The 132,975-nt window shown below is 53.2% G+C and overlaps 48 protein-coding genes across 48 annotated transcripts; 28 read left to right on the top strand and 20 right to left on the bottom strand.

Annotated features, from left to right (window-relative positions):
* Window positions 1-575: 575 nt before the first annotated feature.
* J4E87_009339 (uncharacterized protein) lies at window positions 576-1,082 on the top strand (the record flags this gene model as incomplete). The annotated part of the gene is made up of 1 exon (XM_049380916.1): window positions 576-1,082. One exon carries the CDS (start codon window positions 576-578, stop codon window positions 1,080-1,082), a length of 507 nt encoding a protein of 168 aa, XP_049229342.1.
* Window positions 1,083-1,651: 569 nt separating this feature from the next.
* Window positions 1,652-4,921, top strand: J4E87_009338 (uncharacterized protein; the record flags this gene model as incomplete). Its single annotated transcript, XM_049380915.1, has 2 exons — window positions 1,652-1,822; window positions 1,988-4,921. 2 exons carry the CDS (start codon window positions 1,652-1,654, stop codon window positions 4,919-4,921), a joined length of 3,105 nt encoding a protein of 1,034 aa, XP_049229341.1.
* Window positions 4,922-6,726: 1,805 nt separating this feature from the next.
* J4E87_009337 (uncharacterized protein) lies at window positions 6,727-8,255 on the top strand (the record flags this gene model as incomplete). The annotated part of the gene is made up of 4 exons (XM_049380914.1): window positions 6,727-6,814; window positions 6,859-7,458; window positions 7,518-7,639; window positions 7,692-8,255. The coding sequence occupies 4 exons, from the start codon at window positions 6,727-6,729 to the stop codon at window positions 8,253-8,255; spliced, it is 1,374 nt and encodes a 457-aa protein (XP_049229340.1).
* Window positions 8,256-8,781: 526 nt separating this feature from the next.
* Window positions 8,782-10,032, top strand: J4E87_009336 (uncharacterized protein; the record flags this gene model as incomplete). Its single annotated transcript, XM_049380913.1, has 2 exons — window positions 8,782-9,017; window positions 9,072-10,032. The coding sequence occupies 2 exons, from the start codon at window positions 8,782-8,784 to the stop codon at window positions 10,030-10,032; spliced, it is 1,197 nt and encodes a 398-aa protein (XP_049229339.1).
* A 7,911-nt stretch (window positions 10,033-17,943) lies between these two features.
* Window positions 17,944-19,233, bottom strand: J4E87_009335 (uncharacterized protein; the record flags this gene model as incomplete). The annotated part of the gene is made up of 3 exons (XM_049380912.1): window positions 17,944-18,029; window positions 18,081-18,353; window positions 18,405-19,233. The coding sequence occupies 3 exons, from the start codon at window positions 19,231-19,233 to the stop codon at window positions 17,944-17,946; spliced, it is 1,188 nt and encodes a 395-aa protein (XP_049229338.1).
* Window positions 19,234-22,936: 3,703 nt separating this feature from the next.
* Window positions 22,937-24,044, bottom strand: MRP9 (37S ribosomal protein S9, mitochondrial; the record flags this gene model as incomplete). The annotated part of the gene is made up of 2 exons (XM_049380911.1): window positions 22,937-23,028; window positions 23,225-24,044. The coding sequence occupies 2 exons, from the start codon at window positions 24,042-24,044 to the stop codon at window positions 22,937-22,939; spliced, it is 912 nt and encodes a 303-aa protein (XP_049229337.1).
* Window positions 24,045-24,364: 320 nt separating this feature from the next.
* On the top strand, window positions 24,365-29,198 carry J4E87_009333 (uncharacterized protein; the record flags this gene model as incomplete). The annotated part of the gene is made up of 5 exons (XM_049380910.1): window positions 24,365-24,394; window positions 24,458-24,647; window positions 24,824-25,561; window positions 25,612-25,886; window positions 27,312-29,198. 5 exons carry the CDS (start codon window positions 24,365-24,367, stop codon window positions 29,196-29,198), a joined length of 3,120 nt encoding a protein of 1,039 aa, XP_049229336.1.
* Window positions 29,199-32,603: 3,405 nt separating this feature from the next.
* On the bottom strand, window positions 32,604-33,427 carry J4E87_009332 (uncharacterized protein; the record flags this gene model as incomplete). Its single annotated transcript, XM_049380909.1, has 2 exons — window positions 32,604-32,622; window positions 32,676-33,427. 2 exons carry the CDS (start codon window positions 33,425-33,427, stop codon window positions 32,604-32,606), a joined length of 771 nt encoding a protein of 256 aa, XP_049229335.1.
* A 1,656-nt stretch (window positions 33,428-35,083) lies between these two features.
* Window positions 35,084-35,461, top strand: J4E87_009331 (uncharacterized protein; the record flags this gene model as incomplete). The annotated part of the gene is made up of 1 exon (XM_049380908.1): window positions 35,084-35,461. One exon carries the CDS (start codon window positions 35,084-35,086, stop codon window positions 35,459-35,461), a length of 378 nt encoding a protein of 125 aa, XP_049229334.1.
* An 873-nt stretch (window positions 35,462-36,334) lies between these two features.
* On the top strand, window positions 36,335-37,135 carry J4E87_009330 (uncharacterized protein; the record flags this gene model as incomplete). Its single annotated transcript, XM_049380907.1, has 1 exon — window positions 36,335-37,135. The coding sequence occupies one exon, from the start codon at window positions 36,335-36,337 to the stop codon at window positions 37,133-37,135; it is 801 nt and encodes a 266-aa protein (XP_049229333.1).
* Window positions 37,136-39,827: 2,692 nt separating this feature from the next.
* Window positions 39,828-41,701, bottom strand: J4E87_009329 (uncharacterized protein; the record flags this gene model as incomplete). Its single annotated transcript, XM_049380906.1, has 2 exons — window positions 39,828-40,681; window positions 40,732-41,701. 2 exons carry the CDS (start codon window positions 41,699-41,701, stop codon window positions 39,828-39,830), a joined length of 1,824 nt encoding a protein of 607 aa, XP_049229332.1.
* Window positions 41,702-44,745: 3,044 nt separating this feature from the next.
* Window positions 44,746-47,655, bottom strand: J4E87_009328 (uncharacterized protein; the record flags this gene model as incomplete). The annotated part of the gene is made up of 1 exon (XM_049380905.1): window positions 44,746-47,655. One exon carries the CDS (start codon window positions 47,653-47,655, stop codon window positions 44,746-44,748), a length of 2,910 nt encoding a protein of 969 aa, XP_049229331.1.
* A 416-nt stretch (window positions 47,656-48,071) lies between these two features.
* Window positions 48,072-49,903, top strand: J4E87_009327 (uncharacterized protein; the record flags this gene model as incomplete). Its single annotated transcript, XM_049380904.1, has 5 exons — window positions 48,072-48,161; window positions 48,215-48,227; window positions 48,290-48,340; window positions 48,436-48,561; window positions 48,609-49,903. 5 exons carry the CDS (start codon window positions 48,072-48,074, stop codon window positions 49,901-49,903), a joined length of 1,575 nt encoding a protein of 524 aa, XP_049229330.1.
* A 166-nt stretch (window positions 49,904-50,069) lies between these two features.
* Window positions 50,070-51,340, bottom strand: J4E87_009326 (uncharacterized protein; the record flags this gene model as incomplete). The annotated part of the gene is made up of 2 exons (XM_049380903.1): window positions 50,070-50,506; window positions 50,926-51,340. 2 exons carry the CDS (start codon window positions 51,338-51,340, stop codon window positions 50,070-50,072), a joined length of 852 nt encoding a protein of 283 aa, XP_049229329.1.
* Window positions 51,341-51,947: 607 nt separating this feature from the next.
* On the bottom strand, window positions 51,948-55,577 carry J4E87_009325 (uncharacterized protein; the record flags this gene model as incomplete). Its single annotated transcript, XM_049380902.1, has 1 exon — window positions 51,948-55,577. One exon carries the CDS (start codon window positions 55,575-55,577, stop codon window positions 51,948-51,950), a length of 3,630 nt encoding a protein of 1,209 aa, XP_049229328.1.
* Window positions 55,578-56,554: 977 nt separating this feature from the next.
* J4E87_009324 (uncharacterized protein) lies at window positions 56,555-57,614 on the top strand (the record flags this gene model as incomplete). The annotated part of the gene is made up of 3 exons (XM_049380901.1): window positions 56,555-56,640; window positions 56,689-57,469; window positions 57,519-57,614. The coding sequence occupies 3 exons, from the start codon at window positions 56,555-56,557 to the stop codon at window positions 57,612-57,614; spliced, it is 963 nt and encodes a 320-aa protein (XP_049229327.1).
* A 614-nt stretch (window positions 57,615-58,228) lies between these two features.
* Window positions 58,229-59,017, top strand: J4E87_009323 (uncharacterized protein; the record flags this gene model as incomplete). Its single annotated transcript, XM_049380900.1, has 2 exons — window positions 58,229-58,470; window positions 58,522-59,017. The coding sequence occupies 2 exons, from the start codon at window positions 58,229-58,231 to the stop codon at window positions 59,015-59,017; spliced, it is 738 nt and encodes a 245-aa protein (XP_049229326.1).
* A 437-nt stretch (window positions 59,018-59,454) lies between these two features.
* On the top strand, window positions 59,455-60,738 carry J4E87_009322 (uncharacterized protein; the record flags this gene model as incomplete). The annotated part of the gene is made up of 1 exon (XM_049380899.1): window positions 59,455-60,738. The coding sequence occupies one exon, from the start codon at window positions 59,455-59,457 to the stop codon at window positions 60,736-60,738; it is 1,284 nt and encodes a 427-aa protein (XP_049229325.1).
* Window positions 60,739-61,663: 925 nt separating this feature from the next.
* J4E87_009321 (uncharacterized protein) lies at window positions 61,664-63,595 on the top strand (the record flags this gene model as incomplete). The annotated part of the gene is made up of 2 exons (XM_049380898.1): window positions 61,664-62,302; window positions 62,354-63,595. The coding sequence occupies 2 exons, from the start codon at window positions 61,664-61,666 to the stop codon at window positions 63,593-63,595; spliced, it is 1,881 nt and encodes a 626-aa protein (XP_049229324.1).
* Window positions 63,596-65,794: 2,199 nt separating this feature from the next.
* On the top strand, window positions 65,795-66,313 carry J4E87_009320 (uncharacterized protein; the record flags this gene model as incomplete). The annotated part of the gene is made up of 1 exon (XM_049380897.1): window positions 65,795-66,313. The coding sequence occupies one exon, from the start codon at window positions 65,795-65,797 to the stop codon at window positions 66,311-66,313; it is 519 nt and encodes a 172-aa protein (XP_049229323.1).
* Window positions 66,314-69,504: 3,191 nt separating this feature from the next.
* J4E87_009319 (uncharacterized protein) lies at window positions 69,505-70,189 on the top strand (the record flags this gene model as incomplete). Its single annotated transcript, XM_049380896.1, has 2 exons — window positions 69,505-69,906; window positions 69,974-70,189. 2 exons carry the CDS (start codon window positions 69,505-69,507, stop codon window positions 70,187-70,189), a joined length of 618 nt encoding a protein of 205 aa, XP_049229322.1.
* A 1,031-nt stretch (window positions 70,190-71,220) lies between these two features.
* J4E87_009318 (uncharacterized protein) lies at window positions 71,221-72,856 on the top strand (the record flags this gene model as incomplete). The annotated part of the gene is made up of 2 exons (XM_049380895.1): window positions 71,221-71,228; window positions 71,296-72,856. 2 exons carry the CDS (start codon window positions 71,221-71,223, stop codon window positions 72,854-72,856), a joined length of 1,569 nt encoding a protein of 522 aa, XP_049229321.1.
* A 788-nt stretch (window positions 72,857-73,644) lies between these two features.
* J4E87_009317 (uncharacterized protein) lies at window positions 73,645-74,688 on the top strand (the record flags this gene model as incomplete). Its single annotated transcript, XM_049380894.1, has 1 exon — window positions 73,645-74,688. One exon carries the CDS (start codon window positions 73,645-73,647, stop codon window positions 74,686-74,688), a length of 1,044 nt encoding a protein of 347 aa, XP_049229320.1.
* Window positions 74,689-74,848: 160 nt separating this feature from the next.
* J4E87_009316 (uncharacterized protein) lies at window positions 74,849-75,440 on the bottom strand (the record flags this gene model as incomplete). The annotated part of the gene is made up of 2 exons (XM_049380893.1): window positions 74,849-75,121; window positions 75,189-75,440. The coding sequence occupies 2 exons, from the start codon at window positions 75,438-75,440 to the stop codon at window positions 74,849-74,851; spliced, it is 525 nt and encodes a 174-aa protein (XP_049229319.1).
* A 635-nt stretch (window positions 75,441-76,075) lies between these two features.
* Window positions 76,076-76,834, top strand: J4E87_009315 (uncharacterized protein; the record flags this gene model as incomplete). The annotated part of the gene is made up of 1 exon (XM_049380892.1): window positions 76,076-76,834. One exon carries the CDS (start codon window positions 76,076-76,078, stop codon window positions 76,832-76,834), a length of 759 nt encoding a protein of 252 aa, XP_049229318.1.
* A 197-nt stretch (window positions 76,835-77,031) lies between these two features.
* On the bottom strand, window positions 77,032-78,642 carry J4E87_009314 (uncharacterized protein; the record flags this gene model as incomplete). Its single annotated transcript, XM_049380891.1, has 2 exons — window positions 77,032-77,908; window positions 78,158-78,642. 2 exons carry the CDS (start codon window positions 78,640-78,642, stop codon window positions 77,032-77,034), a joined length of 1,362 nt encoding a protein of 453 aa, XP_049229317.1.
* Window positions 78,643-79,472: 830 nt separating this feature from the next.
* J4E87_009313 (uncharacterized protein) lies at window positions 79,473-80,711 on the bottom strand (the record flags this gene model as incomplete). Its single annotated transcript, XM_049380890.1, has 3 exons — window positions 79,473-80,084; window positions 80,172-80,607; window positions 80,662-80,711. The coding sequence occupies 3 exons, from the start codon at window positions 80,709-80,711 to the stop codon at window positions 79,473-79,475; spliced, it is 1,098 nt and encodes a 365-aa protein (XP_049229316.1).
* Window positions 80,712-81,176: 465 nt separating this feature from the next.
* On the bottom strand, window positions 81,177-83,651 carry J4E87_009312 (uncharacterized protein; the record flags this gene model as incomplete). The annotated part of the gene is made up of 2 exons (XM_049380889.1): window positions 81,177-82,853; window positions 82,932-83,651. 2 exons carry the CDS (start codon window positions 83,649-83,651, stop codon window positions 81,177-81,179), a joined length of 2,397 nt encoding a protein of 798 aa, XP_049229315.1.
* A 673-nt stretch (window positions 83,652-84,324) lies between these two features.
* Window positions 84,325-85,439, bottom strand: J4E87_009311 (uncharacterized protein; the record flags this gene model as incomplete). The annotated part of the gene is made up of 2 exons (XM_049380888.1): window positions 84,325-84,848; window positions 84,905-85,439. 2 exons carry the CDS (start codon window positions 85,437-85,439, stop codon window positions 84,325-84,327), a joined length of 1,059 nt encoding a protein of 352 aa, XP_049229314.1.
* Window positions 85,440-85,860: 421 nt separating this feature from the next.
* J4E87_009310 (uncharacterized protein) lies at window positions 85,861-88,329 on the top strand (the record flags this gene model as incomplete). Its single annotated transcript, XM_049380887.1, has 6 exons — window positions 85,861-86,181; window positions 86,258-86,294; window positions 86,345-87,048; window positions 87,099-87,301; window positions 87,488-88,065; window positions 88,118-88,329. The coding sequence occupies 6 exons, from the start codon at window positions 85,861-85,863 to the stop codon at window positions 88,327-88,329; spliced, it is 2,055 nt and encodes a 684-aa protein (XP_049229313.1).
* An 856-nt stretch (window positions 88,330-89,185) lies between these two features.
* J4E87_009309 (uncharacterized protein) lies at window positions 89,186-91,514 on the bottom strand (the record flags this gene model as incomplete). The annotated part of the gene is made up of 2 exons (XM_049380886.1): window positions 89,186-90,896; window positions 90,958-91,514. The coding sequence occupies 2 exons, from the start codon at window positions 91,512-91,514 to the stop codon at window positions 89,186-89,188; spliced, it is 2,268 nt and encodes a 755-aa protein (XP_049229312.1).
* A 217-nt stretch (window positions 91,515-91,731) lies between these two features.
* On the bottom strand, window positions 91,732-93,506 carry J4E87_009308 (uncharacterized protein; the record flags this gene model as incomplete). The annotated part of the gene is made up of 2 exons (XM_049380885.1): window positions 91,732-93,246; window positions 93,306-93,506. The coding sequence occupies 2 exons, from the start codon at window positions 93,504-93,506 to the stop codon at window positions 91,732-91,734; spliced, it is 1,716 nt and encodes a 571-aa protein (XP_049229311.1).
* Window positions 93,507-94,054: 548 nt separating this feature from the next.
* On the bottom strand, window positions 94,055-95,264 carry J4E87_009307 (uncharacterized protein; the record flags this gene model as incomplete). The annotated part of the gene is made up of 2 exons (XM_049380884.1): window positions 94,055-94,896; window positions 94,955-95,264. 2 exons carry the CDS (start codon window positions 95,262-95,264, stop codon window positions 94,055-94,057), a joined length of 1,152 nt encoding a protein of 383 aa, XP_049229310.1.
* Window positions 95,265-97,255: 1,991 nt separating this feature from the next.
* On the top strand, window positions 97,256-98,029 carry J4E87_009306 (uncharacterized protein; the record flags this gene model as incomplete). Its single annotated transcript, XM_049380883.1, has 3 exons — window positions 97,256-97,366; window positions 97,413-97,473; window positions 97,533-98,029. 3 exons carry the CDS (start codon window positions 97,256-97,258, stop codon window positions 98,027-98,029), a joined length of 669 nt encoding a protein of 222 aa, XP_049229309.1.
* Window positions 98,030-98,493: 464 nt separating this feature from the next.
* J4E87_009305 (uncharacterized protein) lies at window positions 98,494-99,760 on the top strand (the record flags this gene model as incomplete). Its single annotated transcript, XM_049380882.1, has 3 exons — window positions 98,494-98,500; window positions 98,720-99,229; window positions 99,285-99,760. 3 exons carry the CDS (start codon window positions 98,494-98,496, stop codon window positions 99,758-99,760), a joined length of 993 nt encoding a protein of 330 aa, XP_049229308.1.
* A 459-nt stretch (window positions 99,761-100,219) lies between these two features.
* On the bottom strand, window positions 100,220-102,244 carry J4E87_009304 (uncharacterized protein; the record flags this gene model as incomplete). Its single annotated transcript, XM_049380881.1, has 5 exons — window positions 100,220-100,542; window positions 100,665-100,840; window positions 100,896-101,069; window positions 101,132-101,847; window positions 101,900-102,244. The coding sequence occupies 5 exons, from the start codon at window positions 102,242-102,244 to the stop codon at window positions 100,220-100,222; spliced, it is 1,734 nt and encodes a 577-aa protein (XP_049229307.1).
* Window positions 102,245-103,226: 982 nt separating this feature from the next.
* Window positions 103,227-104,527, top strand: J4E87_009303 (uncharacterized protein; the record flags this gene model as incomplete). Its single annotated transcript, XM_049380880.1, has 5 exons — window positions 103,227-103,251; window positions 103,323-103,788; window positions 103,840-104,140; window positions 104,194-104,225; window positions 104,278-104,527. 5 exons carry the CDS (start codon window positions 103,227-103,229, stop codon window positions 104,525-104,527), a joined length of 1,074 nt encoding a protein of 357 aa, XP_049229306.1.
* A 704-nt stretch (window positions 104,528-105,231) lies between these two features.
* J4E87_009302 (uncharacterized protein) lies at window positions 105,232-105,844 on the top strand (the record flags this gene model as incomplete). The annotated part of the gene is made up of 2 exons (XM_049380879.1): window positions 105,232-105,339; window positions 105,401-105,844. The coding sequence occupies 2 exons, from the start codon at window positions 105,232-105,234 to the stop codon at window positions 105,842-105,844; spliced, it is 552 nt and encodes a 183-aa protein (XP_049229305.1).
* A 327-nt stretch (window positions 105,845-106,171) lies between these two features.
* On the bottom strand, window positions 106,172-107,109 carry J4E87_009301 (uncharacterized protein; the record flags this gene model as incomplete). The annotated part of the gene is made up of 2 exons (XM_049380878.1): window positions 106,172-106,315; window positions 106,369-107,109. 2 exons carry the CDS (start codon window positions 107,107-107,109, stop codon window positions 106,172-106,174), a joined length of 885 nt encoding a protein of 294 aa, XP_049229304.1.
* A 598-nt stretch (window positions 107,110-107,707) lies between these two features.
* On the top strand, window positions 107,708-108,885 carry J4E87_009300 (uncharacterized protein; the record flags this gene model as incomplete). The annotated part of the gene is made up of 3 exons (XM_049380877.1): window positions 107,708-107,855; window positions 107,910-108,753; window positions 108,807-108,885. 3 exons carry the CDS (start codon window positions 107,708-107,710, stop codon window positions 108,883-108,885), a joined length of 1,071 nt encoding a protein of 356 aa, XP_049229303.1.
* A 1,010-nt stretch (window positions 108,886-109,895) lies between these two features.
* On the top strand, window positions 109,896-111,756 carry J4E87_009299 (uncharacterized protein; the record flags this gene model as incomplete). Its single annotated transcript, XM_049380876.1, has 4 exons — window positions 109,896-110,050; window positions 110,098-111,365; window positions 111,417-111,531; window positions 111,579-111,756. 4 exons carry the CDS (start codon window positions 109,896-109,898, stop codon window positions 111,754-111,756), a joined length of 1,716 nt encoding a protein of 571 aa, XP_049229302.1.
* A 918-nt stretch (window positions 111,757-112,674) lies between these two features.
* On the bottom strand, window positions 112,675-113,773 carry J4E87_009298 (uncharacterized protein; the record flags this gene model as incomplete). The annotated part of the gene is made up of 2 exons (XM_049380875.1): window positions 112,675-112,881; window positions 112,931-113,773. The coding sequence occupies 2 exons, from the start codon at window positions 113,771-113,773 to the stop codon at window positions 112,675-112,677; spliced, it is 1,050 nt and encodes a 349-aa protein (XP_049229301.1).
* Window positions 113,774-114,610: 837 nt separating this feature from the next.
* DRS1 (nucleolar DEAD-box protein required for synthesis of 60S ribosomal subunit) lies at window positions 114,611-117,084 on the top strand (the record flags this gene model as incomplete). Its single annotated transcript, XM_049380874.1, has 2 exons — window positions 114,611-116,281; window positions 116,332-117,084. 2 exons carry the CDS (start codon window positions 114,611-114,613, stop codon window positions 117,082-117,084), a joined length of 2,424 nt encoding a protein of 807 aa, XP_049229300.1.
* An 896-nt stretch (window positions 117,085-117,980) lies between these two features.
* J4E87_009296 (uncharacterized protein) lies at window positions 117,981-118,980 on the top strand (the record flags this gene model as incomplete). Its single annotated transcript, XM_049380873.1, has 3 exons — window positions 117,981-118,092; window positions 118,143-118,519; window positions 118,591-118,980. The coding sequence occupies 3 exons, from the start codon at window positions 117,981-117,983 to the stop codon at window positions 118,978-118,980; spliced, it is 879 nt and encodes a 292-aa protein (XP_049229299.1).
* Window positions 118,981-119,758: 778 nt separating this feature from the next.
* Window positions 119,759-122,479, bottom strand: PAN3 (PAB-dependent poly(A)-specific ribonuclease subunit 3; the record flags this gene model as incomplete). Its single annotated transcript, XM_049380872.1, has 5 exons — window positions 119,759-121,309; window positions 121,397-121,431; window positions 121,550-121,744; window positions 121,794-121,853; window positions 121,906-122,479. 5 exons carry the CDS (start codon window positions 122,477-122,479, stop codon window positions 119,759-119,761), a joined length of 2,415 nt encoding a protein of 804 aa, XP_049229298.1.
* A 610-nt stretch (window positions 122,480-123,089) lies between these two features.
* J4E87_009294 (uncharacterized protein) lies at window positions 123,090-124,268 on the bottom strand (the record flags this gene model as incomplete). The annotated part of the gene is made up of 1 exon (XM_049380871.1): window positions 123,090-124,268. The coding sequence occupies one exon, from the start codon at window positions 124,266-124,268 to the stop codon at window positions 123,090-123,092; it is 1,179 nt and encodes a 392-aa protein (XP_049229297.1).
* A 2,148-nt stretch (window positions 124,269-126,416) lies between these two features.
* On the top strand, window positions 126,417-128,044 carry J4E87_009293 (uncharacterized protein; the record flags this gene model as incomplete). The annotated part of the gene is made up of 2 exons (XM_049380870.1): window positions 126,417-126,846; window positions 126,900-128,044. 2 exons carry the CDS (start codon window positions 126,417-126,419, stop codon window positions 128,042-128,044), a joined length of 1,575 nt encoding a protein of 524 aa, XP_049229296.1.
* Window positions 128,045-130,680: 2,636 nt separating this feature from the next.
* On the top strand, window positions 130,681-132,458 carry J4E87_009292 (uncharacterized protein; the record flags this gene model as incomplete). The annotated part of the gene is made up of 3 exons (XM_049380869.1): window positions 130,681-130,765; window positions 130,815-131,667; window positions 131,723-132,458. 3 exons carry the CDS (start codon window positions 130,681-130,683, stop codon window positions 132,456-132,458), a joined length of 1,674 nt encoding a protein of 557 aa, XP_049229295.1.
* Window positions 132,459-132,975: the final 517 nt, after the last annotated feature.

Genomic DNA, 132,975 nt, shown 5'->3' with positions numbered 1-132,975 from the left:
CGTGGCAAGGGACGACCGACCACGAGTACCAGATTTTCACCACCTTCTGCTTCCCTGCCATGGGTGCATCCGCCCCACGATCTCTTCCTCCGACGCCACACCCTGAAGACGCCAGTGACACAGCATCCCCGACCTCAGATACAACCTTGTTCGAAGACGCGCCTGTATGCACACCCAGTCAGCTAGGATGCGATGAAGACATCAGTGCGTACACAGCTTGTAAAGACGCATCGATGGAAGGAGTGTCAGTCACCTGGACTTCCCAAATGGCAGAGGACGAAATGGATCCTGTCGCTAAACGCCCTCTTCGGCATCGTCGATACGTCTCTTCTCAATCAAGCTTCAGCGTTACTGAAATGCCTCAAACCCCGCTTCGGTCAAGATCAAGAACGAACGATGGACTGCTGTTGTTTAGGGCAAATTCTTCCAAGGAAACCACAGATAACGCCCCTGAAATACGACACCGTCGGAAGGTCTCTCTGAACCTTCCAGTCAACACACGCGCAAGCCAGGCCAGCGCCACCCAGCCATTTGGAAAGCCCGGTGTCAAAAGTTGTACAAAGCGAATGTCTGGCATGGAGACCGCTTACTATACCACCAGCGTGGACGCATTGACTCCTGAAGAACGGGATCTAGAGTACAAGCACCGGCATACATTCATAGGAACTGGCTCGCTAGACGACTTCCTAGAAATACTGGAAACTACACCAAACCATACCGCTACCAAAGATGCGATTGCTCGGGCATTCGTGCAACTGGCAGCATCAGAGCAGCTCTACGCTCGACAATGTTCTGCTGGTCAGGGGTGGGATCTAGTCATGCGAACAACACTGAGCCTCGTGGACGTTACTAGCGTCGATTACATTGTCCAGTCGCAAGTCAAGCTGGGTTCCATTACGCTACGGCAGTTCCTGGACTTGATACCTTTCGATGAAGTCGATGAGGTGGCGGCACTACGTATCGTAGAAGCGTTCTCTATTGCTAGCCATCTGGATGCGACGGCATGTATAGGCGCGCGAAGTAAGGCACGAGCTTTCCGGAAGTGGATGGTCGACCAAAAGAGAGTGGACGCAGATGGTTGAGGACAACAGCGATGAAGTACGCGCGATTCCCCCTACTATACCCAGTCAATTTTCCTAGCAGCAATACCCCAATGTCACCGACGTATCTTCCTATATACGCTCCTGTACTATTGCTTTTCGGAGAGTTTATGATCAGAACAGTGAAGCAGGCACAGTTCCTTGTTTCATTGAGTGTCTCTCCTTCTCATCCGGGCAGTATCTCAAGGCACGTGTCTTCCCTACACCCACCCCGGCCTTGGCGCCTACGCTTCTTGGCCTTATTTTCGCCATCGTCTCTTGACCTTCTTCCCTATGTTGATCTTGCGCCTTCTTCGCACTCTCAAAAAGCCACTCAGCTCGCTCTTGCCCACTCATTCCAGAACCTCACGGCTTCCCCCATCGCGCCAAGGCAGGTCCCCATTCAGTCCGAACTTTCACTGGAGGTCCGTGCTCCGCCTTACGACCCCCACTCGATACAGTTCCCAGCCGCTTGCACCGTACTTTCTACCCACACGCAATACACCGGAGGCAATCGACCCGTTCGCCACATAATTGTTACATACCCACGCGAGTCATCGATAGCTACCACGATGTCAAGCCGCCCACTACCGTCGTCAAGCGTTCTGCTAGGAGAAGTCAAGGCCACTGTCTTGCGCAAGTACAAGAAGAGCGCGTCGGTCTTTCTAGAGGACGCCGCTCTTGACATGATGCTTACCGAACATCCCGGTGACATCCAACGCTACGCCGGATTCTACAACATGGTCTACCTCTTCCTCGACCCCTCTCAATGCCAAGAGTGAAATCGACCGTTTGCGAACCCCCTTCTCACCAAAGACTCGACGAATCGTTTCATTTGGAATAAGAAGGAGTATGACTGCGCCGATTGCCTTGTGGACAATGACGATGATCACCCTGAATGGACTGAGGCTGCAGCATTTCGACCTATTGAAGGGTCCATCGGCGCACCCATCATTATCGCTACGGAACCGGTGGCAGCTATCTCAAAGAAGACGCAGAAGAAGACGTCTGCCATTCAACCTGGGGAGAACATCAAGACGCGGCTTCGACGCGTATACAATGAGCGCAAAGAGGCAAAGAAGTTGGACAGCTGGCGGGAGCTGAAGGCTACAGTAGAGGCCACTGCGACATGCGAGTTGCCTGCCCACGTCTCTACTACCCAGTTACACTTCTGGAACGCCGTCTTCTTGGACATTCTTCCCTGCCTACCAGCGTCCGAACGCGCCGCTCGCCTCCTGGCCCTCGAGAGTCGCGACATCACCGATGAACAGCCCAAGCCGTGGTCTGATATCTGGCAGACATACCAGTATGTCCGTGACTTCGACAAGGTTGAGACGACGGGATGGGATAAAATACTGCGCGACTTGTCCGAGAACTACCAAGACTTTTCCGAGAAACTGATAGACCTTGACATGGCCACGCGTATGGTTCTGGGTCTGCCAGTCATACTGCCGCCAGTCCGCGAACAGAACACGTCGGTGCTGACCGAGTCCACTGCTTCCAAGCCATCGACTCCTCACACTCCGGTACTCGAAACTGGCGCTCGTCGTCCCAAGCTCCTCCCAAAGTCTCAGACTACGCGGAAGAACTTTGGACTGGCTTACTTGGATGAGAAGGCTAATATAGCTCCTGAGGTTGCTGCACCGCCGGCAGCTCCAATTCCTACCGATACCAATATCTTCTGGCTTCCTACGGTAGTGCCACAGGAGGAACGTCCACCGTTCGGTGGCTTTACGCTCACTACTCCAGCTTCGAAGACCGCCAATGCCCATCCCATGTCCGCGCCGCTACAGCCTGCTCCAGCTATGCAGTTCCCTGACACACCTAGCTTCAACTTCGGTCTCGCTAAGAGTACATTTGACGCACCACCTACAGCACGCGCTCCGCAGTTCAATGGAGGCGCTGGCTTCGGGAGGGATTTCACACCTCGGACGCCCAAGTCGTCTTCGGCTGAGCAAATTACACAGCTCGTTGCACCCATTGTCGAAAAGACAAAGTCTCTCTCCGTTGTGTTCGGTGCTCCAAGCATTGGCACTGACTTATTATCACCAGCGCAACTGAACCTTTTCGCCCATCTTGACGAGCCGACTGCTGACTTGGAAACTGATGACGGAAACGAGGAGAAGTATACGTGTGAGATCCGAACAGTTATCAAAGAGAAGTCCATGGGCCGGGGTTACGAGCCTGTTCTGGACGTAATCGTCGAAGAGCCCGAGGAGGGCGATATGGAGCGGAATTTCGACAACGATCACGAAAACAACGACTACCCTAGCATATCAGTGGCCTCTTCATGTTGGTTAAAAACGGAAGATGACTTCAAGTACATGAGAGATGCAATGTCTCTCTTCCGTGAGAGTAAGTCGCGAACCTACACCGTTGGGGAGTTTATAGTCGACTACATTATCACACGAAGCCTAGATCACCCGGAAGAAGAATTGGTTCCTAGAGTCACTGAATTCTTAAACACTCTGCCCTTCGACCACAGATCTTTCGTTCAGACTCGAGATGAGAATGGGGTTGAAGTAGCTGCGAGCTTTGAGGAGGCATTAGAATTCTTCGAGCCGCATCTAGTAGCTCATTTCACGGTAGCAGATACAGATGAAGCCTCTCATTCAATTGGCCTGTCCGTAGGGAACCTAGAAGACGCCGAGGCTATCACAACTGTACTGAGCGAGCCCATCATGATAGTCGTTGCTGAACGCCAATCCATGTACGAGGACGACGAAAGTTACAACTACATCAACGGCTACGAATACCTGGCCCAGTTCGACTGCAGCGACCACGATTCACAAGCTGATGATGGCGCGGATATCGACCGGCCAGATGCTCTCGACGAATTCATGCCAGACACCCGGTGCAAGTCACCATCTCCCGAGTATGAAGCCGACCTCGCGGACAGCAATTCCGCGTCCACTGTCACACTTACTCCCTCTTTGACGCACTCGCCTTTCTCCGAAGCCGAACTTGCGATCGACACTGAGATGGCAGAAGAGTACATGCTCGATGGATACGGCCGCCCACTCGAGCTGACCGGGATGCCTCAAAATGACAAGAAGTTCTTGGACGCGGTACATACGAAGATCGTCGCAGAGACCGACCAGTATGAGTTCGATTGGGCTGAGGTAGACTATCTTTTGGGCCCTCAAGATGAGGAAGATGACGACGACGACTACGATGTACCTACGGTCGATGATGACGGGAAGCTCATTAAGCTCGAACTGGCCATGGAGCCTCTAGAAGGCGGCTGGGCTCACTGTATTCTCAAACAGGTCTTCCCAGACTTCGAGCAGGCTGAGGCCAAGCTTTCTGATGTCGCGCCACAACTCCAGGTAGAGGTTGATCAGACATCCTTTTCGAATATGTTCGACTTCGGATTCTTGTCTGAATCAATCGATTTGCTGCAACACACTTCGATCGAGGCGGCGAAGTTGGCAGGCGCGCCGCTAGTCGACACTTTGATACCCATCTTCACGTCTAAATTCGTCGACTATGATCGGCTCTTGCATGAGCTATATCTACAGGCTGCAGCAGTTGGCACTGGTGCGGAAGACCAGAAGGCCGACTACCGTCTACCTAGTCCTGCCGTACGTACTGCCCAGTCAAAAGCTGTGCCTACGGAAAATTCAGAACCACTCGATGGTATCGGAACTGGCAGTTCTGCTCATATTAACTTGGCTGCGGTTCGACTAATGACGTTCAATAAGCGCGACCCAGTCCGTCACATACCGCACTCTGACCTAGCGGTATATGACTGGCTCAAGTCTCAACCAGATAACAGCCTGGCAAACATCAGCACGAACGAGCCGGGCGAGCCCGCACCCTTTGACGTGATCAAGCTTTGACGGCGGTCCCGCAATCAGGAAGCGAGAAGAGTACATGATGAGCGGGATCTTGGAACAGGAACTTCGAGCTTCCAAGGAGAAGGCCTAGTGGACCCGACCGCAGGATCTAGAGAAAGCGACGAGCCTTTGGAACATGACGAGCTCCACGAGCACCCACACCTTGGCTGCTTTGAGGCGTGCAATATCCACATTGCCCTCCGCCGCCTGATGTAGTCGAATGGGCTTTCAGAGTCGGTTTGTAGCTATGTCCTTCGATTCTTTCGCAACGGGTTACGGCTTCTCTTCATCAATACGACAATGATTGTCCCGTCCTGGTCAGACATCGATACCGACAGTCACTTCTGAGCTCAAGCCAGACTGTCAAACTCTCGGCGATTTGCCCACCTTGGCCATAGAGCCAGGGTAGAGAGCAAAATCCGCTCTGCTGGGTCAAAGATCCAGTGAATGACACCGACATTTCGTATGTCTCCACCAAAGAGTGCGCAGATGCGAAAGCAGAAAGCAGATATCGCTCCGTCGGGTCAAAGGCTCGGCGACTGAGAAGATCGATCTGTCTGTCTTCACCAAAGAGTGCGCAGACAGACACAACAAGACCCCCCTTGGACCAAACGTCCAGGCATGAGGGAGCAAGGTGCGCAGCCACTGCAATTGAGAAGAGGGCTTGTCGCTCAAGGATGCGACACGATGAAAAGAATACGGCGGTTACAAAGATGGCCGTCTCGTCGAAATTTCTGCATCCACAGAGAAGGACAACGTGGTGTTTCCAGTGACGGATCGAGGAAATTTGAGGATTGGTATGCGCATGAAGGGCCACGGTGAATTCGTGTCAATGGTGTTGGAGGTTGTTTTGAATTTGGCCGACGACATTTCGTTAGCACACGCGCGCTCAATGTGCGCGCAGGAAGGTACGAGGATGTGAGAAACCTAATCGGGTCGCGAAACACCAAATCGGTGACTTCTAGAGCGGTGTGAGATGACGGGCAATCTGACCGTTAGTGAGGGCTTCCCCGCCATCCACAGCGCTACTCTAGATCGCGCATGCTTCGAGCTGTCATCTCGACGATGCAAATCCTTGATTTCGAAAGAAATGCATCTTCTCTCGTATGCGGGTATGGCCGTTTCGGATACGCGGCTACACCAAGACCCTAGCAACACGCATCCCACCCGATCATCCGGACAGCGCAACTCCAATGACGAGTGGAGAAAAGCATCTGATCTTCCCCGCATCATCCTTGACGCAGGAACCGATGCCACTGCCTTGATCCAAGTGCAGCCACCCGGACGTCGCGGAAGACTTGCTGCTGTAGTGACGGCCTAAGTCCTCGGCGCCCAAGACATTTCCAAGCGCCGCCAATGCCATCTTCAAACTTGGCGACTTGCATTACGCACACCAGCCCCTATGTACAACGACAACCGGGACCTGCGCGCAATCAATGATAGGGGAGGGCCTGAAGGGCCAGACTAGATGGCCAAGCCAATCGTGAGTTTCGTAGTCATTTTAACGAGTTTAAACGACCCAACCCTAGCCTCGTACCAACACCGAAGGATGACTACCAAGCGTTGCACTGTCGCCCAGCTACTGCTGCGGCTCAACGCCGTTACTTGGCTGACGGCCGAAGGGGTTTCATAACATCACGACTCGCCATCCTAGAATGTTCGTTCTCTCGTTTTCCCTCGCTTCCTCCACACCAACCTCAGGCTCCGCTTCACGTCGCTCGCTGTGTAGTGCCTCAGGCACACTCGTTAATCCGCGCATGCCGAATACCCAACACCTTTCTTTCCAGTGATACCCCGGAGCTTCCGCCATGAGACCTTCGAACCTTGTTTTTGCAGCAGTCGGCCTGCTTTCCTCATTCGCCACTGCGCAGCTGGAGTTCAATGTTGACGATCCAGGTGCGCTCACTGCAACTGTTTTCGGACCCCACTAACATAAACAGCCTCTATTAAGGATGCGACAAAAGTTGTTGCGGCGGGCTTAAGAGAATGGTACACTGGCGATAAACCCGGCGATGTACCTGGAAACTTGCCAGACCCATACTACTGGTGGCTATGCGGAGCCATGATGAACTCGTTCATCGACTACTGGTACTACACCGGCGACGACACATACAATAAGATTGTACAGCAAGCGATGGTGCACCAAATCGGTATCCCAAGAGCCTTTATGCCAGAGAACCAGACAAAAACACTAGGAAACGACGATCAGGCGTTCTGGGGAATGGCTGCCATGTCAGCAGCGGAAAACAAGCTTCCAGATGTCGAAGGAGAAATGTCTTGGTTGTCACTCGCCATCGCCGTATTCAACACACAGGTACCGCGTTGGAATCCCGAAACATGCGGCGGTGGACTCAACTGGCAAATTTTCCGATTTAACCCCGGATTCGACTACAAGAACACAATCTCCAACGGATGCTTTTTCAACATCGCGGCAAGGCTGGCAAAATACACAGGCAACGAGACGTATGTTGAGTGGGCCGAGAAAGCATGGGATTGGCAGTACAGTGTTGGTCTCATCAGCACAGATTACCACTTCTTTGGTAAGGATGCTCTTGAATGTATATCAGATGATATGCGTGCTAACAGATACCTTTCCTAGATGGTACCAGCGAGAGACAAAACTGCACGGAAAAGAACCACATCCAATGGACATACAACGCTGGAATCCACATGGCGGGTGCCGCAGCCTTGTGGAACATGTCAGAAGCGAAGGGTGATACGGTAAGACTCTTTGAACCTGACCTAATTCCATACTCATGCTAACCCAACGAAGGAACGAGCAGGCAGATGGCGAGAGCGCCTGGGCGGTGTTATCAACGGTACCGACATCTTTTTCCAACAGCAAGGAGCCCCAGACGTCATGATCGAAATGGCCTGCGAACGCAACGGACTATGCGACCACGATCAACGATCCTTCAAAGCCTACCTCGCCCGCTGGATGGGCTGGTCGATGCTAGCCGCTCCCTGGACCCGCGACCGCATCATGCCGAAACTCCGTGCCTCTGCCGTGGCAGCTGCGCAACAATGTGGCCCCGGAAAAGGTGGCTGTGGTCTTAGGTGGTGGCAAGGTGGAAACGACAAAGAGGTCGGCGTTGGAGAGCAAATGTCTGCATTGGAGGTCATGCAGAATTTGCTTGTTGATCAAGTTTCTGGTCCGGTTGGACTTGATAATGGTGGAATCAGTGAGAACGATCCTACTGCAGGAAGTGATGTGGGACCTGTGCGTGTTGAGCATGACTCTATCACGACAGGGGACAAGGCCGGCGCTGCGATTCTCACTCTCATGGTATTCGCGGTGTTCTTTGGTGGAGGCGCCTGGCTGATTATGAGCGAATAGTTTTATTTCTTAATTCAAAGCATTTCACACTTCATCGTATTGCGCGAACTGGGGCATTGATACTGAATGTGCACTCAACGCTTCATCACCGACTATCACCGACGAGAATCCGGAGTGGAGTGGTTCTACGCTTGCCAGCGACGCGTGATTTTGACTCAAGAAAGCTGTTTGACCCCAAACCTGCAGCACCACACGCGTGTATATTATGATCTGCAGGCATTTGTAACGCTGTGTCTGCAATGTGTATACACTGTAACCTATGAGAGGGCGTCTCATGACATAAGCATGCAGATCATGTCCTGAATGAGGTAGGATAGCGACTTCCCAACTCGGAATTAGCGCGTGTATACCTAGGTAGCAGCTGCATCACCTCACGCCAGCTATCCAGCATTTGTAAGCTCTCCGGCTGTACCTCCGACATCACAACGACGATATAAGGCTGCTACCAGAGCTGTCATTCTTGGACGACCGTTCAGCACTCGCCTGGTTTTACAATCGCAATCGTGGACAGTAACCAATAGCAAACATGACGTCAGCTAAACCCTTCAGCACCGTACCAGCAGGCGCGCAACAACAGCCCACACCCTTCGAGCTGCATGTTGAGGAACAGAAGTTGCAGGACTTCAAGACTCTGCTCAAGCTGAGTCCAGTCGCGAAAGAGACGTATGAGAACAGGCAGAATGCGGGCAGCCATGGCCAGTTTGGGATCAGCCGGCAGTGGACCATTGATGCGAAGAAAGAATGGATGGAGAAGTTCGACTGGTATGTAGGCGCGACAAAGAGTTGAAAAGGAATGACTGTACTGACGTGCTGCAGGCGCAAGGAAGAAGACCGCATCAACTCTCTCCCCAACTTCAAGACCACCATCAAAGACGATGGCGGTAGCAGCTATGACGTCCACTTCGCCGCATTGTTCTCTAGCAAGCCCGACGCTATCCCAATCGCTTTCTTCCATGGCTGGCCTGGCTCATTCTTGGAGTTCCTACCCCTCATGGAAGTTTTGAGCAAGAAGTATACGCCAGATACCCTCCCTTACCACATCATCGTACCATCTCTCCCCGGCTTCGCTCTGTCGTCTGACCCACCACTTGATCAAGACTGGAAGGTTGCAGATACATCCCGCATTATGCACAAGTTGCTTCTCTCCCTGGGATTTGGCGCATCAGGATACCTCGTCCAGGGCGGTGATATCGGCGCTTGGATCGCGCGAGAGCTGGCATCTACGTACGCCGAGTGCAAAGGCATGCATCTCAACTTCATGCACGCGGTTGACATCAAATCCTACTCTTCACCTGAGGACGACCTCAGCGTAGCGGAGAAGAAAGGTCTTGAGAGGATGAACGAGTTCATGGAAGTAGGCAAGGCCTATGCAGTTGAACACGGCACGAAGCCTTCCACCATTGGCCTCGTACTGTCCAGTTCCCCCATGGCGCAACTGGCGTGGATCGGCGAGAAGTTTATGGCGTGGACTGATCCATCTACCACGCCTTCCGTCAACACAATCTTGTCGGATATTACCCTGTACTGGCTTACTGGCTGCTACCCGACGTCAATCTACACGTACCGAGAGGGCAAGAAAGTCAAATATGTGGACAAGCCGACGGGATACAGCTACTTCCCGTATGAACTTTCGCCCGTTCCGGAGGCCTGGGCGGCGAGGACAGCGAATCTGGCGTTCTTTAGGGCGCACGAGAAGGGCGGTCATTTTGCGGCATTGGAGAGGTCCGAGACGCTGTGGGCAGATGTCGAGGAGTGGGTCAAGATCGCTTGGAAATGAGTTGGTCGTGGCGGTGAAGTCAATGATTGTCATGAAAGATAGGAAAAATGATGTGCAAGCGGTTCAACGGGTTTAGCCTGAGATCGTGTCAAACTTAGTAGCATTGACGATAAGCTGATGATTGCGATTGTTCGTGTCGCCCGTTCACAGTTGCCACGGTAGAGTTCGGCCAATTTGCAGAGCAGCTAACATGGCACCTTGAATAGTCTCGACGTCGCTGCCTCACTCTCTAAAGCCCATGCGGGGATCATGATGGTCGAGGCCGTCAAGTTTGGGACCGAGTAAGGATTTATCGTTGGACCCCGTAAGCAGCTAGCGTCGAGGCTGTGCCCAAGTGTCACTCCGCCGATGACGCATGTCATACCAATAACACGACCGTGCCAACAACCACGCTGCATGCCTAATCCTCGCTCGTAACATGAAACGTGCCACATAGCGGGCGGTGCCAAGTAAGCAAACAGCAGCAGTAACAGTTGAATAAGATCGCGACACCTATAACTCCTCCCTTTGCTCACAAAACATCCTTTTCCTACGCTCGCTCGTTCGTTTCGTTGTTTCCTTCTGCCGGTTCTCCTCACCACTCGTTCTCCGGGGCGACCGGCTAACACGGCAATCAACGCCCATCATCAACAATCGCCATCATGGCCCCTTTCCAATTCGGAGATTTGGGCACAATATGCAACTATGCGAAAGTTAAATACGAAGAGCGGGCTGAGACGAAGAGGCGCCGCAGCAGCTACAGACGCTCGTCCAGCGACCCCACCATGAACGCTACTATACGCAAACCCCACGGCAAACTACACAAACCGCCCAAAATACAGTCGCTACATGAAAGAAAAGAGCGTCCGCGCAATAAGTTGCAGAAGTCTAGACCGCAGAGTGTTGTTGGGGTGGTTAGGCCGACTGTTAATTTCTTCGCGCTGGAATACGATCCTTATCCGTATAATACGCAACCGAGTCAGTTTTTGGGCGTGTACTCGAGTATCGATACTGTGACGGCGGCTGCATTTCGATATGGCGCGTATACGTTTTCAAGAGAAGGGCTGTTGGATGGGAGCGAGTACCTGAGTCCGACGGGTCGCATCAAGATCGTCTCGCACGCTATACAGAGTGTGGGTGTTACGGCTGCGGTGCCGGGGGATAGGGCTAGCAAGAAGCTCGACGACGGGGTTATGAGGCTGGATATTCCGCATCCGCTCAGTCAGCCTGCTCCGCGGTTCGACAGTCAACAGGATCTCGACAAGCAAAACGTCAGCAAGGATGCCGTCTTCCTGGCGCTTCATGAAGGGCCGCAGAGTGCGTACTGCGTTGGGTTGTTTACGAGTAAGAGCTTGGCTTGGGGTGCTTGTTTGAAAGATAAGGCGTGGCTGGAGTGGTCGGACCCGCTGACTGAGGAAGAGAGGACTGTTGAGGAGAATGATATGCCGCGGATCTCTGCCAGGCTCGTGGGAAGCGGACGGCATGCGTGGTTCGTGAAGGCTTTTGAGGTTGATGGAAGGTGAAGCGGACGACCGAAAATACGACAATACCTACTCATGCTCAGCACTATGCGACGTGCCAGCCGCACATTCGCTACATTACCGCAGCACGCCCGAAGCATCGGTAGGCGAGCAGATGCGCAGCCTTCCAGGACGACCATGGCGCGCCAGACGACGCGACAAACGACAAGACCACAAGTCGGAAGCCGCAACTGTAGGCGACATACATCAACCCGATGTTTTGGAGGGATGCGTGCTACGTACGCGGGCGCACCCACGAACAACGTCGCATGGATGAAGACCATCATCACGTATATACTCAGCCGACGCCCTCCAAAGTACAATTTATACGAATGATGGTACTGTTGTTTGCCAGACAGCAGCCTGCAGTCATAATAAGGATCGTGAACGGTTTTGGTGAACTCGATGTTCGCTGTGTAGAGGAAGGGGAAGGCCCCTAGAATGTACAAAAGATCCCTTTTATAGACTATAACAAATCGTCGCCTTGGCGGCTCTCTTCTTCTTCGCTCACATACGGCTTCCCATTACAATACTCAATTTCCTCAGAGGAACATGCGTTACATCTTTCTTTGTTTCGATGAATTTTGTGGAAACCATACTACCGTCACAGCAGCAATTTGGGAATGACGACCTCATATCGCCGCCGACATACTTTCTGTTCCATGATCTTTTTAGAATTGCCCCGCCACAGGTCATGTTGTCGTAGCATTCTAATTTTGGTAGAAGAAGTGGCGGTAATGGAAGATGTGAGAAGAATAGAGAGTCAATTTATAGACGACGTGGGTCGAGAGACCGGTGGATGAGTCGTATGTCTTGCGTTTTAGGCAGGAGAGGAAACCACATGAGGCATGTGTTCATTCATTTTGGTTAGAAGAGCAGCGCAGACACTTTCGAGAGGTGAGACAGCCTTTTGGAACCCGAGACTGAGGAGACAACAGTCCGAGCTGCTCGCTTTTGGAATAAGAGGAGCTGCCGTCGACATCCGACAGCTCTTGGTACATTTTGGGTGGAAGAAGGAATGCACGCACATAGCTTTCTTAGGATAGCATTTTTGTGGTAAAGAAGCAGGTGGAGGTGTCGTCTCTCCATCTTGGCGTAGATGTATTTATAGAGCGCGTCGTGCCGAGACATGTGTTCAGCGCATGAAATTCTGGAAAAGAGAGGAGAGTCGACGCGACATAGCAGTCTCTAGTCGAAGTTTTGGTCGAAAAAAAGAGGAAAGCCACATGCCACGTTTTGTTTGATGTTTTGATATCAGAGTGTGGAAAGGTGTCTTGCTTCCTTCCCACCGGAAGCGAGTTTATATACCATTCTGCGCTAGTGATGAAATTAACCATGTCGACATCCACGACCCCGGAGCGGCAAAGCTGCACATGAAGTTCTTGTTGCAGTGCTTTTCAGGCGAACAGGCGCGACATGGGGCAATTAATGGCATGTTTTGATCGAAATAAGAGGGCGGACACATGATTCCTTCACGTCGGTGTTTTAGATACAGGAGTAGAGGAAGATGTCCTCGGTCTTACGATAAAAAATGTTTCGATATACCATTCGTGATCATCGGAATCTATCCATCGGGCTTTTGGATAGACAGAAATGTGAACGCGCTCCAACTTGACACTCCTACGTTGGAACTCCTTTTCAAGCGGCTGACAGTCGGAGCATTCGTTGGTCGCGTCGTTGTTTTAGAGAAGGAAAGGAATGCGAGGTATCAGCCAGAAGCGAAACAGAGCCTTCTCAGCCCATGTGCGCTTCTGTGCCCTGATTTGGAGAGAAGCCGCCGACATAGGTCAGCTCGAACGCTCGTTTTGGAAGAAGGCAAAGACCACATGAGTTGTGTCTGAGAATGTTTCGGAAAAATGCGTTTCCATTCATGTTCGTGAAAGAAGGAAGAAGAAGCGTTTTGGCTGAGCTTATATAGCTGTCTTCTAGCCAGAGCCTTCTCTCCGCAGAACATGGTTATGTGGACGTGGCAACTTGGTCTGCTCACATAGTAGTGTTAGAGATGGTTTTTGGAAAGCTTCTGAAGTCAAGAAGAAAAGGGGCGTACCCTCCAATCCATGGGTTTTGCGACAGCCCGTCTTCATGCGCTGAATGTCTTTTAGTTTTGATCGCTATGCGCTAGGTCATGTGCGCAACACGCTGGAAGACATTGGAACAAATTGGACATTGTTTGTACAGCTACTTCCGTCATGTTACGTTTCCCCCAGGACTTTTGGGGTGTCGACACTCCGCATGAGTCAGGCATGCTGTGTTTTAGGAGACAAGGAATAGAACGAACACACGGCAGTCGCGCCCGATGATTTTGGAGGAGAACACAGTCGCACATGTTTGTCGTGGACTGCATTTTGAGAAGCAGAATTTGGAGTGTATAATAAGAGAATAGAAGGTGGAGAAAGTATCGAAGCTTTGTAGAGCCGTCGCTGGCTCCGATGAGTGGGACGAAGACGAACGAGGAAGAACATTAGTTGCACAAGTCTTTATTTTTGGAGAAGAGCGATCTTCTCATGCAACTCCAAGTTTGTAGGTTTGGTGGAGCCGACTTTGGAGTGTTGTTTGGAAGAGAAGAGAGGTGTCAGACTCGCAAGACTTTATACACATGCTCGCCAGTAGCGTCGAACTAAATCATATCCAGACACAGCGCAACAACATGTGCGAAGACATTGTGGTACTCTCGATACCTGAGCAATTAATGACAAGTCCTGCTGCACACATGATTTGGGTCTTTGCTGCCTCTTCTGGCGCCGCCAATTCTAGACCCACGCTTTTAGGATGTTCTCCAAGTTCTGCTGATCATGTGATGTGGCAGTGCGAGTTTTGATTTTGAGAAAGCGACTCCACAAGCAGCTTCATGCGGGAGCTTTCTTGATGATTTTGAGAAACAGCACACAGGCAACATGTTCTTGTTGCTCAACACATTTGGTAAATAACATAAGGACAATGTTGTGGTAAGAGAAGAGAATGAGAAGCAACGATTGAGGTGTTTATATACCCATCAGCTATGCTAGGGGCGGTCAAAGGTACAACTGGGTTCGCAGTGTTTGTATGTGGTTGCAATGTAGGCACAGCAACCGGGGAAGACATGGAATTGATGGTCGAGTTTTTGATTGAAGCCGGCAACAACATGATGTATTTGGATTGTAGTTTTGAAGTGACTAAGTAATCGACAAGTCGGATCTCAGTTCTCATGGGCAGGATCATTGTATCTTTTCGGTAGTTTAGAGGATGGCGGAACAAACATACGTTGTGTGCCGGCCATTTTTGAGGACAGCAAGTAAAACACACATACCGTAATTAGTTAGTGGGTTTGGGAACAAGCAAAGTACTTGAATGGTAGATGAAGAAGAGGAGAAAGGGTTGGAAGAGTGGTATTTATACTAATTGGATTGAATTGGGAGAGCGTGCTTGGCATGGTCATTACGTAGTCTGATAATGTTCGGATACATGGGATTTTTTTATAGGCTTTTAGTTGACGGTAATGCGCGGGACTCTTCCTACGTTGACATCGTTGACAGCATGTAGCCTGAGAGCTCTTTTGGAGTTCGAAGATGCGCTTGCATTCGAGAACTTGGATGGAACGACTAGTTAAAAGTAACAGTTCGTTCGGGTGTGACGATGTGAAAACCGTGTTACTCAAAACGAATGCATCACATCTCGGGAACATGACATTGGTTCTCGCTTTCTTTTACACATACATCGTGTCGTCAAAATACACCATTGGCTCACGCTGCTGACACGACCAGTGTGACTGAGTGTGCCTCCAGCGTCTCGTATTGCTGACTGAACGAGAGTTTTGTGGAAACCGCAATGTGGCGACGCGGGTACAACATGCGACTTCCCGAACGCACGCCTACTCCACCTGCAGAACCGGGTACGACACCAACGAGGTCCTGTGCCTGGTGGCTGCCACGCCAATATGTCAGAGCTTATAGTTTCCGAACCTGGATCGCCAGAGGCGCATGTCAATCTGTAGGTGGCCGCCGATCGCCTATTGATATCGCGGCCCGTGCGACGTATACGAAATATGACTATGGTGTTGTTGTCTCTCAACAACCCGCGATCGACATGTCGTGGTCGTTTGTAATATGACCCGGTGGTCAGACGGACAGCGGAGGGTAGAACAGTGTCGGCTGAGCGAAGCGGCCGTCGTTTCTGCAGCGATCATGCGCAGCAAAGCAGGAGTGCGGTGTGGTTACCAGCTCATTGGGCCTGTACAAGGTAGCATGTTCTGATGGGTAACTGCATTGACAGCTCGCGATGGTGCAGGGTTCCACACCCCCTTGCGTAGCCATGTGTTCGAGAAGCCGGAAAGATCGCATTTTCTGAGTTTCCCCTGGCGCTATCGTGATGGGATCACGAGTCAGATGGGCGCATGTCTATCTCGACAGAGTGTGTTCTTCCAATGATCCCACCCTTGCATCATGCGTGATAGGCAGCCTCATGCGCTCGATCGACCGGGGTGTGTCCGTGTTGAGCATGCAGGAAGTATGCCGCTTGTGGCTTGCGGAGAGTTGTGCCGCCGAATGCAATGAAGCTGCATCGCGAGATGCGAAAGGTGGCTGCAGGATCGAAGGCGTCCACGCTCGCTGCTTCTTCGGCGTTCATGTACAATTGAGGAGCTGATGTGCTCCCAGGGCCAGGGAGACGAGCCGGTCGTCTCCCGCTATCAGGGTCCTCGGCTGCGCAATCATTGGCGGTTGATCTGGTTGCTGGATCTCGAGGCGTCCCGGTGGCTAAAAGACGCGAGAGTGATGACTTCAGCCCATCACAAAAGCAGGTGCGTACCCTGGGCGCAAGGCACGCGCAATGCTAGGGCATATCAACATTACCAGGGCAAAGTATTGAATATTGAAGGAAGCGGGGCAGTGCGACGGCAGCGCTTCACGCGATAATAGCCACCGCGTCCTCTGCAAGGCTTGGTCCCAATTGCGAACGGACCTGTTTGAAGATGAAAATATGAAACTGCGAGTGTCAATTACTCAAGCGGGGTAGCTGCAAATATTGAGATGCTGCATCTATATCCCGATCTCGTAAGATCGCCGTCAGTGTTCAATAGCCGGCATGCGCCATGATGTGCTGCAAGGTCTTAATGTCCTTGTGATAAGATGTGATCACCTAGAGGCGCTTGTTAGCGATGATTGTGGCGCCTGCGTCGATCCGGTTTTCTGTTCCCGTAGACCCAGCTGGAGGTCAGATCTTGCTTTTGACACGGCCCAAGCCTCAAAATATGCGTGAGGCGCTAACACTGCGTCGCCAAGTCGCCGTGCATGATCGCTTTCCCTTTATCGGCTCAAGGCGTCGAATGATGAGTAAGTGCAGCGGATGCCTTCGCATTTGTCAACATGCGAGGCTGCAATGGCGCCTGTGGGCCGAGTTGGGATGCGTAAAGTGAGGCGAGAAGGAACGGATACCCTTGCGGACCAGGGAAGGTACGACCAGAACTTGGAAGAGCGACTCCACCATATAGAATCCTTCAGAACAGCGCTTCAGTTTACCTCGGGAACAAGGATGTCTGCAATGAAGCCATGTAATTCTAGTACAAATTCTATACTACAGTTGCTGCCCAACCACGTCGTTGCATCGGACCCGGGAACCCGACCGTTGATGACAGTTGTCGTTCCCGCCCTACCGCCTCAGGCTCAGAGAACTACCTCGTTGCCGCCCAATGCGGAGACGAGGTGTTGTTCTCTGGTCGAGACTTCGAGTGTCTTCGTTGAGAATTCACCGGAAGCTGCGAGGGCGCAAGGACGATCCGGTGGTATCCACATGCATTCGTGCCGGCTCTATCGATTGCCCTTCCACCTCATTAACCCATGCGTCATAATACACTCCGTAAGATATCCTCAGCGCCCGCGCCGGATGATCTGTTCCAGCATCAAAACCCAATAGCAAAAGCAATCAAGTACAGATGCTCGTAGATGCACGTATCCATGTCGTCAACATGAACCATGCGTGCCATTGCGTTCGTACCATAACCCTTCCCCACTTTTCCCCAATGCGAACACAAAAGACGAACAAGAGAATGGCCTGAGAAAAGGCTGAAAAAGAAAAGTGAAGACGTGACTCAAAGCCATAATGCTCGACGACTGCGAAAAACCATGGATGCAAATGTTGGACAGAAGGAAAAACCGATGCAGATTGACTTCCGCAAGAAGCGGTCGATGTTCCTCGGCGTCCCAATGGCTGTGGAAGGAAAACCAATACGAGACACCCTGAGAACAGTATATGTACAAAAAGAAGCAAGTGAAGTCGTCTCGAACGCGCTGGATGAGCGCGTAGTGCGGGTATAAGCGTGCGCATGGACGGTCTGTAGCAAGCCTCTCGAGATGAGGGTCAATGCGCTGACAGGATGGCGCTCGGGAGCGGCACTGCGATCAGCCACGAGGAAGATCGTCGCGACTAGAACTTGCTAAGATCATCGCCGTCGCGCTGTGGAGGTGGGTCGTTGTACAGATGGACCAGCGCCGACTTCTTCGAGGAGGTCCATGCAGGAAGTCAACACTGCGCAACGTTAGTATTGTGATCAGGCAATGAAGGCAATGTGGTACTGACTCGCTACGATTTCCTCTTCCCATACTCCCATTTGGTAGTCAACGAGGCCGTGCTTCTCCATGCTGTCGCAGTTCTTGACAAGTTGAGTGCCCATCTTCTCGAGGAATTCCCAATCGATGAGTGATTTGGGAGGCTGCGGTCGCTGGCCCGTGGTGGTCATCTCCTGCGTCATGGTCTTCTGCTTCTGCAGCGTGGAGAGCCAGCAGGTGTTGAACTCTTCCCACAGCTGCAGGCGCTGTTGGTAGTAGGTTTCGTCGTCGCGTACTAGGCCTGCTGCGGTCAATTCAGTTCCTCGTTCGATAATGCGCACACCGGGGAACTTACCCAAAGTCTCGGCCCAGTGCAACAGCCAGTCGGACATTCTGAGGAGCAGTGTGCCGGCTTCGGCGAGGCGGCCGTCACGGACATGCTCAAACGTCTTCTTCAGCTCGTTCTGGTAGTTTCGATAGAAGTCGTCGTACTCGTTGCCGCTATTGGCCTGGGGCTCGCTGTAGTTGCCCTGGGAATAGCCGCCCTGGGAAGGCGCCTGATGGGGGTCTGTCATGCCAGCGGCAGTGAAGGCGGGCGCAAGGGCTTCTCGTCCGACCTGAGCTTGGGGAGCGGAATAGCCTAATGAGGGATACTGGGAAGGAACGTTTTGCGCCGCGATGGCAGAGGCAGGTGCGCTCGTGGGCCCGCTCTCATAGTATTGGGGTTGTGCCACGCCAAAGCCGGTGCTCAGGACCTGTATAGCCGAGTCCCTGTTCTGCTGGTACTGTTCCACAGGCTCATACTGCGAAGAAGGCTGCGCCGCGGCCTGGGCGCCCGGCACGCTGTACATGATGTTCTGGCCGTAGGGCGAGTACTGCTGGGGCGCACGCTGGGCCTGTTGTTGCTGGTCGGCGGCATAGTCCTGGGCGCCATAGGCTACGGCAGAGGGCTGAATCGACGAGCCAAACTGTGCACCTTCACCGTAAGCGTAACCGTAACCCTGAGAGCTGGCGCGACTTCCGGAAGAGGGGACGGATGTGGGTGGGGCAGGTGCTGTCAAGGGCGGCTGCCTGAAGCGATCGGGTGCGCTTACCACTGGATACGATGCCTGTGGTGGAAGGAGCGTGCCTTGCTGGCTTGCGTAACCTGAGGGAGTATGCCGTGGCCGGCGGTCATTGTCCATCCCAACCAGCCCGCCTTTATACTGCAGACTGAAGGGGGGTTCGAGAGCCCGGTACCCCGAGGGCGAGACTGGCGGCGTCGCGTAATTGGCCAGCTTGCAGACTTGCGGGATGTAGGTGGTGGAGGGCCGGCGCAAGAGGTGGAGAGGCGGAGGCGCAGGTGTAGTCGACGTATGCGCGGACTGATGGAAGAGATGCGGTTTGGGGCGGGGTGCGTGAGAGGACCAGAAAGAGTTGATGGGTGATGCGGGCCAATGGTGGTAGATGTATGACGTCCGAAATTGGAAGACGAGATGCTCCCAGGTCCAGATGGTTTGGATATAAACACGGCCCTGACGCGTCGACGAGCGACCAATGCAGCCCAATGATGCAGGAAAAGAAGCTCGCGCAAGAGCCTCGGCCAGCCACCAGGATATCCTCGCTCCGCCTGCAGGAAGATGACTGCAATGCAATGCTCAGACGTCCGGGATTGGTCCTCCCGATGCGGTAATGTTGGAGAAAATGTGTGCGCCGTGTGGATCAGCTAAACACGTAGCCACTAGGTGACAGCGAAATTGTCCGGTAGATGCAGGCGTGGAGAACCCTGTGTGGGATGGGCTGGTGGTGAGGCGACGCTTATGCGTGAGATGTTTGAAGGGTAGTCCTTGCAAACAGATCAGTGTTCCAACGAGTCGGACGGAGTAGTGGCCGGCCTAGGAGATGGTCTCAAACAATCTAACGTCTGCGTTGCGGTAGCTCAACGGCCTAAACGTACGCTGGCGTTCTTCACGATGCAGTGTCTTGGGGCGCACTGGGCGAGCGGGAGTACATGCAGAGACGAATGAAGCGTTCGGTCCGAGACAGGACTGAAAGTGCGACGGATGCTAAGATTGTAATCGGATCGGTTGCACTGGACCGACGGATGAAGTGAAAGGCTCTGTTATAAGAGGCGTGTGAGTTCGACGTCAGTTCACGGCTGGCGCAGATGCTCACAGGGATGCAAGTGGGGGAGGGTGGTGTGGTCGCCGATGGTAGCCAGGCTGGAGGAGGGCAGAAAGAGACGTGGGCGGGAAGTGATGCAGTCGCGCTACATTGGGAGAGCATCGGGCAGTGTGGGAAGCAAAAAGGAAGTAGTTCGCAAGCCACGCCGGCGAACAGACTGTAAATACTTGGACCAGGGTGTTGAAGCTAGAGGAGAAAACAATGGTGGGTACCTGAGAAGTGGGTGTGGCTGCAGGTCGGGCGAGCGAGGGCTGACGAGTAAGACGACTCTACCAGCTCTGGATGACAGCGACCATGCGAAGTCTCCGATTTCCGATATGGCCAGGGCGGGGCTAGCAGTACCCTGTCTGCCATGGTTACGGATCGCCCATGGTGGATCTGCAGGCGTCTGGGCAGCCACACTGCAGGGCAGCATCGCGTTTGCTATGCGTGACCACTCGATGCCGGCGATACGAGGGCGCTGTCAGCGCCAGCACGACGACAAAAACCACCAACTCCATCGTGGCTTCCTTCTTCTTGCTCTTCGGCGCAACCAGATGGCGATTCCCGCCCCGCGGCTCCACAGCGGCCAAATGTCGCAGCTGGCTGCTGGCCCAGGAACTGCTCCTCTCACCCAGCTGGGCTTGGCGGCAGACAGTGACCACGCGCCACATGGCATTTGTCCGCCAGTACGCGTGAAGAGCTGTAGGACAAAGGGGCCCGACGCACCGTGGGAAGACTAACCTTCAGGAGCGCGTTTCCGCCATGTTTCATGCCGCAGGCGTCCTTCGGCTCTTGAGGCGCCCTCTCCTGCTGCCAAATCACCAAACGGATGTCGAACTTGGATAGCCTCACGGCCGGCAGTGTCTCGTGTAGGTAGGTGCTGACAGGTGGGAGTGAGAAGGTTTAGGGGCTATCTCGGGCTCCAAACTCGATCCGTCCTTTCATCTCTGCAGCGCTGCAAGTTCCCGTCCACGCGCAGGGATCTCTCGCCTGTGGTCGATCTTGCCTTGGGCCACTTCACCCATCAGCCTCACTCGTCGATCCTGATCCTGCGAATGGGGACCTTCCCTTTCGAACTCGTGGACTGACGCACACTCACTCAAGCCGCGGCCTCGCGACCTCGCCATGCCTTCTCCACGCTGCGACTCCTCGAATCTTACATGTGCGGTACGGTGGGGCTCTAGCGCCATCTCGGTCGCTCCTGCCGGCAAACCTCACTGGTTCTTGCCGCGAACCTTCCGTCATTTTTTCAACACGGCACGCTGCAAACGCTACCCACCGCCGTTTATTCAGGCTAAGAGCACGCCTTGCGCTGTCACTGACACCTCAATTGCATGCTCTGGCGCGCCATACGCCGCGCGCGCGACTGTCCGGAACATTGCGCTATGAATGCCTGTTCACGTGCTCACGGAAGACTGCAATCTTCTGGAAGCTTTGCAGAGGCGCACAGCATGGCTCTGCAGGACGCAGCCATCGCGTCACGAAACCAATGTCGTTCAACTTGCCCGCTTTGGTGCGATCACTGTCCAGACGAGTGCGTCATTCGGTACGGATGGCGATCATCAGGTGGCCCTGGCTTTCGCATCAACCTCCACCACCGCGCTTCGTGAAATGATCAAGGACCACGGCGAACATGCTTCGAGAAGGTTTCACTTCGTTCGACAAACGTCTGACTCGCACTCAGCTTCGACCACCTGGCAAAGTCTCGGGCGAATGCCGTGCTCGACCGTTTACGCGTCGTGCGGGACACGCGACAAGGAGTCAAACAGGGAGCTTCCATCTCCAACGAAGATCCAAACGGCAGCCCATCTTCTAGTGCCAAAGTCTTCTCATGCCTCCTGCCACCTAACGTTTGTCCGCGACATGATCCGGAACGACCGAAAAGCAAGTGCAAGCGGATATAGCACAGACGTCGTGGTTCAAATATCATTGGCCGCCCTATGACCATGTCCAAAATAGAACATCGTGAAACGAGTCAGGGACGATCACCGCAACTCTGCGCCCGCGATCAGCCGGTCATATGTTGACTCTTGTCGCATGTGCCACCGGCAATAATAATTGGCCTGAGCATCTTGCTGTTGCAAAACTCACAATGCACATTTGCCTATCTAGGGTCTTGGTCGAAAAGCAGTCATGAATGCGAATGCGAGTTTAGCGCAAACAGAAACACATCAGGAAGGCATAAGTAATCGCATCAGTATTGAGTGCATTGCGTGCTGGTGGTGGCGCAGCCATTCATGCGATATACATTTGCTTCCTCTTAGCAAAGTGGTCTTCAACAGCTGTCAGGAACGGACCGAGAAAGCAATAACAGACAGTAGTGAAGCAAGGTTGAACCTGCATACTTGCTCGACATGAGACTGAACCAGGGAAGAAGCATAGTCAGCAGGGCAGAGCGGCACAAGGTTCAAGGCCTTGTGTTTCTGGACACACTTGATCGAAAAGCATGACCCTGTCCGGGCAATGCCGCACCAGATGAGGATCGTGTGAGCACATGGCCGTTTGGGTTGCGACATTGACAATCAGGCGCAGAATTGGTCATCTCCACGTGTCGTATGTACAGCACCCTGTTCCATGCAAACAGCGACAAGGTACCGAGAGTAACATCAACACTTGCTTGGACATACACGACGAAATCGAAGCACATTCAACAGACGGCGTCTTGACATGTCTCATCTTACACTTGGCCAGGCTGACACTGCAGACGACTAGCGATAAAAGGATAGTATACACACAAGCAGCTCATCGCTTGACCCAGGTGGGCATCTTTCGCGCCTTGACGTGACCTGGCTTCTTCCTTTCCACCTTCCTTGGGTCGCGCGTTATGGTTCCAGCTAAGGAGCAGTCAGCAATTGGATCCGGAATGCGCAGGCGAGACATGTTTGGGATCATCCAGGGGTGTTGACTGCATTTTGAGGCGTAGACGTGGGCATGTGTCAGCCGCGAGGGTTGCATAGACAATGCTCATGGAACGACAGAACAAGCAATGCTGGATTGCAAAAGGCACGGATAAAGAAAACATCGACTCACCTCGTCGCAGCGCAGGCTTCAGCGCGGGTTCATGGACCAGCAATGACTTCGCTACAGCTAGAGTCATTGCTTCCGCCTGGCCAGTCAGGCCACCACCCTGCACCAGAGCAAAGACGTTGTACTTGTCAAGACGCTGAGTAGCCTTGAGGGCCCAGACAGCGCTCTCGCGGTGATGCAGCCGCCCGAAGAACTCTGAGAGGGACTTGCCGTTGACGAGCACTTCACCCTCGCCTTCTACCAGCCAAGCCACAGCAGACGACGTTTTTCTCCGCCCAACGCCCTTGGCACGCCCAAGCTCATCAATCACGCCAGGCTTCGGAACAATGTCACCGGGCTGGTTGGGCTTCTTGTACCGCAGCATCGCCTGCACGACCTCGTCGGGCATGAGTGCGGGGTGAATGCAGTTGAGCCTGCGCAGGATTTGCAGCATCCTGTGATACCGCGCCGTCTTTACCGGCTCGTTGGTCATGATGCGATACTGCTCGATCGTCTTCCAGGCCACCTTGGGTGCCTCTGCGGGCGGTATAACAGGCAATGTAGCGACTTTTCGAAGGAGAGCGGAGAGGGAGAGGAAGTCGTCGGTGAAGGTAGGCTTTGCGCTGAAGTAGGACGGCGATGCTGGGACGACGCGCAGTGTTCGTAGGGAGTCCTTCTTTTCGCCCTTCTTGCCGCTGCCTTTTGTCGTCGCTTCCAAGTCGATTTCGGGGGCCGCTGTGAATGGTTCCCGTATCTCTTCCTCTGTAACCTCTGCACGTCGCACGGCTGTCGTCGAGATGCATCTCCGTACTGTGGGTTGGAAGCTCCGTTGAGCATATCGCATCGTGCGTTCGCACTGGGTCCGCGGTCGACTCCCCAGGGCATCGGCCGCCCTCCAAAGACTCCTTGAAAACTCCCTGCTTGCCATTGCGCCTGTGGTCGACAGCGAATGCACCGTGGTAGCGCTGTCAAAGAACTGCCACCTGCCACAACTGACGACGATGGATGCACGAGCCACCTGCAGAGGCTTAGCGGCTAGACTGAAATTACGTGGACTGTGCACGCAAAGTTCCTACAGCCCCTCCCTCAACCCAACCAGCTTTTTCTTCACAACTCCTGTCTTCCACACACTGATTGTTAAGCTCAACCACGAACTCTACAATCATGTCTTTCGGAAAGCTCTACAGCTACTCGGTACGTCGTCGCACACAGGCACGCGAAGTCGCACCGCAATGAGTCCTAACAGCAAGCCAACAGGGTAACCCGCGTACCACCTCTCTCCTGGCCGTCGCGAAGGAGAATGGCCTCGACATCGAGTTCGTCGACACTGAGCCAGCCAAGGGTGTCTCTGAGGACTACCTGAAGCTCAACAAGCTCGGCAAGGTCCCTACCTTCGAGGGCGCTGACGGCTTTGTCCTCTCCGAGTGCATCGCCATCGCTGTCTACCGTAAGTGCTACCCCGCGCGTTCGCTCCTCCTCCCTGCATAATATGATGTCGAATGAATTCATTCAGTTATCCCTGTCTGAAAACTATTGTTGAAAACTTACTATTCTGATTTGCCTCTACCACATCTACTCCGTCTGTCCAAAATTTGGTGGTGACTCAGAGCTGACGGATCCCAGTTGCCTCGCAAAACGAGAAGACCAGCCTTCTCGGCAAGACCAAGCAGGACTACGCCACCATCTTGCGATGGATGTCCTTTGCCAACACTGAGGTCCTCTCCCCCCTCGGTGGCTGGTTCCGCCCCATCCTCGGCCGCGACCCTTACAACAAGAAGAGCGTCGACGAGTCCCAGAAGGCCGCCCTCAAGGCCGTCCACGTCATTGAGGAGCACCTCCTTACACACACCTACCTCGTTGGTGAGCGTCTGACTCTTGCCGACATATTCGCTGCCAGCATCCTTGCCCGCGGCTTCCAATACTTCTTCGACAAGCAATGGCGCGACTCCAACCCCAACACTACACGTTGGTACGAGACCGTCTACAACCAGGCCAGCTACTCTGCTGTCGCCCCCAAGCTCGAGTTCATCTCCGAGGCGTTGAAGAACGTCGCACCCAAGAAGGAGGGTGGTGAGAAGAAGAAGGAGCAGCCCAAGGCCGCCCCTAAGCCCAAGAAGGAGGAGGCTGAGGAGGAGGAGGAGGCACCAGCTGCCCCCAAGCCCAAGCACCCTCTCGAGGCTCTGCCCAAGGCCACATTCGTCCTTGACGACTGGAAGCGCAAGTACTCCAACGAGGAGACCCGTGAGGTTGCCCTCCCCTGGTTCTGGGAGAACGTCAACTTCGAGGAGTACTCCATCTACAAGGTTGACTACAAGTACAACGATGAGTTGACCCTCACCTTCATGACCGCCAACCTGATCGGTAAGTCAAATCACCTGCAACTTATATAGTCACATTGCTAATCCCTCCAGGTGGTTTCTTCACCCGTCTCGAGGCCAGCCGCAAGTACCTCTTCGGCTGCTGCTCCGTATACGGACAGTCCAACGACTCCATCGTCACCGGTGCGTTCATCGTCCGTGGCCAGGATGCTCTCCCCGCCTTCGATGTCGCCCCCGATGTCGAGAGCTACGAGTTCACCAAGCTCGACCCCACCAAGGAGGAGGACAAGGAGTTTGTCAACGACCAGTGGTCGTGGGACAAGCCCATCACCGTCAACGGAAAGTCCTACGAGTGGGCTGACGGAAAGGTGTTCAAGTAAACGCTTCGCCTTCTTTTTGAAGTGTTTGCTTTGATTTATGATGCGGATGATTAACGAACTGGCATGGGTATGGATAGGATGACGGATGAGGATTCATGAGATCACGCTGGGCAGCCCTGGTGGATCAGTGATACTGCCATAGCCGTTAGAGGCTCAAAATGCTGCACAAGAAGTTCATGATACCCAACACACAATATTGTCTCGATACTGTGACGTCTGTTCCAAGCTTGTACTTTTACTCTGCTAGTCTCGTCATGTACATGTGATAGATCTTAAGCGCTTGTATGCGACTGCGTTCCTTATCGCGCACTCAACAGATAACGAAGAGTTTGTCTTTCCTGACACTACGTTGCCTAGCAGGTGTCAGGTGTTCTCAACCCCAGATCTGGGCTCGAACTGGGGTGGGGCCAACAAAGTCGTGGCTTGTCGAGCCGAGCCTATCATTGGTTGTAAGAGACAAGGAAATAGCCCTAGCCAACCGCCGAAGCCGTCCAACGAAGGCTGGAAAGAACGGCGGCGTGGGCAAGCGCATGAGGCACATGCATGTCTTTGATCCTCGAGTCCTCACCTCGATCTCCATCTTGTCAACTTCTACAACACTGAACCGCGCCGAGATTGCGGCCCCGCGACGGAACTATCACGGTGACATTCGCGCGCACGGCCAAACACAGCCATCATCACAAGGCACGCCTGAGCTGAGCGCGGGCGTATTTGTCGTCATTCGCACTTTGATTTGCGACAATCGGTACCTTTTTCGCACAACGGAGGAAGAGCTGGAATCGGAACATCAGGATTAGCGCGACAAGAACCGCGCAATCATTGTGCACATAATTCCGGCTTCCTGCGTTATCAGTTGGTGGATCGTGCTCCGGACGACGGAACGGCGGCCATCGGTTCACGCAAGTGTAACGTGCAACGGTAACAGAACAAACTGGTGATCTGGCTTTGCACTACGAAAACGCGACGCAAGGATTGAACACAAGAGTGGTTTCTGGCTTTAAAGGTGGGAGGTGCGAAGAAGAGGGAGAACGTCCTCGTTGAGTCTTGACGCAAACAGAAGATTCTAAGGAAAGAGAAAGTGTGTGTTGGGACAAAGAGCAAGCAAGACGAGATTGTGCTTGTGCATCTTAAAACAGCTTGGGGAAGAGAGGCTAAGAAAATTTATCAGTTGAGTTGGAAGAGGAAGACAAGAGGAACACCAAGGGAATGAAAGAAGATAGCGCGAGGGTGGTGAGGAGATCATCTGGAAATTCGGGGGAACCTGCGATTCAGGTCATCTGTCTGGTAGGTCATTCTGTGCTGGTTGTGTTTGTCGATGTGGCTAGAGGCATTCTCATATATGCATCAGATGTCGCCAATCGTGCAGGTCGACAAGCAAATGTGCCGTCTCGCAGTAGAGGCTAACACGAACAGGGCTCTGGAGGTGGACCAAGCGAAGACAATGTCACGGGCTTCCTCGTTCGATCAACAGCAACAAACTGGGCTAAGAACTCCGTCATAGCTGTGGATGCAGGCTCCCACCTTGCATCGATTACCCGCATACTTGGTCAGGATTTCCCGCTTGTCTCCGACCCGGATCCAGCATTATCGACCCCACATAACGGTAATGGAAATGGGAATAGCAGTGAGGCGCATATAGAGTCGCCGTCGCCGGGCACTGGGCATGTCTCGCTCTCCGACGAAGATTCTGGGCCTGAGACACCGGATTCTGAGCAGGATGTACCCGTCACAATTACTACGCTGAAAACTGGCGCATTCGCGGGGTTACCTTTCCCACATCTAAGTGCCAGGGCAAATGCGCTACATGTTGTGAGAGAGCACATTTCGACTTATCTCATCACCCATCCACATCTCGACCATGTCTCGGGCTTCGTCATCAATACAGCAGCTTTTCACAATACATCTCGACCAAAGCGGTTAGCAGCACTACCATTTACCGTCAACGCGATCAAAAACCACATCTTCAATAACATCATCTGGCCTAACCTTACGGACGAAGATGGAGGCGTGGGACTAGTAACTTTCCAACGGCTTGCAGAAGGCGGTAACATTGCTCTGGGTGAAGGAAGCTCAAGAGGCTACATCGAAGTGTGTGACGGCTTAGGAGTCAAGGGCTTCAAAGTAAGCCATGGCCACTGCATGCAGGGACCTGGCCATGTACACCGCGGATCGAACGCCAACCTACTGGAGACCTCAGATCGGCAAAATGCCAACCCTTCTCAATCGTATGGTCAATCAGACGGACTTGAAGGTCGTTCACAAAGCTTCTCCATGACTACACAAAGCGCACCCGGCACTCCAGGTTTTAGCGGAAGCACAGAAGCCGGTCGACGAGCCAGCGGTGTCACAGTTCCTCAACCCCAGCAACCGCAATCGCAAGATCACTGTGTGATCGACTCAACCGCCTACTTCATCCGCGCCGAATCTACCCTCACGACGCCAAAACGCGAGATCCTCATCTTCGGTGACGTTGAACCAGACTCCCTCTCACTTTCCCCACGTACACATCAGATCTGGACGGAATCAGCTCCGAAAATCGCGGCTGGCACGCTAAAAGGCATCTTCATAGAAGTCTCATATACGAACGCGCAAGCCGACGCCGTACTTTTCGGACACCTAGCACCCCGCCATCTGCTCGAAGAGCTCAGCTCCCTCGCGGCCATGGTAAAAGACAGCAAAAAGCAGCACGAGCGCGACAAAGAAGAGCTCCGCTCACAGAAGAAAAAGAAGCGGAAGAGAGCCAGTGCAAACAATAACCTACAGCTCGAAAGTCTGACGTCTATCGAGGGCGGTAGGAAAGCCAAGATGGGCGGCTACTTAGGTGGAGTAGGCAAAGGGATAGATTCCCCAATTTCAACAACAAACCACTCGCAGACCGACGATGAGACAATGAGCGACTTCCCGCTTTCGAGGGGTGACACGGGGACGAACACGCCTGTTCCCTTTCCACCACCACTGCAATATCATCAGTCCCTTCAGCGGCAACAGGATCAACCACAGGATCAACAAAATGGCACTCCCGGGCCACCTCCATCTCATCCTTCTGCACCAGCAGCGTTCGGCCTGTCATCCGTCTCCGCTGAGCACAACCGCGCTATGCTCTCCGCCGCATTCGATTCTCCGCTTAAAGGCGTCAAGGTCGTTATCATCCATGTCAAGGATTCTTTTATGGATGGGCCGCTGGTTGGGGATCAGATTCTGAGGGAGCTGAGGGAAGGGGAGGAAGTGTTGCAGGAGCAAGGGAAGGGCTTGGGGTGTCAATTTGAAGTTAGCGCTGCGGGAGAGAGTTATTGGTTCTAGTGGCATTTTAGTAGGGTTTGGTCAGATTGGATTCAAGATGATTGGGCTAGAGAAGGGGTGTGGTTTGGCGTTTTGGGAATGAGCTTCGGCTTTGTCTTGGGGAGGGTTCTTGGTTACTTGAGGGTAACGATATATGTATGTGTTTGGGAGGCTACTCTGAGTATTTAGGGGAAAGCGCGTTGGGGGTTTGGGGATATATGTAGCATCATGAGTTTTTGATATACCACTGCCTTTGTTAACACCGCAGCCATCGCATGAGCTGCTGTCTGCGTTTAACCCTCCTCCATAACGTACTCAGGTTAGTACAGCACCAACACCTTCCACATTCTTCACCACTACTAGATCACCTCCCAAACACACGTTCCCTCCGCATCGTCTGCCGTCGCATCCACCACTCCATCCCATCAACAAGCGCCCTATTCCCAATCAGAAGCGCACCCTATCCACATCGTTAGCTTCCGTACTCAATCCTACTCCTACTCTAATATAGCCTCTCTCAACTCCAATAACATACCGGTATACCAACAAACCACCACCCCGCAATCCACATCGCCGTATCCACCGTGTAAAACGCGCCCACACACCCGCCAGCCCATAAGTTCACCGTCGCACAGCTCATCAGTGCGCGTGTTAGGGGCGCGAAGCGGTGTCGTGCTCGGGGCCGGTGCCAGAGGAAGAGCATGAGGGTGTGGAGGAGGATATTTGACTGTGGTAGGTAGATTAGTACGTCGCTTTTGTGGTGGGTAAGGTGGAGACGGGGGTTAGGTAGGTAAATAGCATGAGCGAGGAAGTTACTGTATTCAACGTACAGGTATGAATACACTAGTAATGTAAATGACATTGAGATCGTGGATATTGAGCCCGCCGATAGCCATGAGTGCGCTGCATGCGTAGGCCATCACCGTGCCAGTGGCGATCCAGTATGGGATTGGATTCCAGTTGTCACATGGTATGCGTGCTGTCCGGGTTCGTTGCAGTACCAGCTCTGAGTCTGTGTCTGTCTCCATGGTGAACTGGTTATACGCGTGATGATGTGAAGAGAGCGTGAGGGCATGCGCGGCGGTGCGAGTTGCGAGGTGAAGGTAGATACATGGCGAAAGACGCCAATGGTCAGCCACATGATGTATCAGCTATTACACCGTTACTTTCTGGTGTAAAGGGTCTTGACTACTTGTGGTTGTTGTTCGTCCCTGAACCGGTTTGGCGATGGGCTTCCGGAGGGTACCATGGTACTTGCCTGGAATGCCGAATGAGCGATACGCCTTCTCTCGGTATATGCGCGGGTTTGATCGCGTTCCCCGCGTCTGAAATATCTGGTCAAAATTGTCTTGACTCGTTCCTTCTTATTCAGTAAAATAGGAAGCGTACTCACTGCACATGTCGTTTCCATCGCCAATGAACCGTTTATTGTCATCACCAACACCACCACCACCACAATTACGACCCCTATCAATAACGAGGCTATCGAAAATGTACATCGATAAAATAAGCGATGTCGAGGATGCGATCCTGCTATCCCGTCTACCCGATGAAGAGAGCGCACGCGATCCATCACCACCCGCACAACTACCACAGCCACAGAAGCCGCGCAGCAGCGCGTCCACCACCACAAGACGATTTGTACTGCTCGCAGCCATTACATTCTACATCGGAGCTGCTGTAGGAAGCTATTACGTCGATGATATGGAAGAAGTCTTCCTCTTGCTGTTGTGGATTTTCATGATACCTGTACGCTCAGTCCCCAACAGTTTTGTTCACCTTCGTTCAAAATTCTTCTCGTTCTGAGCTAACCCACATGTACCGATAGATGACCGTCGTCTGTCTTTTCGGAGGCTTTATCCTGACACACGAGAACGTCCCCAAGGATACCTCGCTGCTCGCGCGCTGTGTAATACACCTCTTGACCGGGGGTACCTACATCGCCAGCTGTGTCTGGATATACATGGCGCGAAAGAGAAGTCCGGAAGAGGAAAAAGGTAGTTTTGGGATGGATATGGCCGGATACTGGTTCTTCATCTTGCCGGTAAGTAACCTTCGTCCATATGAGGGGTGACGCAGAGGTGGCACAATGATATACTTGCTGACGCGTTTCTTAACGACAGATGGGATACTTCGTGTTGAATCTGGCCGTACTTCTAGCTGTGACGGTATGGAATAAGCGAGACGACAACACAGTATCCGAGTCACGAGCAGGGAAGGCTTGCTGCTTGGGACTGTTGGTTCGAACAAGATGAGCAAGAAGTAAAAGGGTTAGTAGACACCTGGGGGTGCCGAACGAGTAAGGCGCCTTCTCTCAGCAAAGGGTCGTTTACTCGTGCGTTGTGACTTGGCAGTAGCTTTCACAATGAAATTGAGCAGTAAACATCTGATTGTTTCATTGTTTCGCGCAAAAGAATCCAAGCCTTTCCACCACATGCATTACATTAATCACCCAGAACTCTTCCTCACACGATGCTACCACCATATTCAGCACGCAACATGCATCTCACCTATGGCAGCAACCTAGGAAGCAGGTATGACGAAGAAGGCGACCTCGAGTCCGCGTCCTCCTCACCCCTCCAATATTACACGGAGAGCCAATTCCGCGCACTGCCGCCCACACAGCGCGAACTGGTTCTAAAGTCACACCGGCGTCCGTTCATTCGGTCACCACCAGCAATCATGATGCTTCTAATATTCCTTACCGTGACCCCCGTAGCCCTTTATCAAATGAATCACGATATCACGGAGGTCATGTTAATGTGGGCCACTTTCGTACCGGTAAGTCGCTTCTCTACGCCCCTCTTATATCTAGCTACGCCAAATCCATGTGAAGAGGGTCTTACTGATTTATGTGAACAGATGGCAGCGATATTGTTGCTGCTGGGGTGCTTGATTGCACACCATAAGCTTCCTAAGGATATGTCGTATTCTGGTCGATCTGCCATACACCATTTCACGGGAATGACATACGTTGCAGCCTGTATCTTGGCGTATGTGCTACACGAGAAAGATCCAGATGAGAAGGGGAACTTTGTACTAGCAATAGGGATGTCTTGGTTCTTTGCTCTGCCGGTAAGTATTTCCCTTCTGCGGCAGTAGAAGAAACATGTCGCGCACATTGAACGTTAACTAACGCACTTTTTCGTTCGCAGATTGGGTTCATCATCTTGAACATCGGGATCGTGTTGCTTGCCAACGCGTGCAAAAAGACAGAAAACGAACAGTCGTCCTAATCATCAGAAGACAAGGGGTCCTTCCTGTAGTTGTTGAACGGTTGTTCTCCCAAAGTGTAAGGAGGAAGAAAACGAGTTGATCACGCGAGGTCAGGTGAGTTTCATGAGAGGGTATTGAACAGATCACGAAATGAATGTTTTGGTGTTGTAGCACGCTACTGTAGACGGCTCTGAGGACGTTTCGGTAACTTTAAGCATAAGTTCGCTGCCTGTTATTGGGTTAGCAATGTGTGGATAAGAACAGGAATAGGAACTAGCGTACGCGTATAATTCCTTGCCATCGTCATAGGGGCGCGCAGGCGATCCAGCATCAACCTCCTTGTTCACTGCCGCCCGGCTTGAGATCGACCTCTTTCTCTCCCCATAGATCGAGGCCGAAACCCAAAGCAACCACATGATCCCGGCAATGACTCCATATGCGATGATCTGGCCTTGACTGGGAGCAAATCCGGTAAATGCGGGTGCGTCCGATGCAAGCAGCAGGCCAAGACCACCGTTGATCATACCAAGCGTGATGAGGATACGTCCCAGCCAGAGGTGACCATACGACCAGATAGTTCGGCGACTGTACTTCTTGAACTTGAGGTGGTGGACGAAGCCAAGAATGGGTTGGAAGAAGAGCAGGACAAACACGATGATACCAATGATCGGGTGGTAGTTGTCGAGCATGTTGACTGGGATGTTGTTGATCATCCACACGCCGAGACCGAATGCTGCGATGTACACAACATATGCGAAGAGCTGGAATATGCCATGGACGATCCAGACACCGCGAAACGATCCTAGTCGTATAAGAATCGATCCAACGGGGAAGAATAAGACAAAGGCCAGGGCTGCGAGGACACCATGGGCTACAATGATCTTGTGTCGTGATTCCGATGAGAAGCCGCCACGGCCGCCGCCAAACGATGAGCCGAAATCGTTTTCGCCGCTGTCACTACCTCCTCCGAATCCGCCTGGACCGTATTGACCACCGGGGCCGTACTGCGCAGAAACTGTGGTCGCTGCTATCATCTCATCAATTTAGTCCTCGACTTCCAGGATTGGCTTCATACCTAGGCTAAGCAGCGTCGCTCGTGTGCCAAAAGTCATAGTGAAGATGTGGAATGAGAAAGACCAATGCAAGCTCGATTTGAAGGTCTACAGATCGATAGAAAGAAATATTGGCTAGTTAATCTATTCTTACCTGCGACGGCTGATCTAACAACATCACCCACAACACAAGCCGAACAGCGCCAAATCGATGATTCACGTCTGGGAGTGACACAGATGACGCTGTTTAGAACAGAAAATGGTCGAGCTTACGCGTTTCCGCAGCTTTTTCGTGTGTTTCGAGTGGTGGACATTGACATGCTAGTCTGACTTGGGGCCGGGGTGCACATGGTGGAGAGCCGGAAGTAAGATGTCGGCGAAACATGTTGGGAAAGCACCGACTCTCATGATGTGACGAGTGCCTCAGGCAGAAGATGTCGTTGACGTCGATACAGGATTAGTAAGGTCGATGAATGGAGGCTGGATGATTCAGCTATCCTGAGCACGTGTTTGCGCGACGTGCCTGTAGCCTTGCGCAGGCACGCGTCTGACTGGCTTGACTTGGCTAGCATTAGCATGATCCTTCGTTCGCGGGTGTAGGCAGCGACTAGGCGACAAATCTTTGAAGCTGCTATTCCAGGTTTGCTGCGAACATGGCTGCTGGTCGGGTGCCGAACTGATAGCGAGAGGAGCGATCGCGATTACTGGTCACCCGTGTGGCTAGTGTGGCAGATGACGTGAGTAATGACCTTGGGAGCCTGTGCGAATGTCTTTCTCATCAAAAACTTCATCCCAGGTTGACACATAGTATAACTTCCGGGTTCACGTTCACCGTCTAGTCGACATGGCGGTCGGCAACGTGATGTGGCATCCCCACGCAGCGCATCCCGTCGCCCTCGACCCCATGGCGGTCAGAGCGCGGTCGAGGTTTTCCATCCGCCCTCCGCGATCCTGGGCTGTCGCATGGCCAGGCACATGTCGGTCGTTCAACAGGTACAAGTCCTGCATGCGCTTGTCTGTAGTCATTTGTCCCCTGAGTTCGCGGTGACTGTTGCATAGCCCCAGTTTGCAAGAGTCCCGTGGTAGGCAGAGAAGGCAGAATAGCGCACCGCCACGGTTATGCACATCACGCGCGCGCCCTTTGCCCGTATACATGTCGTCAGAGTTGTGAGTCGAAGAAGCAAAAGAAGGTGAAACAAGGAAATTGCGATGAGTTGGAGCAAAGAGAGGTGAAGACTCTGTGGAGACATGAGTTGTGCATGCCCGCCGCGAGGATGACTCCTGCAGGTCCCGAATTTCGGCGATGCCATGTGACCAATCATGGGCGGGCACGGGTGCAATAGTGGGCCCGCATTCGCTGTCATCTAGGCTATGATCTAGCATCTTCCTTCTCCCCGTCACACCATCGTGCGGCTCTGAGTCACTCTGCAGCCTACTGACATCCTTGACTTAGCTTGTACCTGCATACGTGATTCAATGTCATCCCATGTATATAAGGCTGGGTAGGTATCTTGCTCCAATGCTTGACTCTCCTGAGACTATCAGCCGCCTTTGCGGCTTTTCGCCCCACCACTCTCCATCTCCCCTCAATCCTATTATTACTTATTCACACATCCACAAGAACTTGAAATAGACGACATGGGCAAACGTCACAACAGAAAACGAACTAGAAGCCGTCCTCGGAACCGCAACAACAACCACGACAATTCACCTCCGCAGGTCATCAACCACACTCGAAGCGAGTCGGTCAGCACTACCTCTTCAACTCTCTCCGCAACCAGCTCCTGCTTCCATCCTCAAGGCTCCATTGCGAGTGCCAACGCGAACCACTGGCAGCAGACTTACACCGCATGGCAAACCCGGCTTCGACTGCAACAGGAGCAGGAGCAAGAGTTGGAGACTCAACGACTGCGCATCTTTGGTGGACTACCGGAGGATGAGAGGACCTTGATGGAGCCGATGCTCAAGGTGGTCACGGATCTTTTCGATGGTTTCTACGATTACGAAGATCCGTGATGATTAGAGTGCTGGTTCTTTGCACATCTCTACTCCTTCGCATGGGCATCCGTTTCAACGGACGATACATGTTTTTACGACGAATACGACACGAAGTAACGACCAAACCAACGATGACTCTGGTAGCCAGCTGGAGGCGTGGGATATCATCTGGGCACGGACTCGTAGCAGATCAGACAGCACCTGCGTCGGCCCAACTGGGCCGGCCCGCAAGCGCTATCTGGTTGGTTCAACATTGCTCAGCCCTAGGACTCCGGCTTCACGCATAGGCGGCGGAAGCGAAGACAATGGTGGAAGAGACAGCTGGATGCACGCCTCATGCTTGTACTCGCTCGAGTCCCGAACTCGCGTGTATATGCTATTGGCTAGAGCGTCGCTGTCTCTGAGAACGGCGGAAAGGAAAGAAGGACGCGCATGCGTATTGGTGGAGGAGTCATCTTGCTTGGAAGGAACGGTGTACATCTGCAGCTCTCTGCAGGGCAGACAAACGTCCGAGTAGTTTATCAATATTTCTTTAATTAATCTAAACCTTACCTTAATTCGTTACCTCCTGTTGCGATGCTGGTAAGTTCTTTCCCTCGCCGAGGCGTGACTGCCTTGCGCTGCCTCTCCGCGTCTAGAGCTTTGACAATTTACTAGTCCGTAATTGGTACATAAACATACAACACTCTTTCAGCTTTAGCTACTTCTACTTCCCACTGTCACTCCTATCAACTGCCTCAGAGCTTAGTCCTGCTTTACAGACAACGACTGTTCAGGAGACCGCCCGGATTTGCGCAACTCTAATCTGACTGACCCCAAGATACTAGTAGGTGTTGTCAAGTATGTGCGTCCGGTCCACTGATCTGACAAGCGATCATCTTCTAGCCCGCGATGACAAACAATGAAGAATTCCGTTTCCTCGACCTCCCCAAGGACATCCGCCTCGAGATCTACGACCTATTCCCTGCCGAAACCCGTCGCTACACAGTGCAAAAACCAGATAGGCCAGCCATCACACCCTTCACCCTAGTCCTGGAACGCATCCCTTGCATGGCACTACTTACAACCTGTCGCCAGATATTCGACGAAGTTTCTGCCATGCTAGGTTCAAGGTTAGACGGCCAGCCAATTCGTATCTTCGCCGATGGGGAAGACTTGGGTAACATCGTCACTGGTGTATTATTGCGTTGTACTTCACTCAGCCCTAAATACGAGGACTCGGACACACGTATCAAACGCTACATTCCTAGTCACCATAAGGACTCCAACGATCAGGATGTACACCACGTACCTCTCCAGGCTATTCGTCGCGATACAAAGCCTGGTTCGAAGCTAGAAGTAGAAATATCTCTTGAGCTTGGCGAAAAAATGCAGGTGTATCCCCCGCATGTCCATCTGCGGCTGTTGCGAGATGATATTCGCATATTCTACAGGTGGCTTACAGACCTGAATAGAATGGATTCGTCGGTATTCTTTGGCGGCCCAGTCAATATCACGATCCGCCCTAAACCCTTGTCGGAGAGAACCAGAAAATGGCTGAGCGAGGCGCATCTGTTCAATCATGAAGATTGCCCGAAGGAGTTTGGGTTGGGAAAAACGTGGACTGTTCACGTCGGTGAGTGCATGACGGAGAAGGAGTGGCAACGTAACTGGAAGGAAGGCAAGCACTTCGGAAAGTTGAAGCGCATCTAGCAGCTTCATGACTTCGGATGAGATCATGGCACAGGAGAAGGGATGATTGGTGTGGGATTACAAATGGTTGAGACATCGCTGCTGGATTCTAGTGCAATGAGCCACCCACCGAGGACGTTCCAGTACCGAAGCCTCTTCAGGTATCTTGAGAGTGTTACATGAATAATGATTGGAGATCCAGGAAACCTTCCATAAAGACTTGTCCTCTCTTCTGGTGCGTGCCGTAGGAAGAAGGCTGTGAGAAATGCTTTTGCAAAACATTGGTAATCGACTCGCAAAACATCCAAAAAGCACCTCTTTAGCAATCAGATCCCTAGAACTATCTCAAAGTGAAGGTTTGAGAATCCAGCACATTGACGCTCCAACACCCAAAGAGACCCATTTCGTCATCAGAAAGAATAGAGTGCGCCTTTGACTCAGATTCCGGTCTGGTTCTAGGTTGGGCTTGGTCTTTGAGATTGTACTTTGGTATACGGTATGATTGCGATAGCTTTGGTGTCATTTCGTCATGACCTCGGCGGCGCTACCCTCCCGCCAACCCCTTCCTTCCTCCACCATCAAACCGACGTACAGACAATCACAACCTCATCACTATAAACAGCAACCCCAAAATCGCAAAGCGCAGCTAATCAAAGCAGGTTTACGTACCCATCATGCGCACAAACCCGGCTGAGCGGTCGCCCTACTATCGTACGACCCTCGCCAACGGGTCACCCCACACGCATCCCGGCAACGCCCGAACACGGTGTTCTTGCTGTACATGTCTCGCCACCAGAACTCTTTCGTCGTGGATTAATGCGGCGTATCAGACGATGTGATTGTACATTCGGTGATTTCGACGAATGGTTTGGCAGATTGTGTGTTGTGTCTCGCGATCTCAGAAGCCGGAGTTCTAATTTCGCATGCAGGTGTGAGGCGCATGGCTTGGTGTTAGTATCATGGTATCATGCGACCAACCTGTGTGAATTGAGGAATGACATCGTCGGTAGGCACCGACACCGTGAGTATTGCTTCAAGGAACCCTGATCAGTGGATATAAGGTAAATGGTTTTCTTCCGTTGGTGTTCATCATCTACATCCAGTCACATCCATCTTCAGCTACACAACCCTATCAACCTCCAACACCTCATATCGCACATACGATAAGCGTCTTGCATACAAGCAATCAGCAACCTTTTTATCTTACCAATCATCAATCAAGCCCACAAAACAAGCCAAAAACACTCAACACATACCACCAACCCACCCAAAATGCCAGCAGTACCAAGATCCTACCTCCCCTCCTTCGCCGCCTTCTTAGGTAAGTCTCCCATCTCTTCCTCTCTCTCTTTCTCTCTCTACCAGTCACATCCAACATCCAACATCTAACACCCAACTAACAAACCACCCACAGCATTCGGTATAACCTACACGACAATTGTCGCAGCAAAAGAAGGCGCAGCCGTCGACGGCGCACGAACCCGTTGGCAAGACCAACATGCACGAGCAAGGAACGCGTTGAGTGGGGGTATGACTCTAGCGGATATGGAGAGGAAGTAACACGAAAGACGAAGGATGAGAATGTCTAAATTTCAACGTTTGCATACTAGGGTAATAGGCGTTCTGGATGCCGGATACAAGTCCAAGGTATATATCAATTCATCGAGTTCAACGTATGCGTATCCACCTGGACAGTGTGATACTTTTCTTTCTAATGTCTCCAACACGAAGCATGCACCCACCTCTCCGCATATACATTACCGTGCCGACCACCATTGCAACAACATACCCCCAACTCCATCTCCCCGTCTCCCTCGTCTACCACCCACTATCTCCCCTCCTCGACCACCATCCGCCCCAAATCCCTGCAATTCACCCATACAATCTCCATTATACCCCCAGGATGACACCCTATAACACTATCCCCACTATCACTACACGCATCGGGAGTCAATGATAGTACCCGGCGCATGCGTCCCTCGTGTTTTAGACCGTTAATGTTGGAGAGGCCTCGTTGCGATAAAGGAAGAGGAATGTGTAAGGTGGAATGTGGACGTATGACGCGGAAAAGTTATATTAAAAAACGGTAGTCGGGATGCGATATCGGTATGCAGGGTAGACGTGCATTGAGGCAGGGTGCAGATACGGGGGGAGGAGGACGGAGGACTCGGGTGGTTAATCTGGGTAAAGAGTGTAGGGCAGAAGCGGCGTGGGGGGAGGGTGGGAAGGATTGGGACCGGGCGGATGGATGGATAGAATGTAATGTCAGTAGGCCACAATAATGGTACGAAGAAGTCATCACAGTCAAGCATGTGGGACAAGAAGTAACTTCATCACTATATTCAATCCCCACATCCACCTCTACGTAACCCCCAGTTCCGACTACTTCATCGACCCCCAACAGACCTTGGGGTCAGAATATATATCTACAAGAAAACCCATTGCCCGTTGAACGCCATCCAGAACAAGGATCAAGGTACGCATGACCAACCATCGCGCAGTACCGAAAGAACAAAGGAAAAGCAAAAGAAGGCCTACTACTCGCTGATTGCGGCTGAAAACCCAAGTCGCACGTCGGAAAACAGCCGACTTGAATATATATGATCAAACAAAGGGAATCGTTACAATCATGTAGGACAGTCTATGAAAAACAAAAATCGCTGCAGTGTTTGAGAAGGAAAGATCAGAATGGGACAAATTGTAGAGTCATTGGCTATAAGTCAAACGACGATGTGATGTCGGCTAATCTTTGCATGGCGGGGCTCATGGCAGCAATCTTCCTTGCCAGACGCTCTGCTAGAAGTGCCTCGTTCGCTTCGTCTGAGATGACTAGCGAGTAGTGTGCGAAGGCCTTCTCGGGGTTGGTGAAGAGTGCCTCGTGGTCCTCAAGCGGTGCGGCGGCAGTGGTGGAAGGAGTGGACGAAGAGTAGTACAGGTCGTACTCGGCATCTACCTCTTCGGTCTCATCGGCGGCGGCGGGAGCGATGAGCTCAGACTGGACGGGGCGCTCGATGACGGGGTAGTCAGCCTTGACCTCCTCGACAGTCGAATCGTCCTCGGCGTTCAGGATAGCGCTGTATCCCTTGCCAGACATGGCCTCGATGTCGAGGGGGTTGGTGGGACCCTCAGGCAGCTCAGTGACGGCGAAAGCAACGGGTTGCTGGAAGTTGAAGCCATTGTTAGCACCCCAGTTGTTGCCATTGTTGGTGTTCAGGTTGAGCATAGCAAAGTCGAGTTGGGGCTCGGGGACCATGGTCATACCAACGTGGGTGTTCTCGGCCTGCGACATGCCGTTGAACTGCTGTTGTTGCTGGAACTGAGTGGGGGCAGGAGCTGCGGCGACGGGTGCGGCGGTGGATGGCATTGAGGTCATGGGGGCCTTGGCTTGGAGCGACTCGTCGCGAGAGAGCTCCTCGAGGAAGGGAGTGAAGGCCTGGTGGCGGAGCAGACGCTCGATGAAAGCGCGCGAGCGGGCGTTCTCCTCCATGAGGAGGCGGTTCTGGGAGCGGAGTTCGTTGGCCTCGTTGACCTTCATCGCAACCTCGCCTTCGAGCTGGCCAATGTATTCTGGCTGTGTTAGTTGATGTTGCACATGTAGTGGGGTCGTGGTAGCTTACCCTTCCTTCTCGAGCGGAAAGCGCGAGCAGAGACCTTGTTACGGAGCTGGCGGCGCTCCTTGGAGCTGAGCTTCTTGCCCTCCTCAGACGCAAGCAGCCTCTCGTCCTCGTCCATGTCCTCCTCGTCCTTCTTGGCGCGGATGATGTGGGGGAGGAGGCCTTGGTTGTCGTTGGCCATGTTGGCAGACGCGTTCTGGCTGTCGGCCCGGATCTGTGCGACGACGCGGGTGATCATCTCCTCGGTGTGGGCGTCGCTGAGCGGGCTCGATGTCTTGCGGCTGGCCGAACTGGTGGAGGCCATGCGGTTCTGTTGCTGTTGTTGCGCTTGCTGCTGCTGCTGTTGTTGTTGCTGCTGGAGGGCCTGCTGTTGCTTCTGGTGGGCCAACTGTTGTGCGCGTTGCTGCTGGGCCTGCGCCTGCGCCTTGGCCATGGCAGCCTGCTGTTGATGCATACCGGGCCAGACCCTGACGTTGGTGACCTCCTCTTGTGTGATGGCGCTGGGGTCGACGAAGTCGTCTTGGGCGGCCTCGTTGAAGACGAAGCTGTTCTGGCGGTAGTCGACGGCCATGTTCATGCCGACGTCCATGGGCAGGCCGTTGTTCCAGGCGCCGTCCATCATGGAGTCGCCGCCCATCATGGCCATCTCGTCCAAGCCAGTGGACGAGAACATGGGGAAGCCCGTGTTGTAGCCGGTGTTAAGGCCGGGAAGGGAGTTGGTAGGCAGGCCGGTTTGCTGCTTGAAGCGCTCGTACTCGTGGCTGGGCTTCGCGGGGGTCTGGAGGTCGTCGTCGATGTTTGTGCTGGTGGGACTGGCCATGGTCGACGTCGCACTGGACTCCCGCTTCAGAGTGGCAGGCTGCGTGGGCGAGGGCATCTGGCCAAAGTCGAAGAACTCATTGGGGTCGACGCATTGGTTCGGGTGGCCGTTGAAGGGGGCCATGGTCATGGCAGGCTGGACGGCGGTAGCCATGTCGCTATTGTTTGTTCGACTGCTGGGGAGTCGCTGATCGTGTTTGAGCGGTCCTTAGGCAGGCAAGCGGCAGTCTTGGGGTGTTGTGTTGCGGGCACTGGGTGCGTGACAGGAGCGGTTAGCCTGCTGGAAAGTCGTCGTCAGCTCGACGCTGGGCCGGTTCTGCCGGAAGTGTGGCTGTGCCGATGGATCCGCGCCTCCTGCGAGCACGTTTGTTGTGATAGAGCGAGTGTGTTGGTGGTGAGAGGATTGTTGTTGCTGGTGTTGATGCAGAGTGCAGTTGTCGGATGAGAGTCTGGTGGAAGAGAGGCAGAGCGAGGGCGAGGATGGGCGACGGCGGCTTCTTTGCTGGGGCCCTCGCCCTTGCCGTTTCAGACTGAGGCGGAGTCCCCCTTCTCGAAATAGAAGGAAGCAGGCCCAACCCGGTTGGCTCGCTCGCCCGCCGATCACTGCCTCCGCCCAGCAAACTTCGGCTCTTCCTCTCTCCTGAGCGCCGGGTCATCTCGTCGGCTTCACCATTCTTAGTACACTAGACACAATATCAGCATAATGCTAATTCTCGGATATCTGCTGCCCCTCCGCGGTGCTTCCACGGCACCAGCCTCTGACGTCACGTCACGGCTGTCATTTTCAGCAACCGTACAAGCAACCCGAGTCCTTCAACAACATCCAAGGCCATGGCACCCAGCTGGCGAGTCTCCGTATACTCTCGTGCAGCTAGGCATACGCACTTGATGCACTGTCGGCGCATACTCGCCGAGCCCGAAAGTTGGACAGACGAATCAGCGCCTGCCCTGCTGCACCACCACTGAGGCTGTGCTGTCATACTGCACCCTTCTGGGCACGCTTGCGAACCCCGCTGCTATTCGTCCACTCTGGCCTCTGTTCTCTCTCCTGCGCGAATAACTTCCATGCCGTGCAGCCATTGAGCCACAATCTACCGGCTTGGTGGCGCGGGCGCCCAGTTCGGTTGCATGCCAGCCAGCAGCAGAGCAAGTGCAAACGAGCCTGAGTCTAGATGCCAACTCTAGACCTCACCATCTTACTATGCAACGCCTGCACATGACAAAGCCTTCGTATACGTACGTCTGGCGCAGCACTTGCTCACATTCCGCAGCACCACCAGCCATCAAGGCCATCTGGCGTCTACGCCGACGGTCAGCATGAACGCCTCTCCGGACAACCTGCCGCGCCCAGTGCAGCGACAAGTCCCCATCCACATCTACCGCATTATGCCAGCTTTGCGAGCTCACCTGTCAAGTCTGTCAGCGCCAGCCGCAAATTCTGATCTACATGGTCCCGTCCTCTCAGCGGAGTCGGTCTTTAGTCCGGCAATCTCCGTCCCAGTGCCATGGAGTGACTTGACCCGACCAGCTTCCCCGATTCCACTGGCCATGAGACCTTTGAATCTTGAAACACTCGTCTTGAGTCAACAACGACTTAAGACGTCACAGCTGTCACTGCTTCATGCCCGCGCGGGTCCTGCCGCCCAATCAAAACCAGCTCATCCCTACAGCGTAGCCAGCAACCCATGCTAAGATGAGGATAAGCCCTACCTATCAGATCTGCATCGCAGGTACAGGCAAAGCCAGTTTACACGATACCGATTATCGGCCAACCTCATGGAAACTCGTGGGAACGTTTACTGCGCCATTCTCCAGCAGCTGCACAATTTTCGCACTGGAGCAAGGCTGAGCATGGGACGCGTCATCAACACGCAGAGGAAATTTCCAACCCCAAATTGAGAGACACAATTGCAAGTGATGCAGCTGGAGACTTGGTGACAGTACTACATGCGGGCTTACACCGGTCTCTAGAACAAGGCCATGCCTACACGTCTTTGTCATGCGTAGCATTGGCAGGCTGACAATCACTTGGCCGGCCTTATACACTTACCATAGACTTACTACAGCCATCGAACTTCAGAAGCATCTAACTGCAGACTTGAAAGATCGTCTCTGCCAACACATCTCTGTGTACCATTTTTGGCGCTCTCTGGACCCCTCTCCAAAGGCCGCGTACACAGAGACACACATTCTTGCATCCAGAACCTCCTAATCACTCAATGTCATGATCCAGAAGCCGCAGCAATCTAGTCGCACGTTCTATTCTCTATACCCAGCGAACCGCAAGCCGCCCGTCCGCCCCGGCCGCTGCGCACCAGCGTCGGAGTCAAACAGACCATCATGCCATTATCCACAACCGCTCACTTCCGTCCCAGCCCGTCTCTCACAGCGACCCTGACGCATAAACTACGGAAAGACATTTGGCGACCGCTAATCGGCCCGCCTCAAACCGTAAAAAGGGGTCTAGTGTCCAGAACCCTCGGACCCTGACCCATCATCTGGCTGAACTCTTACCCATGGAGCCACAGAACACACACACTGCTGTTTCACGGTCTTCGACCCCGAAATCCAGTCATGCCACATTCACTTTCCCATCACTGGAAGCGCTGCTACTCCCTACTAGATGTGAAATGTGAAAGGCCTTCGAGACGGTTTTGACGCGACGCGCGTCTCGTGTCGTCTTTGAACTGGCGGTCGATGCTCTCTTGCCGTGCCGTGGGTTTTGACAACTCACAGCTCCGTGCAAGCCTCACTTGGTTTCCCCATGATCGCTGGTCTTGGGTGAGCTTGTTGCACTCTACGCGTTTCAGGGAAAGACGATGTGGGAGCTGGGCTGGGCTGGAGGGCGAGCGTCGTGAGGATATGGAGTAATGCGTTTCGCATAAGGCGCTATCGTTAACAGTGATAGCTATCTACTATGAGGGCCTCACTTGTAAACCTAATCGCTCTCTCTTGAATCATGCGAGCCTGGGGAGTGCGATTAGCTGGGACTGTCGACTGGTAGGCATAGTTGCTAACTGATGCTATGAGTGGCGAATGACTGGAGTCAATTTAACGATGTAGCGTATAGCAAGCTGTAGTTTGTGTTCTTCAGAGGACATATTGGTGCCGGGTTGTTACAACCTCGACAAAAAGAGAAGAGGATAATCGTCGGCAAAGTGTCATTGATACATCATTATGCATAGCATCCTAGGCTTTCTATATCCTCTTCTCACCATGCTCAGGCTCATCCCTAAGGAAGCCATGGACATCCTCCTCATCCACGCTACCAGGCTCGCGCTCAAGTCCAGTGGCCGTGCCACCGTGACTATACTCCATAACCGGCGGCTGCTGATACTGCTGCTGCTGTTGCTGACCATACTGCGCACTTCCAGCCTGTTCCAACTGCGCAGTCGACTGCTGATACTCTTGCTGACCCATCATACCCCCCTCAAAGTCGCCCACCCCCCTCCCCTCACCCCCCATATACTCCCCGCCATCCATCTCCCCCGCCAACCCCAACTCGCGAATCGTCCTTACGAAAAACGCCTCTCCCTTCCGATCCCCCATGATACCCCCTCGCGCCACACCCTCACCACGCGCCACATCCCTCACAATCGCGCGCGCACGCTCGTAATCGCCATCTTGTGCTAACGCACGCACAACAGCGGCCATGGCGCCCCAACCAGGCAAATTCTGTTTTTTGCTCATGCGCGTGAGCACGCTCATCATCTTGCCCACCTCGCCAAAGGACGCATAGCCCTCGAGTAGACGGTCGAAGAGGACGCGGTCGCTGGGCATGCGCGGTGCGCTGAAGAGGCGGAGGACGATGTCGTCGACGCCGGCGATGTTGGGGGGGTCGGATTGGAAGTAGTGTGTTATAAGGCTTGTGTAGACGTGGACACTGGGGACGAATTTGCGGGATGTCATGTGTTCCATGACGGCGCGCATGGCGTGGAAATTAGAGTATTTTTTGAGGAGCCGGTCGATGGCTGTGGCGTAGATGTAGTCGTTCATTTTGAGGCCGTTGGCTTCGAGGTCGTTTAGGATCTTGAGGATGCGTTCGGTTTGTTGGGCTGGGGTGAGGTTGTCGAAGACTTGGTTGTCGAAGGCGGCGCTGATGAGCATGGTGTGTGTGGCTGCGTCGCCTTCCAGGCCGTCTTTTTCCATCTGTGCGAGGATCTTGAAGGCGGTGCTCCTGTCGTTTGCTCGCAGGTAGAGCTGCACGAGAGAGTTGTATGTGATGGCGTCGGGCTTGATTTGGAAGTTCCTCGACCAGGTGAGTAGTTTCTGGACTAACTCTACTTTCTTCTGGTGGTGCATTCTCTCGCTACGGTTTTGTACAATGGCGGATATGGCGCCGTTGATGACCTCGATTGAAGGCTTTGTGCATGGGTTCATTGCTTTGCTGGTAGATTGGACCTTTTTGGGACCCTTTTGTCCTTTGGTCTGCTTCTGAGAGTTGGCGAGAGCGTGCTCGGCTGCAACCCAGCGTTTGCCCATATCGTCCAGAGCGACAAAGGCTTCGTTGACCTGTTTCAGGGACATCAAGCCGTTGATACGGGCCGTCCAAGCATAGTTGCTTGGCTCTAGACCAGTTCTCAGCATGCGCTGCCACATTGCGTTGAGGCCATCAAGATCCCTCGCCTTTGCGCACCCTTCCAAAAGTGCAACCCAGGAGTGCATATTTGGCTCGACCTTGTGGGCGATCATGTGGTTCCAGACCTCGACGGAGCGCTGTGGGCTGAGAACAGTCATGTACCCAGAAAGAAAGGCGTTGTATATAGCGGGGGGTATAGTCTTGTCTTGCGTGGCGTATGTTTTCTCGGTCTCTCGCCACATGCTGTCCAGCGTGGCTGCCGAGCTTTTGCTTGACACAGCACGCGCAATTCTAGTCATGTAGAATGATTCCAAGTTGGAAAACTCGTCGCCTGTATTATCTGGACCAAGGCTCTCGCCGGCTTTTCCAAGAGCTACTAGGGCTTTTCGTGGAGCGTCATTGATTTCCTCCATAATCGTGACCTGGACATCTTCTGGTAGTTTCTTAAAGTCCGGGGTTTCTGTGTGTTTTAATACTGAGTCTACAAATGAGCCGGCGAGTAGCTGTCTGAGGAAGACTAGAAAGGGGGCGGCTTCCTTTTGTGTCTTTGGATCCAGTGCGTCCGAAATACCGTAGAAATAAACAGCACAAAAAGCCAAGGCAGGACTAGCGACATAGTTAGGAATGTAGCCTTGCAAGCGCATGTTAAATTGTCTCTGATCAAGCATATCCGGAATCGAGTCGACAGGTGGTAAGTGCCATTCCGTACTGACAGACTCTATTGTACCGCTTCCCGGCCCCATGCATTGGAAGAAGAGTCGCCATACAGACAGTAGTTCCGTGACTAGTGAAGGGATGTCTCTTGCCGATCCAGAAGGGGAGTTCACAGCACGTATGATTTCATACGTTAGATAACCTATCGTTGGTCTGACCCAGTACTCCTTCCGAGCAATGCCAAGTTGCGCATATTTGAGAAGTACTGCAGTTGGTGTAACCTTCAAACCCGGGCTGGCTGCGCAAAAGGTACTCGAGACGGCTCTGAGGAGTTTGGCAAATACCCGGTCTTCACTCAACAGCTGCGCATCGCGATCTGTTGGCTCCGTCAGGGCTTTACAGTCGCGTGAAGTATAGATGCTCTCAAACGCTTTCCAGGCTCCATTGATCTTGCCGTAGCGGAGAGCGTCGAGCACTGGATCAGCAAAGGCTGTGCCCATTCCAGACGATCCGTTCTGTACTGCATCGACGTATGCAGGTTCCTCTTCACCAACACCATACGTTGAGCCTTGATTTGTTCCGTTGTAGATGAGCCTGGAGTATCGGCCAAGTGGTTGTTGGCTGTGGGGTGATTGCCCGTCGCGTGCGCCCGTAAATCGTATATTTGGCCCGTTGCGATTCGTTCCCTGTGCGCCGTCTTCCTCATCTCTATTTTGCGTAGATGCTTCTTCATTTGGTGGTTCGGCGGCATCGTGTGGCTTTCGGCCGGCCAGCGAAACGATCGTGGCTCGAGGTTGCCATTGAGGGCGTCGCACGGGGGCAATGCGTCGGGCCAGACGTGTCCGGCACTGTCGACATACGTATGCGCTTAGCATAATGCTGTGGCGAGCCTGAGGGGGGTGGAGGGGTGTGAATGCTGGCGACGACTGTTAGCTGGTGAGATCGAAACTTTTTGGCGTATGAGTTTGCACACCTACAATCGCTTTTCAAGCCCTCATTTGCGCGGTACTGTCGAATCAAAGAACGCCCCTAAGTCCAGTATACCGTCCCGCGTGGATTGTTGTACAGAAATGCGTGCAGCCACAAATCGCGTGAAGGTGTCGCGATGCTGTGCGGAATACCTCCGGCCAATGAGACGCCATGACGTCCACACGCTTCACGTGACTGCGGGCTTTCTCCAGAAACCTTCCAGGCCACCTCAACCTCATTGTTCATGCTCTGCATAGCGGAAGAGCTACAATTATAGATCTATTTTCATCTCCGAGCCTCAGTGTGATTGATAAAACATACGATGACGACCCTGATCCCACGGCAGTTCTATTCGCAGGACGAGCTCGATAAGCTTTATCCGAAAGAGCTTGAGTTGCAGCTCGTACAGATTGTGAGCACCAATGTCATAGCTTCTCCTTGTACCACCACTAACTAAAATACCAGTTACTTCGCCATGGTGGGTAACAGCGATGTCTCACCCACATGTTAGTAAGCTCATGTACTGACGTCTACACATAGGCGAAAGAAGCCCTGTATCTCCGCGATTCCAAAATGTAGGCATCCTAGCTCGTGCATTACAATGCCATTGTTAACATGATCAGACTGGACTGCCACCTTGTAAGACATCTCTCACGAGCTGACCGAGAGATTTCTGACTCGACAAGATTGGCCCTACTGCAACTCCGCCCGACAACTTACAAGTATAATACTGAACACCAAGGACTTTTCGAAATGGGATCAGCTGAAATATCGCCGTCGTCTCGAGACTTTTGGCATGGATGATGGGCCCGGTAATACATTCGCTCATTTACCCCGGACGGCCACTAACAACAACCAGTCATTGCATCAGGACCTAAAGGCGAATTCGATGCCATATGTCAACCCGGTGAACTCACAGACAAGGGCCGTGAAACAACTCTAGCTCTAGGAGAGCGCCTTCGTCATCTCTACGTCAACCAGCTCAAATTCATGCCCGAGCTCATCTCCGATAGTGACATGATCTATCTACGCGCAACGCCTATTCCACGCGCTCTAGAGTCTCTTCAACAAGCCTTCTGGGGCTTCTACCCACCATCCGCACGAACTGCAGACTTCCCTCCTCCAACAATCATCACCCGAACCCCGGCAGATGAAACGCTCTTCCCCAACGATGCAAGCTGTAGACGTTTCGCTCAATTGAGCCGAGCATTCGCGCAACGTGCAGCTGAGCGTTGGAACGACACCGATGACATGCGCTACCTCACCAAGGTGCTTTCGAAATGGATGCCAGGAGAGCAAAAAGTAGCGGTGGACTCTCACCCTAGGCTTTCCGGTATCATGGACACCCTCAACGCCACCGACGCTCACGGCCCGGAAACCAAGCTTCCCAAGGAGTTCTACGACCCCAAAGCCCGTGCCATCATCGATAAGATCGCGGTCGAGGAATGGTACGCAGGCTACACTGAGTCTTCCGAGTACCGTATGCTCGGCATCGGCGGCCTAATGGGCGACATCACCTCCCGAATGGTCGGCAGCGTCGAGCGCAACGGCAACTCCGGCATCGTTGAAGTCGGCGGCGTAGACGGAAAACTAGGCAAAGGACGAGGCGGCGAAACCAACATCCGCTTCGCCATGTCAGGATGCCACGATACTACCCTGGCCGGCGTACTCACGTCACTGGGTGCCTTCAACGGCGAGAAATGGCCCCCATTCACCTCTCACATCGCCGTCGAAATGTTCCGCAAGCGAAACCCCACCTCCATCACAAACCCTCCCGTCGCCCCCACAGAGCAAGACCCCGCTCTCAAAAGCCAAAGCTGGTGGTCCACGCTCTTCGGCAGCACAAAAACCACTTCAGACACCAGTCTCGCTCCCGAAGGCATAGCCCGCAAGCCCATCACCGATCTCACCACCGCACAACGCGACCAACTAAACGACTACTACGTCCGTCTCCGGTACAACGACAAAGTCATGGAGATACCGGGTTGCAAAGCACCGGGCAAGCATCTGGAGGGCGATACTAGTTTCTGCACGCTGGACGCGTTCAAGGCTATTGTGGATAAGTATACGCCGAAGAATTGGAAGGCGGCTTGTGCGACAAGGTTGGATGAGCCGGCTTTCCCGGTTAAGATTGAGCCCGCGGGGTTTGAGTAGGGGTATGTGGGGTTGATGTCGTGGATGAAGTATAGGAGAACCGCGCGGCTATAGACGAATATTCTTTGTACGAAGGGATAGAGATAGACTAGATAACAACAAAGATTCTCTTTCCTGACTTCCACCCCAACTACAAAACCACATCTGGATACATACTTCCTTCCCCCTACATCCCCAAACACAGCCCGCTGCGTACCACACCCCAAACCTTTCCGCGCCGTTCCCTCACAAGCTGCTCATATTTCTCCTCCAGCCCCATAATCTTCCCATCGCGTTCCCTCAGCTCCCCTCGTAGCCCTTCCATCTCTTCTCTCAGCTCTGAAATCCTTGTCCAATCTTGTGTTTGGAGCTGCGCCTGGAGAACCTGAACCTGTTGGCTCAACTCCATTTTCTCAGCCCTCAGCTCCGAAATGGTTTGTCCGTTTTGGATTTGGTGTTGTAGGAGTTGGTGGCGTAGGTCTAGTGCTTTTGCTTGGAGTGAAGAGATGGTTTTGTTGAGGTCTTGTACTTCTGTGTCGGTGCGATGGGTGTAGTAGGTGAATATTGTGGCGGCGAGACCGTCGAGGGCGCTGTTGGTGAGGGTGGCGAGGTGGGAGATGAGGTCTGTGGTGAATAAGGCTAGGGGGAAGGAGGATAGGGAGGAGGATGACATGGTGGAGTGGGTGTGTTGGTGCTTTGGTGTTTTGGTAAGGGGAAGAAAGGATGGAGGTGGTGGATATGTGCTGATGATGTTGCTGTGACGGTGAAGGAGACATAATAAATATAAATCCCATGTAAGTTCAGAGCGTCAATGTTGTCTTACTTTACAACGAATGTGACTCTTGAGTACCTATCAGGAACACAGACCAAGTAATAAGACACGTTGAGTACAACAGATTGTCCATCGATTCTGCGACACATCGAAAGTGTCTCATCTAGTGACTTAGATGCTCAAGCTCCCTTCCTACATTTCCCAAATACCCTCCGTCCAAGATACGACTTCAGCCTACCAAAGAAATTCCGTCGCTTCGACACCTCCTTACATTCCTTATCCGCGACAATAGTACCACTCTCTTTACCCGTCTGCTCAGCATCCCCTTCTTCTTCTTCTTCCTCTTCTTCCTCCTCCTCATACCTCCGCACCCTCGCTTCTTCCGCCTCAGCCTCCAGCCTTTCCCTTTCCTCCTCCTCCTCCCTCTCCTTCACCGCCCTCTCCCTAGCCCTCGCCGCCCTCTCCCTCAACATCTCCTTCCGTTCCTTCAAATGCGCTGCATAATCCTCCGCAACAGTCACACTAGTATCGTACCTCGCCGCTTCATCCGGAAAATCGAGCGGTTTCGCGTTGGATGGAAGGCCTAAACGTGCCATGTATTGCTCCCAGGATTCTGTTGTAGGACGTGGATCTGGGCTGGTTTGTGTGGGTTTGATGTCCGCGATGATGTGAATTTGGAATGACATGGTTGTTGATGTTATTGAGGGTATGTTAGGCAAGGTGTAATTGTGACCTTATGGGTTGGAGAAAAGGGAAGAGCCACTGTAGTGTTTCAGTTGCGTGATGGACTTGGGAACACATGGCAGAGCGTTAATGTAGATCTCTTTGACCCCTTTCACCAAAGCATACAAAGGCATATATTTCTAGCGCAACACGCCATTCACTTCAGTGCCGAATGAAACTTGAAGCTATTCTGGCCTTATTTGATAGTGAGTGCACGGAGAGCAGTCGATCATGAATTAATTTTGAGTATCTTACATGTATACCCTTTACTGTACATGGTCAATTGAAGCCGCTGTATACAGAGCCCTGTCTAATCAAGACAAACTCTCGTCGCACGGCTGACACCTGATGTACAAGACTCATGCCGCTAGTAAATACATTCGTAAAAGTGGCCTAATCCGCTGACAGTAGATTCTAGACACCAGACAAACACCCCGCTGGTAGTATCTTACAGCTTCACCGATACTCCCATCACATACCAAGCCGCTGAAATCGAGACGAAAGTTCAGAAACATCTAGGTGTCATGTCAGCATACACGCAATGAGATCAGAGCGTTCAAAAGCATTCCACTAACTCGCAGAAGCCTCGTCAGCCACCCTATCCGAATGCCGTATGGTGCCTGTAAAACGCCCTGTACCACCAGCAAGCATGCCATCAAACTCAGCGGCACGAGCTGCTTCGGCGTCTTCCCAGCCGGTTCTCAAGTCCCAGGCCGCATCCAGTGCAGCCAGCTCAGAAGGATCGATGTCTTGCACAATGTCACCCAAGTGGCTCCACTTGGCGCTCAGCATAGCAGGCGCAAGAGCGACAATACGCTTGCTAAGCATCTGGTTGCGCCAGTGAGCAGCCATGCCAAGAGGATCGACATCAGATTGATCAAAGGATGAGCTGGACAGCTTAGCATAACCGCATGAAACAAACTCGATTGTTCGCAGTGAGGTAGTGCGCTCGCCGTCGGCCTTGGAATGCTCAGATCCGAAGTCGGAGAGGTTGGTGCCGGGTGATATTTGATCAATGATATCCATCCAAGAGCCTTCGCGGGGCTGTGCCTTGAGTACAGACTGGGCGTCACCTGGAGCTGGATTGTTTGCTAACGCAGGAAGAGGTTGAGGCTGCTGCCCTAGAATTAACTGCGTTTGCAATTGATGGACCTGTTGAGCGAGCTGGGCCACAGTGGCGAAATTGATATGCTGTTGAGCGATTGCCTGAACCTGCTGGTTCGGCTGCGCCTGTGGCTGCACAGGAGCTTGGGGTTGGCCTTGAGGTTGAACTTGAGCTGGTGCTTGTCCTTGACCTTGAGGTTGAGCTTGATTTTGTGGCTGTTGTCCTGGGTTGTTGGGCACCTGTCCGATCTGCTGTTGCAGTTGGTTATGTAAGGCCGCTATATTGTTGTTTTGAAAACCTCCAGCGTGGGCCTGTAGGTGTTGAAGTTGCGTTTGAAGCGTCTGGATATAAGCCTGAAGGAACTGCTGCTGATTTGGCACTAATTGCGGACCTTGGGCACCGACAGCGCCAAATAGTGCACCTACCGGAAGATGAGGCGGCATTATATTGTGAAATACCGCTGGTTGGGGGTGTGGGTTGGCGTTAGGACGCAGCACGCCCGTAAGTGACACCGAATCCAATACCAAAGTCTGCAGCTTGTACTGATCGTGCATCTTGACGAATTCGCGCAAAGCTGGTGGCGTAATCCAGCAGTTGTTAAGCACGAGTTGTTCTACATGAGGGAACTGAAGCAAACCTGCCTTCATAAGAGCTGCATCAGTCGCGACCAGCACCGTAGGGTGGATAGAAGGAGGATTCTCTGAACGACCTCGTATATCCATTACGGGAGCAGGGAAAATCAGTTTGTTCCTCGCGTATAGTCCCTCAGCATGTTCGCCTCCAGTGACAAAACCAACTTTCAGATGACGGATGTTCGCTCGACCAGCAACATGATGGCGGAGTAGGTCGAATAGTATACCATGGCTTTGCGTGGGGCTAATCTTTGGCGCGTCAACGAAGCCGGCCTCGTCCTTTTGCACAGTTCGCCAGCATGGGATCACCATAATAGTAACGTTGTGGAGTTCTGGTAGTGCGTCCCAGAAATCCGAACGATTTAGCATTGGAAGGTAACGATCGGAGAGCCCGGAAATGTTCAGCGTATGTACGTGTTCGAACGTGGTCGGGTTGTCGATGATAGAGAGCATGTACGAAGACATGAACGCTCGTTGGGCCCACTCAGTCTCCAATAGCCATTCTTTCTGCGCTTTGGTGAGCTTGGCGGGTATGACAGGGTTCACGAGGTGCGCTCCTTCCGATGGCATTTTACTCGATGAGAACAGAATACCTGTACCTGAAGGTGGTGGGGTTGACACAAAGCGCTCCAGAACATACGGGTCTTCGAAGCTATTAGGAACAGGGAGATCGCCGGGTTCATAAGGAGTAGCAGCATGGAGAAGCTGAGGATCCAAGTAGGGCATCTGTGGTTGCTCATCTGCAAGATTGTTGGCATCCTTCAGCTCGGCAAGAGGAAGTTGACCATCCATCCTGTATAGTGTGGCCAGTCTAACATCGCTACCAGCGTTCTGGTGGCATGATTCAATGTGATTCCAAAGTTCCTGTTGGGCCTGGGCTCTACGATCTGGGATGGCTTTGGCAGTGCCAAAGACGCGAGATGGCTTCTGCAAGACACGTGCTCGAATAGATCTGTCCGGTCCGTTCAGCCATCCTAAACCGCTATCAATGGAAAGCGCCAGTTCCCTGACACTTTTAAGCTCGGAAAATGCTGTTTTCATCCGCGGTGTTTCATCAGCGGCATTTTCGAGTCCAGCGACAGTATCGAAGCGACGATACTCTTCATGTGGCCAGTCGTAGTTACCCCAAAAGCTTGTCTTTTTCTCCGTCAGGGACTTGACGGGCGGCATGGAAAGCGATTCTTCGTTGACTTCAAAGCTCATGCCAAACTTCCTAATGTGTGTACCGAAGCCGCGGAAGACGTCGAGGCCATGCCCATTGTACACTTCATCGCCGTTTGCGTTCTTCCATAAGTAGCTGGGTTGCTCGATTCGTGCGCGCTTTTTGCCCTTGAAGTCAGGCTTGTGCTCTTGTGCTAGCATGCCGTAGATCTCGGTATTGAAGGGAACAACCACTGTCCGGAAGATGACCTGCGAGACCGATTTGTTCATCTCGCGGCTTACAAGCCGCAGTGATTTTATGTCGTCGCGGTTGAGGTGTTCCGCGATCATCTCTACAAGCTCAACCGGCAGCTTCCATTTCGGGCGCCCGGCCGAAGGGCTAGGAGGAGTGTCACGCGACTCCTCATTCCTTGCAGTCTTTACTGCCTTCTTTCCACTTTTCTTGGAGGGGGGATGCTTTGGATCCTGATCAGATGCGAGCAATTTGCTCTTGTCGAGCAGATAGTACTTGGCGGGTAGTTTTGTGGAACTGCGGCATTCGGGCCAAATATCGTTCGCTTGAGGGTTGGGGCTGATGCTGTTGTATAGCATGGCACTGATGGCACCCCTAAAGTTCAGGACGTGTGCGATGGCCTTTTCTTCTGGACCCTCATAGCTATCGCGCGAGCGCTTCGAAGGGCCGGGCATGATTTGGTGATGTGAGTAGGTGAAGGGACGGTGGAGATTGTTCGCGGGTGACGAGGGGCCTCCAAAGGGAGCTGGTGCACCAACTGGAATTCGGTCTGCTTCGTCGTCCCAGTCGCCGTCGGTGAAGTGAACGCGCCGGGAGTGGCCACCGGAATCACTTTCACTGTGATCGTATATGCCCGCATCGTCTTGTCCAAACCTCTCCGCGTCTTCCAGCAGGTCCAAGTGCAAGGCCATCGCAAGCTCGTGGTCGTACGGATCTTCTGACATTGAGCCTTCGCCTTCGCCTTCGCCTTCACCTTCTGGTGCTTGAGGGGTCGGGTTGTACAGTGAGTGAGCGAGAGGAGGATGCCTTCGCCGTCCACGTGGATCGAGGCGGTATCTGTATGGGCGGCCGCGTGACGAGGAGCCTCGGTAAGATGTCGCTCCTGGGTTTGCGAAGTATTGATGAATGAGAGGCTGATATATGTTGGGCGGGTTGTTCGCGGCTTCGGGACGTGGGGAGGGCGTCGGGCTAGCAAAGAGGGTCGCGGGCTGTTGCATGTCAGCATATGGCAGGAGCGAAGGGGTAATGATGGCCTCATGCCTGCCAAAAGCAGATGTTGCTGTCGGCATGCACGTGCGGCGTGCCGTAACGGCGGAAGGTGCGTATGAGGTTTGCCGTACCTGGGCAGGAGCGTTTGTTTGGGTTCCGCTACTCTCACCTTCCGTATCCTGGGGCGCCGCTTCGTTCGAGCGCAATGCCCACCATGGCGTCAGCCTTTGGGTGATACTGCGCCTTCCTTCGTTGTTCGCCATGATCTCGTGACTGAGCCAGACCGCTCCTTGGGCGATCTACAACGTCTCGGGACTCCAGATAGCTTCCGAAGGGCACGCGGTACAGCGGTAATACAGCACTGCGCCCATGGAGCCGCGACGGCAGGCCGTTGGGAACCGGCGGATATTTCTGTACCTAAGTGTCTATCAGTGAGATGACACAAAGAGATCAGTGTGCATGTCGCGATGAGAGTGAGGTTCGGCACGGCGGCATGCGGTGGTGTTGCATGCTTCATTCACAAGCCCAAGCCCAAGAAGTTGTTTGTGCTGGAGCCGCAAACGCGCCCCGCCGAGCCCATGCACGATGTCATCCCGCCCTGCGAACCATCCCCAGGTCTCCGCACTTGCGCCACGGCCAACATTACCCCTGGCAGCAAGATCCTCGCTCAGTAATTCTAATACTATAGCATCTTTACTGCTTATAGCTCTTCTCAGTGTCGCGGCGTGTTGTTCACTGTGATCAACCCCGTCTTCCGCTCCTGCCCTGTGCCTAAGTGGGCGTCGATAGATGCGCACGCCCCGGCATCTATCTGTCAAATGCCAATTATCCCATCAGGGGAATCTGTGCCTGTGAAGACTAGACAACAAGTAGTAAGAAAGAAAAGGAACTGGACTCTGCTCTGATCAGGCGTGCCATCGCCACCCTCACAGACCACGTGCGGAGCGCGGAAATCCGCTCCGCAAGGCTGCAGCATAAACCGCCTGCCCAGCGAGACATACGACCCTCACGTTCTCAACTACCAATGCCCAGCGCCAATTCGCAATCTGTTGAAACCATGACATCTTCCAATAACGATTCACCACTTCTCGCCCTGCCGCGCGAGTTGCGTGACGAGATTCTTGGCTACCTGATCCTACCGCAGTACGTCTATACATCGACTTCAATAAAGGACACCCAGCATTTGTACAGATCGCGTCAAATACCCATGGATACCTATATCGATACACGCATCTATCTCCCTTCCCGCCCCCCTCCAAACATCCTAGCAACGTGTCGGCAGCTACGAGAAGAGTGTCTAGAACACCGTCTTCTGCTGTCAAAGGTCACTCCAACAACGCCAGACTCGGAGGAGCAGCCCTTGAGTAATGTCGTGGCTGAGAGGCTCGGAACCGAATTTGCCGAAGAAGCAGAACGTGCCTGCGACGATGACGCTCTGCGTATTACAGTGGAGGTCCAGCGCCAGCTACGCGGGGCTCACGGTTACTACGTCCCCACGCGCGAAGAGATGTCGCCTCGTTTCCTCGCACTACTCCCAATTATTGGCAGGACTAAGAAGCTTAGGCTTGCTATCTGGCCCGGATACGACTGGTGGAATGGTGGTCCGCAGGTGTTCATCGATAAACGCGGGAATGCTCGCGTCAACCCTGGTGAGGCAGCGAAGCCCAATGCTGCCTCAGTCGCCATCAGCCGGGTCCTCCAGTACTTCCCTCACGTCGAGGAACTTCATGTGGATGTTCTCATGCAGGCATCCGATGGTGGTAGATGGGATCTGCCGGACAAGAAGTGGGAAAATGTTCAGCCCTGGCTGGATGCACCCGTTACTCCTGCAGTAGGAGAGACAGTCATGAAAGTTACTAGAAAGCTAATTGGCTTCTGGAAGACATCAGAGCCGGAGCCCTTCTACAGTCAGCACGAGACTCGTCAATCAGGCAATACTTGGAACGTCAACAGGAAGGGTGATATGGCCACCGTGAGTCGCTTTCGAGCCAGACCCGTTTATTCGTCGCTTACAATTCCAGCCGACGATGAAGTCCTTCTGCGATACCGGCAATGAAGCCGACCTGGAATTTCTCAGATCGCTCGTTGTTGAAGAATCTTTCGTCCGAAATGATTAGAAGACATGAAGCTGAGGTCATGTCTAGACCCGCATGAGCGTCGGAAAATTACCGTGGCCCTATTCCTTAGTCCCACCGGCGTTTATATTGCCCTCATCAAGCATCGGCGAAATGTTTCAGGCGCACGGAATGATTTGTGGGGAAGCTTGACTTGACGGACAGGGATCCATGCGCGCGGAGCATTCCCGACGCATCGCAAAATCGATGCACATCACGAAGAACATCGTCTTTGGAGAACTAACTGCTGATCAGCTTCTGAGGTTCTTCCGTCAGCTCCATCAATACTGAACTACCAGGCAAATCCACCAATCTGCCAAGTGGCCCTCCCACCTTTCTCGGATGATCGACAAGTCTACGGCCTGACCATGGGATACCCTTGAGAGGAGTAGCGTCTCGTTCGGGCATAGCTTGCTTGACATGTTCATTCCTTCGAAACAACGGAGTCGACTACGAATACAGATACTCCGTGAGCACGTTCTCCTCTTTCTATTTCTTAGCTCGTACGATGTCTGACGTTGTACTTAAACTTGATCTATATCTTCTCAAGTCTACCACCCGCACTCCAAATAACGAATAAACCACTACACTCTTTTCCACTACTACAATCTGTCAATATGAAGTTCAGCGCGCTCCTCATCGCCAGCACGGCATCTCTCGCCCTCGCCGTACCTACCGCTACCATCCAGAAGCGTGCAGACTACTGCGGCCAATGGGACAGCGCCGTGACCGGTGACTACACCGTCTATAACAACCTCTGGGGCCAAGCCGACGCCACATCCGGTTCCCAATGCACCGGCGTTGATGGTCTCAGTGGCAAGACCCTCAAGTGGCACACTTCATGGTCCTGGACTGGCGGGTATGTCCTTCTCTCTCTGTGACACCAAACTCATACTAACATCTCCTCCAGCCCCGGACACGTCAAGTCCTACGCCAACGTCGTAACAAAGATCACCCAAAAAGCCCTCTCATCCATCAAATCCATCCCTTCAGTCTGGAAATGGTCCTACGCCGGCGACGACCTCATCGCAAACGTCTCCTACGACCTGTTCACCTCCTCCAAAGCTGGCGGTGACCCCGAGTACGAGATCATGATCTGGGTCGGTGCTCTCGGAGGCGCTGGTCCCATTTCCGCCACCGGCAGCCCCATTGCTACCGTCACCCTGGCTGGCAACAGCTGGAAGTTGTACAACGGCAAGAACGGCCAGATGAATGTGTTCAGCTTTGTCGCCGAGAAGCAGATTAACAGCTTCAACGGTGATTTGATGGAGTTTGTCAAGGAGGTTACTGGCAAGCATGGTATGCCCAGCAGCCAGATCTTGACAAGTGTTGGAGCTGGCACTGAGCCTTTCTCCGGTAGCAAGGCGAAGCTTACTGTTACTGAGTACAGCTTGAGCATGAGCTAGATGCCTTTTGCCCTTGGTCGGATGGATGCTGTGCAGATGCACATAGGCACCTCTTCTTGTATATACTTACGTCTTACTCTGCACATACTTCTCTCGCGCACTGCACATACAATGATCAAAATATTGCTCTAGCTTCTTGCGTTCTATTGTGGTATCTACACTTCTTGCTCGACTTGGAGCATGGTATTACGGGCCGCTCTTCCTCGTCTCGCTTCCGTAAACTGACGTTCCTGCTCCACGTTACACGAGGCAGCCACCGTTAGCATCGTCTAACCTAACCCGGTGCACAATGCGACAGCGTCACTGGAGGCCTGACAGGTAAGCTTCAACAAGCCTTAAGAAGCTCCTCAGCCAAGCTGCAGGTGGAGATGAAAGAACCATACCAGCGCTGATCGTCAACCTCGTCCGGCGAAAAAACATCAAAGAGTAACAAAAACATGGCACCAAAAATCGCAATCATTGGCGCAGGCCCGGGCGGCTGCATGCTCGCACGCCTACTACTCACCCAATGTGACTGCAGCACCACCATCTTCGAAGCAGAAGCCTCTGTCAATTACCGTTCACAAGGCGGGACCTTGGACTTGCGCGCCAACACCGGTCTCGCCGCAATTAAGTTGGCAGGCTTGTGGGACGAGTTTCAAAAGTATGCTCGCTATGACGGCGAGAGTCTGCTCGTCACCGATAAAAACCTCACGACATGGTTGAGAAGAGGTGGACGCAAGACAGCAGACGGAAAGCTGAGCCCAGGAGACGCACCAGAAATCGATCGCGCAGATCTGAGAAAAATGCTCATGGAGAGCTTACCTCACGGCACCGTCCGCTGGGGCTACAAGCTCTCGCGCGTCGAAGAAAGCTGTTCAGGACTACGTTTGCGTTTCGCGAACGGCGAGGTGCTAGACGGCTTCGACTTGATCGTAGGTTGCGACGGCGCTTTCAGCAAGACACGCAATCTCTTGACGTCGGAGAAGCCATACTACGCCGGCCTAGGCGGCTGGACAATGTACATACCCTCCGCCTCAACCGCCGCACCAGACCTCTACGCCTTCGTCAACAGAGGCAGCGTCTTCGCCTACTCCGACGGAAAATCGCTGTCCATACAACAACTCTCCGACTCCTCCATCTACGTCTCCTACTACGGCCAGCACCCAGAGGATTTCACGCAAATATGCGGTTTCGACGCGCAAAATGACGTCGAAGCAGCGAAAGCAGTGTTGAGAAAGGAACTTCACGATTGGTCACCTCAGCTCCTCGACGCAGTAGAAAAAGCCAAAACGGGCTTAGTATGGAGAAACCTGTACCAACTCCCCGTAGGCTTCACCTGGCCACACAGACCCGGCATCACGCTCCTAGGCGACGCAGCACATGTCATGACGCCGTTTGCGGGAATTGGCGTTAACACGGCGTTCTACGATGCCATGGCTCTTACGGAGCAGATTGTTGCGTACAGCTCATCTAGCTCCGCCAGCTTAGGTGTTAATGGGGTGGAGGCGCTGGGACGGTATGTAGAGGGGTATGAGAAGGAGATGTTTAGGCATGCGCATGCTGCGCAGCGGCGTACCGAGGGCGCGAAGAATGCGATGCTGTTTACGCCTGGGGCGCCGAGGATGAGTATTGAGACGTGGGTGCTTTGGCAGGCGGAGGAGCAGGTGCCGGCGTGGGGGAGGGGGGTTGTTGGGGTGGTTGTTTATGTGGGGTATTGGGTTTATAAACTGTTCGTGTAGGGGTTCGTACGAATAGCCAGCAGTCTGAGGCAAAGGTGGATTCTCTTCTTCGTTTGTAGCACCGCAATTGACCCAGAGACGAGTACACGCCGTTGAGGAGGACCGACGGAGGAAAGGCTTGAAGCGCAGCTTGTAATGAACAGCCACACCTTCTGCATGTTATACGAATCATACGTAAAAGGGTGCTCCGAGTGAGAAGTATCGCACCTTCAATACCTCTTTCCGGGATCGTTCGCACGGGGATGAGAGTTATGGAGGAAGGCGCGGTATCACTTCGGAGCATGCTCGCTGCCTGCTCCGAAACGAAACCTCGCGGAGCTTTCTACTCCGACCTTCGACACCGCTTCCCAGCCATCACTTATCAATACACTACCTCGGTAGACACCATTTTTTATCGTTTCCGATCTACAGATGCACCTGCCACATTCATCCAAGTCGACCCAGCGAAGTATTGCTGAACCTTTCTCACTCTAGTGCAAGCTACCCGCTTCGGCTCGTAGCGACCAATAGGCGCAGAGCACCCAGACATGTGCGTCGCGCCGTACTGCATCTCAACTATAGCCCGTGAATGCAGCAAATCAGAACAACTGTATTTCTGCTGATGACGACTAACTACTAGGTTGCATCTTCAACTTTTCTACATGCGATATTCGCCCCGCTACCGTTAATCCCACCTTCCCGTGTCAACGCTACCGACATGGCAGCATGCTGGCTCCACGAGCTGTGATTGGGATGTTGCATTCCGTGAACCTCTGTTCCTGCAGGCATGACGCAGTAGAGACGCAGAAACGTCCAGGCGTAGCTTGCCTGGATTCCTGAAGCTTGAAAATGGCTCAATCTTCTCGAAAGCTACAAAAAGGCCCGGAGAGCCGGTAGCTTTGGGCTGGCAAGTTCGATCGGCGTCCTCCAGCAGCCGTTTGTCAATATGAAGCTTCAATACTTTTCGTTGCTGCCATTGGCATCTATCGCCAGCGCTAGCTGGTCGAAGAACATCAACTACCGATCGCCTTCGGAGCACCACCCTGCCCTGGGTGTCTCAATCCACAAGGTAGTCAAAAGGAACGATCCAGCAAGCAGCTATGCCGCCTCCAGCTTGAACTTCACCCATGGCGTCGCTTCAGGCGACCCATACCCCAACAGCGTCATCCTCTGGACCCGCGTCGCCCCTCAAAGCGACAACTCGCAGTCCAATGTCACGGTCACCGGCTACGCACCTCTTTTCGACCACGACAACGAGAAGTACGTCCAAGTTTCCAAGGCGCCGGTATGCGTAGAATACAAGGTGTACGACAACAAGAACTGCTCCACAACCGTCGACTCTGGAAAGGTATTCACGAGCTCTGACGTAGACTTTACCGTCAAGGTCGAGGCCAAAAACTTGAAGCCTTACACGAACTACTACTACCAGTTCAATGTGTGCGGTTTGGAGAACAAGAGTCCTCTTGGACGTACAAAGACCACGCCAAATGCGGACGACGATATCACCGATGTTAGCATTGCCGTGTACAGCTGTGCAAACTACCCATTTGGTTTCTTCAACGCCTACGGAAACACCGTTCGCAAGGTGCGTGCTGAAGACTGGTCATATTTTCTACTGAGCTAATCGTCGAACCAGGACTCTGTTGATTACGTCGTTCATCTCGGTGACTACATCTACGAATACAAGAATGGAGATTACGGCTGGGGCAACTCGCTTGGCCGCATTCCTCAGCCAGACCGTGAGATCTTCACTCTCTACGACTACCGAAAGAGGCTCGCGACTTACCGTACCGACCTTGATCTCATTGCTAGCCATGAGCAATTCCCTTGGATTCCTGTTTGGGACGATCACGAGGTTGCTGACAACACCTACCGTGACGGCATGTCAGAGCTCAATAACACCGAAGACTCTTTCCTCCGCGACGGTGGCGTCTCAGTCGACCAGCGTAAGATGAACGCTGTTCGCGCTTACTTCGAGTGGATGCCCATTCGTCAAGTCGACATGGATGACAACCTCAGAATTTGGCGTTCGTTCTCCATCGGAAAGCTTGTAGACTTGATGATGCTCGACACCCGTCAATACGATCGCTCCATCACCGATCTCTACTGGAACACAGACTACGTCCACGACATCTCCAACGATGCCGGCCGCTCTCTGATGGGCTCCCGTCAAGAGAACTGGTTCTACCGCAGTCTTTCCGAGTCTTCTGAGCGTGGCACAACATGGCGTATAGTCGGATCTCAGATCGTCTTCTCGCGCGTCAACCAATCCGCTGCCTACGGAGAAGACAACCCGCTGAACTACGATGCATGGGACGGCTACCAATCGAACAAGAACCGCACGCTTAACCACTTGTACAGCAACAACATCAACAACAACATCTTCCTCGCAGGTGACAGTCACGCCTCATGGGTCAGCGACCTAATCTGGCTCGACGAGAAGGACTACGACTCCAGCACCGGCGCCGGCAGCATCGGCGTCGAATTCGCCGGCTCAGCAGTCACATCCCCCTGCCCCTACGGCGCGAACATCACGCTCGCAACCGCCAACAACTACTCCTCCATCATCCAGTCCTCCAACGCTGAGCTCCAGTGGCAGGACCTTTACTACCGCGGCTACTTTGAGCTGCACTTCACCCACGACGAGATGACCGCTAACTTCTTCGGCCTGCCGACTGTTGTTACGCGCAATGGCTGGGAGATTCCCATTGCCAACTTTACGGTCAAGAGTGGGGAGAATAGGCTGCAGAGGCCTGTTGCTGGTGGTATGGTGGAGAGTGGAAGTTTGAAGGGAGGAAAGACGGTGCAAACGAACTTGACTATCGATACCAACAATGGTACATGGTTTGTTAGTCAGGCGGATTTGGAGGTTTTGTAGATACAACATGGGTAGCTGAGGGTGCATGCCCACTAATGCAAGCCGGCATGCGTGTAGCCACCACGTTTCAGCCTTGGCTACCACAGTATATCAATACCACATTACTGGATATTACCATGACAGTCTTCCTGAGGTGCTGAGTACTTGATGTACATGAGCGATCATGGTCTTTTTTGTGGCGTGTGCCTCTGTTAGACTTGTCGCTACCCTTGCTACCATCTTCCTCATCTCTACCTAAAGTGTATATACCAGTCGTTTTTGCTGACGCAATTCGCCGATTCAGAGAGCACTCCGGCTCTAATGGGTATTGCAGAGGTCGTTTGCAGATTTTGTGGTGGCATTCGTTCAACATTTGTCGAGGTGGGCACATTTGGAGTATTTGTTGCACAGGATATCATCTTGGGGGATATGTTTTCTACAATCCCCACGCATCTGTGCCATTTTTCTCTACACGACCCTACAGCTGTCCAAAATGCTTTCCCATCACCTCTTTGGTGGCAAAACATCCCCACGCCTTGGCTCACGTACAGCGACAGCTTTGAAGATCCTCGAACGCGCCTGCACATTCGCGCACGTATCGAGCTTGATGGTCAAGCACTTTGCTTCTGGGCAGCACAAATTAGTCACACACCACTCATTAGTCCCACAATCTGCACTAGATGTACAGCTGACGGCCTCGTCGCAGAACTGGACATATGCGTTAGTGTCCGCGCAAGCAACGTCACCCTCGGTGTTGGTCAAACACCCGCAGGACTGGTCGGATGTGCAATATAAACCCACGTCGCAGACGAGGGGTTTAACGCCCCCGGGGCAAGTTGTTTGCTTGGGTGGGGCACAGTAGGTAGAGGTCGCGGTCTGAGTTATGGTCGTTGTGGAGGTGGGTTGGGCGAGGGTGAGCGTAGTTTGGATGGTGACTATGACGGTGTTTGGGAGGGTAACGGTTGATATGGGTACGTTTGTAATGACGACAGTGGCAGTTGTAGAAAGGGTCGGGCGAGTGGTTATTGTTGAGGTGCTGCAGCCGGGTGTAGTCTCGATGCAGGAGCACAGAGTCTTGACGAAGGAGGCAGCTTGCTTTTGGAGCGAGGAGAAGATTGGAGCAAGCTTGTCTTTGTCTTGGTTGTTGTTGCGTGGAACGATGCCTGGAGCACACGTTGTTATGGTTGTGGCAACTGTACTTGTCTCCGTCAGGGTGGTGGGTTCTGGAGTACTGTGTGGTTGAGGTTAGTAAAGAGGGGACGTTGATTAATCTAAAGTGTTAGACTTACATAGTATTGGTAAAAGTAACCGTGGGGCCGTCGCCTGTGGTTAGGGGTATCGTGACCGTATCTGGTTCAGTAGTCGCTGTTGCCGAGATAGTTGTGGTTGAGGGGATGGTAGTCGTGAAGAAGCATGTTGGACGAGGAATCGGGTACTTTGAAGTGCAGAACGACTGCGCACCTGGATGCTTTGCAAGCGGTGTAAAGAATGCAAAAGGCAGCTTGGAGCAGTACGCAGCAGTCGCACTTGCCCTAAGGAAAAGCAGTGCAAATGCGAAGACGGTGTAAAAAATAGAACCCATTGCTGGAGAATCAATCTGGCAGACTGAAGACGACTCGAAGAACCGAACGTCTGCTCATTTATCAATCATTGCTCGGCTTAGCTGTCACCACACTGCAAGACTGTATTGTGAGAGGCGTTTTGTGGCGGGCTGAAGCGCGACTCTCTCCAGCTTACCCCTGCTAAACATGTTTGTTGCGGTCGATATTTCCAGTATGAATGTGTGATTTATGAATAACAGCGTTATGGGGTATCTTAGATCCAAAAAAAATCAAGTCTCGAACAGGTAACAGCCCTCTACCAGGTGTCTCAAAGGTCGTAATCGAAGTTTAACACGTACTCCATCTGAGGTGTGCGCGAGGGCGCGCCAAGCCTTCCTGGCTCGGCCGCCGACACCCCCGGTGGGTAGCTCGTCTCGAAAAAATCGCCATATAGGCAACACAATTACCCCATCATTTCGAAATTTGGATGGGATGGCGATACAACCATGGCTCGTCGGTCGCGAGACCATCAGAACAGGTTGCAAAGCGGAAATGCCACATATCCTCGCTCACAAGTCGGTCGGTATATATTCTCGCACATCTCTGTAAGCTGCTGCTCACACTACATCAGAACCCCTCCAAATCATAAACCTCTACCTTTCAAAGCTATCGCTACACGATGGACACCTTCAACGACGCCAATCACCTCGTCCTGCGCGATCCCGAGGACTCTCATCCCCAGGTCCTGAACCTGGGTGCGCCTCCTCCATCAAGACCTGCTTTCGTCAGCTCGGCAGGCCCTCACGGCGTCGTCGACCCCATCCCCAACCAACTACTCGCTCTCGCGGATCAGGTCTCCAACTTCTACATGAACCTGAGCCCCGCCCAGGCTCAGCGACTCCTCGTCGACCTCCAAGAGATACATTCAGATGTTAAGGAGGGCAAGATACAGGTGCACGCCAAGTCTCTTGACACCGTTACCATCAACGCCACTGCCCTAGAGGGATACTTAAAGGTGGCCGTGCTAGGTGGTAAAGATACCAAGATGGTGAAAGACCAGATTGCTGCTTTGTGGGATATATGGCGAAAGAGGAACATGAAGGTAGATCCTGTACGCGACGACTACCGGGCCCGCGTCTGGGGTAAGGAGAGCGTCTTGTGGATGAAGGAGATCTTGTGTCTCGCACATGGTGTCTGATGTGTGGATGGGAATGCCGGTGGTGGTTGTCGCATGGTCTGACGCTGCTGCGGAGGTCAGAAGGATGGTCGCATGGATCCGGCATGGTGTTGCAAATGGCCGTCGAAGATGGTGATCATGGCTCCGCTGTCGTTGTCGCTGTCGTGGGAACGGATGGGCTGCATGTCGTGGATTTGGCGTTGTCGGGCTGGTTGACTTGTTGGGATAATTGGGTTAGTGGCTTCATTAGTAATCGGACGGAACAAAATTTAATCTCCACAAAGTGTGACACAAACCGGGGCTCGAGGCCGCCGTATGAATGTGTATCAGCCCCTTCGTTAATCTTCATCGGGCTCACGAAGTCGTTCAAATAGGCGGGCGCTCTTGAACATACAGCTGAGCCCCTTGTCTCTGCTAATCGAGGCGAAGGCGAAGGCGAAGCGTGGGAGGAAAGGCAGTTCTTGGATCGCGAAACGCCGTGTTGTAACAACAGACTACCCCGCAACCTAAGTGACCGACATTATCGAAAGAAGATGTGGCTTGGCTGGACGTGTGCTCGTTTCCCGATTAGGACTGTAGCGCACCACGATGTTTCCGTGTACGGTTACGGCCAGGGCCAGATGGGCGGTGGACAACTACCTAGGTAAGGGCTTGACTTAGTGAGCTTTCTGAGTTGGTGTCGTTGTAGCAAAGCGAAGACAAGTCAGACAAAAAAAAAAGAGAATCTAGGTCGCAGTAGGATGGATCTTCATGGATGGCCAGGTCGAGAGTGCGGGGTCATGGGTGGCCTGAAAGTGTTGATGGTCTCAACAAGAAGCTCGAGTGAATTGACCAGAAGGCCATTATGGTCTTTATGACTATTAGGGCTACGTTAGCATCATACAAATTAATGTAGGAGGCGGATAGATTGAGCACTCGAATCGAGTGGTGGCAGAAAGAAAAATTGCAAGTTGTTCATCGGCATTGCGATAGCCAAACGCAAACCAGAACTATCGCCCAGTAGACCATCAAACTTGCGGGAGGGGCGTTTCTATACTATTTACCGCTTAGAGTCGATTGCCACCCCTGCGACTCAGTCGTATACCCCATGACTGTCAGTCAATGAAATTTCGCCATTGGGCCACGATATCCACAGCGTTCAATTCATTGCATTGCGCATTCTTCTTTAGCGACAGCTAAAATGCCAAAGAGACTGCTTCCGTCTGTGTGAACATATCGAACGGAAATGGATTCGATATGAATCAACGCCAAGACGTGGATTATTTCCACTTGCACGGAGGAGAACTCGATGTGCTACACAGCGAGATCAACGATGTCTCAGCAGATGCAGAACTTGACGAGGGTGACAAAATTCCGCGATCAGAGTCTCCAAGGTATTCGCCTGGCTCTTCAGCTTCGTCGCAGAGCTCTTTGCCTGCCTCCGTGGCTCCATCACCAAGGACACCCGCTTCACCTGCAGTTCCAACGCGCGCAGTCGCTTTCTAGGGGTAGCAGGACCGATGTCTTCGAGCTTGGCGCATCTAATGATCTGCTGATATCTCATTTGTCTTGTGTCGATATCGCTTGAGTAGTGCGGAAGGATGAGGAGAGCTGAGAGGTACGATCTGGGAGTTTTCGGTTTGTCTACGTAGCTACATTCTTAGGCTGATCTTAATCTTCTGTTGATATTAACATGCTTTTCGTGAACTATTGGCGTTGTGATTGACTTAGACTGCTCCCTTCCTGAAACCAGCGGTCCTTTTCTAGGTTTTTTTTTGTCTTCAACCAAGCAAGCTTTGGCGTATCACATCTAGCGCTAGCATCCTTCTCATTGTATCTCTCAGCCCTCACGTAGGAAACTAGAGGCCTTTGAACCTCCCAGGCGGGTCGAATTCTTCTAAAGATACGTAGTGATAGTGCATACACTTGTTGGCGAAGGCCGATTGATCATTTGAAGGTTTGCTCTGATGGTTGAAAGAAAACGTAACAGGACGCCAGTACGGCTAAGCAGCGTTGTCTGGGCATTTGGGCCGTCGTGTTGCTAGAGATCCGGTCCCCGGCTTGTCAATTCGGTAGTGCGCGGAAAGCGTGAGGAGGAAAGGCGGAGAACAGGCCGCTATCGGGTGGGTCTTGGCATTGGCACATTGGTGATGTCATCCTGTCAGCTGGAAGCACCGGGAGCTTCTTCTCCCTGAACATCACAACTAAAGTCTGACAGTTTACCACACATGCACGGCATTACAGCAGATTGCGATGGAGACCAACGTTACTCCAAAATACTGTACAATTCAGTGATGAGTGGCATCCTTCCAGGGCACCCACGGCGCTGCAGCCAAGAGTACCCAGGAAGTTTACTAAACTTCTCCGCTGCGGACACCAACGTCAACATCAATCGAGACCCGAAGGTCTATTTCAATTCTCTGGGGAAACGATAGCGCCTTGCGAGTAGGTTTGGTCGACATTAAGGCCAACGCGAGCTAGCGCCTTGGGCACGTAGTCCCTTTCAGTCAGCACAGCCACGCGGGTAGGTAGATCATGGCTCAAAAAGGAAGACTTGGTGAAGGAGTAAGCCCGATCAGGAGCTGGGGTAAGACTACGGATCTTACTCTACCCGCACCAAGATAGCTAGGCGATATCTTGGGGGCGATCGTGGGCTTGATGGATGCAAGCTCGCCTTGCAAAAGTATGGGATCTTCCGTTACCAAGACGGTGGACGGCGTCTTCTACGGCACGTTCGAGCGCTCTGCTCATTGGGCACACATGCTAGGTTTCTAATGGGCTCAACTCTCGTTGGCCAGATCCATGCAGACGGCAGCCTCGCATCGGGGTTCACTCCTTCCGTCTAAGTTCTTGTCAGCAAAATGGAGATACCAAGACCACTACCCATACCGCGGGTCACGCCTTACATCGCATGTACGGGCTCGGCCATGGCGGAAATGATCTCAAATCATCCTGTTGACTTGGCGAAACCTACGTTGAAGATTTCACCAAGACACCAGTGTCCATGTCCAAGAGTCTTTACCACCGATCCATGCTTGCAGTGCGTCGTCCACCGATGTCATCGGGCCAGGGCAGAAGGGAAATGAAGTTGAGCTCTGATGGCGAAGTGGAGAGCCGTATGTGTATAAAGGACCGCACAGGATAGCTTCATTTATCTCTCATCAGCATCTCACATCCTCCTCACTACATCCACATACCATCCTACAGCTTCCGCTACTTACACAACATCCAACATGCATTTCACCACCCCCGCCCTCCTCGCTCTCATCTCCGCTCCCCTTGCCTTCGCCGCTCCCACTGCCGGCAAGCACGACTACAAGACCGACTGCAAGAAGGATTTGGAGGCCAAATGGAACGCTAAGGATAACGGCTGGAAGAAGAACGAGAAGCTCTTCTACTTCGACGCCGAATACGTCGTCAAGGCCACACCCGACCAGGTCATCGCCAACACCGGCGCACCTGCACCCGGTCAGCCCGGCGCCAAGGGCCTCTTCAAATACGGCATCAACATCGCTGAGAACACCATCTGCTACAACATCACCCTGAGCGGTGTCACTGGAGACTACCAGTCCCCTGCGCTCACCGCGACTCACATCCACGAGGCTGTCAAGGGCAAGGCTGGACCACCCAGACTTGTAAGTTGACCTCCTTTTCCTCTTGCATTCCGCATACTTGAGGCGATTACTAACACACATCTCACAGGCCTTCCCCAACCCTACCGGCCCCGATGAGCGCCGCACTTCCGTTGGCTGCCTCAAGGGTCCCTTCACCGTTGGCGTTATCAACCCGACTACCCAGAAGGACCAGGCTGATGGCTTCCACGTCAAGCAGATTGTAGCTAACCCCAAGGGCTTCTTCACTGACTCGCACACTGCGCAGTTTGTTGCTGGTGCTGTTAGGGGTCAGCTTGGATACTAGTCCATGTTCTGAGGCTGCACAGGGGAGAAGAAGTAATTGTTGAGGATAATACCTAATAATTTGGTAGTTTCTAATGTTTAAGAAATGAATGCATTATCTATACAAAGTTTTCATGATGTGACTTTTCCGTGGTGGTTTCCGTGCTTGATGTTCGCAAAGGGTCTTAATCGCAACTTCGGTACTTGTGTACCATGGTTAACATGTCACGAACCCTGAATAATTCGTAGGCAGCAGCGCAATCAAGAGAGACTGGAAAGTTTTGCAATGTCACACTATGTAACAGATCCCTTCGTCGCCTATCGCCTATACGTATAAAAGGCTACTGCTAGGAAGTATTTCACACTCCTTATCCCACACCTCAGAAACATTATCAGTGAGTACTTCACCTCTGGTCTTGAGCATTACTGACGCATAAGAATCAGCTCAACGTTTCAACACCAAAGAAATGCAACCTTGGGACATGCCTATTCTGACCATCCTGGCTATTCGCCGCCATCGCCGGGGACTTATAGAAGAGCAACAGAAGTTGATTGAAGAGATCAAAGAGATCAAAGAGCACACTCGAGAGATTCAAAAGCAAACTCAAAAGATGAAAGAGCAATCTCTCGCTCTAACTCGACAAAGTGAAGAGTTGGAGGATATTTCACGGCGTATCGATGTGCAAGAGGTCCGATACGGTACAAAGAAGCTTTATTACCTGAATTCGGCTGCTTTATTATACCCATTTCTTCTTCTCGGATCTATAGTCTTCTTAATAAAGAAGCGTTAAAGATGGGTTATGTTGGATATGGCTCGTGGCTACACTCTTCTCTCTCGGAATGATTTCGGAACATCTACGGTGGTGAAGTAATCACTTCTCCACATTGGTAACATTCAACTCAACTCAGACTGTAAATAGAAACGACTCCCTTCTCCACTCGATCTGGTTATATGTATGTCTTTCGGCTCTTGCTTGATGTCCAAAAGTCCACGCTCATGCCTCTCTTGGTGAAGATGAACAAGGTGTCCAAGCGCACTTTCCGTTCTGGGCCATGCCCTCGTGTTTGCTACCACTAGCGCGTCTCGTCTCTCACCACTTACCACCACCGAGCTGCTTCCAACACCAGTCCCCAAATCGTCTGCTCAGCCAGTTTGACAGCCATGGCGCTCTCAAACCCCGCCTCAGGTACCGCGTTGTCAGTGGCCTCGACACCCGACGCCGACCTCTCCAGCGCACTCGGTATGCTCGCGATGCAAGACCCCTCCATTCCGACACCTGGCAAATGCCACATCGATAGATGCGCCGTCGAGACTCTGATACAGGTGGCTGAGAGTCTGGAGTACAAGGGTCTATGTTCCTTGGCACGCGCCTCGAAGCGCTACACAGAGGCTGCGCAGGATGTCCTCTACCGCTTTGTCGACCTTCGTCCAGGCGGCGAAGATTGGGAAGATTGGGAAGATTCAGACAACGAGTCCACATTCGACCAACCCACCAAGTCTGCTCTCGCCGTGTTTCTCTGGACTATCAAACAAAAGCCTCACTTGGCGCCCAAAGTCCAGGATTTGTGGTTCCTGCCGCGTTCAATATCCGTTGAGTATCCGCAGCTCATGTATTCCGGCGTGTCGCCCGTCGCTCTGCTGAGTAGGCCCAGAAGCGATGTAGTCGAAGTGGATGAGAAGAAGCTCGCTTGCGATCTCCTGGCACGTCTTACCGAGTTGCGTTCTTTGACTATTACCGCTTTGGACGATTATACCTGCAAGACCGAGTTAGAACACCCTGGTCGTCCGGTACATGAAATCAATAAGGACATCAATAAGGACATCAACAAGGACATCTTCGGAAGACTCCCAGTCCCCATACACAAGCTTGTGGAACTACCCTGCTTCTCGAAGCTTACATCTATCTGCCTCTCTCATGGTCATCTGGACTGGGCGGTCGTTACATTACCTACGCTTCATACCCTATGCATAGGCATCAAGGCCAAGCTACTGAGACCGAGCAATGCTGCCAGAGCTCCCAATATCACATCGCTCACACTGGAAATGGAACCTGGAGCTCCGAACAACGACTTCGTGGGAGCGATCTTCTTCCTCCATCATCTCCCAAACATCCATACATTGACTTTTGGTTCTTATCTGCGGGACGTGGGTCACCCCAAATTTCCTCAGAGTACTGTAGACCATCTCGGCTGTTCAGCCTTCGGAAATACTGGCTGCTTCAGCCCAGAGGCTGTGCAGATGTTGCTTATCTACGGACGCTCAGTCGAGAAACTGACGTTCACGTACACAGATCCTGTACATTTCGCCGACACCTCAACTACTCGCTTGGACGTTCGTGAGTCCGAACAGCTACGACGAATACAGATTGCTGAGTGTGGCCTGGTGGATAGTCACGACTTCCAGCGACTCGAAGGGTCCAGTCCGTCTCAGCTGCTACCTCGTCGCATTCGGACTCTAGTCATCACCCACCCTAGGTCTCCAGGACCAGATGACGGGGACCGCAAGTCAAAGCTCACGAGCTGGTTAGGAGAGCTGACGAAGACCGACTTTCCAGATCTGGAACGAGTTGAGGTTGTGTGTTCGGTTGGATATGGCGATGGTGTGGGATTCAAGCAGCGTCTCGAGCAGTCTGCAGAAGTTCGCTTCCTCGAGACTATCGGTGTGGCAGTGGTGGTAAGGAAGGAGTAATCGATAGTAGGGTGCGTGCCGGCGTTCAGTCGCCAATCGAGCGTCGGACATAGCCATCTTCGAGATGGTACTAAGAGACACCTAAGAAGTACTCGCTGGAAGTCTAGTCGAACGACTTGCCTCGTGTTAGGTAGCATACACCTCCGGCCAGGCATTAACAGAATAAAGAGTTTCCACGTACAATAAGCCCATCGTGCGCGTCTTCGTATAAATGTCTGTCCTGTTCTTGACGTTGGAATTTGCGATCTCTGAACGAACACATGCGTTAGGTACGGAGATGACGGATGTCTGACGCGGTGCCACCTGACGATAGTCTCAACGTGGCGATGTCGTTGTTAGCAGCTGCGGCGCAAGGCGACCCGTTTCAGGTTGCCTCATCAGTCGTATCCGCAAGGCATCAGTATTGATTATCTTACTCAGCTGCGAATCTGCCCCTCGCGCATTCCTCCACAACCTCCCTTGTTTGCACCTCCACCCATCATCTCATTTCGACTCATCGCGCAGTCTTGCATCCCGCGTGTGCGCACGATCCCTTTGTGCGAGCGGCCGAACAACGCGGCACCCTTCGGAGTTGTCGTCTGACCGATCAGAACGCTTCGGCGATTGGATACTGCCGTATACGAAGGCAGGACTATTGTTTCAGCATCGCGCGATACCCGTAGTCCCGCGCTGTTTCCGTTGTGTGAGGGAAGCTGGACAGCGCCCCTGGCACCATCGTGTTCCTCGCATCGCACGTATTCCGCTAGCGTGCTAGGCACGCTCAATTACACGGCACCCCACACTTTACCATGAGCATCGTCATGGCATCCGCATCGATAAAGGCGAGCGAGCTGTCGCGCTGGCAGCCATGGCTTGCGGAATACAATATTGCTGGCGTTGAGCTACAGGGTTGGATAACCCTCCTCGCATTGTTACTTCCCCTACTATGCGTCGTCGCTTTCAGAAAGTACCGCAAGATGCAATACCAGAATAAGAAGCCGTTCCGATTCCTGGACCTACCACAAGAGCTGCGGGATATAGTGTACGAGCATTTCCTTGACGACCCCATCTACCCGCCACCAGCGCGCAACGAGATCCAGCGCTCAACGCTGAACTGGATGCGACCCGCACGCTGGACATCCACATCCACATCATCGCCTGTGCGACACGAGAGTAAATGGATATTCCTAGCGAACAAGCAAGTCTACTCAGAATACATGGACATGATCTGCAAGCGCAAGACGTTCCACTTCAGCGTCACGCCCCAGACATACAAGCCCGCCACCAGCACCCCTCCATCTGCATTCCCAGCGCCATCAACCCAGGACAACAGAGTATGGAACATCTCCCCCGACCTGCTCTCCAAAGTGCAAAACTGCTCCCTCAAATTGGTCACAACATCCTCCATGCTCGGCGTCACAGACCCGCGCTCCATGACATCCTCATCCTGGACGCTCGGCCGCCGCATGCGCGAGCAACTCAAACACATGGCCAACGTCAAGACCTTTACTCTCGACGCCAAAGCCCTCGGCGATCCTCTCTGGAACCCGCTTTGGATCTGGTACCATGCTTCCCAGTCGCTCAAGATGCTCGGCACGGAGTACTCTGACACCGTGCCGCGGGGGCCGCAGCTCACTGGGATAACATTCAGTTTGGATACGTGGAGCCCGGGCGAGAACTACTTGAGGAGAGATGAGGCGAGTGGTGGGCAGTGGGTGTGGTATTGCATGAAGAACCATCTTATTGGGACGGATATGGGTGCGGAAATGACGGTGAGGGAGTTTTGCGCAAAGTTGTATCAGGAGTGCAGTATCTGTAGAGTGGATGAGGAGGGGGATACGACTGTGATTTGAGATGTTGCGCTGGGCTGGCCCTGGCGGTGTTTGGGCGGAGAATTCTTCATCGTATTGATAACTCTGGCGTTTGTTAGTAGCTTTTTCCTGCGTATCGCATGCGCATGATTGTATTCCTAGTACTATTCTTATATCATTCCAGAGAAGCTGTTCTCGGCCTTTACTTCTTCTCCTCCATCATCTCTTTTGCAGGCGCAGGCAGTGTCGCATACCGCGCCATGACCTCGATGTTCTTTTCCTTCATCATCTTCTCATCCGTCTTACTTATCTCAGCCAGGGTCTTGAAGTAATCGATGTAGAACGCGGGGGTATACGTGTTGAAGAACTTGGACTCTTCGTTTGTAGGGTTCGAGAAGGTGTGGGGTGCGCGGATGGGTACGGTAACGTAGTCGCCGACGTAGGCGTCTTGTATGGCGCCGTCGGGTGCGTGAAACTGCGGGGACGGTTAGCTGTGTTATCTGCAGAAGCTGGATGGAATGGGAGGAAAGATAAAGACGTACCCGAACCATTCCCTTGGTAACAAGGAACGTCTCGTCGTGCATCTCATGCCAGTGTGCTGGTGGCCCAGGTGTGTTTGGAGGCAGTGTGAACTCTGCAGAGCCTATGCGGTTGTCTGTCCGCGATCCATCTTCCATGACTCTGCAAGTGATTTGACCTAGTTTGAGAATTTCGCCTTGCTTTGCGGAAACAAAGTTTATGGGGCGGCGTGGCATCTTCATGCTTGCCATTGCTTGTCGGGCTTCGTCATCCATTGTGAGCTCGAAAGTTGGAATGTGGAGTGGTGTTGTAGAGTTGGGTGTCTTCCTCGCTGGTGTATTAGGTAAAGGTGAGCTGAGATACGCCGAGAGACTCTAGGTCAGTCATATACATAAGTGTGGTGGATGAAGAGGCTCAAATGTAAGCGCTGGACTTTACTACTGCGGAGAGCCGGCGGATGCAACATGTATCCCCTACAGATTGCTCGGATGTCCGCGCCAATAGATGACTGCGGGAGAACATCGTTCAACTATAGGAAGACATCACGTACCCACAAGGCAGTTTCATACGTCAAGTTTGTAGGATGGTGCGTTGTCTGAACTTTGCTGAGATGGTGCCGTCGCGGGGAATGATGCCCCGCCAGCCGCGCCTAACTCAGGGTTAGCGCGGGGCCTTTCCCCATTTGGAGGGCCGGATCCTTCCCCACCTTTGTCCGCCCTGTACGCCCTTCCATTTACCTGCAGCGTACCTGCATGGCTGCCTGTCACTAAATATCGTTGTTACGCGTCTGATCGCTGCCTAGGAAGCAGCATATTCATCAAGACTAACCTGTCCACACCTCAAGTCTACTAAAAACCAGCCAGCCCAACGCAACCCCCAGCATCTCTGAACAGCCACAACTCCCTTCAAAATGTCGCAAGAGATTTCACAGAAGATGCCGAAGAAGATGTGGAACGTCCTTGAGAACAACCCAGAGGTCATGAACCACCTGGCTCAAGACCTCGGCCTGGACACGACAGCGCTCTCTTTCTACGACATCTACTCACTCACTGACTCCGACATGCTGAGCTTCATCCCGCGACCAGCGGTAGCACTACTTGTCATCATTCCTCTGACACCAACCTGGGACGAGGCTCGAAGAGCAGAAGACAAGGACAAGACCGAGTACGAGGGTAAAGGCGACGCCGAACCCGTCATATGGTTCAAGCAGACCATAGGAAATGCTTGCGGCAGTATAGGCCTTGTGCACTGCCTGCTCAACAGCGACGCTGCACAGCACATCCAGCCCTCTTCAACACTAGCCAAGATGCGCGAAGACGCGCTACCAAAGCCCATCTGGGAGCGCGCGAGAGTGCTCGAAGACTCCGACGCGTTCGAGAAGGCTCACGCAGACGCCGTGAAACTGGGAGACTCAGCCCCACCTGCAGTGATTGAGGAGGCGCATACCGGTCAGCATTTCGTGGCTTTCGTCAAGGCGAAAGATGGGCACCTGTGGGAACTTGAAGGCGGTCGCATGGGTCCGCTTGATCGGGGTGTGTTGGGGGAGGACGAGGATGTGCTTAGTCCGGCTGCGTTGGAGAAGGGGATTGGTCGTTTGATGAGGAGTGAGTCTGAGAAAGGTGGGGATCTGAGATTTTCTGCGATCGCGCTGGCTCCGGCGATGAAGTGAAGGTGTCGCATCTGGTCCATCTGGTACGCCAATCGTCCCCCGCATGTGGGCTTTTGCTCCACACCACTGCAACACATCTCACAACCAAGGCATTTATGCTCTTTCAATCACACGTCTTACATCCGCATGCTCGTTATGCAAAGACATATCTTGCATTGTGTGTTCTCCTTTCCCATCTACCAAAAGTTTGAACATACTCAGTCTTCATACCCCGCTTCACTCATAAACGGACTCTTCCCCCGTATGCTCTTCCCAAACCTCAACAGAATCAACGGAATGAAACTCAACGCCAACGCAATAAACCCCAACAGACTACTCGCCCAATTAAACCCCAACGTACGATACATACTCTGCGTCGCAAGCGGCAAGAAAGCAGCCATAAAGTTTTCCAGAAACGCAATGCCCGCGATAGCACTCGCAGCATACTTCGCGTACGCATCAACCACATACGTCGTTACCCCCGCTGTACTGCAGAACATACCGAAACCCACGAAAGCGAGCGATATACTGGGTACGATCCACGGGATGGAAGAGTAGGACGTCCAGGCGAAGTAGAACAGTCCACCGCTCAGGCCGATGAACGAAGCTGGGATGCTGAGATAGAGTCGCGCTTCTGGGATCGGCTTCCCTGGGGTTTCAGTGTTGCGTCTCGCGGATGCAAAGTAGATGCGATCTTGGACTAGTGATGCGACGAGGCCGATGAGCTCCCCGATTACGACGGCGGATTGCACGAGGCCTGTGCCGAAGAATGTCCAGCCGTACAGCTCTGAGAAGACTTGTACGATGGATTGCGTAAACATGAAGGCCGTCCCGATGCAGAAAGCACTCCATAACCCAAAGGAAAGGACGACGCCTTCGGTACACAGCATACGCGTTGGTCGAACGAGCGTCTCTTTGAGAATTTCGCCAAAACTTGTGTGCTCTTTCTCAGCCTGGGCATACACCTCTTTCCCCGTCTTTGCGCGAATATGACGTGCACGCTGAGTGAGGATGACATCTGGTCGCACCTCAGGAAGAAGGAAGAACAGCACCGGCATAAGAGCGCTGTAGAAGATGATTTGACTCAGAAAGATCCTACGTCTAGATTAGCCAGAGTCCCGCGCAAGCAACTAAAGCATATCTTACCATCGCCAAGTCGTATACTGAACAGCCAAACTACCAAACACAGGCCCCATATTAAGCCCCGCAAGCAATGCGAAGATGTAAAGCGACGTCCCGAAACTCTTCGCTCTCCCATCCCTCCAGATATCGCTTACAATCCCCGACGTGATATTCGCAAGTACGCCCGAGCACGACCCCGTAATAATCCTCGTTATAATCAACGTCGCGAAGTTCTTCGCCAACGCCTGCGGAATGATGAAGATGATCAACACGGCGTAGATGGCCATGTAACTCCACCGCACACCAAAGTTCTCCATTAAGGGCAGTCCTAGTAGTGGTGCTGCGGCGCCTCCTAGGTTCCAGCTTAACACCGGCCAGTACGAGTGCGGAAATGCTTCATCGCTGACGTTGAAGCTGGTGTTGATTTGCTCGGCGGCGGATGTGAGCATTGTTCCTGAGACTTGGACGACGAAGGTCATGGTGCAGGCTAGAAGGGTGGTCCGCCATTTCTTCGACGGAGAGAAGTTGAAGGGGTTGGATGGGTCTGTTGGTGAGGTCCAGGTGATGAATGTAGGATCGGACTTTGAGGTGGGCGGTGGTGTAGATGCTCCTGATATATCTTGGTTCGGTCGATGATCTCGCTTTTCCTCAGTCGTCTGCGAGCTCAGACTTGCCGAAGATGTCGAAGGCAGTGTTGGAGAAGCCATGATGGAGGAGAAGCCAAGACTAAGAGCGGACCTAGCGTTACCGGGTCTGGCTTATAAGTCGGGTTGTTGAAGGCGAGGGTGCGACTAAGCAGCAGTCACCCAATGCTTACACACACCTTCACACCCTTTCCCAGTCCAATCACAGGTAATATGCTGTTGTAGCTCGAGTGCGACTCATGTAACCAGACGCGTAGATGCAGCTATCCGCAGCGGCACGCGCCTTTTGCCGTGAAATTGCCTTCACTTCCTGTCACAGTAGTCCCAAACGCCAGTACGTGTACGATCAAGAAGAAGCCCTTGAGACACAAGCTTTTCACAAGCACCAAGCCCAAGAAACCGATGTTGTCTGGGAGCTTGGTAGTTGAGTGGAGTATGGAGAACCAACAACAAGCTCGCCCCATTTTGCTCGGCGGTCACCATGCGAGGTGCAGACAAAAACCTGACTCTCGCTGACATCACGGTTCATAACATGCCTGACTAAGTTCGCTGGATCGCTCGTGCGGCCTTGTTAACTATAACGTAACGAAAAGTGGAAGCGAGGCAAGCGCTGGCTTGGCGGGCCGTCGGTCTGGCATTGTGGGGCGGGGAAGTCTAAGATCGAGGAATCCTGGGGATGGGGATTGGTGCACATGATGAGTGAGGTTCTTTGTAGGGTTGCGAGGGTCTTAGCGATGGAGGATTGATGATGGTTGAGGAGATGCGATGAAGGCGTTGAGCCGGGATGTAGCCGAAGATTTTGACGCTAAACTCTATTTGTTTGTCTCGACTTTATCAACTTCTCATTCCGGTCTTCTTACACATACCTATAGATGTACCCCTGATCTGGCCGCTTACGCATAGTCCTCTCTCGTTCCCTTCTCTGCACTCCGATAAATCGCCTCAATCATCTTATGCCTCACAACAGCCTCCTCCCAAGTCGTAACACTGCCCTTGCCCTCTCCAGCCCATGCATCCCAAGCCCTACCCACGTTGAACGAAGTGTCTGCAGCGTTCTCGACCTCAACCTCTTTCAATCCCTCTTGGCCCAGGGCAATTTTGACTGTAGGCTGGAACATCTGTACATGTCCGTTCGGTCCCTCCAGCACGAGCGTACCCTCGGATCCGATGATCTCCCAGTAGAAGTCCCGTCCGGTGCGTGAAAACCCTGGCGCATATGTCACGTCGACGTTTCCGCCGCCGTTGATGAGTTCTGCGGTTATGGAGACGAAGTCGTGAGAGGTTTTCGCCTCCTTTTTCCCGAGGGGCTTGTAGTTCTCGTCTACGAGCTCGAGCTCGGGGTATCTGTTCGACAGCACAGCGGAGATGGAGCGTAGTTCGCTGGAAAAGACGTAGCATAGAGCGTCGACGGCGTGGCCGAAGGGGATAGTGAGGATGTTCGCGCCGTTCTCAACGGGGTGCATGTACATGTAAGATGGCATAGTTGTGCCGCCGAAGATCATGCCCTGTTGGTTTCTGCGTTAGCAAGCTTGTTCGTCCCATAGACCACGTACTTTCCATTCAGTTTCAGAATGATAGACATGAGAACTCACATGACCGAACATTGTCGTCCCCAAGATCTTGCCCAGCTTCCCCGACTCCACAATCTCCTTCGCTTTCAGAATTGATGGGTTCTGGCGTGCTTGCAAGCCCACCATCGTCCTAACACCTTTCTCTTTAGCCAACGCCGTCAATTCTTCTGCTTCTTTCTCATTGCGAGATAGTGGCCATTCGCAGAAAACGTCTTTTCCCGCTTCAAGAGCCGGACGGATGAGGTCATAGTGTTGGGGCACGTTGACGCTAACAGCAATGATGTCTACGTGAGGATCTTGGGCGACTGAGCTGGGAGAGTCGTGCGTGGATACAGAGTCTAGAGAGTACTGTTTGGCGGAAGCCTGAGCTGAAGCGAGAGAGCTGTTCTGAAGGGCGGTGAGCGCATAGTGCGGAGTACGTTGGAGGTAGGGAAGATGGGACTTTGATGCCCAGGATCTGTTGTTGTGTCAACTACCGATGCTCATCAGTTCAGGAACAATGCGAACGTACCCTTTAGCGGACAAGCCAATGAGGCCGATGCGCTTTTGTGAGGGGGTCATGATAGGTCAGTACGGCACGCGACTTCGGAGGATTGTCAGCACGGTAAACGGTGAGCAATCAGATGCTTACTCGAAATAGCCAATGCGTCCCAGTTTCATATATCAAACAGCGGAATGACTTTGCATTCCGGTATTTCCGCAACCTCACATCCAAAGCGGGTCCGGCCGATTGGTGTCGCGTCATTGTCGCGTGGCATGCATGACGCCATTCGCAGCTCCCCCGCTTTTCGTCCGGACGCGCTTGACATCCAATATCTCGGTTTGTCTACCATCTCGCAAAATGCATGTCCGTGAATCTGGCATCACGGAGAGAATTGCACTCAATGTTTTTGAAATGATTCCTACTGACACAGTATATCCTAATGTACAACTTAGGCGTGTAGTTCAGGCGTCGGGTACAACTCGGAAGCAGCGACTCAGCTGGTATGTGTGAACCGTATATCCAACCATATCCATGAGGCTCTCCTATGATGTCTGATCCATCTCCTCATCTTCGTCTTCACCGTAACTGTCCTCGTCATCACCGTAACTGTCCTCGTCATCGCCGTCATTACCATCCTCATCCCACCTCTCAGGGTAACATCCATACAGTTGCGCATGATCATAGTCTTCGTCCGCAATACGCGCATGGTCCTGCCCCCGTGTGTAAGCCTCGTTCACGAAATACGGCCGCGAAGTCGCCAAGCCAAGAGAAGGCTCAGAGCCCACAGCCAGACGACTTAACGCCGCCGCACTGTTCGGGACGAAAGGTTTAGCCGATGGAGATAGCACCCCTGAAGCCGACGTCCCAAAACCATACGGATTCTCCGTAGCTTGAAAGTCACCGGTATTACCAAACGTGCCTGCCACCTCTTGTCCCGTAAACGGCATCCCAGTCTCATTCTGCACCAACTTCTTCGTACTCCATCCTTTGGCCTGAGATAGATCTGCATAGTACTTCTCGTTTTGGCACTGCTCGCAAAAGTACGTTCCGTGTCTAGCTTTCAACTTTCCGATCCTATCGAGGCAGTCCTTGTGGTACCAGCGTACTCTGCAGTCCTTGTTCATACACTGTGTGATCTGGACCTCGTTGGTGCGAGCGGGCTTGCGGCAGGAGCAGATTAGGTCGGTTTTGGCGGGTAGATGCTGGAGGTGGGTTTCGAAGGCTTCTTTGGTGACGCCAAATGGCGCGGTATAATTAGCGGCTGGGTCGCGTTTGCGGTACATGGGCGCCTTCGGTGAGTGTTTCTTGCCTGCGGGTTTTGACAGAGGGCTTGGCGTTTTTTTGTTTGACGATGCTTTGCCTTTGTTCTTCGCAGGCGTATACTCGCCGCCCGGTCCATCTGGGTCATATTCCTGTTCTGATATGTCGGATGGTACATCGCTCAAGTCCGTATCGTCGCCATCGACGTTTTTGGTCTTGACCGCGCGTTGAGGTGTCGAGGGGCCTTCAGGATTTATCACCGTGAAGAAGTTGCGGATGTCGGTGCCCTTCGCTCTGGCCATACTCTCTCGCTTTATACGGTGACCGGTGAAGAAGCCGCGGACAGCGTTAGTATCGATATCGCGACCGAACCTGCGACTACCGCTGCCGAAATCTGGGATACTGTCTGGTAGCAGTGACTTACTGCCGAGCTTTTCGTAATCTTCGTGTTGTACAGACTCCGGATCTCGATGGACGTAGATGCGCGTCTTTGAGATGCGCTTCTTTGGGGTATCAGGAGTCGGCGGCGGGGTGTTGTAAGGGTAGCTCAAGGATGGGCGTGGGGAGTAGACACAGTTGAGACTAGTTGAATCCAGCGGAGTTGTGAAAGAGCGTGGAGAGCACTGTGGAGAAAGCGGTTCACCAGCGCTCCTTGTGCCCCCAACGAAGAGGACATTGTATGCACTTGTCCATGAGGCCTCGCGATCCTTGAGCGTAGGAAAGATTCCAAGACTGTGGTAAGAGGTGTAGTCAACGGGCTCTGTATGTTGAGATTCGTCCGGGGCGCCATCGAGGTATAGCGAGCCAGTAGTTGAACAGGCCAGCCCTTCAACGCTCCAATCGTCCCTCAAGTCGCCATCCTCCCTCAGATCGTACAAATCTTCCTTCGATGTAGGACGCCGAATAGGCCGTATTAGGGAATGGAAGTGTCCAGTTCCTTGAGGTTGATCGAAGAGCCCCTTTGTAGACAAAATCAGTAAATGCTTCCATGCATGCGACAAGGTTGTCATGATGTTGGGTTATCGGCAGTAACATACATATATAGGATGTTCGACGAGACGCACCTCCGCATGCCTGTCAACAAGCTCTCCGATGCAGCCCAGACAGTAGGTGGGCAGCTGCTGACCTCGAGACACCAGCTTTCTAACCACCTGTGTCCACAATGGATCCTTCATCCTTGGTCCGCTGCGGCGAAATGAAAAGATCCTACCGGCAGCTACGATGATATCTGAGGCCGGCTCAACAGTTCCCCAGTCAAGCAGCGGCTCGAGTGTGACGACGCGAGAGTGTTGAGCTTGTCCAGTGGCCTTTCTCTCTGTATCTGGACAGGAGGGGTTGCCGCAGGGTTCCTGGGAATTGTCATTGAAGATGAAGACGACGTCGCACATTATTTGATATCGTGTTCCGGATCCTCTTCCTTCGAGGAGCTGTATGACAAGCTCTGCATGCTCAGCGAGAACCTGATCACAGCTCCAGCGATAGGTTTGGGCAGCGTCCATAAACCTCAAAGACTGATGGCCTGGCTTTGTAACGCGAGAGGGCTTCTTCCAGAGCGTCGTTTGCAGCTTGAGATATTGCTCGGCGCTATCGTCTAGCGTAGGCGTTGTTATGCCCCGATCCCGAAAGAATTGGACGAATTCTTCGCTGGCTTCCTTGCCGATCTTAGGGAACAGGTAATGGGCGCTCCAAAGGTCATCTTGATTGGTGTAGAAACCTTCGAAGGAGCAGTCGCTAGAGCTCTCGCCCGACGAAGCCATGTTGCGCAGTGGGGTCTATGCTGTTACCATAGGCTGAACTCAACCACAAGATGGGGGCATCGGCCAGGAGTGTCGCGTGTCTGGACGGGGAAGGGAGCGCGTGCGGGAGGTTGCTCTCAAGCGAAGGGTCTCATACGAAGGGGACGGTTGCAGTGCCACGGGCCGACAGACTCCGCCTGTCGCACAACGAGCGGTGACAGGAGACGCTCGTACCAGTTTTGAAGACTTTTTCGACCTTTTGGCATGCTCTGAGTGGGCGCACAGTATGAAAAGAACGGTAGCGAAATGACATCCATTGGAACGCATGTGGAGTGGAGCACGTCAAACGAAACGCGGAAGAATCACGCGCAGAGGAAATACGTGTCTTGAAGTGAAAGTGAAAGTGAAAGTGAGAAAAAACATGTACGAAAACCGCGCACCGCACTTGACTAACTCGCATACGTTCTGGGATTTATACCTTGATACGACCATACGCTCACATGGTATGGTCCAGGGGATGGCTGAGCTGTGAGGATTTCGGTAGAAACGCAGGAACCTTTGTTGTGGATATGGCCAGGTGTTAGACGTGCTTGCAATTCTCACTGGATTGTGGACGTCAATGTTGATGATGGAGGTACCCCACGAGAGCATGTGTGCTCGTGTTCGGGGTTCCTCCATTTGCGATATCTTTCGTTTACAGAATGGCATTGATCTCGTTGCCGCTCACCATGCCCTCTACAGTCGCCTTCAATATCTCACCAAGGTTCTTGATCGACGTTGTCGAAAACCATGCCACATGCGGACTCAGGGTAATGTTGAGGTCCTTTACGTCTTCCTCCAACAGTGGGGTATCTGCAGGTCCACCAAGTGGTTCCACCTGGTATACGTCGGTCGCATAGCCAGCTATGCGCCTCTGCTTCAGGGCTTGCACTACAGCAGCCTCGTGTACTATGCCGCCTCTCGCGACGTTGATTATGACGGCATACGGATGCATCTTCTCGAGCTCGGGGGTAGAGATGAGGTTGAGCGTCTCGGGGGTTCGCGGTAGAGCTAGGACGAGGACTGTGGAGTTGCGGAGCACATCGTCAAAGGGTATGCGGTCGTCAGAGGCGTCAGGGGCTGGGAGCCCGGTGTCTACGGGAGGCGTCGCTGGTGTCTTTCGACTCGCGATAAGTACGCGCATGCCCAATGCTTGCCCTAGCGCAGCTATTCGCTTGCCTATCACCCCGTGTCAGCCCAGGACTTCTCATCCTGATTAGGATATGAAGACCTACCGATACCCCCATAGCCGATAACGCCCATAACCTCATCTTTGCAGGTCATCGGAGGCATGCCGTCCGGCAGGCGCATGTGGTCCTTCACGCTACCCGCCGTCTTCCATTCGCTGGGGTGCGCACGAGTGATGCGATCCAGCAAGACGGTGCGCCTTCTGGATGCGAAGTACAGACTTATGGCATGTTCCGAAACCGCGTCGAGGTTTGCCCCCGGGCAGTTTGTAACGCGAATATTGCGGGCCCGGCAGGCGTCCAGGTCCACAGGGTCTGTTCCGGTCGCGGATATGGCAATATAGCGGAGGTTCGGAGTAACACTGGGGCGCAATGTTTCGGCATCAAGCTTAATGGTGGTAGTAATTATTATCGTTGCATCGTGGATGCGCGAGTGGAGCTCTTCACGAGTCGCGGTGGTCTTGTACGCGGTCAGCTTGTGGGTTGTGGAGGACGGGAAGGTGAATCCGTGGATGGGGAGGGGCTGCTGATGCTCCTCCAGGGCTACAATCTCGTGATGCATGGCGACACAGTTACACAGCATTCGACGCAAGGCTGGCGCTGCTCCAGACGCCCATTATCGCCATTTTATGCTGGCGATGGAACGCCTCATGCTGCCAAGTTTGGTTTGGGTCCGCTTCTGCCGCATGCGACATGTTAGGGCGCGTCGTCAACGGAAGGAGCGAAGGAGCGAGGGGAAGGCGCTGGCAGGTGTAGCAGCAAATGCCGACTCCACTCTGGCATGCCGACACTGACATCTCCATTCACCCCTATCTCGATATCTGGGCTGGCTCCGCAAACGCCTCCCATGTGTTTTTCAGCGCGTTATGCACACGCGACCAGCGCCCCGGACTCTACCCACGAATACGGATCGTGTGCCGAGATGGACGCCCGCTGGACGCCCGCTACGACGCCAATCTCGAGCCATCGGCGACCCCCATTGGCGCGCAAGCCAGCAACTGGCAATGGAAGTAACATCACCCCACGCGTTCACTGCGATTGCCCTGCAAACTCTGCAACAGCCGAGTGAGGCTCAGCAACGTGCGCACCTCCAAAGACCACGTCAGGGTCCTCTCATCGCCGGCTGCTCGTCGGCACACGGCGGCTCAGCTTCTGGCCCACTTCTAGAAAAAACCTCAACACCTAGGCGACGGAACGCGGATGCATTAGACTGTAGTTCCCACTCAGTCGGTGATTTTCTCGGCGCAGTAAAACAGCCCTATCCGGCCACCCTCCACCAGCAATTGGCCCGCCAAGCTCCGCGTCTGTTGCCATCTGAAATTCGGGTGGGTAGTCTAAGGCGACTTGTCTACATGCTGGCTAGCGGGCCTGGACCATGCGCCGACTGACGTGCCTCTGCAGCCCTTCAAAGCCTGCGCTGATCCGCCGCTGGGGACATGTCCCAGAGCTTTGCTTTGCGACAACTCCCCAACTCTCCCTCTCTCTCAGTCCCCCAGACCCAGGACCAAAGCGACACGCCCCTCATGTCCGACTACAGGTACGGCACGCAGTCAGATGCGTATGCCGCTGAGCACGACCACTCTCTGCGCAACGGCGCGCCCGAGAAAGAGACCAAGCTGGGCAACACCTACTCTGGATCCGGAGACGATGTCGTTCCCGCTGATGCCGACAACCTTCTGGCTGCCATGGGCTACAAGTCGGAACTGATCCGATCAAGATCCACTCTCCAGGTGGCCTTCATGTCCTTTGTCCTGGCTTCCGTCCCTTACGGCTTGGCTACTACCCTTTACTACCCTGTAGTTGGCGGAGGTCCCACCAACATCATCTGGGGATGGCTCGCCGTATCGCTTATCATTCTCGCAGTCGCCGCATCCCTTGGTGAGATCACCAGTGTCTACCCGACCAGTGGTGGTGTCTACTACCAGACCTTCATGATCACGCCGCCCGCCTATCGGAAAATCGCTTCGTGGATCTGTGGCTGGTGTTTCGTAGTTGGCAACATTACCATTACTCTATCCGTCAACTTTGCTACCGCGCTGTTCCTTGTGGCATGCGTCAATGTCTACGAAAGCGAACCTGGTGTTGGTATCATGGCAGGATCACCCTACCAGGTCTTCCTCATCTTCCTTGGCATCACACTCCTTTGCAACGCCGTGTCTGCCTTTGGAAACAAATACCTACCATGGTTGGATGTGAGATTCCCCCCAAACGGCTACCGGATGTGTTACTTACAGATATCTAGACTTTTGCCATCTTCTGGACCTTTGCTGGTGTGATTGCCATTATCGTCTGCATCCTTGCCATTGCGAAAAATGGTCGCCACAGCGCCGAATACGTCTTCACTGAATTCGACCCCTCCAACTCCGGATGGATCCCAGGATGGTCTTTCATGGTCGGATTACTGCACGCAGCCTACGCGACTTCATCGACCGGAATGATCATCTCGTGAGCCTCCCCTACTCTGCCCAAGCAACTTGCAGCAGATTTTCCTTGCCCAATGCACTTTCCCAAGCGACTATCCCATGCGACATTTCCTAAGCGACATCCCAAGCAACACTCCATCGCGACATTATACGTGTCTACAAGCGGTAATTTTTAACAACAATTGTCCAAACGCTAACACATTCGTAGCATGTGCGAAGAAGTTCGCGAACCTGCCACTCAGGTCCCCAAGGCCATGGTCGCGACCGTCGCGTTCAACACCGTTGCTGGCCTCGTCTTCCTTATCCCTCTCGTCTTCGTACTGCCCGACCAAGCCATGCTCGCAGGTCTTTTGTCCGGCCAGCCTACGCCTGTCATCATCAAGGAAGCCGTAGGGTCCTCCGCTGGTGCCATCGGACTTCTTGTTCCCCTCCTCGTCCTCGGTCTGCTTTGCGGTATCGGCTGCACGACAGCTGCGTCTCGCGCTACCTGGGCCTTCTCTCGTGACGGTGCCATTCCCGGCTACAAGCTGTGGAGGGTTGTCAACACCAACCTCGATGTCCCAGTCAACGCCATGATGCTCAGCATGGTGGTCCAGATCGCTCTCGGCCTCATCTACTTCGGTGCTGCCGCCGCTTTCAACGCCTTCTCCGGTGTTGGTGTCATTTGCTTGACATTGAGTTACGCTGCACCTATCTTTGTCTCGCTCATGACTGGCCGTAAGCAGGTCAAGGATGGCGCGTTCCATCTCGGCATGCTCGGCACGTTCTGCAACGTCGTTGCCCTTGGTATGTTACATCACTATTGCAGTGTGATAGCGCAATCGTTAACAACAAACAGCCTGGTCCGCCCTTGCAACCCCTCTGTTCTGCATGCCCACTTTCCGCGAAGTTACGCCTGCGTCCATGAACTACGCCTCCGTCGTCCTTGCCGCCGTCGTCGTCATCTCAACCATCTGGTACTTTGTCTGGGGAAAGAAGAACTACGAGGGACCTCCCACTCACGAGGATGCTGTGCTCGAGGCTAGGAGAGCCAGCATGGCCAGTCGCTGAGTTTTATCAAGCTTTAGATGAGACACAAGAGAGGCGGAAAAGATGAATGAGCCGTCTCCTGTCTCGCTACCACCAAGTGAAGCGAAACATTGACCCACATGTATATTTCCCGCAATAGCAAATTCGATACCCCCATTCATTATCTGTTAATCAGGCGTCCAAGTAACAAGTTTGCCCTTGAAAATTGAAGCACAGCGATCGCGCCCCCGTAACTTAACAGCCTTGACGTCAAGCTCCTCATCTTTACACTTAGAAGCAAAAAAAGCTTGACCATCGGACCCGCGAAAAAAACGGCACCATGCACGCGCCGCCTCCACAGCCCCATCACCATGTCCACGATATGTCACTACCTCCACAAAGCCCACAAAGTCCACAGACCTCGCAAGCAGGCTCCATGTTCCCATTTCCGCCCCCATCAGGCCCCGGCGCTTCCTCGTCGGCCAATACCGGGACCATCTCAATCTTGATTAGTGAACCCGACCCACACGTCATTTGGAGTTAGTGCAGCATAGCCGCGAAAATATTTGATGGGACCGGTGCATGCAAGCGTGCCCGCTAGACAGTCCCGCTCGGCGCTAATGCATGAGGTTCCAGTGACCTGGCATGGCGGGCTCTGGGCTGGACTGGATTGAACTGGATTGTACTGGACCCTCGTACACCTACGGTTGGATATCCGCATTCGCGCTAAGGTACCAAACCAAGGTAAGGGCGTGACGTTATACGTTAGGATTGGAGATGGACATGAGAATGAGTAAGAATAGAGGTGGAATGTACATGGATCGACAGGGTTCATCACTGTTCAAAGTGAGCGTATCTCCATCTCCATGAAGATAATAGTAGGAATTCTGCGGTTGTTCTAGATATAACGCCAACGACCCATCTCAACACCACCATCCACCCTCTTCATCACGTCTCTCAACGTGGTTTCTGCGCTTGACTCAGCGAGTTCCTTTTGTACTTCCCCGACGCGCTCAGGATGAAGGATACAGACAGGACTGCCCACAGGCGTTAGGATTCTAGATCGTGAGATGAGATCCCTAGTCGCTACGTAGGGCCGTCTCGGTCGTCGTGATATCCGTGGAGGAGGATCCGCGATAAAAGGGTCGTCTAGGGAGGTAACGTCGGCGAAGTCGTGGAGCGTAGGTGTCGTTAAAGTAGGAGTATTCCACTTCCCTACCTTCTCGTCCACTTCCTCCTCTTCTTCTTCTTCGCCCTCCGCATCATCCTCAACAACCCCATCAAACAACCTCCCCACCGGATTCCGATTCCGCACAAGAATGCTCTTCCTCTTGCCTCCATCCTTCTTCCCGTTACCAACCCCAAGTCCATGTCCATGTCCGTGTCCGTGTCCATGCGGACTAAGACTGTCCCCAAACTCAACATCCCCCCTTCTCCCGTGCCTGCCCCCATCAATACTCCCATTCCCATTCCCATTCCCATGACCACCAACACCACCCGGACTCGACGTATCCGCCTCCACCGGCGTACCAAAATTATCCCGCGAAATACTCGTTTTGATAGAGTCCGTAGCAATAGACTGCGTAATAATAGGCCGTTGGTGCACAATCGTCGAGTCTTCCGGTGGCGAAGGTAATGACAAATCAGCATCGTAGTCAATCCACGGTGCGACTTCACGGATGTTGATGCCGGGGAACGTGGTAGCTGAAGCGTGGGTGTGAGCGCTGCTGGCGTTTGAACCCGCGGGACTGGCGTGTCTGCGCGGTTCGCCGCCTGTTGTGGATACATCGGCTTTGCTGTGTGTGTTTGTGCGGCTGGGTTTTGCGGGGACGAGAAGCGTGTTGCTTTTGCTCATTGTAGCGGTGGTGGTGAGGGGGTCGGCTTCGGGGACGGATTTGGGGGATATGACGTCTTCTTTGTCGAGGACGTGGACGTGGGCTTCCTCGTCGAAGTGGAGGTGTTTGAATATGCCTTTGCGGGGTTCGAGCGATGGGGGGTCTGTCGGGAGGGGTTTGGGGACTACGTGCGGTGTGACTGGTGGTGCTGTCTTGAGTGGGGTTGAGAAATCGCCTTTGTTGGCGCCTACGGGAAGGGTGCTGTGTGACTTGCGTTTACCGTCTCGGTTGACTTTGCGGAGACGCTTGTACTCGGCGTAGTCGTCGACTTCGGTCGCTGTGGGTCGCTTGGTGACTACCGCCATGGGCACTGAGTCGGTTCTTTCAAAGAGTACGTCAAATAAGATATCGCCTTCTTTCCATTGCCCACCAGCAAGGTTACTGCTTTTGGCTTGCTTGATGGACCAGCCTCGGACGCTGTACAGGCCTTCGTATCTCACACCTGCTTTTGGTCCCCAGACGCTGTTGATGCTGTGGCTGCGAAGTACCCTGACGGGATCTCGACTCTTGGGTGTAGCAGAGGTAAGACGGAACTTACCCTTGTCATTCTGCGGAACACGGTAGGTAAAGCGTTCTTCGGACGAGGCTTCAATCTCGCCCGTATCCTTGAGTAGAAGAGCATATGCACCGTGTTTGTCGTACGTCGTACCGCCATCGCATGCCTCAAGCCCGATGATGCCAGCGTGATGTGCGAACAGAGGGTTGATCCACCACCTACAACAAACATCAGCCCCATCTGCGAGTCTCATCCAAGCAACGTTTTTGTCGAACTTACGTCCCAGCCACAAACCCCAAATCCCCCAATTTATGGCTCCTCTTCGGATGAATCTTCTCCGGACAAGTCTCCGCCCAGCGCTTCAGCAACGCCTCCCTAGAATACTCATTTACACTAGCAATCCCCTCCAACCTGCCCCCCCTCCCATACAAAAACGGATGAATCTCGCTAAACGGCCCAAACTTCGCCGTCCAACTGTCTACAATCTTGTCGCAGTCGTCGCACAACCTGCTCGGCCACCGCGTCGCCACGCCCGCAACGTCTTGCACAGCTTTGTGGATGCCGGTTGCGCGCAGGACGGAGATGGTGATGTTTTGCGCTTGGCGGAGGGCGACGAGCGTTTCGTGCAGGGTTAGCACGTCGTCTGGGCGGAGGACGTCCGGGCCGTCGCGGGCGACGCGCAGGTCGAGTTCGTCGCGGATCCAGCGGGCTATTTGTTTGAGGCGGGGGCGGGAGAGGTCTGGGTGGACGGGGGGTGTGACGGGGAAGGTGGCGGCCGTGTGGGTTGTGGATATGGTTAGGGGGCTGGAGAGGCTGTCACGGAGGGCGGGTGTCATGGTGTTGGTGTTGATATGTTGGGGGCGTCAAGATAGGGAGTCGTGTCGCATTGAATAATGGTAAGGGTTTGGCGGATAAGGAATAGGTACGGCCAGTGTATTGAATGGTGCAGTGAAAGGGTGGCTTTCGTACTGGTTCAAGGTCTGAGGTCCTGGCACCAGATACTCTTTCCTCTGCTACCAGGTTTTGAGCGACTGCCTATTCCTCTCATATATTTCAGTGTTTGCGCTTCTTCTTTTTCCGCTTCTCAGCGCTATCAGCCGCCGGTGTCTCCACAGGCTTTACTGTCTCTTCAACCATCTCATCTCCACTAAACCCATTGAACTCCTCATCTTCAACTTCAGCGACTGCAGTTTCCATGATCGGTGCTGAATGTGAACTACCATCCCTGACAAAGGCAGCAACGAAGAAACCCATCGTGCCTTCTTCCGTACCCTTATCACACCGAATGCACGCTTCCAGTACGTCACTTTTCAAAGATTCATCCACATCAATCTCCAGTTTCTCGTCCTCCCACACCCCACGTCTATGCCACCTCTTCATTCCATCGACTTGCTGATCTCTCTTGAGAATCGACCAGCCCCGTTCTTTTGCGACCGAAGACGCTAGTGCTTGGAAGACAACACCTTCGTTCTCTTCGAAATGTATGGAACATGTGGAGTACGTGATCTTATGCGCGTTCTCAAATCGCATAGCATGATTGAGGATGTGGAGCTGGAAGGATGATAGAGCTGTCAGTCGCTCGGCTAGCTTGCCGTGCATTGGTGTCTCTTCAGGTGTTGATTCATCCATATCCAAGTCAAGCGTCGCTGAAGGGTCAGCTTCCTTAGGCTCGTCGTCTCTCTTCCGCTTCTTGCCTTTCTCAGGCTTTTGCGGTGCTGGGCGACTGTTTGGTGATTCTGGTAGATGCATCTTGATCGCATCGTCACGTCCAACTATGCCAGTACCGGAGCAACTGGGGTCGAGCAGTATAGCACCGACGTTGGCATACTCGTCGGATCCAGGCTTCGCAGCGATAAAGTCGCTACTGCCCTTGACCTGAACGATGCTGTCCGCTGATGCGAGCTTGACCATCTTCTGCAACGTGAAGGTTCTGCCCTTGTCGCGCTCGAACGCAATAACCTTCTGTTCTTCACCCGGTCGCCTGCGGTCCGATACGATAGCTGCCAGATGTGTTGTCTTGTTGCCTGGTGCCGCTGTAGCATCGATAACGTCGCCATCGTCAGGCTGCGGATCTAGCAGATAGGCAGGGAAGCACGAAGCCTTGTCCTGGAATATAATCTGACCCTTTGTGTACGCGACTGACCTGCTTAGATCGATCTTAGAGGGTAAGGCGAGTAGGTTCGGTATGTTGGGGTCTTCGTAGTATATCTTCGACTTCTTAGGCGCAGAAAGAACTTCGCTCAGATCCTCAGTCTTGACAAATCCGGCAAATGTGGTCGATAGCTGTTGCTGCAACGTCGTCTTGACGGTATTGATGCGCACCCAGCGAGGATGGCGGCTCTTGGGCGCATCACCCTCATCCTTCTCAAGCTCGCCATCATTAACAGCCTCCCTGAATGCCTCTATAGTCGCGTATCCGTATCGTATGCGGGCTTTCGTGAGCTCGGCGCTCAGACGGGCTTTGTGTCTGGTAATGGCGAGTTTGAGGACATGGTTGGCGGCTGCCGCAACACCGTTCTTCGCGAGCAGCAGATCGTGGGTAAGAAGGAGAGCGAGGATTGGTGTAAGCTATTCAAAATACATTAACATCAGGATGCGACGCAGAATATTGCCAGTAAACTACCCACCTTCCTCTCCTCTGCCAGCAATTTGGTCTTCTCAATCACATCCTTGAGCACAATGGACCATTTTGACGTTTCCGCAATGAGCGCAAACAATTGGCCTGGTGTGCTTTTCAAGTCTTTCTTGCCGTATATGCGCGACTTGAGAGACCCGCCTGTGTTCTCGGTGTTTGCGAGGACCGCCGCGGCTTCGTAGTAGAGTGACATGGAAGCTGTCGCATGCGCATGCGAGAGAAGAGTCGCGAACTTTTTGGCGTTAGGCCCGAGCTCCGACTCTTTCCCCACACATCTCCGCGCGCCTGGACCCACGCGACGTAGGCATTCGTGAATGTGCGATACGACGCAGCTGCTAGATTACCCATAATAGACAGGATATGATTTCACGAAACCTTGACACGCGGCATTGCTAGTCAAGTTATGACATTTTTGTTCGAAAATACCACTGGCCAACAAGCCATGCTCATGTGTGATGGCAGCACAACGGGTTATCTGGGTCATTTTGGGAGCATAAATTGTAATCAATCCCGCGTGCATGCACGGTGGTGTTGTATTCTCATACGTGAGCCAGCAATCGTAACGCCGTGATATGCGTTTTCATGTGTGTGGAAATGACCTCCAACGCCCCCAAAATATCCTGTATCTGATGTTTCTGTAGTTGAAGAGGCACCAAAGTACACAATTGCTCCAGGCAGCATGCTAACTGCGAATCGCAGGGGTATATATCAGCTATAGTAGATAGCGCGTAGACAAGTCATCTACGCCTTCTTGATCCTTTCCTCGTAGGCTGACCAAGCAGCTTTTCTGTATCGTTCTGCCTCCGCCTTGCGGTCTTGTGCGCGCACGATGCCTCGTCCGACAATGATGACGTCGCAGCCTTGCTCAAAGATCAGCTTGCGAGGAGTGTTGTATTGTTGGCCTAGAGCATCGCCCAGCTTCTTGCCTTCCTGGCCTGGCGGCGGGAGCTGGCAGCCCGGTGTCATGGTAATGAAGTTGTCCTCTGGCTCGGTGTTCAAGCTTCGTTGCGCAATGAAGCCCATGACAAACTCGGGACGGCTGCGTGCAATCTCGACGGTCCGCTTCTGGTATTCGGGTGTCATGAGGTGGCCCTCAGAGCTCATCTCGGCAAGCAACAGAAGCGACCGGAGGAACGGTGGTGGGCCAAGTCGGATGAGCTCTGTTGCTACGTCCAAGTTGAAGACTTCTTCTCCGTTGGCATTTGGCTCTGGACGCGGCGATATGCTCTCTGTGCGCATGGATATCGAGGTTGTCACGCTGACGACGCTGTGCTTGCGGTCGGCAGCCTTGATGCTCAGCCGCCTCTCCTCGCCCTCCATCTCGATGGGTGACTCAATCGCCGAGTTTCTTTGTTGTTGTACGAATTGATCGTCCTCTTCGTCATCATCGTCGTCGAGGCCATTGATTTGCCGTGTGGCAGAGATTTCGGTGTTTACGGACGTGTTGTACTTGGCGATGGTGGCATCGGCAGCCTTCTCGAGCGCGGTGACGATGGCCGGGCCAGGAATGACATGCGCGTTGGTGATCTCGGCCCAAAGCGCAATGCGGTGGTGTCCAGAAGTGTACTGCTTCTGTACGGTTTCTGTGCTGTGTTAGAGACTGCCCCGCCAGTGAACATCCTACGAGCCAACATGACATACCACCAATGTCCGCAAACTTTCGGTCTTCGAAGATGAGGAACCATTTCCGCTTGGCAATCTCTCTCAGTGCCTGTGCTGTCCTGTCTGACCAGTCGACGACAATGTCGCAGTGCGTCTTGAGCACGCAGATTGAGTCACCAACATCTTCGGCCAGTTGGAGGAGTTCGGCCGACGTCTCGACATCGGCGGAGAGGCAGAGGTTCGTCTGCTTGACGGATATGAGGCTCAATAGGTAGGAAGCCAAGGGCCCGGTCGTGGGTAGTGAGGCGCGCGCACGGTACGTGCTGGTGAGGCTCGGGTGGGAAGACATGACGGCGATCGGTGATGGACGCCCGCCGGATTTTGGCTTGTGTGTTTGAGAAGGGCCGATATATAGCCAACGCGTGTGAAGGAATGGATCGGCAGCGTCGTGTTGTTTGGCGAGTGTCTCCGCGGGGATGTCTTCTGGTGAGGGGCACTGCTGTCGACGGAGGAAGGAGCGATGGACAGATCGGCAGGTGCGATGAGGCGTGTTATACAAAAAAGAAAGCCACCCAGGGATGAAGGGGAAATAGCAGCCAAGTCAGAAATATAGCAATGGAAGGCTAACGTCGACGGTCCCGTCGTCGCAGGTCGAGGACGCGGGCGCCGACAGGCAGTGCGCACAAAAATTGCGCCTGTTCCTGGCACGGCCCGCTCAGCGCTGGTCGCAGATCATGTCTAGACGCGCATTCGAACCGAAACCGTCATGCACCGCAGCCAGCGACCGCCCATAGACGCCAGAAGTGCCACCCAAGCTGCGGCCTGCCCGGCTACCGCTCTTTGCACCACGGGCCTAGCCATGCACCTCTGCACTGACCGGATGAGCCTCCACTTCCCTCACGCCTGCAATAGCTGTCTCTTAACCACTTCATCCGCTTCACCACCTCGTATTCGCGATCCTGCACCGCCTCCTGACCGGCGCTTTACTCATGTTCAGGGCTATTCGGCCATACTGCTAGCGTTGCCAACCGACTGCATGTCGCTTCCTCCTGTCATTACCCCAGCCACCATCCCGCTGTAAACCACCATGCCGTAGCCAGCGCTTCAAGCGCCACCGTAGTGCTGCCAGACACCCCACCGCAACGTTACGCCTGTCATCCGATTATTGCAGCCTCCTCGCCGAATTGCTCAACCTCAATTGCGCCGCTCCGAGATATCAACACGTCGACTCAAGACCTTGGCAACGGCTGCACGCCTGCAGCTCGCCAACAGTCCCGATTCGTGTGCTGCCTGCGTGTGCTCCATCGGAAAGTGGGGCCCAGAGGCGACGTCGTATCATGCCCGCATCGCGATCCCCGGTTCTGATGAGTTGGTCGGTCCGTTGCTTGATTGTTGATATTGCCTCCCGTCGCTTTGGTGCTGCGTTCGCCTCGGAAGGATAGATATCCCGTCGCTATTATGGCCGTAGTGGTAAACGATGTCAAGCCAAGGAACCCTCGCTCGGCTTCATTTTGTTCGGATCGTGAACTCTACAGCTGACGAAAATATGTGGAAATGAGAAGCCCAGAACACGCGTCAAATGGGCGTTCCTGACAAATCCAAAGGAATCTGATTGTCTGGTCTGTAGGTTGCCAGTCTACTACCCGCCGTTGCTCAGTTCAACTTCTCTTTCCATCACAACTAACATTTAGACATCCCAAGGTATTCAATGTTCATCTCAGTATGCTTGCCGTCGTTTCTTCTCTTCACGAAAGCATCAGTATCAAAAACTCATACCACTCGTCTCAAACTCATTATGCCAATGTCTACGAGGTCCCCGCTGTGGCGGCATGTTTCTTATGTCAATATGGTGTAGCAATACTGCGACTATTCTTACAACAGCCTGAAGATATACATTTCGACTCACGTCAACTCATATCAAAATATACCCTAGTGAGTATTGTTTGGCTATGTTCTGGTGTTCGTGGGTACTCAATCGTAGTCACCGTAGCATTGCCATGCGAAGGTCCACACATGACCTTCATGTTGCCCATCACTACCATACCTTTCCTCACCTCGAATAGGCAACAGCAATGGACGTACGACTACTCGACGAATGAGAGCGTCGGAATTCGAGCTTGACAACCTAGAGGTAATTTCCCGTTTGCGCGTTGCGCGAATTCCAACTTCACTGCGTCTTCTTCCACAATAACAACCCCACATTTATTCCCTCACAACAACTTCCTTCTTCCTTCCCTCTTCCCTTTACCCACAGCTTCCAACAGCTTCATTCCAAACTCCGCGCTTTGCAGCTTACTTCTTCCTTCTTCAATCAAAACCACTCCCACATACATCGTCAAGATGCCTCCCAAGAAAGAGGTCGTTGCGGGTGAGGCTCTGCTCTCCGGTTTCCAGGACAAGGAGACCAAGCTGCTGGCCGCGGCCTTCCTGAGCTCCACTGCCCCCGACAAGGTATGTCACATTATGAATGGTGTCTATTATATGCTAACCTGGATAGTTCGACTACGACGTCATGGCCACGCTTACGGGCAACACTGCTGGCTCACTCAAGAAGATGTGTAAGTACTACCACATCAGTAGCATATGAACTACGCTAATGAGATACCCCATCACACAGGGCCCCCGGTCAAGAAGAAGGCTCTCGAGGCCCATCCCTCGTTCGCCGCCTTCTTAGGACAAGCCGGTGTCGCTGCCCCTGCTTCTGCCGGTGGTGATCCTAAGCCTGCTGCCGCCGCCAAGGTCACTAAGAAGCGCAAGGCTGCTTCCGAGGTCCCTGAAGATGCTGAGGATGGCGCCGAGGATGTTGCTCCTCCCGCTTCCGCCGCTGACAAGTCTGAGGCCGAGAAGTCCGACTCCAAGAAGAAGGCTCCGCCTGCCAAGAAGGAGAAGAAGGGCCCTACCAAGAAGCGCGTTCCCGTCAAGGGCCCAAACGCCCCAAAGAAGGCAGCCAAGAAGGAGCCCGCCTCTGAGGAAGAAGTGGTCAAGGACAAGTCTGCCGAAGACTCCGCCGACGGCGGCGACGGTCTCGGTGAGTACTCCTACCTCAAAAACCTTGAGACCTGGTTGAACAATACTGACAGTCAGTTAGGCGGCGAGATGGAAGACGACATCTAGAGACGCTCATCACTTCTTGCAGGCGCTCTGAGTTCCTGACGTTGTACACACGCAAATGGTAGGCATTTCCACGTCACTGTACTCAACAATGGGACCGTATTCTTACATCAACAGGAGTTTCTGGGTTGCGCACGATAGCATTGTGTGTCCTTTGGGTATATGATGAGTTGTGTGTTGGCGAAAGGAGTTTCTGGGTGGATGGTATGGCATGATATGACAGTGATGATACCCCGGTGTTAAGGCTATGAGGGCTTTTGACGTATTTTGTTGGGTATGGCACGCACTCTTCGCGTAGTCGAATCAACGATGATACATTCTACTTCCTACTTCCAAGGTTCTGTGTGTTCGTGAATGTGCCGTGATGAATGTACTGCCAATTTCGAGGAAGATTTTTGTGCCATTCGCTCTCGGTACCGTATATAAACGTGAAGAGTAGTACGTGGATGGCGGTTTACTTTGTGCCTATGTATTGTAAATCGTGTCGCGACTCATGGTGTTGACATGTAATCAGGCACACGGACCAGCCGCACAAAGCTGTATCACGGCAAAATTCCGCCCTCTCAAACCATCTTACAAACCCTCAACATGCCACCGACGCCCACGACTCGTACGCTGACAACTCAAATGCCGAAGCCGACAATGCATTCTTTCCTTCTGAGCATGAATATATGCCGCGTTCAGTCCCTACAGCTGCCAGGAACATGAGATTCACGCGCACCTCATCATTCTTCGCAACCATCTTCGGCCTCCAACGAACCACATCCGCGGATCTCTCATCCAGCAACACAACTTTCAACCCCCTCCAAGGAATCCAGCAATTCCCAATCTCGTCCTACAGCTCCAATATGACGCGTCCCGCACCCGTCATCTCGCTCTCGCACGGCGGCGGCCCCATGCCCTTACTCGGCGACCCCTCGCACGCCGCCATCACCAAGTCGCTCAAGACAAAGGTACCCAAGATACTCAAACTGGGGACGCCTGAAGCGCCGAAAGCAATTGTGCTGGTAACGGCGCATTGGAGCACGAGCAAAGTGACCGTATCCAGCGGCTCGAAACACGAACTCCTCTACGATTACTACGGCTTCCCACCAGAATCCTACGAGATCAAACACGACGCGCCAGGCAGTCCTGAAGTCGCAGAGCAAGTAGCACAAGCCCTCAAAGACGCCGGTATCGAGTGCGAGAAAGACGACAAAAGACGTACGTTCTCCCCAACCTTCTCTTTTCCCCACAATTTCTAACAACATCACCACAGCATGGGACCACGGCGTCTTCGTCCCGATGAAACTCATCGACCCCACCGCCGCTATTCCCATAATCCAACTCTCAGTCCTCTCCTCCGAGTCCCCCACCCAATCCTACGCCATCGGCCGCGCCCTCTCCTCGCTCCGCACCCAAAACATCGCCATCATCGGCAGCGGCTTCGCTACATTCCACAATCTGCGTCTCATGTTCGATGGCACGTCACGGAACCCAGAGTTCAAGGCGCTGAACAAGGAGTGGAGTGGTGCTGTTACGGACGCGGCTATGACGGAGAGCGAGCAGGAGAGGGAACGCAAGTTTGAGCATTGGAGAAGTTGGCCGGGCGCTTATACTATGCATCCGCGCGGTGGGGCGGAGCACTTTTTGCCGTTGATTGTTGCTGCGGGGGCGGCTGCGGGGAGCAAGGGGAGGAGTTATGCGGATGATTTTATGGGGACGGATATGTGGAGTTATTATTGGGAGGAGTGAGGGGGTGATGCAGGGGAGGTGATGTAGGATAATGGGTGGTAATCAGGGAAGTGAGTGAGCAATACAATTTCTCCTGTAAAGCTTCATTCTGATATGAAACTTTGGAGGAGAAACTGTATTGCTCACTTACTTCTCTGATTATCATCCATTAACGCTGTATGAGGTTTCATACAGAGGTGGTGATATAGGGTAGTAGATAATAATTAGGGAAGGAAGTGAGCAATTGAGTCTGTACTTGAAGTCACTCACCGGAGTATCATCAAAAACAGACTCAATTGCTCACTTACTTCCCTGAGTATCATCCATTAACGCTGTAGAAGAGTATGTCGCGTCAGTGAGACTTCGTTACCCTACAACATCTTCAAGCTGTAAGCCATGCTAGCTATCATATCCACACCCATCTGTTTGGTATCATAGATCCATCAAATCCACTCTCATCCCACACCCACCCCTCCCTTCTCACCCCTGAATAGGCTTCAACCCATACCACCCAATAACCCCCATCCCGCCAAACGCACTCAAACAACTAAACACCAACGCCACAATCCCCCTCGCCGTGAACCCCTCCGGTAACCGCCCCGGACTCTTGTTCTCACCGCTCAGATCCTCGTAATCAACCGTGTTGCCCGCTGCGTTTCCCTGCGTGGGTACATGACCCGTCTCACACACGTCCCAATGCGATTGCGGGATCGCGTTGTTGGAGGAAGAAGGGGAGAGTTGGGCTTGGACGGCGAGCGGGGCTTCGATCATTGTGGCGGTTAGCCCGGAGGCTACGTGCCATTCTATGTGGCAATGGAAGAGCCAGACACCTTGGGGGGATGTCAGTATGCTGAATTATGGAAACACGCAAAGGCGATGTCGTTGGGGAAACGCAGATTGTGGTATCTATGGGAAGGTTTCTTACCAGGGTTGTCAGATCGGAAACGCAGCACGATGTGTCCGTTTGGTCGGACGAGGACGGTGTCGCGTCGCATGGGTGTTGAGGGGGGTGTTGTTGTGTTGGTGGGGTCGTAGAAGCCTGCGTCGTCGTCGCTGCGGGTTACGACTTGGAAGGCGTGGCCGTGGAGATGGAAGGGGTGTCTGGGAATGGGTGTTAGTATGAATGCATCATCTACACTTTGACTGATATACGCACTTTCCAGGGTCATCATTGTTTAGTACGATCTCTACAACTTCGTTCTGAGCAAGTACGAACGCGTTTGTGTTGCTGCCGTAGATGGTGGGGTTGGTTGCGTTGGGCCCGGTGGAGAGGACGGTGTACAAGGTGGGTACCTTGGGGATGACGTAAGTTACGTCGTTGAAGAAAGCGCTGACGAATGTTAGTTCCTAGTAGTCCAAGTCCAAGCATGAGACAGTAGATCAGCGACTCACTAATTTGCTCCATCGTCGAGGTTATCCATTTTCAAGTCCAGCGTGATAGACCGATCAACATGATCAAACAGCTCTTCCTTATCGTGCGGTACCAAAGCGAAATCATCAAAAGGCTCAAATTCTGATATCTTCTTCGCGGCAGGCATATCCTTTTTGTCATCATAAACAAGCCATCCCGTGACATTGGGATTCAGCCCATCGGGTATAGCATCGAACAGATCCTGGTCCATGCTTCCTACGAAAGCGAAGTTGGAATTGGTGTCGTTCTTGGCAGTGACGAGAACACTATACCGCTGCGCTGCGGTCAGGTAGATCATATCTGCCTCCATGGGTTCCGTGTACACGCCATCGACCTCGACAACGCGCATGGTATGATCCTCGAACCAGACGTACTGGGCAGCGAAGGCACCCATGTTGACCAAGCGGAAGAGATATGTCTTTCCCGGCTGGATGGCGACAGTTAAGTTTTGAGTGTCATTGAGCAATGCGGCTTGAGGGACGGGCTCCGCGCCGGAAGGATTGGCGATGTTGATGAATTCGTCCAAGAGATTGTGCATGAGATCGTGGTACCAATCAGAAAGTGTTATGACGACTTCTTCGTCGTAGAGATCTTTGAATGGGTCTTCGGGATCATGCACAATGAGAGGGCCACGAAGACCATCTGGGTATTGGCCGCGCTCATGGCTGTGGTACCAATATGTGCCGGGTTGGTCGACCTAGTTAGGTTAAAGACTGCAATGACTATCCATCAGAGGCTGCGCAACTCACGGTGAAGTTGTATGTGAAGGAGCTGCCTGGAGGGATACCGCATTGTGTGACAGCAACAGGGCCGTCCATATGCGTAGTTCCATTCATGTACAGGCCATGGAAATGTAGACTCGTCGACTCATTTCCTAGAGAGTTCTTTGCGTTGACGATGACCTGATCGCCTTTCGTGACTACGATGGGTGGTAAAGGCCATTGGCCGTTGATGCCAATAACTGGGCGCGTTCCCTGCCCATCGGGGTTCGCATAAGTCCATGCTATGTCGAAGTCATATGTGACGGTCGCGCAGGTAGTGACTGATAGTAGTAGGGAGAGCGGAAGGAGGAGGCTCGATATTGAGAGTGCCATGATGGCGCACGAAGCGAGTGCTGAGGATCAGATGCAGTCAGACCTCGTCGCTGATGATCAGGCTGCTGTGAGTACGACTGTACTAAGGAAGTTCATGTGCTACACCCACGTTAGTGCCGATGCAAGAACACTCTCGTCAGACGCAGGACGTAAGATCCGACGTGCGGAGATCAGATAAGACTCTCTAAGCATTTAGCCTCCACCGTCTCAAGCCCGCATGCTTCGGCGCCGAGTTATCAGATCATGAGCCCATGTTCTCGACGGTCTGAAGGCGGCCACAAAGTGTCGCAAAGCGGGGCTTCTGTGTTTTTCCCTCACGAACTAGACTTACCTCGGCCTGACGTGTTTGATCATCCCAGTATCAGATTGAATTTTCCACGTCTTGGGTAACGACTAGCGAGTTTGTCGAGCTTGATTTGCTGTGGGGTGACATTCACCGGGTGTTATCGGTCCATCTGATAATCTGGACCATGATCGGCCAGGGTCTGGGGTAAGCGACGGCGCCGAAGGACCAATAAGCCTGCGCTAGTCCGCGCCACGAAGTCTTGATTGGATTTGGCGTGCTGGGCATGTGAAGGTGCGGATCAGATAACTCGGAGGTTTGAGAGGGTATTGGAGCATCTGTGGTCGGAAACAGAGAGGAGAAATGGGACTGAGGTTGGGTGTAGATGCCTATCGCCAGGAGAGGACAACCAGAGATATCGCAGTCGGAGTCGCAGCCGACGCAGCACAAAGCTGAAGCATGATCGGTCCGTCGTGATACCGGGAGAAACTCAAATTAAGAGGCAGGGTCGTCGTGCATGCCCGAACTTCGGCTCTTGTCTAACGCTATCGACACGAACGGCAGGCGCGTGTTAGCCACCCTCAGCTTCGGGAGTCGCTGCATGTCCACCCATCTGATTAGATCCGTCCTTTGTTCTTTATCAAATACCCAGTGAGGGTAAGAAATAACGCAACTTTGACAGTCTCAAGGTCCCTCAAGATGCCGAACGTCTTTGCTGTGCCAGGTATGTATGCGAGAACAGTCGGCTTCCACCTTGCGGTGCAGACCACGCCATCATTGCTAACACTGATCAAGTCTTCTTCATTTGCTTCCGCGAGTGTCTAGAAACGAGCATCATCGTCTCGGTGCTCCTCGCATTCCTCAAGCAAACCCTCGGCCCAGAACATGACGCGACAGTCCACAAACGACTCGTACGCCAGGTCTGGTATGGCGTTGGGGCGGGTGTTCTGATCTGCTTGGTCATCTGCGCCGGCGTCATTGGCACCTTCTACACTGCTGGACGCAATGCCTTCGAAGCTGCAGAAAACATTTGGGAAGGCGCCTTCGCAATCCTCGCAAGTGTCATCATCACTATGATGGGAGCTGCTCTGCTCCGCGTTAGCAAACTCCAAGACAAATGGCGTGTGAAGATTTCCAAAGTACTGGAGCAAAAGGATTCGAAACTACCAATCAAGGGTAGGTTAAAGCGATGGTCGGAAAAGTACGCCATGTTCATCCTGCCTTTCGTTACTGTGCTTCGCGAAGGCATCGAAGCAGTGCTGTAAGTTACTTCAGTCTTGTCTCTACATCGCAGAGCTGAACAGTCCATCAGGTTTATCGCAGGTGTCGGACTCGGTGCGCCAGCGACCAGCTTCCCTCTCGCCGTACTCTGTGGTCTCGGTGCGGGTGCCTTGGTCGGATTTCTCATCTACAAGGGCGGCAACAAGACTTCGCTACAAATCTTCCTCGTCATCTCGACGTGCTTCCTCTACCTGGTTGCAGCGGGTCTGTTCTCCAAAGGTGTCTGGAATCTCGAACAGAATGCCTGGGTCAAGCTCGCTGGCGAGGGTGCTGCAGAAGCCGGTGCCGGTCCTGGTAGCTACGATATCAGGAAGAGTGTGTGGCACGTAAACGTAGGTCTTTGTTCTGACAGTAGCCGAAGATCGTATGCTGACTGCTACATCAGTGTTGCTCACCATTGGAAAACGGCGATGGCGGGTAAGTCATGCACTCCCATTCAGATATTCTCTCGCTGACAACTTCGGCTCAGTTGGGGTATCTTCAACTCTCTTTTCGGCTGGCAAAACAGCGCGACCTACGGCTCCGTCATCTCATACAACCTATACTGGCTCGTCGTCATCATCGGTTTCGGCTTCCTAGGGTGGAAAGAAAGCAAGAGCAGCCCCCCTCACAGCGCGCAAGCCGAGAGCATTTCTTCCAGCGAAGAACGCGAAATCACAGGAAAGAAGTCCAGCGGCGAAGGCATCACAACCACGACGGCTGTACGAGAAGTTGATTAGACTAGGTGAGAAATCGTCGCCTCGAATATCGAGGCTGTGAAATTGTGTTGAGCGTATTTATAGATCTAGTGGGAGGCCTCGCTGTCAGCTAATTGGGACGATTGAGGGAAAAAGCTTGTTCGGGGCCAAAGTGGGCCCTAATGCAACCCACTCTAAACGAGGCCTAGGCCGTCCCAAACATTCCCGCACCGAATCCAAGATAACCGCCCCCCTGAATATCATCCGAAACACCCTGAGATTGTGGCCCTCATCGCAGTTTGCACATCGAACGCGTGTCGTTGATCTTTTGCTTGTGGGTCCCCCGATTGATGGTTTGCGTTGACCTGACGATCATGTTGGGGGGCACCGTTTGACAGATCTTCAGCTTACCTGCAAGGCGCTCAACGGTTTTCGTTACTAAAAACAAAAATACCACGGCATGGCGCAAGAACAGCGAAGATGACGGGCTGACACGACATTATTACCCATGCGCTGGAGCCGAGTTTCGTGGCGGAGTATACGCGTTCGGGTGTTGATGCACAAATTGAAGTATACATAAAGTGGATGCTGCCTGCTCTCATACGCGTTTCGTTGCTCCTAGGTCCTCGCTCTTGCTTCTGTCAATCGCTATTTCTGTCATTCTTCGATCTTAGTTTCAACTTTAGACGGCACTGTTCACCTGTTCTTTACCAACGTTCTCCACAACTTTCGCAATTACCGTTACCATGCAGTTCAAGAACCTCGCTCTCCTCACTGCCGTTGCTGGCACTGCTGTCGCAGAATTCGCTATCATCACCACACCGTTCCCCACCAACCTCAACATTCTCACCGATGTATGTTCCAGTCTACCCCACCCATTACCTTGTGTAATCAATGCTGATCCACGATATTAAGATCGACGGTTACGCTTCGTCCGTGTTGAACGTAGTCGAGACGGGCCTCGCATCCCTCACCCAAGCCTCCAACCTCGCTGCCGCCAAATCCGCTCACGATGGTCTCAAATCCTTTGTTGCGACTGCTTCATACTCGATTCCCAGCGGCGTTACCGAAGTTGGCGCGCTCGAGACCCTCTCCGAGACACCGGCCTGGTACAGCGCGCTTCCCAGCGATGTGAAGAGCTACTACGACAAGTACAACCAAGAGGTGCAGAGGCTGGTCAACCAGGCTATCCTCGGCGAGAACGGCACTCTTGCTACTACCACTGGAGCTGGTGCCAGTGGTGCGTCCGCGACAGGTGCGAGTGCGTCTGCGACCGGAACCGGTGCCGCCGTGGCCAACGTAGTTGGCGTGATGGGCGCTGGTTTTGCTGCCGCTTTCGCCGGTGTCATGGCCTTGTAAGCGTTGGGACGAAAGGTTGAAGTTGGATTAGAGGAGTAGGATGTACAGGGCAGGTCGTCTAAATTTCTTCATTGGGCTCCCCTTGGCTAGGGATGAGATTTCCACGTGAGGCGGAACGACATCCGAATTTGTAGACGAGTTTTAGTTATGATACCTCTGCTTCTTTTCTGCACAGTTATGAGCTGCGAACGACAGGACGCTCTTCCCGTTAGGTGATCTCTTGTTGTATGCGCCATGTATTTACTCGTCTATACCCTTGCGTCTATGCCATCCCTCTTTCCACGCACACAGTACATGTCTATTGCCCCGCGGCCACGATAAGACTCCCTACTGCCCTTCACCCTTCGGCTTCGCCAACTTCGCAACCTCAGGATCCTTAGTAACCTCCTCGTACTCCGGTCTCGGCAGCTCAAACCCCTGCGTCGACCTCGCATACGTAATACCGCCCAACCTAGATATCGGCTTGAGAACCTGTCCAGCATTAGTAACCTCCAACACCCACAATCTTCACACTCAATACTTACAGCAGGATCAACAAGCACACCCTGCTCATCAACAGCATCCTCCCTGACCCAAAAGTTGACACCCTCCACAAACGCAGTCACACCCGTCTTCTTATCCGGCGTAGCAGGGTTCTTACTCGTCCACTCCACAGTATTCACCAGTTTTCCCTCAATACTAAACACAGCCTCCTTGACACGATCCGGCTTGACAAACTTACTCTTCTCGGCATGCAGCCCGCTAAACGCCCATTCACTCACATCAGCCGGCGCATTGATGCTCGTGTAATTCGCCGCCTCGACGTACTCCTCCGTGATGATGTTGATAACAGCTTCTTTGGTATCAACCAGATTCTTCAGCGTATCCTTAGCCTTGTCCATGCCCCCCGCGAACCCAAGGACGAACATTGGTGGGTCGTGGTTCACGAGGTTGAAGTAGCTGAACGGAGCGAGGTTCGTGCTTTTTCCATCTGCGCTGATTGTTGAGACGAAGCCAATTGGGCGGGGGACAATGGCGGAGATGAGCAGCTTGTAGTTGTGTACTACGGGTCGGCCTTCTTCGTAGGGGTTGATGGAGCGGTGCGCCTTTTGCAAGCTGGAGGGCTCGTTGGGACCGGAACCAGGTGTCCAATTGGGTTTCGGGGTTTGCGTGTAGTGGAAGGAGGAGGATGTGTCGAAGGGTGGGCGCGAGGCTTCGACTGCTTTGAAGTCGCCATGTGGGTTGCGTTTTATCTCCTTTTCGGCATCTGCTCGTCCGGTTGCCATGATGAGGTCTGGAGTTTGAGTGTTGTGATTCAGGTGAAGAATTGTGCTATACTGATGATCACGGGAACGATGTCTTTATATCGATACCTAGGTATGGGTGCAACTGCCGTTTAGTAAAAGATGATCAATCGCGCAAAAAAGTGCTCTACGGCAAATAGCGGATATAATTCCGAGCCTGCAATTGCACAAGGGGCGGCCGCGGAATGCCCACCGAGGCTTTTTGAGCCGCCATCGTAGGAACCTTGGTAGGCCGCTTGAAACTAAGAAGTTCTATTTGCATCGAGGCTACTAGAAGATATATGTTTCTGGGCCGTACAGAAGGTTTGGCCATGGCCATTCTGACGGGTACACACGGCGATTTGCCGCAAGGGACGGGGTTGTCAACGTCATGTACCCCACCATATCTCTCAGCTACCCCGCCACGAACGATAACCACGCCAGAGCTTAGTGGCAGGGTCTACCACGGAAGCTGGAACTGAGGGGCATGGCGATGATAGATAGGCAGCGTGATTGTGCATATCTCTGGATGGTGGTAAATGGACCTTCGCTCCTATAGTTGCCTAAAATAACATTATATCCCTTCTTTCTAGATACGAGCATGTCTACAAGCGATGATTACCAAACCTACAAGTTGGGCAACTTCAAGCTCAAGTCGGGTGGAGAGATTCCAGACGCTTTCATCGCCTACAAGACATTAGGTGACCCATCGCTACCTGCGATCATATATCCAACATGGTATTCAGGGAGTATGTGCAGCCCCAATTAAGCATTACTGAACAGCTGCTAATGCGATGATGTAGCGATTTCCGACAACATCTGGCTGACGGGTTCTGACAAGACACTAAACCCTTCTGAATACTACATCATCATGCCTGCTTTATTCGGCAACGGGCAGTCATCTTCACCATCCAACATGCCAGGTTTGCGCCCGTTTCCAGAAGTGCTGTTCTACGACAACGTGAGAGCGCAGCATGAGCTCGTCACTAAACATCTTGGTGTAAAGCATGCTCGTGCAGTCCTTGGTTGGTCTATGGGTGCAGGACAGACGTACCAGTGGGCTACGCAGTTCCCCGACTTTATGGACCTCGCGGTACCGTTCTGTGGAAGTGCAAAGACGAGCTTGCATAACCAGGTCTTCCTAGAAGGCGTCAAGAGCGCCTTGTACGCTGCAATAGGAACAAGTTCAGCAGGAGTTGCGAAGCCGAGTCTTCTAGCTGCTCAAGGCAAAACAGCGCAATTCGCATCCTCGAACCGAGAGGTCGGATTGAAGGCTCTTGGACGCGTTTATGCTGGCTGGGGGTTCTCACAAGCATTCTATCGTGAAAAGCTGTATGAGACAGCACCCACGCTTGGATTCAAGAATCTGGACGACTTTCTTGTCAACTTCTGGGAAGCTTGGGCGCTCTCGAAAGACCCAGAGAATATGCTGGTCATGGCGCATACATGGCAAGCTGGTGACTGCTCGCAGCAAGAACCGTATAATGGCGATTTTGAGAAAGCGATGAAGGGTATCAAAGCGAAGACACTTGTCCTGCCAGCGAAGACAGATCTGTATTTCCCACCAGAAGATTCGGAAATCGAGGTTCAGAACATGAAGCCAGGCGTGGGAACATTGAGGGTTTTTCCATCTATCTGGGGCCACTGGTAGGTTTGCATCTCCGGATGTATCGAACACTTGAAGCTGACAAGCAACTTAGGGCCGGCGGACCAGGGCAGTCGACCGAAGACGTGAAATGGTTGGATGCCCAAATCCGGGAGTTCTTTTCGAAGAACTGATCTCGCAAACGATGCTACTGCTTTCCCAGCTTGATAGTCTCGACTACCTTGAAACGATCATTGTAGGTATTACGTTGAATAACACATACTTGATCAACATGCCAGTCCAAAGCTGCAGGCATGACTTCATCATTTGGGCTGTGATCCAGATGTTCCGCTATTCTCTTTCTAATCAGTGTGCGGAGTTCATCCAGGCGGACCTCACTCTTCACCTGTCCTACAGAAAGGTGAGGGACGAAGGGCCGCCGATCTGCATTTACTTCAGCAAATTCCTGTTGCAGAACTGCTTGAAGCCGTTGGACATTGTCTGTAGTAGGACCTAGCCAGACTGTTTTGCTGCCCCCTTTGCCGTGGCTGAAGAACCCGGGTGGATCCGCATTGAGCGTTATGTGGAATGATCGTATGTCTCGAACGGCTCTTGCGATACGGACACGTATTTCAGGCTTGAGAGACGAGTGCGAGTCCTCGCCTTGCCCGCTAGTTTCAGAAGGTGACGATAGGAAAGGGTATAGCAGGTTTATATGCGCAGGCCATCGCTCGAAATTCTTGTCGTGCGTGCGTCGGACGCCTTCGATAGGTGCAGCGACATTAGCGGGAGGCAATAGCACTAGCGCACTCTTGTGGGAGAGATGCAAGGGTAATTGTCTCGCCATGTTAGGCGATGGTGATGTTGAGTTGGCAAGGTTTGCCAATGTTGCGATGGCGACGGGTGAATGCCGCCGCTTCTAAGATGAGCCACAGTGGCGCTCTAGCGCCTTGGCAACGGGCTGCTCGAAAGACGGATGCATCCTCGACTTCTGATTGCTGTGCATTCACTTTCCAGACTTCAACTCGGGAAAGGTCGCGTCGCCATGTGGGAGCGCTGAATCTCTTATTACACTCATTTCCCAGCTGTCTCTCACGACAATCCACCCCGACACGCGCCCGATTGCGACTTCTTCCGCGCCAGCTCGCCGCAGCACCCCCGAAGTCGCGCGACCCTTTCAACCCCGATTCTCTCACCCTTCACCATGGACGGCCAGAAGAAGCCCACCCGGCAGTTTGGAGTCACCAGCGCCATATCAGAGGCCGCGCCGACTGAACACGATATCCGGCTAAACGACAAACTCATCGAGACGCTGAAGACTGAGAATGTCTTCGAGACTCCCGAGGGCAACCGCAGAAGGTACGGCAGTCCCTGAACACGTAGTCGCGCCAAGCTAATCTTCGCAGGGAGGAGGTCATCGATCACATCCAGAAGGTCGTCGAAGAGTTTGTCCGTCGCGTCGGCAAACAGAAGGGTGTGCAGCAGCCTATCCTCGATGCCGCCGGCGGCAAGATCTTCACCTTCGGTAGTTACGCTCTCGGCGTCCACGGTCCTACATCGGATATCGATACACTCGTTGTCGCGCCCAAGTTCGTGACCATCGACGAATTCTTCAAAAACTTCCCCCCGACCTTCAGAGAGATGTCCAAGGCCGAAGACATCACCGAATTCGTGCCCGTCGAAGATGCCTTTGTCCCCATTATCAAGATGGAATATCGCGGTGTGAGCATAGACCTGCTATTCGCGTCCTTGCCGAAGAGATCGTCGATACCGAGAACAATGGAGACGATCGAGAAGAAGGATTTGGAAGGTCTCGGCGAGTCGGCAACACGGAGTGTGAACGGCACACGAGTCACCAACGAACTCTTGGATGCGGTGCCGCAAAAGGTCAGCTTTCGACACGCGCTGAGGGCCATCAAACTCTGGTCAAACCGCCGCGGCATCTACGGTGCAGTCTTCGGATACCCTGGCGGAGTTGCGTGGGCTATCATGGTTGCGCGCATCTGCCAGCTGTATCCCATGGCCAACGGCGCTACTATCGTTTCCAAGTTCTTCAGCTTGATGTACAAATGGACCTGGCCGCGACCTGTTATGCTAAAGCACATCGAAGAGGGCGACTTGGGTCTCCGGGTGTGGAATCCCCAGGTCTACGGCGGCGATCGCGCCCACCTCATGCCCATCATCACACCCGCCTTTCCTTCCATGTGCGCTACACATACGGTGATGCCATCGACGCTGCGAATCATGAAGGAGGAGTTCGGGCGAGCGGACAAGATCCTACAGCATATCTTTTCGGGCGCCAAGGACTGGGATTCACTCTTCGAGCGCCACTCCTTCTTTACCAAAGACCACAAATACTACCTCAGTGTCGTTGCCGCGAGTCGGACTAAGGAAGCCAACTCGACCTTCTCCGGACTGGTACAGTCGAAGATCCGTCATATTGTCAAGGGCATCGACGATGGACAAACGGGCATCGACACCGCCCGCCCGTACATTCACTACTTTGAACGCTTCCACCGCTGCAAAGACGATCAGTTCCATGAGGTCACGCAGGGTTCTCTCGAGTATATGATACCGGCATCCGAAGTTCCCGCTGAGGGTACTGAGCCAGCGAATGGCGAGCAGCATATCATCTACACGACGACCTTCTACATTGGTCTTACTTTGCCCCCAGGTACGTTTGTCGAAATTATCCAGCATGTTGCACAGCTAACCTTTGGTGTAGATGCTACAAAGTCGCTCGACATCTCCTACCCAGTGAGTCAATTCAGGAGCTACATCACCGACTCCGACCTTTACGATGACAAAGTGATGTCGGTTAAGGTGGTCCATACGCGCAAGTGAGTATAACGCTCATCCACTCCCAAGGCAATTGCTAACTTGTCAGCACTGCGCTTCCCGATGATGTCTTCGTCGAAGGAGAGACCCGACCGAAAAAGCCTAGCAAAGACAAGAAGAAGAAGGACGCGAAAAGTGCTAAGCGCCACTTCGCCGATACAGGCATTGACGTGCGTGACTCACGCCTCACTAAATCCTCTCGACGCTCACCCGCGTCCCGAGAGTAATCATACGCCATTATGCTGACGATTGTGCTAATACAGGACAGCGAGCATTCGGCAGCAAAGCGTCGACAGGCCGAACTGGCTACCAATGGAGTCGCTACTCCAGCGGCAGCATAAGTTCGCTTTCAGCTAAGCTAGCACATGTTCGCTTTTTCTCTACTCTCCATCATTCACTTGATATTCCTGGGGTTTCTGACATTCTTCTTCTCTTCAGTTCCGGCTGCTTCCTCACGCGCCGAAAAAGGTACGGCTCGTTAGCAACCTGCCTGCCTGATTACACGGGTCTTTATCGATCGAACTAGAGACGCCTCCGGACTTGCGATCCGACGCCGCATCAGGTGCAGGTGCGTATCCGTACATCCGAGGGCCTCTAACAGACAAAACCAGAAAGAAAAAAAAGTAGGAAAAGACCGCCGCAGAGCGCGTCACAAAAACACTACAAGAAGGTTTGATCACCCACTTTTACCATAATGCATCACCCCCATTCTGCAGTTGGCGTTGGTTGGCGTTCAAAATGCATCACATGGCGTTTCACGACGAGCGGGACAGGTGGTATTCGTCCGCGCGATTTGGAGTCACAGAGAGTGAAGGGAGTATCAATTTGCTTTACAAACACCGGGAAAGAGAGGAAACTCGTGGCTGCGAGCTGGGATTCTGTAACTAATACGCAAACTCTGTACAACCAAAAATCTACACCATTTGGGGCCTAAGTGCTCTGGCAGATCCATTGATGGCATCATTGTGTATGAGTGATTGTGATGTGCTGAAGTTCAGCTATAAAATACTGTTGGACATTAACAACATATGTCCAGACCCAATACACTCCATGCCAGGACCCATGTCGCAAGTACACAATATGTTAATAATGCATATTCCTTCGTAATCATAACAGTCATAGCCTCGCCAGTTCAAGATTGCCCTTCATCCCTCTACCATGCTGTCTGACGCCGCAGCAACCGCACCAGTAGTCCCGTCCAGTCCATTGATACCGTCCATCTCGCACACGACCATACCATCGTGAAGCCAGTACGGCATGTCGCGGATGTAAGGAGCTTCGGCTTTCTTAGCGCCAGTCAACGCTGAAGCGGCACTTGCCCAGTTGAAGTATTTGTGGCATCCGACGCAGAACTATCCGTAAGTTAGCAAAGTATTGTGAAGTCGGAACATAGAGTCTTACCATGCTATCACAGCCACCATCCTTCTCGATAACCAACTGGCAATTCGGACACCTCTTTCCATCTTTACCCTGCATGAGCTTGAGTGTCTCTTTCTCGGCATCACTCATCTTCTCATCCACATGCTTCGCCGCATACTCCGCACACGTAACGTCCTTGTGCCACGGGACAAGACACTGGGCGCAAGACCGGAAAGCACAGTCGTTGCACGCGACTTGCGGGTATCCAGCCGCCGTCGCATCTGGCAAACCGATCGCAGTGCATGTCGGTGAAAGACAGGTCATTGGCTTAGGACTCGCAGTTTCTTTCCACACTTCCAGCATTTCCATGTTGAACTTCTCGAGCGCGTCACCGGGAGGCATGTAGCGTAGGATGAAGTGGTGGTCCCAGGGCTCCGTACAACCGGGTTCTAGACAGCCGGCGCCGAGTTGGCGCACACCGAGCGTGTCCATCTTTGCGGAGAGGAAGTTGCCGATACATGTCTTGCAGACGGGGTCGATTTTCCGTTTGCTGGGGTTCCGGGCTAGGTGGGCGATGCAGGTGAAGGGGACGTCTAGGTGTTGCTGCCAGCGGCCGCGCTTCGGTGGTACCCATTTGACAAACTCATCGGTGGGTTGCTCTTCGATGCAGATGCGGCATGTGAAGTGGGTGGGCGGTGGCTTGCGCGGTCTGGGGTTGGGGTTTGGTTTGCGCTTCTTCGCCCAGGGATCTGCACGTGGGCGACGCTTCTTGATGGGCTTGGTGACCTTGGTGGCGTGGGCTTCTGAAGCTGCTTGATTAGTTTGCGAGCGGAGGACTCGGGTGGTTGGGGTGGGTGAGGCTGCTCTTCGTGGTACTCGACGCATGGTGGAGTGAGGTGGTCAGTGAGAGTGGTGGTACGAGTGTTGATGAGTGGTGATTCAGCGACCAAGTAAAGTAGATTGAAGAGTGAAAAGCGTGGTATAGAAGGAGCCTCAACCGGATCGTGACTGACAAGGCTAGTTATATCAGGCTGAGGCTGCAGCTGACGTCGGTTGGCGGTATGGAACCGGAAGGCGCTGTGGATGCCTGGCTTCAATTGGCAGGCAGTGACTCACGGTAAGCTTCTCAGCCGTTTAGTAGGAAGATTGTAGCCTGAGATCTGTAATTTGGCATCTAGGTACCGTGGACGCTTGAGCCAGATAGATGGGTATGTTACTCAGCCTATACCTAGATATCCCATGGGATAAGGCTAGCAGAAGTAGTAAGCAGTATTATATCAGGACCTATACAATATCACATGAGAGAGCGGCCTCCGTGTGAGACTTGGTGTCATCTATTGGCGCATTTGGCCAGTCGTCATTGGACCATGTTCGTTTGTCGCAAACGTCTCTGATGCCTGGTAGGCTGTCAACGCGCTATCAACGCGCTAGCGAGCATCCTGGTGGCTAGATTTTGTGTGCATCTTGCTGCATACACACCATTGAATGTTGATAAATGGGTAAAATTCGAGATGATGTAGACGTCCGAGTGATGTTTGCCACGACTCGGAGATCCAAGCTGTTCGCAGTCGCGACGGCTGCAGCGACCCCACTTTTAGGCTGCAGGGGTGCGCTGAGCACAGATCCCCCGAGCCCGAACTTTTTTTGCGACGCTTGCAAACGCAGAACGCTCAACTATCTCTGCAACTACCCCAGTACACGAGCTATCGTCACACGATAACCATGGCGCCTAAGGACGACGACTTCATTTTCACCATCTCCGATCACGAGGATGTATCCGACGACGGTGGTGCCGACGAGGCTGCAGCAACGGCTAAACTAGCTGGCGCTGGAAAGAAGAGGAAATACACGGAAGACCCAGATCTCAACGTCAAGCCGAAAGAAGTCGCGTCGAAGAAAGCGAAGAAGGACAAGAAGAAGGGAAAGAAAGGAGCCGATCCTGCTCCAGAAATCGAAGAAGATGCGATGCCTGAACCGACCGAAGATGTCGAACAGAACGACGACATTGCCAGCGACTTCGAGTTTGCGGTCGGCGACATAGATACCGGATTCGTGGAGGAGTTTGACGGCTGGGGCAACGACAACGGCACAGTAGCACAGGAGTCGCAGAAGAAGGGCACCGCAGTCGATGTTGACGACATCATCGAGCGGAGACGAAATAAGAAGAGCGCACAGGCAGTCATAGAAACGGAGTCGCCCGAAGCTTCTGTCAATGGCGACTTTGAGGGTTTCGGCGAGGACGATGAGCTCATGGCCGAAGACGGATTCGGCATGGGCGCAGCAAGCGACTCAGAGGAAGACCAGGAGGACGAGGAGGAGGCTTCAGGGGCTGAGGGTAGTGGAAGCGAAGAGGAGGGCGACTCAGACGAAGAAGCAGAAGTACCGCATGTACCACATCCTATGGACCTTGAGGGCGCCGAAACAGACCAAGAAGATCAGAGCGAGGAAGAGGACGCTGTCGAGGCGAAGAAGGCAGCCGCTTTCTTCGCACCCGAAGACAGCGTGCAGATCAAGAAGAAGAAGGGGGCCAAAGGTGGTACTGGTTCTTTCCAAGCCATGTCGCTTTCACGACCCATTCTACGAGGTTTGGCATCTGTCGGCTTCACCGAGCCCACGCCTATCCAGAACAAAGCAGTTCCGATTGCGATGCAAGGCAAGGACGTTGTTGGAGGAGCCGAGACTGGTTCTGGTAAAACGGCCGCTTTCCTCATTCCTATCCTCGAACGTCTGCTCTACCGGCCAAAAAAGGTTCCAACCACTCGTGTCGCCATCTTCATGCCTACTCGTGAGTTGGCGGTACAATGTTTCAACGTCGCGACCAAACTTGCCTCCTTCACCGACATTACCTTCGCACTGATGGCTGGTGGTTTCTCAACGCGCGACCAAGAGGCTGTGCTGAAGACCCGACCGGATGTTGTGATTGCGACGCCTGGTCGTTTCATCGATCACATGCACAACACAGCTGCCTTCCAGGTTGAGCATCTCGAGATTCTTGTTCTCGATGAAGCCGATCGTATGCTCGAAGAGGGTTTCGAGACCCAACTGAACGAGATCCTGACGACTATTCCGAAATCACGACAGACCATGCTGTTCTCCGCTACCATGACGAGCTCAGTTGACAAGCTTATCCGCATCGGTATGGACAAGCCCGTACGTCTGATGGTTGATGCGAAGAAGCACACTGTAGCAGGTCTTACGCAAGAGTTCGTGCGATTGAGGCAGGGCAAGGAAGATAAGAGGCTTGCGTATTTGATGTACATTTGTGAAAAGATTTACACAGAGAAGGTCATCATCTTCTTCAGGCAAAAGAAGGAAGCGCATAGGGTGCGCGTTGTATTCGCTCTCTGTGGGCTCAAGGCTAGTGAGCTCCATGGTAACATGAGCCAAGAGCAGGTAAGCAACTCAATAACATTTGACGTTTGATGCAATACTAACAGTCATAGCGTATTCAATCCGTGGAGGCTTTCCGATCAGGCAAGTCCGCCTACTTGTTGGCTACCGATGTCGCCTCGCGTGGTCTCGATATCAAGAACGTCGCGGTAGTCATCAACTATGAAGCACCGCAAAGTCACGATATCTACATGCATCGTGTTGGTCGTACCGCTCGTGCAGGACGAAGTGGTCGTGCCTGTACGCTTGCCGCAGAACCTGACCGCAAAGTCGTCAAGCAGGCTGTCAAGGCTTCGCGCGACCAAGGCGCCAAGGTTGTTAGTCGACAAGTACCCGTAGAAGAAACCGACAGGTGGATGAAAAAGATCAAGGACCTTGAAGGCGAGATTGAGGAGGTCCTCGCCGAAGAGAAAGAGGAGCGTGCCATGAGCGTCACAGAACGTGACCTCAAGCGAGGTGAGAACTTGATTCAGCACGAAGATGAGATCAAGTCTCGGCCAAGGCGCACATGGTTCGAGTCCGAAAAGGACAAGTTGGCAGAGAAAGAGAAGGGTGCTGCTGCACTAAACGGATCTTCCCAATCTGCCGGAGCAGCTCTGAAGGCCAAGAAGGGGAAGAAGCTCAGTGGCAAAGACCGCAAAAAGCTCGAGATGAACGACGTCCGATCAGAAGGCAAGGTTTGGAAGAAGGGTAAGGCGGATCGCGGTCTCAGTACCGGCAAAGCGAAGGAGAAGCAGGCTCACCAGAAGGCTAAGTCGAAGAAGATCGCTGCGAAGACCGGGTCATTCAAGGGCTTCAAGGAGTAGGTGGTTTATTCAGGAGTGGTTACATAGCTTAATGATACCTCTGATCACGATCCACTATCTCTTAAGATATATGAACAGGGCGAAACACAAAAGTAGATGAACAGGGTTGACGAATACGTAGACATACTCGTAGGCGTTACGCAAGCAGACTCTCATTGAAGACTTCCCCGCTGTTGTATTGCCCTTCTGCATGAAACATGAGATGCTACCGTCAGCAGCAAGACCGGGCAGATGATGTGAAAACAACAACCATGAATTCACAATGTCCATTGCCGACGAGGGCACATGGTCCGTTTGGTCCGGTGACGGAACTGATGTGCGATTGACCTCATATGCCAAGCTCACCCCCTTTCTGGTCTAGGCGGGTAACCGGGAGCTGGCGGACGAACATGGCAGATTTATGGTACCTCAATTTCCAGGCACAACTACTTTGCTTCCACCAGTTTCTTGACACGTACGCTCCTTCCAACACCTCTACTACGCCTTCTTGTCCATCTCGGTCTTACTTTTTGCAGCCGTACTACCAAGCACCTGCATTCGCGACAGGGTTCGTTATCAGCTCGGCTTATCGGCGGCTCATTCGACAACTTTCTGGTCTGGACCCGCACAGCTTCAACAGCTATTGCAAGCCCGACAAAGCGTCTGTTGGCACCCAGCACGCCCGTTCCCGAACGATTCCGTCCGTTCACGCCCAGCGCTGGACTTCACCTCGCTGCACGTCATCCCATACGAGCACCTGCTGCCTAGCGCTCTGAGCATCAGCAGAGCGCGCATACGAGCCTCCACTCTCTGCAGTAAGCGCAGCGGGGTACACGTGTATACAAAGACACGCAGCTATAGCGAGTGTCTCCACTGAGGATAATCGGGAAGACGGATCGGACGCCATCTCGACCACCATGGCATCAGTACAGACACAAGCCAACGGCAACGGCGCCGCGGTACGGCCAGCACAGGCTGAGAAGGAGGGCGCGTACGAGAACATATTCCTCTTCATCCCAAACTTGATCGGTAGGCGCGTCCCTTTCTACTCAACATACACGAGCTAACAACTCCCACAGGCTACTCGCGCGTCTTCCTCGCCCTGATCTCGCTCTACTACATGCCCCTCCACCCACGCACATGCACCCTCCTCTACAGCATATCCTGCCTGCTCGATGCGCTCGACGGCTACGCCGCGCGGGCCTACGAACAGAGCACCAAGTTTGGAGCTGTGCTCGACATGGTGACGGACAGGTGTACAACAACGTGTCTGCTCGTTTTCTTGGCGCAAGCGTTCCCGCGCTTCAGCATCGTCTTCCAGGGCCTCATCTCCCTCGACTTGGCTAGCCACTACATGCACATGTACGCGACGCTGAGCATGGGCGGCAGCGGACAGAGCCACAAGAATGTGAATGAGAGCAGGAGTTGGTTGTTGAAGCAGTACTACTCCAATAACGTACGTTACTCACTCAACTAGAATCTCACGTGTAGCATAGTCGCGAAACATCCGCTAACAACCACCCACAGAAAGTCCTCTTCACCCTCTGCGCCATGAACGAAATCTTCTTCATCGCCCTCTACCTCCTCTCCTTCAGCTCGCCCCTCCTCTCCCCGACCCTCTTCTCCGACCTCAACAACCCCTCGTCCATCCAGCCCGGCTCCCCCGCCGCTCCCAAACCCTCCATGTTCTTCGCTAGCCCCTTCTCCGCCGCAGCCATGGAGATGGCTCGTGCCAACAAGATGGACTCGACTGTCCCTTGGATCTGCATGTTGACGTCAGCTCCCTTTATGGCTGTCAAGCAGTGGATAAATATTGTTCAGATGGTCAAGGCGAGCCAGTGGCTTGCGGAGGGTGATCGCGAGGCGAGGCGGAAGGCGGGTTTGCCTAGGAAGGGGGGCGCGAAGAAGAGTCAATAGATGGCTCTTCTTATCGGGCACACAAGCGGGTCTAAAGTCCAGAGCTGGCGAAAGGACAGACAAACCCGCCGGTAATGAGGAGTACCGCTCACCTGGTGGATTATTTTGGTGGGCATGCATGTGTACAGATCAGATCTTCTGTATGCTGTTTTTCCCTCCCTTCATCTTTCTTCTTTTCTTGTTTTCACCTACTCAATTTGTAGTGATTTGCGACTTCACTTGTCTGCTTCATCAACTTTCTTCATTCGTTTTTTATAGCTTCTAGCTTTTTATCTTGTACGAGTGTTCGTCTCTTCTGCCTCTATAGATGGTCCCAGGCTTTGCGGCGCGGATGAAAAAAAAGATCAAAGTCTTGATAAGGCCTTTGTATGCCAGTATAATAATATGTCGTTTGCTGTATATATACTTACTGAGAGATTGTGGCTGTGATGATACTTATGCTAAAGTCACGGAACAGTTGCTATATGAAGCTAGAATTGCGTTTTCATTGCGCTATGAATAATACGTGTTTCCTCTAATCCCTACTATCCGCCATCTTATTTCCTTCGATACAACAGTAATACGCAACTCATGCAAGCATCTCCAACAGCTCCTCTCCAACCCATTCCAAATCATTCGTCCATCCAATCGTTTCTTCCTCACAAACAACATTCACATTCGCGTCGTCTGGGTCCTTCTGCGACTCAAGTCTCGCTGCAGCCCCTTTAATGAGAAAACCTTTTTCTTCCGTCCATCCATAACGATGCTGCTAGCCGGGTGGACTGGGGGTTGAGGAATCCTATTTCCCCGAAACACGTCCCGCCCGGACCAAGTCCTGGAATGCTGACTCTAGTGCCCGCTTTACTTCGCGGTAGCTCACTATCAGCACGTTTTGCTCGTCGCGGCTGACGAGCGGTATCTTCTCGTCGGTCCCGGCGTCGAGCTTGTTTAAGCAGTCGAGAACGTGCGCGAGGTCAGTGACCGGGTGTCCGTTGGCGTCTACCTGGTGGAAGACGTAATCGCGGAAGAGCTTGAGGTAGTAGCGCTCTCCAGTTTCTGCCCATACCGATGACGGGTTTGCGCCGCTGTTGCCGGGCATGTTTTGAGAAGCGTCTAGCTCTGGTCGCTCGTTGATCATATTCAGCTTGACCAGCAAACGGACCAACCTCGATGATTCCAACTCTTTTCCGAGGTTCACTGTAAGCGTATCCTGGGCATGTAGCTCGCTGTCGAACACCGATGCGAATTGATCGGCAATACCTCCCAGGAAGGTGTCAATGTCTTTCTGCATCGGCGCCGGTGTTGTAGGAGACGATGGTGCTCCTGGTGCTGGTTGAGGGTTGAGCAGCCATTGCACGCACTCCTTGAGACGGGCTGTATAACTTCTAGTGATATAGTCCATCGACTTTTGCATCTGCAAGTGGGCTGTGGCGTTGTTGTTCGCGATGCAAAGTATTAGTCGTCCTAGCTGAACGAGGTCGTCTGCTTGCAGTTCGGGCACGGGACGCGCATTGTCAAACTGGACTATGTCCATAATACTGCATGCGTTGAGTCGTATTCGGTTCTTTGACGTCAACAGTATTTTCGAAGGTGTGATGAGGCGCGCTGCGAGACCCGAACCGTGTATGGCCTTTAGAGCCGATGCAATTTGAACAATGTAGCCCCATAACACTTGCTCCGGTACGTGCGATGATGCAGGTTGCCGCCCGTGGAAACGCTGCACCGGCTTGAAATGCTCATCAGCAAGTGACTTCGAATTTGGATGGTAGTCGGTGACTAAGATTAGAGAACTATCGCCAAAAGCTCGAGTAGTGAACGCTTCGTGGATTGTAACCACATTGCCGTTCAAAACGCGTTTCCATGGCTGGGCGGAGCGAATTGCAGTCTCGCTTGTAAGGCGGAAGTTTTCCAGACGGCGTAGCGCATACGTCTTGCCATCTTTGCTTGACACAGCTTTGTAGATCCAGCTGGCGTACCCAAATGGAGCCGTGTTCTTCTGGGGTGACATGTCTAAACAAAACAAGGAGTGAAACTGCTCAATGACCGGCAAAGTACTATTCGGCGCGACCTGACGTGCAATATCCGCCTTCTTTTGCAACTCTTCCCGAAGAGCGTCAGGTATGAAGAAATCATGTGCAGTACGCTGGTAAGCAAGCAGACCCGTCGGCTGAGGCCCTACCGGCCAGTACAGATGGTATGCTGGAGTTTGAAACGCGTTGGCGTTCTGGAAATACGTCGTCGAAGCATCTTGTGCATACGGGTTGATGGTAGCAGCTTGGTGGGTTGCACCTGCCAGGGTAGAGATACTGGAGGGTGTGCTGAAAGGATCGTAGCCCACATTAGGGTCCACCTAGGGCGTTGTGAGCCGAGAACTGGATGTAAGAACGTGCTCCAAGGTCACGAATGTGAGACAGATATATCAAGTAAAGCCACGCACCATCTGCTGACCCTCAAAAGACTGCGGGACAAAATCTTGGAAGTCATGTGAATTCCAATCAATGGCGGGTTCTTTCGCGTGCATATGCGGGGTGGTGACGGCTGAGACGATCAGCATGCATATAGAAGTCATTTGCGAATGCTCAGGACTCACCGGAGCGTTGCGATTTGGGAGTGAAGACGGCAGCATTGGCCGCCTTGGGCGAGATGGCGGCACTGCGAGAGGACGGGGTCACAGATCCATTGGTGCTCGCCTGCAGAGGCGTGAAGGAGGGAGAGTCGACATTGAATCGCTTTTTGGCGTTCTCGTTCTGGCCCAGCTTGAGGGTGTCGTGGATGTAGGGGCAGGCTAGACAGGGTCACCACAGGATTCGGCAGGTGCGGCCAGCAGCACTTACTGTTTTCGTACCGGCAGTGTCCGTAGATGGTGACATTGCGGCAGAGGGTGTTCTTCGCTTCTGCATAGGCCAGTCAGACATGACATGTGTATAAGGTGTGGCTGCGTCATACCGCGTCCCTTAGGGCGAGGAGAGACGACTCCCCGTCGCGAATCACCCGAAGGACCGCCAAAGGTTGTTGCCATGAATCGCGGCTGGCTCGTCGAGGCGGTGTTGGTAGCAATAGAGGGTTGCTGGCGCGTCTTGGACGCAGTCGGGGGTGAGCGAGCAGCGCTCTGCGCGGGCTCTACGGGCTGCGAGGTGGGGGGTTTGCGGTCGGAGCCGGTATCATCTGACGAGCCGCCTCCCCTACTCCATCGGCCCGTGGACTTGTTCGAGTGTTTCCGCCTGGTGGTGCGCGCCTGTTTCTGGGGCGTGGTAGGGGCGTTGCGCCCGGGGGGATTGGGAAGCGAGTCCCGTGACGACGACGACGTCAACTCGGAGAAGGATTCGGTAGTCGAGGAGCCAGAGCTGGCAATGGCAGTCGCATGTGGGTGGCCCCTGGCTACGGAAAAGAAGGCAGGGCGAGGGGGCGTCGTGGAAGCGTGCGGCGCGCCTTTGTTCGGCGGCGATGCAGGCTGAATGGTGGGCAACCTGTGGCCGGCGTGGTGAGAAGTTCCTGCGAGCACATTAGAAAGCGAGCCCATCAGCGGCGACACGTCGTGGGCAGAAAGAGACGGCGGCTGGAGGTGCCCAGGGCCGCCGTCAGACATGGCGGGCGGGATGTTTCGCGATAGCCGACGAGAGTGGCATGCTGGGGCGGGACAATTGGATGGGTACCTTTCGGAATTGCGGGCTATGAGCCACCCCCAGCGAGTCCAGCGTCCTGTAGGAGCAGCAGCCGCGTCTCCATTAGCAGGCACAGTCCAAATGGCGAGGCAGACTAGACGAGCAGGCGCGCTGGGTGAGTGAGGTGTGATAGCTGCGGACCACACCTATCAGCGAACAGCCGCCTTCCCTGCTGTTTGGCGCGTTTGCAGCTGGTGGCTTAGTCATCCGCTCAGTCATCCAACTTCCCCCTCGGCATGCTTCACACATCACCATATCACCACATCACCTGAGAGCACCAGTAAACGCTGAACACGAAGGCTTACTTGCATCAAGCTCTGAGACTCCACGAAACACTTTGGGGCGATACACCCTCACGTTGCTCGCCTTTCTCTGATACTGCCTGTCGTTCACGTCTTTGACTCCTCACTCAAACGCCCTCCGTGTCTCTTTCAGAACTTCCATCTCCGCCGTTTGCGATGCTTCCCTCTACTGTGACCGGCGTCGGTGAAGGGAGTTTCGGAGCATGCGAATCACCCGAGCACCCATGGCGTTCGCACTGGTCTGCAAGCTGCGGTCGTGAATGGCCTGACCAGGGAATTGTCTGGATGCCTCTGCTTGCGCTTGGGGTCCAGAGATCAGCGGTTGCAGCTCGCTGAAGATGGCCTCATGGATTTCTCCTCGCTGACTCATCTGCTCCGGGTGAAGATCTGGCTCTCTGTTCTGGGGTGGTCGCACAAGTTCGTCCATGTCCGGTGTACGAGGCAGTTGTGTGAACGTACTGCTACCCCCATTGACGACGGGCTGGGTCTGTTGTTGTGCAGCGACGGGTTCAGCACTCATGGTACGGCTTACCCCTCCCACGGCTGTAGGACCGTTGAAACTCGACGGTTCGCCCTGCTCTTGCCGCCACCGGAGATACTCCGGATCAAGCAGAGCTTCTGCATTGGCTCCACGCGGCATCTCATCGAACCAACTAACTCTCATACTCTGGCTCTGAGCGGCCGAGGACCTGAACGGCGACATACCGGGTTGCCATCTACTACCTTCGCCCGGACGCGACGAAGACACTTCTCGCTGTCGTGCTGGACGTTCTACCATGAACGCCTGTGGTGTAGGTACGATAGTCGATGATCCACCCAACTGGCTTTCGCTGGCCATGTAGTGACGGAAAATGCCTGCGTTCACAAACCAATTGTGTCTGTAGTCTCCAAGCATAAACCTTACTGCTCGTTCCGGAATACCCTCAAGCGCTTGCCTGGTGTCCCTTTCAGTTGCGATCGAGAGAAGTGAGAACAACCTTGTCTCTTGCACGAGCTCCCGATCAAAGCTGCCAATAACAGCACTCCTTGACCATTCGCTGCGCATAGCCCCGGTCTCGTCGGGAGTGAAGTGCCAGTTGTCAGGCATGAGTTTGTTCAAGAGAGCGCCATATTCGATAAGCAACCTTGTCTGGTCTAGACCTGGCTCGGGACGGTTGTCTGAAGCCGGTTGGGGACCAAGATGGAGACGAAGCTGCTCCAATCGCTCCAGGTCGCGCACGAACGCAGAGCGATTCCTCCAGCGGTTCTCGAGAGCGACGCTGGAAATTCGTTCTGTTCCCAAAAATACCAGTCTGCGATAACGCGCCTCTATAGGTGTGTATTCGCCTGTTGCCGGGTCGGGCATGATACATGAAGGCACCGGTTTCAACTCGTGAACGGCTTCTAACGCACGTCGGAATCGAGGGTCGCTTGGCGATGTATCAGGAACATCAAGGTTATGGCGCCTTAGCTCGCTCAGGAGTAGGTTGTTGTGGTTGCGAAAAGCCACCACCGTATCTCCCAGCATCGACACGGTGTTACTTAGTTCGTCTAAGCTCGTGAATAGGCCCGCCAGATCTCCTTGTTCATCGACATCACTCAAAGGTGGCTGTGTCGTCACGATTAGTGAATGCGCGTGGATTGCTTCTGTACACAATGCTTACAGGTAGAGGGTGGCGACTCGGAAAGAGCGGCAGGCGACAGTTCGGACAGCTGCTATGTTGTGTGTTCCATGAGTTGAGCCAGGCCAGCAAGCAATGTCTGTGGAAAGTGTGGCCGCAACGGCGAATCTCGTCAACCTCCTGGCCCGACTGTAGCTCATCAAGACAGATTGCACACAGCGTATGTATATCATCGCTGCTTGTCGTCGCGCGCAAGCCGATGCGGACGAAGTCCTCTTGATTCGCTGCCATTGCGACTTCCGGCGGTGTTCGAAAGTCAGTCAAGAGCTGTCGCGAAAATGAAACTGGAGGCAAGAGTATTGTTGGGGAGCTTGGACTTGCTGCCTAATTTTCCACTTCTTCGATTCACTTTCACGTTATTCGTACGCGCGTTTGCACCTTGTGGTCACTCGGCTGTCTAGACAACCGCCCCGCAAGCACTTATCAGTATCGCTACTGGACGCTCGACAGAAGTTTAAACAACCATCACGATTACCCGCTATCTACAACCTCGCTACCCTTCAACATGTCCTGGGCCCCAGCTCTAACGGATCAACAAAAGCGGGACACACCACAAGACGGCGTCGAGAGGGTCACAAGTGCGATACGGATGATCAGACCATGTAGCGGCACTGTAGACGACCACGGTCGAACCGCGCCGAATATGTTTCACCTCCTCAACTGCGGCCATGTTGTCGTTATCGATGGGTCGGATACGAGATGCGGTAGCAACTGCCGATACCCCATAAATGGGGCCAACCCACAGTTCTCAGAGACCCTCGTAAAGTCACCCACGGTGTATGTTATCGACGAAGCTTTTAGGTTCTGTCAATCGCTGATGCGTCCTCTTCTAGTCCAAGGCTCATCAGTATCCTGGCCACTGACTTTCGGCCGCGTCAAGAACCCCTCTATTGCGAAGTCTGTCAGGGAATTCCAGTAGACCACTACCTCTTCCAGAAATACCGTCGACGTTCTCTCGCCCTCACACGCGGTGAAATTGTAGCGGCTCTCCAGATCCCGAACGACCTGGTCGACAACATATTGGCGGCACCGTTCCCCAATCCAGATCTCCAAGAGCACAATTTACATTGTGGCCACAAGGTCTACTGTGTTGCTCAGCAACCTTGTGGTCAGAACTGTGAGTCTGACAAGCCCTGCCCGACGCATCCCTTGGCACTTCTTCTCAACAAGGACTCCGGCGTTATCTTTTGTCAGGAGTGCGTCTTGAGAGCTGAACGGCTTTATACAAGATACGAGGCGAAGGAGAAGGAGTTGGAGGTGAGACGCGAAGGTTACCCCGGGCCGGGGGCTGAATTTGGTTTCTAGGTTTGTAGTTGGTGCCATTCTTCGTTCATCTTTTGGGCCTTTGCACATGATAGACTTTGCTGGAACTCTCCATTCTTATGGACTGGCGCAGGCCAATTTCTCGTCTTCTCAATACCGTTTGTGATGAAAGCGCACGACCAATCATCTTGATGACGTACCTGCTGGAGCTTAGTATCTCACTCTCACTTCGAGAGAGCGCAAGCTCCTAGGCCTATTTGGTATTCACTATGTCAGAGGAGTTGCGCTGCTTTAATATTCTCAATACGGCCAGATGCCTGCTCATTCTATTGTTCTACAGTCCCGGTAGCCTAGCGTTGCCAGACGCAACTAGCGATAATCGCTCACCTTCACTACGTTCAGCAGACTAGGCTACGAAGGTAACCTCAGATTCTCTTTTCTACGACTAAGAGTCTGTAACACCAACGCAACTACTACGTCGTTCTCAACCGTATACCGATCTCATACATACCGACTCGTCGACCTCGTCGCAGATTTGCATCGGCCGCAAAGTCTTCGTCGAAAGCGCAATGGGTAAACAGAAGACAGTCACGACGGGAAAACCGCCGGGACGTCCTCGCGGTGGCGCCAAAGGTGGTAGCCGTGGTGGCGGCCGACCGAAAGGCAGAGCCTCGAAGTCAGCGACCCCAGCGCCGTCAGCGTCAGAAGGTGCACCCAATAGACCGGCACCCAAGCTACTGCTCAAGTCGTCGGTGGGAAGATCGGATAGCCCAGCGCAGCAGCGCGAAGCGACACCTGGATATGGCGAGAGAGGTGATCAAGACGACGATATCCCTCAGCAGTCCGTAGAGGCGGCGCCGGTGACAACTCGCACAGGACGAGCGATTCAAAAGCCAAACCAATACGACGCCGCTCAGGGTAGCGAGATCGATGCCTTCATTGATCAGGCTGAGGAAGATGCTAGAGACGTTGGCAGAGGATCCGTGGCGAGTGATCCATGTGAGTGCTCCTCTCTCTTGTGTTATGATCACAGATTACTGACCTTATTCCAGCGTACGTTACACACAAGGCTCAAGAGCAGATCAAGCAGCCACCAAAGACACCAAAGCCAAGAGGTCGTCCGCCCAAGAACTACAAGCCGTTTAGCGCCGCCGCTGCGAAATCAGTCGAACATTACGGGATGTTCGCGTCCCCTGCAGTGCCTCCCCCGTTCATAGCAGACAAAGAAATATACCTCATCCTGAGCAATCTCAAGAGCAACGCCAAAATCAACCTCGACCTTCCCGGCCTCACCGACGCCGCCAACCCATACCAGGCCCTACCCTACAGCGCCAAGACCCTCACCCAGCTTTACATCGTCTGCTACCAAGAGAAGTTTTGGGATCTCTGCGACATGGTAGCCGATACATGGATCCGCAAGTTCCACGACCAGCGCAAAAAAGCTCAAGAAGACAAGGAAAAGGACGATAAAGCAGAGGAGGAGAAAACAAAGGAAATCTGGCTCCCGAACCGAGCGCTCAATCGGCGCAAGCGAGTCGCACAACAGGCGTGGCGGAAGGGCAAGAACATCCCGGCGGAATTTGATCAGTTTCCTAGAGACTACGACTTGGAAGTCACAGACCCTGAACTTGACAAAGATGTTACGTCGGTCCACACTGATCTCCTCAACTTGCTTTACACACACACATCACCGAGGTGTGGAGCAAGACTGCTTTGGGCCGACGCACTCGCCCTGGGCGGCGACAAGACCGAGCACATCATCGGGAAAATCACGCGCAAGGGCTTCGCTCTACACCCCGAGCTCCTCTTCGACATCATGCAAACAAGCCTGCGCATGGTCCGCCGGAACCTCACGCTCAAGATCGAGGAGAGCACTGAAGGCGCATGGTGCAAGCGGTACCACGAACACGGCAAAAACGGCAACGTCTGCTACCGACAGCGCGCGTCGAGGGTTGACGAGGGCCTAAAAATGGCAATAGAGCAGTCTAGAAACAGGGAAGAGGTTGATGGGGAGGGCGTAGCTGATGATGTGGATTTGTTGGAGGAGTTGGAGTTGGCACTGTGGGCGCAGGAGCAGGAAGAGACTCCCAGGGCTGAGAAGAGAGGGCGCGAGGATGGTGGCGAGGTTAGTCCGAGTAAGCGGGCTAGGTTTGTGGGGGAGGAAGAGGATGCTGAGGGTGACTCTGAGGAAGATTGAGCGAGCTCGGCACAGAGGGTCCGCGGTTGCCTTTTCCGGGAATCCGGGCACGATGTCGCCATCATGGCACAACATCGCCTTGTCAATGATGCTGCAGTTGATTCGATACCTAGGCCGTGCCGGTATAGAAAAAACAATTACACCTACTCACGTTCTGAACTGAAGGCGCGATGTGCTGATCATTGGGCACTGTTGCGCAGCCGTGGTCCTATCGCACCTGCCTTTGATTGTCCTTCACTCTATCGCGCCTACTCCCTGGTCGTCACTTCCCTCGGGTCGACGGCACAATGCTAACACGTGCTTCATCGCCTAACTGCCACTTACAAACACCCTGCCGTCTCATTTGCTGCCAACACACCGACATTCTCCCATCACCCCAGATCTAACGTTCAGTCACACTCTCCCCACAACTAGTTCCGGATAACCGTACAGGACTCTTCAGGCGTCCAGTGAGAGTGACATGTGAACCTCGTACCCCGGGTCCCATTTCTCCGCACGGCTTGAATCAGTTGTTGTGATTACAAGACGTATAAATGGGTCTTATCCCCAACATTGGCGCCTTGGTCCGTCTTGGTCAATACCCACAATGAGCTCGTAAGTGCGTGCTTTCCACCCCATATGCTTTCCAAGGCGGCTAATCAGTTCAGAGGCGTTTGTCAGCGTCCGTATCCACCCGATCATCCAACACCTCCGCCCGCGGACATACGCACACGATGTCTGGATGGATGTGTTGAACGAAAGCCAATGTCTGTTGAGGGCGACCTAGCCGGCGACGGGGATTGAACACAACACCACCTCAGTAGATGTCTCATGCACGGCAATCACCGACACTTGGATTCTTGTGGCTTCGACGGTAGCCGTTTGTATACACGATGCATAAGAGGAAGGATTAGACCCACTGGCATCGCCGACCAGCCGATCAATCTCGCCCGCTGTGGACCAGAAGGATGCCCGCATGATTCTCAAATTTATCACAGCGCTCAAGAGGAGTGGACATGACTTCGATGATGCCTACGAAAAATACGATATAGCAAGAATGTTGCTCTGTTGACGTCTAGGACAAGCACTTGGGCGTCCTTTGGCACAACGGCTTGCGCTGTTCACAAGCACTTGGTGAAGGCATGGCAATCTTGGTCTTCGCTAGCCATCTCACGCGCGCCTCGTGTGTGTGGAGACCCCAAGTCAAAGCGCCTGGGTTCGCGCCGATAACACTCGGAGCTCCGACCGGGGGTGGTGGACGTATCACACCTCTAGACCTGTCTGTTTCTTCGCATCGCATGACAAGATGCACTGCGGATGCAAAGCTCTGTGGAGACAAGAAGAACCCCGGCGGTCTGGGCTTTCGTCAAGACAACAAAGCGCTTGGAGATGTTATGCTTGCCGTTGTGGGTTCAACGATTCAGCTGCCACTACGGCAGAATACAACCTTCCTGCTGGACTTTGGGGTACAGAGCCAAGTACAGAGCCAAGAGTCGGATCATTGTCCTACGACCCATCAGAGGCTCCGACAACCAGGACTCGTCTCAGCGCCAGAGCGACCGAAGAAGCGACACACTTTCACACCTGCGCACCGTTAGCTCTACCAAAACATCCTGCAGGCGCCGTATCTATGTCCGATAGTGTAGTCCCCACGGCGTATGCATTGGAGGGACGGGATACCATTTGGGGTAGTCACAACGCGGGCGCTACTGGAAAAGGCTGAAGGAGTTGGAGCCGCATCGCTTGTGTCGACACACCGCCGCGAGACGAGGTCTCGTCCAGGAGCTTAACCTCAGAAGCCGATACCCTGCTCCGACGCTCCTCTCGGTCATAATTCTGCCGGCGAACGGTCTCGTCGCGAGGCAGCGTCAGAATAGCGTAGTAATTTATCCCGCGTGCGAGATTTTCCCGGGATGGTACCAGCCAATAGCGCGGCATGCATTTACGGCACCTCCCCGGCCGCTACGAGGAGCTTGACAAGCTTCTCTTCCTTGACTGACAGCTAACGTGGGAGACCAAGAGAAATCCGGGACACGAGAGCGTTTGGGGGATAATGCGGGGTTCCCATCGTGTGGTGGCCAGGTTCTTGACTCGTCCTTAGCTCGGCCCCAAGCTCCACAAGACGCACGAACAAGGAAGCTTTCTCCACCTAAGCCTGCCAACCTTTCCGCCTCCTTACTGGGCATGTAACCTACGTGCAGATGGCGCTGCCGTGAGAGACACGAGAGGCGACCGGCGTGGCCGCTTGATCGGTAATTGATCAGACGATCAGCGGTCCGCTTACTGCGCGAGGGTTAGTTCCAACGCCTGCAATGGCCGACGAGACGGGTCGACCTATTGAACGTTGGGAAAACCACAGTTGGGAAGGTCATCCGGCATTCCTGGCTCGGAAGACCGACGCCGACCGCTACTGGCGATGGACAAACGTGGAGTAGAGGCTTCCGGGGTTGACTCTGGGGTCTCATGGATGGTGTGATTTAGCAGGCCTTGCATCTAGGATCTCCGCATCTCGTACCCCACCATCAGTTCAAGTATAAGAGGCACATGCGCCTTTGGACAGTTGAGTCGTCACTGCCTTTCCTCCCTGTCCGACAGACGTAGGTTCCGCAGCTCAATCACGACCTTACTCCGATCTACCTATACCAATATCGCCCATCATGGTCGTTTGGAACCCATGGAAGGAGAACTTGAAGCACACTCCCAAGGAGAGCCTTAACTGGCGTCTCTGGTATGGTGTCTTCGGTAGGTTATCTCACCTCCCTCGAGACTACACCCAACTAACTCGTCGTAGTTTTCGGTCTCATGGGCGCTGCTCGTGGTATCGACGAAGGCCTCATCGGTACTACAGCCGAACTCGACCCCTTCAAACGCAAGTTCGGACTCGAAGAAGACGGCAGCAAGAGCGAGCACGAGATCGCGGAGCTCCTATCGAACATCACATCCATGGTGCAGATGGGTTCCATCTTGGGTTCCCTCATCGCCTTCTTCATCACCGACAAGATTGGTCGTCTCTGGGCTACTCGTCAACTTTGCATTGTCTGGGTTATCGGCATCGTCATCTTCCTCACCAGCTCTATCACTGGTTCCGTTGGACAAATCTACGCCGGCCGCTTCATTGCTGGTATCGGCATCGGACAGACCACCGTCGTCGCACCCACCTACCTAGCTGAGACTGCGCCCAGGGCCATCCGTGGTCTCTGTGTCTGCGCTTTCGCTGGATCTGTCTACATCGGTATCATGCTTGCCTACTTCGCATCATGGGGTTCTTCCATCCACATCTCGTCTGCCACTGATGCTCAATGGCTCGTACCCAACAGCATGCACATCATGTTCGCTGGTCTCATCTTCACCCTCTCTTGGTTCGCCAAGGAGAGTTCTCGTTGGTTGATCAAGGTCGGCCGCCACGAGGAGGCGCTCGACAACCTCGCACAGCTCCGCAACCTCCCCGCTGACCACCCTTACGTCACCTCAGAGATTATGGACATCAACGACCAGCTCAACCGCGAGCGCGAAGCCACTATGGGTACATCTTGGCTCGGTCCCATCCGTGAGCTGTTTTCCAGCAAGGCCAACCTCTACCGTCTTCAGCTCTCTGTCTTGTCGCAGCTGCTATCGCAGTGGTCGGGCGCCAATTCCATCACAATGTAAGTTCGACACTCAGATCCCATTCATTGCGCACGCAACTAACACGATCCCCAGCTACGCACCCAAGTACTTTGAAATGATGGGCACGAGCGGTCAACAAGAGAAGCTCTTTGCCACAGCCATCTTCGGTGTCGTCAAGTTTGTCAGTTCTATGATCTGCGCCTTCTTCCTGATCGACTTCCTCGGCCGCAAGCGCTCTCTCGCTACCGGTATCACACTCCAACTCCTATCCATGCTCTACATGGCCATCTTCCTACTCATCGACACCGGTGTCGCCGATGGCGTACCCCAGAGCTCCAGCCAAAAGCACGCTGCCATGGGCGCCATCGTCATGATCTACTTCTCCGGTTTCGGATGGGCGCTCGGATGGAACTCGATCCAGTACCTCATCAACTCCGAGATCTACCCTCTCCGTCTCCGTGCTCTCGGTGGTTCCATCGCCATGACATTCCACTTTGTCAACCAGTACGGTAACTCCAAGGCTGTACCTCTCATGTTCATTTCCATGACCCACGGAGGTACTATGCTGTTCTTCTCCTGCGTCACCGCCGTCGGTCTCGTCTGGGTCTACTTCTTCCTGCCCGAGACTTCTGGAAAGTCGCTCGAATCTCTCGACGAGATGTTCAACCTTCCTTGGCACCTTATTGGTCGCAAGGGTGCCGAGCTTACAAAGGGTTCTGGTGGCATGGCGGAGATTATGGATGAGTCGGGTGAGAAGGCTGTTGAGTACCAAATGGAGAATGCTGGTGGCGCTGAGCAGCAGACTCACCGCGTGGAGCAGAAGGTCTAAGCCACTGCGGCAGTCGTACGAATACCCTGTATATAGCATCGCACACATTAGTAGTGTTGCTGGATGTATATGAATGAAGTCATGAACACAAAGCTCTGTTCTCATGCATGTGCAAGTCTAACGATCTTTCAATACACTAATAAGTTACAACTGCCGCATTTGCGATCGCATTGCTTTCACCCTATTCCCGGCAAGCATGCAAGCTTTTTCGATTGGATCAATACCCATTTTTCCTTAAACGAATACTAACATCGATTGAAAGATCATCAGCCTCTTCAGATAGCTAAGCCAATACCCACAGTAGGGAGCGACAAGCCAACTCAAACCCGGCGCCAGGTGAGTCAAAGCCTAAAGCTCAACCGATTGTGGAGGACTAGCTTAGGTACCCTAGAGCGATGACGTTAATATGAAAACGGTCGTCCCCAACGCCTCGCTCGTTCAAATCATGATAACCTGCCCCATAGCAATGACAATGAAAACTACCCATGCATAACTTTTGGGGGGGGGGGGGGGGGGG

Source organism: Alternaria ethzedia (genome assembly GCF_023757985.1).
Source record: "Alternaria ethzedia strain BMP 0044 chromosome Unknown scaffold_34, whole genome shotgun sequence".
In the NCBI taxonomy this organism is placed as follows: domain Eukaryota; kingdom Fungi; phylum Ascomycota; class Dothideomycetes; order Pleosporales; family Pleosporaceae; genus Alternaria; species Alternaria ethzedia.
This window is presented reverse-complemented; position numbering and strand designations above follow the sequence as displayed.